We start from the raw sequence: 142,655 nt of genomic DNA, 5'->3' as shown, positions 1-142,655 counted from the left end.
TTTTGAAGTTTAAGAATTATTATTGAACTAAGATTTATGAGACTTTTATGATGAGGCCTGCGTGCCGAGACTATTTCTATTGTTAAACTAAATCCGCTGCGAAGTTTTTAAATATTATGTTGATGAATTTTTGAAGGATAAATCATTATCTATTTTGTTAAGATTTTATGAATAAAGAGATGTAGCATTCCGTTTATGTGAATTACTCTGATAATTTATTATGAAATTTTTATGTTGGGAAAACGGGGTGTTACAATTAATAGAATCCCTTCGTCAGTTATATCAGGTTTGTCTCCTTTTGAAAAATTGTATGCCTCTGTACCTGATTATTCCTCTCTGAAAGTCTTTGGTTCAACTTGTTTTGTTCTTCGTTTGCAAGTTGAACATAGTAAATTGTCTTCTCGCTCTGCTATGTGTGTTTTTTTGGGTTATGGAGATGGTCAAAAGGGTTATCATTGTTATGAACCTCATACAAGAAAACTCAATGTTTCTCGTCATGTTATTTTTCTTGAGCACATCCCATGTTACTCATTTTCCTCTCACTCCCAGTCTACTAATAGTTCACCACTAATTCATATTGATCCGTTTGGTTCTAATGATAATGTTTCAAGTGATAGTAATGTTGAGAGTTGCAGGATAAACTCTATTCCCCAAGATGATGATGTCCCTCCGGCTGTCCAATCACCTCATATGACTGTTGATCCTCCTTCTCCATCTCCTCGTTATCCAACTCGTCAACGTACGTCCACTCAGTTACCTGAATTTATTTATTCTATGTACTCTGCTTCATTTGCTTCTTTCTTAACTACTATTCACAGTTTGTCTGAGCCCTCTTCCTACAAAGAGGCTATTCTCGATCCTCTCTGGCAACATGCCATGACTGAAGAGCTTTCTGCATTGCACAAAACAAATACTTGGGAATTAGTACCACTTCCTCTTGGAAAACGTGCTATTGGGTCCCGTTGGGTATACAAGATCAAAACTAAGTCTGATGGGTCAGTTGAACGCTACAAAGCTCGTCTTGTCGCTAAGGGATTCTCTCAACAGTATGGTATGGATTATGAAGAAACATTTGCTCCCGTTGCAAAAATGACCACTATCCGTACTCTTATTGTTGTTGCATCTATACGTCAGTGGCATATTTCACAAATGGATGTCAAAAATGCTTTTCTGAACGGTGAGCTTCATGAAGAAGTTTATATGATTCCTTCTCCAGGTGTTTCTCATAATCAAGGGGAAGTGTGTAAGTTGAAAAAGGCTCTATATGGTCTTAAACAGGCTCCTCGAGCTTGGTTTGAGAAATTCTCCACCGTAATCATATCTCTTGGTTTTAAATCTAGTGAACATGATTCTGCCTTGTTTATCAGGTCCACTAATCATGGTCGCATTATACTTTCCTTGTATGTTGATGACATGATTATTATAGGTGACGATGTTAGTGGAATTGATGAGTTAAAATTACAGTTAGCTAAGCAGTTTGAGATGAAAGACTTGGGAACTCTTCGCTATTTCTTGGGGATTGAAGTTGCCTACTCTCCTAGAGGCTACCTTCTCTCTCAATCCAAGTACATTGCCAACATTCTTGAACAAGCTCACCTTTCTGATTCTAGATCAGCGGATACTCCTCTTGAGTTAAATGTAAAATATGCTCCCGGTGATGGTGTTCCTCTACCAGATCCCACTTTGTACCGCACTTTGGTTGGTAGTCTAGTGTATCTTACGATTACTAGGCCTGATATTGCTTATGTTGTTCATGTTATGAGTCAATTTGTTGTCTGTACCACTACAGTTCATTGGGCAGCTGTTCTTCGTATTCTTCGTTATTTTCGGGGATCTCAATTTCAAAGTCTGCTCTTTCCCTCATCGTCTTCATTGGAGTTGCGTGCCTATTCAGATGCAGATTGGGCTGGTGATCCGACAGATCGTAAGTCCACTACAGGGTTTTGTATATTTCTTGGAGACTCTCTTATTTCTTGGAAGAGTAAGAAACAAAACATTGTCTCTCGCTCCTCCACAGAAGCTGAGTATCGTGCTATGGCATCCACTACTACTGAAATTATTTGGTTACGTTGGCTCTTGTTAGATATGGGCATCTCTCTTTCGAAACCAACTCCGATGCATTGTGATAACAAGAGTGCTATTCAAATTGCTCATAATTCAGTATTCCATGAACGTACCAAGCACATTGAGATTGATTGTCATCTTACTCGTCATCACCTTCAGCATGGAACTGTCACTCTACCGTTTATCTCTCCTCTCTACAGATTGCTGATCTGTTCACAAAGATGCACTCTATTAAACGTTTTCGTTTTTTAGTTGACAAACTCTTGATGCTCCTTGTTGACGCGTCGTGAGTTTGAAGGGAGATGTTAGATATTATTGTTATTATTAGTTAGTAGTAAGGGTACTTTAGACAATTCCCATTCTATAGTATATATATGTTGTATAACTATGTACAGAGGTGTAGTTCACAATTGGTAATGAAACCCTAACCTTCTTACGGGTTCTTCTTCTCTGTCAGTGGTCTTTCTCTTCTTCCTCCTAATGTTATGCTACTAGATTGTCTATGTTAACATTCTTTTCATTAGTCATGTATCGATTCAAAAGATCTTGCACCAAATCAATATCATCTCCTTCTGAAAATTTTTATCCAACAAGAATAGTAGAAGAATGTTCAGATAACCCGAGCCGCTGCAGTAACGCAGCTTTGCAAACAGCTTTTCCATTCATATTTTCAGCATTAAAATTTTCTGGAAGAAAATAGTCTGTTGAAGGATCCCATGTTGATTTCTCAAATCCATATGGAGCAACAGATAACATGTCCATCTCAATATTAGCAGACTTGTTGACATATCCAGCTGCCACAACATCAGCATCAATTAGCTCCATCTTCACCCCTTTAAGTGCCTCTAATGTTGGTTCAATATCAAGAATATGCAATATTACATGTTGATTTGTGCCCAGCATCATCCCTCTTGCAATCCTTGGAGCAAGTGCATCACCAATTTGTCCTTTGGTAGTAAATGAGAAAGGCAGATTGAGTGACAATGTGTGGACGACATCAGGTGATTAGATGAGAATGGTTTAAAATTTACCTCACTTAAGCATTGCAGATTGGAGGGAACCTCATAGCATACAAGCTTCAGCAGAACAACGGAATTCGAATCAGCGTCCACAGCAAAATTGAAATTGACTCCCGAATTTGTGGCAACGAATTCGTTTAGTTCATGACCGCAGTAAGTTATTTTCCCAAAAGCCCTTAAATCACGATCAAGTTTTCCTGCAAGTGCTAGAAGCAATGTTTTTTTTCCAGAACCCGGAGGACACAGAAGGAGTGTCATCCTTGATGGTTTAACAATTCCACTGACATGTTTGAGAATCTGAATCTCTCTCTTCTTGGATGGTGCAAGCCAAAACAATCCAAGAACATGTCAATCTGGTGGTTTCTTTGGCATCGGCAGTGGTGACCAAAGACCCGGTTGTTTTAGTGACAGAGATGGTATCGACGGAAAATATAGATTGACGATGACTGTTGTTTAACGGTATTCTCTATATCCTGACGTAGTCGGAAACGGAGGTTGGCGAGGCTAATATCTGAACAAGAAACATCATTCACCAACGTATATACTTCGTCAGAATTCGTCAAAAGCACATGTATGATATTCACCACACGCAACACTTTTTACACGAATATCACTAAGAGAATCAACTATTTTGGGGGTGCTAATGTCCATATCAATTCTTTGACCTAACCTAACCTTCCACGCTTCCCTTGACCCCAACAATAAACTTCCCCTTGTTTCGTAACTATTGCAGCATGGTTTCCTCTAAAGCTACATTTTGTACATCTAACATAGTGGTGGATTGGAGTAACTTTGGAACTAAAGAATAAATTGTTGGTGATTTCCAAAATAATGGAATCACTTTAGAACCAAAAGTTGTAACTCTTCATGGGAACCATTCATATACATTGAAACATTATTATTTATTATAGATAATGAACCATGACATTGATTCAAGTGTATATGGTTATAACCTTTGGCAAAAGGGTGCTTAATGAACCATAACATTGATTCAAGTGTATATGATCATAATCTTTGGCAAAGGGGTGCTTAATGAACAATAGCATTGATTCAAGTCAAAGGGATGTTCTCTCTCATGTGAAGAGTCATATAATGCACTATAAATGTTTGACATTTAGGCATTAGTTGGACACAATGTAGCACACAATTTTGGACAGAATTTTGTTACATTAACAACATAATTCTTCATCATTCTCTTACTCTAAATCATCCATCAATTCTCTAATGCATGAGTGAATTGCTATAAATCTGTAAAATACTGTTAGGAGATACGCTTGGTGTGGTTGTGCAATACACGTCAAGGAACTCATAGTATCCTGAAGGGGATTCGCTGGTCATTCCTTATTGCATCCAATATACAGTTATTGGTGGGGGCGAATCGAACCTAAAGGTTAGTATGGCAACCTCATACGCTTTGAGTTTACATGCATAACTATTAGACTTTTCAGGTTTCAAGTGCAGCAGCCTCTTCTCAACAATCAAGATATACAACAATCTTTGGAATTTATGTGCACACTTCATCGTATTCATCTTCATCATCTTCTTGGTCAAGTTATTGCAGCAGACCCCCAACACAAGTTCCAACAATCTTTAGGTTCGATTTATGATTTACTTGTGATTAAAGGCTGCAATTTTTGGGAGAGATGAAAGCTTACATTTTCATCCATGACTACGGTGAACGGTAAACAAATTCCATTTACGAATATATGTCGTGGAAATTTATGGATAAATATTTCATATGTGATGTGTTTATGTTAAATTTACATGTGGTTGTAGATAATATATGCATGATAAATTTTGATATGTATGAAATTTATCGTTTGAAATCGGTTTGATGTGAATTTGAACATGAGATAATGTGTATATAAGTGATTATCTATTATGAAATATTTAGTGTTCTAAATGCATGTGTATAGTATCTAAGTAAATATGAATATGTTAGATTTAACATGTGGTGACATATATATATACATGATTTAGAAATTGTTCAAGTATATGAATTTTGATGAGTATAGTAATATGTTAAGAATGTTTAAACACTATTTTATTTATGAAAGTAGTGTAGATAAATTGTCAAAATATCAAGTGGTTGCTTTAATGATATTATTTACTTTGTGTAAGAAATTATTATCATTAATATTGTGTTGATATTATATGTACATGATAATATGAAAAGTAATGGTTAATTTCTTGTTTATCATGATATTAAAATAATTTGGGTATGTTTTGAATTATCGTAAGTTGATATATGTTCATGGAAGAAAGTCATAGAAAATATTAATGATTTTGGTTCATTGTTTATTCTTCTATGTCATTATTTATTGAAATTTAGTATTGGACATATTTAAACATAAACTTGAATTTAACACAATGAATTTATGATATATGTATTAGTTATATGATAACTAAACTCAAAATGTTTGTGCTATATTTAATTTTATGTGGAGTATATAACTTGCATGTTTAATCCCATTTTATGAAGTTTGGTTATGACATTCTTTTATGATCAAGTTTTATTTTGCTATGTATGTTTAATGCATTCAATGTATGATATATCTTGGCTAGATATAAAAGAAAAGTTGAAGTTGGAATTGAAATGCATGTTAAATATTTTTATAGCAAAGGTGTAATGACATAAAAGTTTGTGTATTATTACAATATACTCAATTGACAAAAGTGTCATGGTTTGATGATAGTTGGTGAATACTATCAAGAGTATATAAGTTGATCCGTAGACATAGCTATGAGAATACAAAATCTATGTGAAGAATTGAATATTCAAAGTTTATAAAAGTTAAAAGAAAATCTTGCAATTATTTGACGAAATGATTGACAAGGAGTGATGTCTTTGGAAATGATGTTGAATACATTGAAGACATTATTAGGGAAGTGGTACAAACCCAAATCTAATTGATCACCAATGGTGGAAACTCAACCCACACTTGAGTAGCATCAAGTCTTGGGTTCAATGGTGAAAGTACACTATTAGAGTGATTGAAGTACTTGACAATAGATAACATCCCAAGGGGTAAAAGTACTTGGACCATAAGAAGAAAAAGGGTAGGATGAGGTTTTCCTCTTAATGGACATATAGCATATATTTGCTGGAATGCATACTTATGGGGCATTTCCGATATAGTCTACCTATGTGAGAATGAAGTTTGGCCGCTTCACGGAGTTCAAGGGTTTGACTCTTAAATTCTCATGAAAAGGGATATATGACACAATGCCTTCTTAATGTGTCATCTTACAAGTCTCTTTATCAATGGTACCGAGATTCTATGTGTAAGTTATGCACACTTGTTCTAATGAATAGTTGGTTCAAAGCTTGCCTACCATACTATTTGGGAATGAGCGAAAACTTAACTTACTAAGAAATGGTTCAAATCGCGAGATACCATTATCTGAAGGCATGGAATTTTTGGATTTATGTGATTTAGTATTTTGAAAATGGTGGGGGATTGTTGGTGATTTCCAAAATAATGGAATCACTTTAGAACCAAAAGTTGTAACTCTTCATAGGAACCATTCATATACATTGAAACATTATTATTTATTATAGATAATGAACCATGACATTGATTCAAGTTTATATGGTTATAACCTTTGGCAAAAGGGTGCTTAATAAACCATAACATTGATTCAAGTGTATATGATCATAATCTTTGGCAAAGGGGTGTTTAATGAACAATAGCATTGATTCAAGTCAAAGGGATGTTCTCTCTCATGTGAAGAGTCATATAATGCACTATAAATGTTTGACATTTAGGCATTAGTTGGACACACTATAGCACACAATTTTGGACAGAATTTTGTTACATTAACAACATAATTCTTCATCATTCTCTTACTCTAAATCATCCATCAATTCTCTAATGCATGAGTGAATTGCTGGAACCATAAATCTGTAAAATACTGTTAGGAGATACGCTTGGTGTGGTTGTGCAATACACGTCAAGGAACTCATAGTATCCTGAAGGGGATTCGCTGGTCATTCCTTATTGCATCCAATATACAGTTATTGGTGGGGGTGAATCGAACCTAAAGGTTAGTATGGCAACCCCATACGCTTTGAGTTTACATGCATAACTATTAGACTTTTCAGGTTTCAAGTGCAGCAGCCTCTTCTCAACAATCAAGATATACAACAATCTTTGGAATTTATGTTTACACTTCATCGTATTCATCTTCATCATCTTCTTGGTCAAGTTATTGCAGCAGACCCCCAACACAAGTTCCAACATAAATAATATTTTGGATAAACCTTTCATTCATAATCCCTACAAGGCAACCAATTCCCCCATCCGATATCATTACATCCTTCAATACGTTGTTATTTCCTACATGTGAGGAGGTGGATGACATGATAGATCTATTTGATGACAATTCCTTCTTGTACTCTTTTTTGACTGAATTGTCTGTTAGGCCATAAGTGCTAGAGAGGGATGATGCCAATGAATAAAAGTCAGATTTATATGACAAGCCATCAGAATAACACTGTTCAGAAAGTGACAAAGCAGGACTTGCACAGACGCTGTGTACCTGAGTAAATTGAGAGGTATCATATGAGTTTCTATTATCCTCGTTGCTTTTACCTACATCAACAATTTCTTCCATCTTTGAAAAACTCGAATCCTTAATAATTCCATTGTTTTCAGCATGAACGTTCGTAGCTGAAGGGAATGAAATATTGTGTCCATGTAAGAACTGTAAAAATTGTAGTTGGGGTAATCGAGAGGATGTGTTTGAGCATTTGTTTTGTGACGGATTTGATGCAAGTTATAAGAAATGGATTTTTCATGGAGAGGGACTATCTTCAAGAAAACCTTATGACAAAAACCATGAAAAATATAACTTGCACGATGATTTGGATGGGCTCTTAGAGGATACTTTTATTGCAACGCAATTTAGTAACGGCGAGTTTGATGATATCTATGATGACGATAGTGAAGATCTTGATGAGGATGCAACTAGGTTTTACAAATTAGTACATGATGCGCAACAAGAAGTATATGCTGGTTGTAAAAATTTAAAATTTCACTAAGTTATCGATCATTGTTCGTTTGTTGCATATTAAGAATCTTTATGGTTGGAGCAACGTGTCATTTAATATGTTGCTACAACTATTAATTGAATTGCTTCCTCAAAACTCTTGTTTACCATCAACTTTCCAAGATTGCAAGTATATCATTAAGGACTTAGGTTTTAGTTATGAGAAAATTCATGCTTTGTCCTAATGATTGTATCCTATATCGGAAGGAGTATGAGAATGAAGATATATACATGTCCTAAGTGTGGTCTTTCTAGATACAAAAAATGTGAGGTTCCAAAATCTAACAGAAAAGTACCATGCAAGGCAACTTCACCTCCCATTCCAGCCAAAGTTTTGAGATATTTTCCTTTAAAACCAAGGATAAAGAAGTTGTTTATGTCTTCAAAAACTGCTAATTTAATGAAATGGCATCATGAAGGCCGGACTAAAGATGGAAAACTAAGGCATCCAGCATATTCTCTTGCCTGGAAAACATTTGACTCTCTACATACAAATTTTGCATCTGATCCTCGAAATGTATGGCTTGGGTTAGCGAGTGATGGATTTAATCCTTACAAAACTATGGGCAGCAAATATAATATTTGGCCGGTAGTTTTAATGAATTATAACTTAGCTCCATGGGAGTGTATGAAGCAACCTTACTTGATGCTATCTTTACTTATTCCTGGTCGTTCTTCCCCGAAGAGAAATATTGATGTCTATTTGGAACCTCTAATTGATGAGTTAAAAGAGTTATGGGAGAGAGGGTTTCAAGTTTATGATGCTTCTAGCAAACAATTATTTGAAGTACACGCTGTATTACTTTAGACTATAAGTGACTTGCCTGCGTATACTATGTTGTCAGGTTGGCGTGCAAGTGGAAAGTTGGCATGCCCTGTATGTAGTTATGACACATGCTCAATGTACTTAAAACATAGTAGAAAGACATGTTATATGGGTCATCGGAGATTTTTAGACCCCAAACATAGGTGGAGAAAAGATAAAAAAAGGTTTTGATGGTAAAAAAGAAATGGGCAAATTGCACTGACCTCCCTTAAGTTTTGCCAAAATGTCACTAACACCCCCTTTATTTTGCAACATGACAGTAACCTCCCTTATTTCCTTTTACATCCATTCAAGGTTAACACCGTTAGCCCCATGTGATAAAAACAAAACAAAGAACTGTGAGTCTGCTCTGCCAATTTCATTCGGCAACTAGTATCTTGGCTTTTGCTGGGTTACTCTCCGATCACTTCAGGTTTTACTAAAAGCCATAAATCATAAATGTCTAAAACAGATTTATCCTAATTATTATTTAGGGCATTGAAGAAAGTTGATTCAAATTCCAGATACATGTTTAACCTAAAAAAATATTATATATGCGTGTAGTTGATTGAATATCTTCTATTGATTTAAAAATGATTGGTATGTTATCTTCTAAGAAAAATAAAATCAACCAAATTGAATTGATTTATCTAATTGAGCGGATAAATCGAAAGAAGCGCCTATATTAATGGCACATTATAGCAATTAGCAAGCATGTGTTTTGTTTGGTTGTTCTTCCAAGAATAATTGCAGGCTACTCCTATAACTATGTGATCGTGAGATCTCACATGCTCACCACTATTGGAGTTATTTCATCAGAAACCTTGGAGCACCACAGCTGCAAAGGCAGGAGAAGAGTAGCGGCTGAGTAAAATTAGGATAAGACATGAGTCTCACTATTACGATATTTTTGTTGTTGTTTTCACAGAGATTTAACACCGTTAAACTCCAAGGGATGTGTAGCTTTCAAAACAAAATAAGGGAGGTTTGTGTCACTTTACAAAATAGAGGGGGTGTGAGTGACATTTAGGCAAAACTCGGGGGAGGTCAATGCAATTTGCCCAAAAGAAATTAGAGTTGCACCATTTCCATTAGCAGGGTCTGCCATATTGCAAAAATTAGGTAATAGGCAAAATTTATTTGGGAAGATTCGAAAGAGGAAGAGAAAAGATGAGGATCCATGGACAAAAAAGAGTATATTCTTTCAGTTGCCATATCGGAAGACTAATGTGCAGCGTCACAATCTTGATGTGATGCATATAGAAAAGAATATATGTGAAATTGTAGTTGGAACGCTATTGAATGTAGAGGGAAAATCAAAGGACTGTCTCAATGCTCATCTTGATTTGGTGAAGGTTGGAATAAGGAAAGAAATTCATCCTATTAACATAGGGCCAAACAAGATATTACTGCTACCTTCAAAATTTACAATTTCATCAAAAGAAAAGGATATATTTTGTGGTATTTTGAAAGAAGTGAAGGTTCCAGAAAATTATGGTTCCAATATTTCCAGATGTGTTCAACTTGAACATCATAAAATTCATGGTCTTAAGAGTCATATACTGATGCAAGATTTGCTCAAAGTAGCAGTACGAAGTGCTTTGCCAAAAGAAGTCACAAGAGTTCTCATCAAGTTAAGCTCATTCTTCAATGTTTTTAGTTTGGCGTTATTTATTATTAAGTAACAAATTTATATTTCAGGGATAAGTTTGGCGAAAATTTTAAAGAAGTAGATCAAAATTCTGATGTTAATAAAATGGCTGTTAAAGCATGGAACTCCATGAGTAATGAAGTAAGTCCTCTAGTATATAACAACACATGCAATTCAAAACATGAGAAACTTAAGAAAAAAGGTACTACGTTTATCCCAAAGTTAATTGATTTTGTGTTATTGAACTCAATTTCTAATAATATTCTTATTGTATGAATTATCTTTGTTTATATTCTTTTGGTGTGTTTGATTGAATAGGCTGACCCCGGGATTGGCGGAATGCTTCACATTATAAGATCTGATTTCTGAACATTGTTTGATGAATTCTTGCGATTCCTCCTTTTGCTTGAGTTTCAGAGTCATTCAAATTTTGTTTTTGCCGTGTTCTGCCTCTGTTTGTGTGTTACTTAGATATTTTAATTGAGCTATCTGAAATGCATTCATTTGACTGTGCTCTGGTTTTCTTGAGGCTTCTTTTGATTTGGAAATTCACAATCATATAGATATTACTGGTTGTATTGGAGTTCCTTGCTATTGACTTGTTTCGGCAATGGTTAGTTTGCCACGAATAACAATGAGAGTATCTCTATGATTGGTGGCTTATTGATATGTTTGAAGCTTATGGTCACAATTTTCCTAGTTGATGGTTGATGCTTACAGATCCTGATTCCACAGATATGGAAATATGCATTTTTGGTTATTAAAGTTTCTTGTTTACTGCATAGCTATGAAAAATTGGACCTTCATCCTTGTTTTGTTGGATTGCTTTATATTGTTTAAGAACTGATATGTTTAAGAACTTTTGATATCAGCTAGCATGCATTATATTGTTTATTTTGGCAGGACAAAAAGTTGAATACTGTAAAAGGATGCGAGAAGATTTGAAGAAGAAAGACAAGGAAAATAAATTTGTAGAGTGTCAACAACTTGGAACAAAAAGAATCAAGCACAAAACAAAATGGAAGGTTGATAATATGGTTGGATAAATAAGAACAATGCAGTGGGATATTTTAGAGTAGATGTTACATTGGATGAAAACCTGTAATCGTTTTAATATGTCATTCAAATTGTGTTGCATAGTTCTAATTGTGTTGCATAATTCATTTTCATTATGCAAGAATAAGAACAGTGAAGGGGGACAATTTTAGAGTATGTAATTCAAACTTGTTATTAAAACTTGTATCTAATATTGGTTAATTCAAATATGAATGGAAGTTTAAGCAAAGACAAATTTGGTAGATTCAAAAAATTTTAGTCTGGACAATTTTGCGACACTTTTACAATTTCTCAAAAATTATAAATATAACACTTTTTTATTGTTACTAGTGATACAAAAAGTGTTACGATAATGAAACATTTGCGACACTTTTTAATTGTTACAGATAATACTATAAAATGTAACTAAAACTCTTTAGTAACACGGGCTTTACCTAACAGTTGTTAGAGAGATACTAAATTTAATTAGTAACATTTTTCTTGATTTAGTTACAATTTTCAAGTGTTACTAAATGTCATTATTGTAGTAGTGAACCCTAATTGGTTCACATCTCCGTTCTGATTGTTTCTGTTGTTGTAGTTGCGGTTGTTGATGTTTTCAATTTTAGCTGTCAACGCCACCATCTGATCTGTCAAAGCTTTGGCGTCCGTAGTTATACCGTTGAGGGTCGCGGTTATGCCCGTAAGCTCTGCCCTCGTCATCAGTTAATCTCCCATGGCTGATCCTTTAGGAAAAGAACATGAGTAACCTGCTCTGATACAAACTGACGCAGTACATAAGCGTAGGCTAGCAAGCGTTAAACCTACATAGAAAAGAACAAGTTCGCAAGTGACAAACTTGTGAAAATAGGGTTCCGGAATCCAGAAAATTTCGAATAATTTTATTAAATAATAAAAGTTGCCTCTTAGGCTGCATAATGTTCTGTTTAAATAGCAAAAAATATAACAAACTCGTGGGCCAAAATAAAACAAGATAAAATAATAATAGAAAGTTCTAGAGAATTACTAAGATTTGGCTAAAATAAAATACTATAAAATTACTAATAAAACCCTCCTACATCACCACGAAGCATGAACATACACCCACATTTTCTTCAGCTCGTTGCCTCGTGCTTCAATCTTTTTTCGGCACTTTGTGATCGCCACTCCTTTCACACAGCAATTGCAACATTGGATTGATCAAATTAGATCTATGTGTAACAATTGTAAATCCCGCCCTATTTGCTTGACGACTAACCACAATTGTAAATCATACCGTATTTCCATTTAACTTCTTCAGAAGAAAAAAAATTGAGTCGTGTCAACTTCGTTGGCATCAAGTGGGACAACACCGGAGTCAACATATAATGAAGCTTCAACATGGACGGAAGCTCCATCAATATTTGGTTTGGCTTCAACCTTAGGTTGTGTGACTTCTCCGGTATTATCGACAAAAATAGGTTTTGTCTCAACCGGATCATCATTCGCGTTTTCAACCAAAAATATAAATAAACAACTAACTAATGCAATAACATAAATTGCATAATGAATTGAAACAACAACAAAAAAAACAAAAAATTAGACAGTGGCTGCTCCTTTTGAACTATCGCATCGGTAGTTAACTACCGAAATCTCATCGGCAGTTAACAGTCTATGCTCCCATACTTCGGTATCTAACTGTTGATACATGCATGTTAGTGTTTTTGTGAAAACTGATAGCAAAATCAGTGCGTTGAAACCTTCTATGATTGCTGCTTCAAAGAGTTTGGACAAAGATTATGGAATTTTTTACTTTTTTATTTTATTTGGGGGTTTACATTGAAGAGGGGAAATAGGTTATGATGAAATAGTGAGTAGGAGTAGGTTGCTCTAATCAACAATATCAGTGCGCGTATCGCCAGTCAACTGTAGAGGAATATGAAACCGACGGTAGTTAACTATCTTGGGGCAATTAGGTCATTTCGTGGTACGCTTTAGCTCTTCTTCAAGTGTATTAGAGCAAGAAGAATAACAAAGCAAAGCTATTACTTAAGATACAAGTTATCTAGTTTAATCATGTAATTAGCTTATAATTAGAGAGTAACTACTTTAGTTAGTTCAGCTCATCTCTATAAATACCTATTGTACTCTCATTTACAATGTTGTTGAATGAAGCTATTTTCACTTTTTCGTTTCCATAATATGGTATCTAGAGCTTTTCTTTCAATTTCCAAGGCGGAAAGTTGTTAGAAAGTTAGTTACAGCTTCACCTTCATCTTTTTTTTTCTGAATCTTCACTTCAGTTTGACGATCCTTTGTGATTTTTGTTCCTTTCTTCACCATTCTTCTTCGTTTTCCTATAAATCAGTGAATTTCTTCGTTATTCGTTATGGTTCTTCAAAATCAACCGGACACTGAATCCGTCTTCTACGTTCATCCAAGTGAAGGACTGAACTCTGTTCTTGTTTCACCTCCATTGGATGGATCAAACTACCTCGCCTAGAGTCATTCCATGATTCGTGCATTTGGCGCGAAAAACAAATTGAAATTCATTGACGAATCCATGGAGATTCCTGATGAAGATGATTTGAATCGAAACGTGTGGGAACGATGCAATCATCTTGTTCAATCTTGGATTATTAACTCTGTTTTGCCTCAAATTGCTCAAACTCCTGTTTTCCATGAAAACGCCATCGATGCTTGGTCAGATCTTAAGGAACGCTTCTCCAGCCGATAGAATTCGCATAGCTTCTCTTCGCTCTAAAATCAACAACATGAAGCAAGGTTCTAAATCAGTGTTGGAATACTTCACTGAAATGAAAACTCTGTGGGAAGAGTTGAATTCTCATAGGCCTATGCCTCGTTGTACATGTCCTCATCCATGTCGTTGCGCTGCTATGAGAGAAGCTCGTTGTTACAGGCTTGAAGATCAAGTTATCCAGTTCTTGACTGGTTTGAATGACCAATTCAACGTTGTTAAGACACAGGTGCTCATGCCTAATCCACTTCCTTTTATTAACAAAGTGTATTCATTGGTTGTTCAGGAAGAAAGAAATAAGCTCTCATTGGCTTCTTCCATTAATGAACCTTTCTCTGTTGTTAATGCTGCTGATTCACGTAAGCCTCAAGGAAGAGGTAGAGGATATACTAATGGTTTTAAACCACCTAGACATTGCACATTTTGTGGAAAAAGCAATCATACTGTGGAATATGGTTATCAGAAGCATGGACACCCTAATTTTCCTAAACAAAATTCCTCTGTGAATGCCTCAAGTAGTAATGATGAAGTTGAGGTTCAACCAGGAAGTTGCAATGCTTATTCTTCTTCCAGTTCCACTATTTCTCAAGAGAAGTATGATCAACTTCTTAGCTTGTTACAACAAGTGAATTTGCTTCCTGCAGCTTCCACACCTCCTTCATCTGCTAGTGCCAATCATATTCACATTTCATCTGCTTCAGACTCCACATTGTCTATGCAGTCAGGTATATCTTCCATTTACTCTTGTTCTATTAGTTCTAAATCTGATGTTTGGTTTTTAGACTCTGGTGATAATGAGCATATTGTTAATAATACTCATTGGTTCACTTCTTTTCATAAAATCAATCCTAGACCTATCAATTTTCCTAATGGTTCATCTGTTTTAGTTGAGTATGCTGGCACCATCCATTTCACACCTCATTTTTATTTTGAAGATGTTTTGTATTCCCCATCATTTACTCTTAACCTCATTTCTATTTTCAAAGTGTGTTCCTCTTTGAATTGTTATGCAACCTTTCATAACAAACAATGTTTATTACAGGACCTTCACTCCCAGAAGGTGATTGGTTTGGGTGAACAATTTGAAGGTCTCTATAGATTAGTTGTATATTTTTCTCAATTTCCTTCACACAATAAAATCTCTGTCAATCATGTTGACACTGATAATTTTACTATTCCTGCGTCTGCCTTATGGCATTTTAGACTTGTTTATGTTTCCCCTAAAAGACTCAATCATATGTCTCAATTGTATCCCACTTTAACTGTTGATGCTCATGCCACTTGTGACAATTGTCAATTTGCAAAACAAAAAAAAGTAACCATTTTCTTCTAGTATTTCTGTTGCTTCTAGCAAGTTTGAGTTTTTACACTTTGATATTTGGGGTCCTTTATCCATCACCTCTATTCATAATCATAGATATTTTCTTACTATTCTTGATGACTATAGAAGATTTGTTTGGATAGTTTTATTGAAGTCTAAGTCTGAAGTTTCTCAACATGTCAAAAATTTCATCAATCTCATTCAAACTCAATACAATATTACACCAAAAACTATCAGATCTGATAATGGGCCTGAGTTTTTACTCAATTCTTTTTATGCTTCTAAGGGAATTGTGCATCATAAATCTTGTGTTGAAACTCCCCAACAAAATGGGAGAGTTGAAAGAAAGCATCAACACATTTTGAATGTAGGAAGGGCTCTTCTTTACCAATCCAAATTACCTGCTTCCTATTGGTCTTATGCCCTCCTACATGCCGCTTTTATCATCAATAGTGTTACTTCACCCACACTCCACAATAAATCTCCCTATCAAATTCTTCATGACAATATACCTGATGAGCACTCTTTCAAAGTGTTTAGTTCTCTTTGTTACTCAACCACCCTTCAATCTCAAAGAACTGAATTGTCTGCTAGAGCCAGAAAATCTATTCTTTTAGGCTATGCTATTGGTTACAAAGGGTATGTTCTTTTAGATATACATACAAGAGAAATTCACATCTCTAGACATGTTCAATTTCATGAACATATTCTACCTTATCCTTCTAATCCATCCACTATAACCACTGCTTGGGAATATTTCTCTTCTGATGCTTGCTCCCCAAGTAATCCCATTTCTGCTACTTCTATCCCTGTACCTTCACCTTCTCCACCTTTTATAGATGCTGACACCCCACCACCTGACACCACAAAAAAACGCGTTTTTTCCGGTGGTTTTGTTCCGGCGGTCATTGTTGACCGCCACTATATCCAGTGCATTGCGGCAGTTTTTATAGCCGCCGCTTTTTACGGTACATTGCGTCGGTTTCGACCGCCGGTATTAACAAGATTTAATTGAATAATATTCCTTGTATGTTATGGCATTTTTGACTGCCGGTATAACCTCTTTAATTTTTCCAGCCACGCGCACTAACTTCCCGCTATTGTTTTCCAATTATTTAGAAAATCCCTCCATCTTTTTTGTTCTCAACACATAATATTTTATTTTATAACAAAAACCTAAACTTTCATCTTTTTCTCTCAACACATAACTTTTTTTTTCTCAATCCAGAAAGAACATGATGAAAACACAGTAGGACCCTCAATTGCAAACCCTCAAACACCATCAATTCATCCAAAACCCATCGATTCAAACACCGAAACCCTCAATTCCAAAACTTCAAACACCCAAATCGAAATACCCAAAGCTTCAATCACCATCGATCGATTAATCCAATACCCATCTTCAATTGAAATTCCAAAACCCTAACTTCCAAAACCCTCAAACCTTCAGCTTTGAATCCAGTGAAATATTTTTTTGGATCTCACATTCTCTTCCCTCTCTACCTTCACAAATTTCGCTGATTCTCGGTATTGCGATAATGCTTCTTTTTTCTTTTTTCTCTTTTTTATTTTAATTTTTGTTTAATTTCACGAAGCTTGTATCTGAAGTGTTATTAGATTCTTTGATTTTTTTTTATAGTAATACTGTTATTATTTACTGATTTTTTTTCTCTTCATGATTTTAAAATGCTATTTATGAATTTATTAATTTTGGATTAGTTTGTGTTTTTTTCTTAGTCATGTATAACGTTTGTCTTTTATATTGATGAATGAGTCAGTGAAAATGGAGTAAAGAGATAAATTTAAGATAATATATGTATGCTTAATCTTTGGTTTGCTTAGGTTAATCTTTGCTTAATCTGGAACCTGAAACTGAGTATGAAGTTTGCTTTTTCTTTGCTCAATCTTTGGTTTGTATTATTCTTTATTTTAGTTTGTGCTTTAATTCATGCAGTTGAAAATTACCCCTGTCTCCTGTTGTTGAAGAGAACAAAGGTAAAATAGAAAGAACCCTTCATCCAGGTTCTTGAACAAATATTGTGTATGTTACCACTTCTGATATGAACTTTTGATTCGGTGTATTTTTGGATTTGTTACTTTATGTTTAGTGCAATTTCAATTTAATATTTTTAGTTTGGAAGCTATTTGAAGTTGTATCATATGGTCGTTTGAACTCATTTGATCTTGTCAGCTGATTTGTGATTCAAATTTTAGTATATTAATTAGGTTGGATTAATAGTTTAATGATAAACAAACAAAGAGAAAGAAAGTTGCGGTGTACTGTAATAGTGTATTGTTGTAAACAATGATGTTTGAATATTAGTCAGTTAAGTAATCTTTAGGTTGTTTTCTCATGTTAAGCATCAATACATTTTTGAACTTGTATTGATGAATACTAAACACTATCATATTTTTTGTGAAATTGATATGTACTACATATCAGTTTAACTCTTATATTAGTTATGTTATTTCTTATTTTCAAAGCTTGTACTTAATTGACTAATTTCTTTTACCTTAATTCCATAGTTTAATTAACATTCTCATAATTCCTATGCAATACTATTTGAAAGTTGTTTTTGGTTTTAACAAAAATCAGTTCTCAGAACTTCTGATGATGGTCGAAATTGGTTCAATCTTTTCTGAGAATTTCTTCCTTTGATCCTTCCATACTAATGATTGTAATGATTATAGTTAAAGAAAGCTAGCTAGTTTGTTATGTGATTCTTCTTTATAAGGATAAGTGTGTATAACAGAATTTTCTCATAATAAATCTAGGTTGAATTGAATGTACCTTTCTTTCCATAGTCATGTTGGTCTCTTTTTCTTTGCTCTATATCAGTCTTTTCATTTCTATAACTTTTGAGTTTTCTTTGCTTTATATTTTGACCAAAATTATTCTGTCAACGACTGATTTGTGTGACTTAGGGCCTTATTAGCTTACTTTGATTTGGTTTTATGCATCCATGTATTTGATTTGATGATTGAGCCTAACTATAATGTAACATTTTGCCTTATGGTAACAGATTTTACCTTATGGAATTGAAACTTGGATTAGAGATGGATGTGGTTGGTAGGGAATTGAAACTTGGATTAGAGAGCTTGAGATGATTCACTTCACATTTGTCATTAAATGATTAGTTTGAATGATTAGTTTGAATTGGTAGGGAAGGGAATTGAAACTTGGATTAAATGATTAGTTTGAATTGGTAGGGAATTGAAACTTGGATTAGAGAGTTTGGTGTTTTCCTGTTCTTCATATAGTTTTGTTTTTCGGTTAAGTGCAATGTATTACAATCCTGTTCTATAATCTATGTAGTTTTGTTTCAGTACTTTGGGAGAGTTACTGATAGAAAAGACAAGTGATAATCCATATGCAGGAATCTTACAAATTGACAGCAATTAGAAATGTAATATTTTTGGAACTTTTAATAAAGTATTGATGAGGCGTGATGGTGGTTTTGCTGCTGTATTTGTTACGGCTGGCTGGGAGTTTCCGCTAAGGGCCTGCTTGTTTTTTGGTGCCTACATGTATCTTGGTGCCTGTGTGTTTGTTTTCTAGCCTTTTTCCTGTTTGCTGGACTGATATTTCCCTCCTGGTGTGCGGTTTCCTGCCATCAGATAGAAATTGCACTTCAAATGATGAGTTAGTTTGTATTGAGGATCTTGTTGAGCTGCGAGAAATAGGTAATAATCATTATCATTGTTTTATCATATTTGTTTGCAAATGCATTAAGATTTGTTGCAGAGATGTTGCGTAAATTGACCCGGTATATATACATTTTATTTTTCTGGAACAATTGGATTAGATTTGATCATTGAGATGTATACTACATTCTTCTCTATACGTGTGCACATAGTTATTGATAAGAATTTTTTTTGATTGATTAGTCATAGTTTAGTACAATCTGTAGTTGTCCCTTTACATGATCAGGATTTCATTTAATTCCATATCTCTTTGTCTTACACTTATAGAAGCACCATGACTCTCAAATATTTCAATCCTAATTATTATTATGCTTATAGTTTTCTGATTGACTCTTTAACTAGCAGTGGGACTGCTCCTTTATGAGGAATAAAACTTTTTGCAAGAGGGAGGAGCAAGCATGGAGAGGGAAGTTCAACTATACTACATGTATACAATGTAAATTCAGTTTCATATTGTCATAAACCTAGCAACTAGTTCATTGTTGAGTAATAGAATGGCTAGATTATCTCATTGTTGAGAATTTCTCATCATTTTTATATGTTATCAACATTTGTATATATGTTTCTTATCAATTTTTATCAATGTATTATATTATTTTTGGGCCATAAAAATTCCTACTATCTATCTAATAATCATTATTTATATTAATTATTATTTTTTTGTAAAAAAAGTGGTAATTGTGGCGGTTAAAACTGCCATAATTACCAGTTCTTTTTTAATCCAAATGCAAGAATTCTGGGGATTTAAACCGCCACTAATAACAAAAATATAGCCGCCAGTTTAAACATTGTGCATTGCGGCGGTTGTACGGGCGGTCAACTGCAAACTGCCAGTTTACACCTACTGGCAGCAAAAATAACGGCAGTTTTGAAACTGCCAGTGAAGTTTATAGTGGCGGCTAAAACCGCCGCAATAAGCAAAAATTATCCGCCGGAAATTACGCGTTTTTTTGTAGTGTGACCATGCCAATCTTATTTCACATATACCATCCCAATCCCCACCTATTATCAGAAAATCTACTAGAAATACTCATCCACCTACTCATTTGCAAGACTATGTATGCAATGCTTCCACTGCTTCTGTTTTGCCTGATACTTCATTTGTCTATCATCCCTTCTCTCATTACTATTCATATAATAACTTGTCTTCTTCTCATTGTGCTTTTGCTCTGTCTCTTGATTCTCACACTGAACCAACCACCTATGCTGAGGCAAGCAAATGTGATTGTTGGAAGCAAGCTATGAAAGTTGAACTGCCTGCTCTTGAAAATACTGGAACATGGAAACTGGTTGATCTGCCACCTAATGTCAAACCTATAGGTTGCAGATGGATATATAAGATCAAATATCATGCAGATGGCTCCATTGAAAGATACAAAGCACGCCTTGTTGCTAAAGGGTACAATCAGATTGAGGGTTTAGACTACTTTGACACTTATTCACCAATTGCAAAATTAACAACTGTGAGAACTGTTATTGCTTTAGCTTCTATGAATCAATGGCACATTCATCAACTTGATGTCAATAATGCATTTTTACATGGTGATCTACAAGAAGATGTATATATGCTTGTTCCCCAAGGCATCACTCCCAACAAACCTAATCAAGTTTGTAAACTCATTAAATCTCTCTATGGGCTCAAGCAAGCAAGTAGAAAGTGGTATGAGAAGCTCACCTCTCTCTTAGTTCACCATCATTATGTTCAATCTGCTTCTGATCATTCTCTATTCATAAAGAAGAGTGATACTTCATTCACAGTTTTACTTGTGTATGTTGATGATGTGATCATTGCTGGCAATTCCCTCTCTGAATTCCAAGCCATCAAAGCCATTCTGCATTCTTCATTTAAGATCAAGGATCTTGGCCAGTTGAAATATTTCATTGGTTTGGAGGTTGCTCACTCTTCACAAGGCATCTCTCTTTGTCAAAGGAAATATTGTCTTGATCTTCTAACTGATACAAGCTTTTTAGCTTCAAAACCTATTTCTACACCATCAGATCCATCATGCAAACTGCATACTGATTCCAGCTCTCCTTATTCTGATGTTCCCTCCTATAGAAATCTCATAGGAAGATTGATTTACCTCACAAACACCAGACCAGATATCACTTATGTTACACAACAACTTAGTCAATTCTTGAATTCTCCTACTGAAAAGCACTACACAGCTGCTACAAGAATTCTAAAATACTTGAAGCAATCTCCTGGTCAAGGCTTGTTCTTTCCTAGAGATTCTTCTTTATTTCTCACTGATAGATGTTTGACAAGTGCACCAAATACTATCGAAGTAGTAAAAATATCGATCCCACGAGGACTGTTTTTAATCTCAATAATTCAACTACGTTGTACTTTAGGATGTATAAAGGTTATTTTGATTTGCCACTAGGCAGTATATTGGTTTGATTGCATAAAAGTAATTGCTGAAAATAAAATTGGTTTTTAAGAATAAGAGAGAGATGAGTTTAGGTCTTTCGAATCATCGATGTTCCCCTAATTGTTATGTTGCACCTATTCGTATGAATGATCTTCTAATCCCGCGATAGTTAACAAAATAGTCCTAATAAATCCCTTGAGTTAGGACCCTCTTCTTAAACTACAGCCCCTAATCCCTTAGGTGGTCTAATAATCTTTGAAGGTTTAAAGCACGTTAACCTAATATCACTAATAAACGATTATCCATTCCTAGACTAACCATGTTTATTAGAACAATTCAATAGGTCTAAGTAGAAAGTTATGGTCAGTAGTCATTCATTCTCACTAAATCATATTTATATTTGATCAGGATATAAAAAGCATTAAGAACAATTGAATTGAATAAAGACTAGAATATCATTCACAATAAACAGAGTTTCACAACATAATATCTCAATTAGGGTAACAACGAATCATTTAAGACCTAACCTCTAATGGATTTAGCTACTCATAATAGTGTTTACAAATAACATAATCATTAGAGGTAATAAAACATACACAAAGTGGTTGGAAGATGAAGAAATCGTCCTCCTGGTCTTCCTTGCAGTTGCAAAATCGCACTTGGCTCTCTAGAATTCGTAACCCTTGTTTTAGGAATAGACTTCAGCATAAATAGGCACAAAATATCGCCCAAATCGTGTCACGTTTTAAGTAAATCGTGACACGTTTTCACCTTGTAGAGCAAGAAAACAATTAGGGTTTCTCCAAATCGTGGCACGTTTTACCAATCGTGCCACGTTTTCAAATGTCGAACCAAACCTTTCTGAAGCTTCTCAAATCGTGTCATGTTTCATCCAAATCGTGACACGTTTTCATTCTTTGCTTTTTTCTTCAGTTTTTCTGCTCTTTTGCTGCATAAGTCTCCTTGTGAACTCCATTTTTGTGCTAAAATACATCTAAAATTACGTAATGACAAGATGTCATCACTCACAGGCTATTCAGATGTTGATTGGGCGGGTTGTTTAGTCTCTAGAAGGTCCATCTCTGGTCAATGCTTCTTCCTTGGTAAATCCCTCATCTCTTGGAGGACCAAAAAGCAACTGTCTGTTTCTAGATCTTCCTCAGAAGCTGAATATAGAGCTTTGGGTGCAGCTACCTGTGAACTGCAGTGGCTTCTTTATCTTCTTCAGGACCTTCATGTCACCACAGTTAAACTCCAGTGCTTTATTGTGACAACCAAAGTGCATTGCATATAGCAGCAAATCCTGTGTTTCATGAGAGAACAAAACATCTTGAAATTAACTGCCACTTGGTTAGAGAAAAGCTGCAAGCTAGAATCATGAAGCTTCTACCTGTATCTTCCAATGATCAATTAGCAGACTTCTTTACAAAGCCATTTTTTCCACAACCTTTTCATAATCTTCTATTCAAGCTAGGAATGCTGAATATCTACCATTCTCCAGCTTGTGGGGGGATATTAGGGCAAGAAGAACGACAAAGCAAAGCTATTACTTAAGATACAAGTTATCTAGTTTAATCATGTAATTAGCTTATAATTAGAGAGTAACTACTTTAGTTAGTTCAGCTGATCTCTATAATACCTATTGTACTCTCATTTACAATGTTGTTGAATGAAGCTATTTTCACTTTTTCATTTCCATAATAAAGTGTAAACTGCAATTTTGAAACTTTGAAACAACACTCTCTTTGGCCTTAAAATATAATTTTGAAAAGAATATATGACTTGGATAAAAGTTGATGGACACCAAAATCCATAAAAAAAAAATACAAATATTGGGTTAGAGACCCATTTTTTTTAGGAAGGGACAATATTAACGGATTATATTTATAATCATGACTTACCTTATCCACTTCACTGATTCTTTTGTGGTTTCCATTCATATGTGTGTGATCATTTGAAGCCATTGGAGGAGAACACAAAAATTAGCTTGAATGTATTGTTCTTAACAAGCTTGAAAGTTTTGTTTAATATTTTACAAAATGACACGATTGCAATGCACAATACTTTACGAGAACCTTGTGAAATGTGTTCTAAAATGGTATACCTGCACCTGAAATGTTAACCGGTGCCTCAAGGGCACTGGTTAAGGAATCAAATGTAGAAACTATTACATTGGAGTTTGTGTTGTCAACTCCTCAAAAGTATAAAAAGTGTTACTTTTATTTTAAAATTTCCATTTTTAGTTCCCTTAACCAGTGCCCCGGGTGCACTGGTTAACATGACCCTTTCTTTTAATATATTTGTGTCACTACACTCTTATTTTAGGCAAAGAAAGAGGGTGTAGAGACATCACTAGTCCTAGTCAACTTAATTTAGAAAGAAAAAAAGGAAAATACTCTCACAAGCAATTATTTATTGGATTATTCTTGTATGTTCATTGCTCACAAGATTATATATATAAATCTCTGTCCAAAAAAAATTATATGTAAATCTCTTCGGTATAATCACATAATATTAATTTCATTTTTTTTAAATTATTTCAAAAATAATCAAACACTTTATTAGTTGAGTTGAATATAGGTAGTCAACTTTTTGTTTGTTCTTGTCAAAAAAAAAACTTTTTGTTTGTAAGATTTACAAAAAAAAAAAAAAACTTTTTGTAGGATTTACAATCTAATAATTGCCGATATAATCGTTTAAAAAAAATTAAAGATATCGTTTTTTTATCCAATCCTTATTTATTAATTTTGTTAGGTCTGCAACAATTTAACCTGATATTTTCCCGCTCATTTGCTATATTAGGTTAGTAGTAATTTAACCTAACAAATTTCATCTAAGAAGGGGGTGTGGTTATGGTGCATAAGGAGATCCTTATGCACCGTGCATAATTGCTTTCTACACCCCAAGTGAAAGTATTTTTTTTATTTTTTAATTTTTTTAAAATTTTTTTATTTTAATTTTTTTAAAAAAAAAAAAATTTCCAAGTGAAACCATAAAACATGAAGAACATTAATAATTCATTATAATTAAAAAAAAACATTTTTCATTGATTTAGTTGCTGATGATGTAAAACAAAATAACTTCAAAACCAAAATAATTGTCTAATGGTTTTGCTATGGGTATGGTTTCTGTGAGTTGTACTTCAAAACCATTTTGCTGTGGAAATGGTTTCTGTGAGTTGTACTCCAAAACCATTTTGCTGTGGGAATGGTTTCCGTGAGTTGGACTCCAAAACCATTTTGCTGTCAAAATGGTTTCTGAGTTGTACTCCAAAACCATTAGATGTACTTAATGGTTTTGAATTTTCTTTTTCAACAATTCGCAGCAAGAAACCTTCGTCGGAGAAGACAGAGGAGACAAACCCATCGCAAACACAAAGTCCATTTTCGAAAATCAATATCTCCATTGTTCATTATCAAAACCTCTGGTGCACGATGAATAATTTCTAAGGACATGTTGAATTTTGCAATTTTTTACCATAAAGGATTTTCTGTTGTGCGATAAGAACCATTGTTCTGTAGGATTCATCAATTAATTCGAATCTGTATCAATATCTATCTATTTCGTCGATCCTTTTTTTTCGATTCTGATTCCTTGTTTAAGAACAAATTAATTCAAAATTTAACGAGGGTTTCTCTTAACTGATCGATTCCGTCGATTCCGAACCAAACCTGTATCAAATCGAAATCTGAATCCTGATTTTCGATTTCGGGATTGTTTATGTCTCGCGATCAAAACGCCTTTGGAACCATCAAATTCTGCTGCGCAAATCATCATATTGAACCAGGTCACACCATGGGTCAATCTCGACCCGTTGACGCAATCGGGCGAAGAAGAAACAGTTTAAGAAAAAAAAATTGTTTATGGTTGTGAAGCACAAGATTATAACATGTGTCCCTGATCTGATGGTTGTGATTAACTTATGCATGGTGCATAAGTTATGGATTATGCACCATAACTTTTGCCCTAAGAAGGATTGCATCAAAGCTGTCAACGAAATAAACTAAGAAGTGTTTTATTTGTTTTAAGTGTATGCTTAATGAAAATTTATAGCATGATGTCACTTAATTGTAATTAAGATTGTTGTCTCCCACACTTAATTTATTAGACTATATATTTATCATTGCCTTTTTTGTCAGATTACTCATTGATCAGTAGTAGCTGAAACATGTGAAAATGCATACCTGCTGCATCTGATATTAAGGCTAGAATAGGGGTTTCCCGTTCATATTGATCACCATTTATACCAGACCTCTTTTACTCTCTTTCTTCAATCAGTTTTTTGTGAATTGTTCCTGAGCTTATCAATTTCAATTTTGAGCCGTCTTTTTAAAATTGTCTTCCATCTATTCTTTGCACAAATACTTGCAGTATATGCATAAAGTATTTTAGAATTGCTCTATAAATAAAGACAGTTCTGCTACTTAGCTATTAATCCAATATCTTCTCCCTTACTAAGCATTACAAACTACAATTTTGATAGTATGATATAGTATTTACTAGGTTACTACTTTAGGAATCAGGAAAAAAAAATTGGAAAGAAGTTACTATGTTATTTTAGTTTGAAACATTGAAGTGTATATTAGCATTATATATGACACATTATTCTATTATTCTGCACCGTAGTTATAATTTGTGTGAACAGAAAAGTTTTGTTTGTGTATTGATGTTATTTTTTAGAAAAAAATTTCAACTTCTTTTGATTTCTGTTTGGTGGATTATGGCTTTGATGTTGAAACTCTGACATTTAATTTCTCTTTTAGAAAGTAAAGTATATTTTAGAAAGTAAAGTATATTTTGGCATTCCTTTACTAATGTCTAATGCTGCATGATTGTGACTCGAATGAGATTTTTATGGAAAGTCTCCAGGTTTCATATGATGAAGAGATGAGATTCCACGATACATTTACATGAGATTTTTCTGCTGGTTATTATAATACAGCGGCCTCAAAGGAAGTTATATGTTCTTCTAGGGAATTATAATGCTCCTGTTATGGATTTGAATTTCAGCAGGATGTTATCCAGAAGTTATGTTGTTAAATGCTCAAACCAAGTGCGACACAGTGCTCATTTACTCCCGTTAAAGGCATCTTATGTCTTGATTGAATTTGTGTTATACCATGATATTCATGTATTATATACTCTGTGGTTCACATTTCGTTTTCCTTTTTGTATAGGTATAATATTAGTGGATAAATTTTGAGGAGGGCTCTTATCAACAACCCATTGGAGATGTATATTTTTATTTCGGAAACTCATTGGAGATGATGATGAAGAAAAATAGGACATTATTTTAGTCGTTTAATGCTTATTTTGACAAGGGAATGAGTAATGTTTGTGATATTTTTTTTTTTTATCAAATGAATGATATGGAACTGCCAATTGTAGAAACCATGAAGAGTTAGTTTTATAAACCATTTGTAATTGTGTTTAATGCAATCTTTGGAACTGATTAGAAGAGCTCTTTAGAAATATTAGATAGCACTCCAGACATTTGGTAATGGAGGAATGCTAGCAACACTCACTTTTTAACACTCTCTCTAGCACTCACTCATTTATTGGATGAAATTAATGTATGTACCACCATTTTATGGGGGTTCAATTTTCAAAGTGTAGATCCACAATGATTTAAACCAATAAGAGAGTGAGTATTAGAGAGAGTGTTCAAAAGAGAGTGTTGCTAGCATTACTCTTTGGTAATGTTTACTGAGATGATGAGTGATAAACTTGAAAAAAAATCTTGGCCACTCATCCAAATTCTATAATTATCAATTTGAATTTTTTTTTATTACGTGATTATTACTCTTCTCCACTGTTTTTGCCATTATGTTTTGCCACACAAGTTTTTGTTGAATTAATTTCGCTTTTAAAATATATATTCACGACACTAATCTTTAATTAATTACACCTTATTAGCAAACCTCTAAAACCCCCTCCACTTTTTATCCCAACTTTTCCACTTTCCATAAACTTTAATTTCCCTTACACTTATCATTTTTGGTTCTTAAATATTGGGTTAAACAATTATTTCTATGAGTTGAAATTACATAATTAAATAGTTATTCCAACTCATAAGACCCGTGACAATATAAATACGTAATGCTCCCTAAAAAAAGGAACGTAATGCTTAACCCAATGTATGCACCCTTTTTTTATGGAATGTATGAACCTAGAAATGTTTTACGACTTTTTTTTTAGAGAAAATGTTTTACGACTATCTTCAAATAAATTAACATGAAAAATATGATTTCGTCAACATTAATTATATCTCTTTTTTTTCACTGTATTATCTATATCTCTTTTCTTATTATTCTAATAGTATTAACCACGTTTTTTTTTAAAGAAATAGTATTAACCATGTTAAATACACGCTCACTCAATATGCAATACATAATCTGAACTCAGAACCCTGAGTCAGACTCTTATCAGTAAAACACTTAGAAAAAGTTTAAAAAAGTCAATACAATTTAAACTTCCCTTCTCTTCGGTTTTGTGTTTTTTTTACCTTCACATACAAATTGTTCCGCCCACATATATTAGGAACTCAAAATTGTCTACTATTGATGAGGAGATCATTGTCCGTACTAAAACATGCAAATAGTTACTATGGTTGAATAAGTTCTCAAATAATCTCAATTTCATTGAAGAAAAATATTTGTTGCTTGTTTATATTCTAATTGTTATTCATGGTAAAAATCCAACTTTTCATAAGTGTGTCTTACTTATACAAATGTAGAGGAGTCGTTTTTAGGTTATGAGAAGAGAGTATTTTGAATAGAAGAACAACTGTCAAAAAGAGAAGAGAAATATGAAAATAATTCTTGGATTTCTCAAACTTGTCACATAACAATGTGACTATAGATTTGTTCATCATTCGATCGAGCTCAAATTTCGACAAAAGATTCAAAATATGTGGGTTTTCATTTTTTAAAGTTGGACTGGCAAAATGAGGCTTGCAGCGAGAACTATCAACTCACATCATAGCAGCAAAACTAGGTAATTTTATCCTATTATTTTCATTTGTAGGCATTTTTCTCTGTCTTTTGGTAGACTGTTGGTTCGGTTTGTGGACCATGTTGAGACTCTTTTATACCATTATTAGACTATAGTAGATATTTATTTTGCTTGAAAGTCATGTGGATTTTTCTCTTACTTTGAATATTTTCACATTAAAATTCATACTTCCCTTTGTGTGTATGTGTGTGTGTGTGTGTGTATATATATATATATATATATATATATATATATATATATCATAACAAACTTTTATTAGTTGAGAAATTTTATTTATACTGACATTGATTTATTGTTGTGCTAATGTGTTAGTTCTCATGACTAATTAACTACATTTTTTTTGAAAGTACTAATCAACTACATATTTTTGCAAGCAACCAAAAAAAAACTTTTCACAACCCTTACGCTCTCTGACCTAGTCTTTGAATCGCCGCCGCCCAACCCTTTTAACCAAACTGAAGCTTCAAAGATGTAGAATGGGTAGTTTGGTGGTGCGATGATGGCCCAGCCATCCGCATCATATGTAACACCCTGTTTTCCCAACGTAAAATTTCAAAAATAAATCAGAGTTTCTCAACGTAAAAGGAATGTTACATTTCTTTTCTTAAAATCGTAAACAGAATAAATAAATATTTATCCTTCAAAATCCAACAATGTAATATCTAAAACTTCGCAGCGGAAATTATTTCAACATCTTAAATAATCTTTGGCACAAGGACCTCAATATAAAATCTCATAAAACTTAGTTCAACATCAATTCTTGAAAGATTCATAAAGTAATACGTAAGGAACAGAAAGTAAAGACATAATCCCATCCTGTTACGTATCACACTTGTGAAGAGTCCACTCACGACCGCAACTAATCTTGGTTACCTTAGAATTATCGATGCAGCCTCTTCTCTCCTCTTCTCTCTTCTCTTTGTCTTCTCTTCTCTTCTCTTCTCTTCTCTTCTCTTCTCTTCTCTCTAAACCTTGTTTTCTCCAAAAACTGATCGTACGTTATATGTCTTTCTAAACCTAACTTCTCTTATTTATAACCCATCATCTAATTTCTCTTACACCTCAAAATTACTCTTTTCCTCGTAATCTTATTTATTTCTAAATTAAATATATATCTCTCCCACTTAATAATATTAATACACCAAATAACACATAATAGCATATTTCATCAAAATATATATGTATATAATATTTTAACACCAAATAACAAATATACCTCTTTACTGAATAACAAATATATTTCTACACCAGATAACATATATATTTCCACACAAAATAACAAATATATTTCTACACTAAATAACATATATATTTCTACACAAAATAACAAATATATTTCTACACCAAATAACATATATATTTCTACACAAAATAACAAATATATCTCTACATCAAATAACAAATATATTTCTACACAAAATAACCCCACAACTTAATATTTATTTTAGGCTTAATTACATATTTGGTCCTTTAAATAATTATGAAATTTCACTTTGGTCCCTTAAATAATAAAAGTCTCAAAATGGTCCTCTAAATCAGCTCCCTCCGCCAATTAAATCCACTCCGTCAGTTTTTAATTGAAAAACGTTAACATTCATCCCCTTCATCATCAAACCCAGAAAAATCCATCTTCTTCATCACTAAACCCAGAAAAATTCATCTTCATCATAAAAATCCAGAAAAATAAAAAATTGAAAAAACTCAAAAAAATTAAACATTTCCTTTCATCACTTCATAAAAATCAATAAAAACTAAATCACTTCATAAAATTCAATAAAAACGAAACATTGGATCCAATCAAATCTAACCAAAGCCTCTTCATTTTCTTTCCCCCTATACCTTATCTTTTCCAGAAACAACACAAACACAACACAACAACAAACACAACACATCAACAACACACAACACAGATCTTCATCTTCCATATCTAAACTCCCACCCTTTCACTCTTGCTTTGTTTCCTTCAACTCCGCATCAATCACCTTCGTCTCCTCTCCAATTCAACAGCACCGCAGCCACCACAACTGCCGCCGTCGTCTCCTCTTCCTTCAACACCACACCACCGCATCAGTCACCGTCGTTTTTATCGTCGTTTCCGCCGTCGTTCCCTCTTCTGTCTCTCTCTCTCAGATTGCTTTCAACCCAAATTGCATCTCTCAGATTTCTTCACACACCACATTGGGTTCAATTTCACTCTTTATTTTCTCTCTGTTTCAACCCAAATCAACAAGGACAAACAACAGTGTTTGATTTGAAATTGATTTACTCAGATTTGGAATTGATTTTCACAAACAGGTTCAGTGCAATCATGTTTCTCCTTAACCCAACTGAGTCTCACGAATTTGAGTGGAAACATAAACCCAGATGGGTTTGTGTGTTGTGGATTATGATGTTGAATAAGAAAGGGATAAGAGATGAATGGGGAAAGTGCGAGAGATAGAGAGAAGAAGAAGGGGAGAGAGAGCGAGAGATAGAGAGAAGCGGAAGAAGGGGACAATGTGGTGGTTTCTGGAAAGAAGGGAAGAGTGAGCGACACGTAGGAAGAAGAGGAAGAAGGGATTAAGATATTGGCTTAATTGAATAATGTAATTTTTTGAGTTTTTTTATTTTTATTTTTATTTTTTCTGGATTTGTATGAGGAGGGTGATGAATTTTTCTGGGTTTAATGATGAAGAAGATGAATTTTTCTGAGTTTGATGATGAAGGGGATGGATGTTAACGTTTTTCAATTAAAAACTGACGGAGTGGATTTAATTGGCAGACGGAGCTGATTTAGAGGACCATTTTGAGACTTTTATTATTTAAGGGACCAAAGTGAAATTTCATAATTATTTAAAGGACCAAATATGTAATTAAGCCTTTATTTTATTTTCGAATCTTATTTTATTAAACAATAAAATAAGTCACAACGTCTCATAAATTTCTCTAAAATCATATAATTCACATAAATCTTATAAATCACACTAATCATATAAATATATTCTAAAACTCATTAAAATAATTAAATAATCGAAACGGGCGTTACACATCACCTCCTGCCCTGGTTCTCACGGCGGCGGTTTCCTACGTCCAGTGGTTGATGCTCGATTCTGATGGCCACTACAGCTCCGGCGGCATGGTGTATTGGTTCTAAACGCGACTGTTATGTGTAGTTCTATCCTCTTGGTGGTTCTCTGTTCGTGTTTGCGGTGTTCAGTCCGGATCAGTTTTGGTTTTGTTCCAATCTGTTCCAGAGGAGGTGGTGGTGGTGTGAAGAGGTGACGGTGGTGATGTAGGCCACATTTTTTGTGGTGTGAGGATGTGACAGTGGTGTTGTAGGCCACGGTGTTGGTGGTGTGTGGAGTTGACAGTGATGTTGGTTGTAATGATGGTCTCGGTGGTGATGGTGGTGGTCACGGAGTTGGAGGGGAGAAGATGTGATGGTGGTGCTTTGCAGCAATCTGAACCAAGGTCTTGGTACTGCTAGTACCTATGCCATAAAGTTATCTTTGTTAGATAGCAGGTTCGCTAGTTCCTTGTTTCTTGAGTTTGGTTTGATATTCATATTCATGGTGATTGAAGCTTGTGAGTTGGTTTTGTTTTTGGGAATTTTTTTTCCGTTTGTGGGGCTTTATGGTGTTCTTCATGGTGGTGTTGATATTGGGTCTTTTGTGGTGGTGCTCGTGGTGGTTATCCTTGTGGTGGCTGGTGTTGGTTTTCGTGGTGAAGCTCGTGGTAGCTGGTGCTGATTTTTGGTGTGGATTAGTGGTGGTTAATGGTAGTTTTGTGTGGTGGTGGTTGTATTGTTTTTGTGGTGGTGCTTGTGGTGGTTAGTGGTGGTTTTTGGTGGTGATTATGTTTTTTGTGGGTTTTCTTCTATGAGTTTGTTGTTAATGGGGTTTTCAAATACATAGGTGGTGATTTTACCTGTGCTTAACTGCGCTCAACTGCAGAAGAGAAGCAAATGCGGTTACACGGGTTTTTGGTAGGTTTGATGGTTATCTTGGATGGGTTTTGCAACGGTTTGTGACAAGACTCGTTTCTGCTATTGCTCAGGCGTTTAGACTTTGGTTTTTGGAGATGACTTTTTGGTTCTGGTGTTTAGTTTTAATTGATTTCAGGGGCCCTCAATGGAGGGCGTTTTTTGTTTGTTTGTAGAAGTTTGTGTTTGCTGCATGTATGTGTGTTTGGGTGTTCCACATATATACGGCACACTTTTCCTTTGTATGTTCCTTGTCTCCTTGCCAAGCATTCTTTATGCTTGCTTGGATTTTGTGCATTTTGAATAAACTTCATTTTAGCTTCTTCAAAAAAAAAACTACATATATGTCTAATATAATGCATAAAATAAGAAATAGTTATGGAAACACAATTTTAAGACAAAATTTTTAACAACACATTTACCGTTGAATGTATTTATACGGTGAACAATACTTTTTTTTACCAATTTATTTTAACAATGTAAATAAAAAATATAGAGAAGTATTTTTGGAACATAAACATAAATTGTGTCATCATTCCTTTATTAAAAACTACATATATGTCTAATATAATGCATAAAATAAGAAATAGTTATGGAAACACAATTTTAAGACAAAATTTTTAACAACACATTTACCGTTGAATGTATTTATACGGTGAACAATACTTTTTTTTACCAATTTATTTTAACAATGTAAATAAAAAATATAGAGAAGTATTTTTGGAACATAAACATAAATTGTGTCATCATTCCTTTATTAAAAACTACATATATGTCTAATATAATGCATAAAATAAGAAATAGTTATGGAAACACAATTTTAAGACAAAATTTTTAACAACACATTTACCGTTGAATGTATTTATACGGTGAACAATACTTTTTTTTACCAATTTATTTTAACAATGTAAATAAAAAATATAGAGAAGTATTTTTGGAACATAAACATAAATTGTGTCATCATTCCTTTATTTTATACATGCAAGTAGGCATGGCAACAAAACCCATACCTGTGGTTACCCGCTCGAACCAAACCCAATTTAACGGGTTTTTCCCGTTTTGACTAGGTTTGGGTGTGAGTTTGGGTTTTCCCCAATTTCAAAACACGGGTATGGACGGGTAACGGGTATATAGGTACCCACCCGAACCCAAACCCAAACCCGTCCCGAATACAGAAAATTACTTTATGTTGATATGCCATGTTATTTTGTTTGATAATTCTCGTGTTATAAAAACTACTATTGATATTTAAATGAGCAACTAAATAAATCGGTCTAACAAATGTTAAAGTGAACATATTGCTGGATAATGCATTACAACATTTCTCTAGGGGTTGCAAAAAAAACTTCTATTTCTTATTAAAAACAATTATCAATGCGGGGACGGGGATGGGGCGGGGATATCCGAACCCGTCGGGGACGGGGATGAGGTTCAATTTCTCATCCCTGTTGGGTATGGGTAGGGTAACGGGTAAGTATATGAGAATCGGGTATAGGGATGGGGTATGTAAAACCCGTCCCCACCCCGCCCTATTGCCATGCCTACATGCAAGTAAATAATTCAATCAAAAAATGATGTCTCCAATATCAAATGAATATCTTGTTTTAGATTGATCTCTTTGTTTTTTCAACCCTTTTATTTAGAGATGTATCATGTTTTTATTTATTAGGTTTTGTTAGTTTAATTGGTTTGTGGCATTTATCCCCTCAAATTTTTTATGCTTTTTTTAATACATTTCTGACTTTTATAATAAAAATAAAAATAAAAAATAAAACAAAATAAAAACATATGTCCCATTAGTTACTTTGAGTATGTCATCAACCACTAAAATGAGAGTCATTAACTAATTATTTTAAATAATTACAAAACAATAGAATTACATGAATTTATGAAATGTAATAGTTTTGTTAAAAGACCTTGACACTTTTACAATATTAACCTTGTTTACTATGGATATTTTTCTTATAATATGATCCATAATGATTTATTTAAATAAATAAATATTGGTTTTATTTATTAACATTTTTTATGTTTTATTTATTAACGTAAATAGTTTTAATCGTGTAAATTAATCTTGATAGCTTCTAAGAGCGAACGAATGTAGTAACGCTTTCATAATACAATAATATGATTTCTAGTCAATCAAATAAATTCGAAGGTCTGACGAACGATTATTGAAGTGTGAAAGATATCATAAAAGTACCTACAATATAATTTGAAATACAATCGTCAATCAAATAAATTTGAAGGTCTGATGAACAGATATTGAAGTGTGAAATATATTAGAAAAGTACCGACAATATAATTTTAAATACAATTATTTGCCTTTAGAAGTACCATACAAGTAGTTTTGAAGTTAATTGCTACTTTTTTGCTTTTGAACAGCAAAGACGAAAAGAGACCGGTAATTCAGAAACACAAACTAAAGGCGCCTTATATAGGCTAAACACCCGAAAATAAACACCATAAAAGACACCCCTGCACACAACGCCTAGTCAAACCCTACCTTCAACACCCAAGAGGACAATACCCAGCAAAATGAACATCACCACCTAAAACAGACTCCTTCATAAAACGACCACTAAAAAACGATATCCATAACCACCCATCGCTGCTACTTATCCGGAAATAAACATCGACAAGACAACATTACGCACCTTTTAATTTTAGGAGGCTCACAATAATAAGTACGACAATCTTTAACGGTATCACAAAAAAGCGCTATGAAGACAAATAATAAAGAATTATTGTTAGTAATATGCAATGAAACATTGAGTATAAGATTAAGAATAAAAGTTTGATTTACTTATTTTTTGCAAAAATAAACTTACAGTACGCCGCGTCGGTCACTATGGTGAACATGAAAAGATAAATAACCATAGCAAAAAGAAACTTGATAATTTCACCCATACTGTTTGCTTGCTTGTATGTAGAAATATAAATATGCAAGATCACTTTATAGTGTAAAAAGCCTCATTCTTTAAAATTATACAGCTCATATAATTAATAGTAATAATTGACATTTGGTGTATATCTTGATAATTTCATCTTTTATCTTATATGGCTAGACAAGATATGTTTTCGGTGTTGGCTATTCCAAGTGCTCCACAGTTACTTTCACAATATACAGCTATCAAATGACATTTGTCTAGCCACCATTGTGAAAGTTGCTTTCCATTGTTACGATTGTCTTGTTGTGAATTAATTTGTGTTGCACTGATTATTTTACTCTGTGCAGTGTTATTTTCACAAATCGGTGCCACCGTACAACCTCATGCAAAATCATACAAATTTTTGGATGATGAAGTGCTTTTTTGTAGCAAACTTTTTTCAATGAATAATAGTTATAATATACTGCTAAAAACGTCCCTTCATTACTAAGATGATAAACTTCATATTCCTAATATGAGAATGAGAATTAACACTAAGATGAAATCAGGCAAATAATTCCCAAGTAACACTCACAGCCAAATTATTTTGTTACTCGTTCACCACCACATAACACTAACCTCCATTTATCATTTGTCTCAGCAACGTCCCTTCATTTAACTGGTGTCAGGTCACACAATTTTGCAAATTTTCTTCAACTTGTTTATATATTTTTGGGTACATTAGTTGGTAGAACTATAGAAGCAAATTTTCTTCATTCGTAACACCGGTGATAGAGTACCACCAGTTGATGATACAGTTCCACCGACTGGTGGTAGATTTCATTTTACTGCATCTACAGTCTACAGAGAGGATGTGTGTTGCTATTCGTGGTCCACATATGTTTGTGATCATAGCCATGGTCGAGGAAATCAAATGGATGTAAAGGTTCCTCAACATGTTACAAATGATGTAGTGTAGAGCATGAGTATGCAGAAATGGAGGAGGTGAAGGATAGGACCATGACATATGCAGCATGTCACGTAGGAGTAGCATGCTGGGTTCCTTAAACCATACAACGCATTGGTGTTAATCCAATATGAACACCATGTGACTTTGAGATTATGGCGATCAAAGATATTTTTTATGTTAGTTATGTTTTCTAACTAATTGTCAATAAATAATGAGTATACTTCAACAAAATTATTGTTACATGCACGATCCTTCTCCCTTAAAGGTGATCACACACATGACTCAAAATTTAAGTTCGCACTGTGAACATACCAGCACACGTGATGTGATGGTTTGAAGATTCAAGATTGAAACCCTTGAACTAGGTCTATTTGATGATGATCGACAACAGTCTCATATCTGCCTTTGGGGAGATGACCATCGCATTAGGTCTATTTGACAATTGTCAACATCAGTTTCAGATATGCCTTTTGCATCTTCCTTCAACCAACAAATTCTTTTCTGCGGAAGATATGAGCCCTTGCAGCACAAGTGTTACTAGGGGATGAAGCTACTTTTAAGAGTAAGTAAACCATGAGTCCTCATTTCAATTAATTTATCATGGCTATGTGAATTGTACAAGAGGGTTGTTGCAGAGGGCCAGTATGAGTTTGTTGCGAGGACGTACCTTCTTCATCTGGTTGGGTGCACCATTCTTGCTGACAAACCCCACACATGCATGATTAATGCACAGTATCTTCGTTTGTTTTATGATTTGGAGCGTTGCGGCGACTGGACATGGAGTTCGACCATATTATATCATACCTTGGAGATGATTGTGCTCATGATACAAGGCAGGTGGGAGGGTATATCTGCCCAATTTAGTTTCTATTAGGCTTTATTTGATCCGTTTTAGGTTTAATTAGATTTGTATTTTGATTCGGTTCGATGTGATATGTTCTTGACTTTTACAATTTTGTCATGTGTCCAGTCAAATTAAATTTGATATGCATGATTTGATTTAGTTCAAATTAGTACAGTTTGGTTAAGTTGCCAATATGAAATGTTGCAATGCCCTTATGAGTTAAATTTAATTGAGACTTAAATTAGATGAAAAAATGTTTGGGCACACTTTCTTTACAACAGTTCTTTATAATTATAATCAAGTTCTCATTTGCTCAACAAGTCTCTAGCTCATGATTTGAATTCTGAAAAACACATGAATGTACTATCATAAATGGCAGATGTAGAATCCAGCTTGATCCCTCGAGAAGATAGTTATACATATGCGTGACTAAAGTTGACTCTACTGGCAGACACCCATACGATTTGCATTCTTGATTATCCAAGGATGCTCCATTATCTTCTGGAGTGAGAGTCGTCTTGAGGAATCTTTTACCAGGAGCTGTATGAAGTTACAGATAGCAGTAAGAACAACATCCTAATCATGTCTATGAAAATATAGGTAGATATAACAATTGTGTAAAATATTTAATTCCACCTGTGGGGGAGATGTTTAAAATATTTTAGACATCCGCGCAAAAAGTCATTCAAAAATTGTTGGCAGAAAATATGGTAAGTACCAAGAGTCTAAGAAAAAGTTTAAATGACTAAAAACGAAATTTTTTATGTACTAGAAACATTTAACTCTAATAATATAATCATACCCGACTAATCAGATTTTTGGCATCCGAAGAAACAAGAGGACTAGGAGGGAAGCTTAAATCAACCTTTTTGATCCTGCACAAATTTAAATACATTATTACATGTCTATATATCGAAAGTGATTTAGTTTACTATATATATGCAAGTTACATGCCCTTAGATACCTTTCGAATGTATCGGCTTGACTCTCGGCCTCAAATGGAGGAACACCATAAAGGAACTCATAGCAAAGGATACCAAGAGTCCAGTTATCAACAGCATAATCATGAGTTTTGTTTTCTACCATTTCAGGAGCTAAATAATCCAATGTACCACACATGGTTTTTCTTTTGTCTTTAGATTGTACAGACCAACCAAAATCTGCAATCTTTAGACGACCCTGCAACCAAGACATTATCAATCAAACTAGTTGCTACAACAAGTTCCCTCAAAACTTAAATTTACAAATATAATAATCAACTGACTAAAACTATATCAACAATCGAGATTATCAAAAAGAATTGAAATGAACTGCAAATGTTTTACGCTTAATATTATGAAGGTAACTGAATTCTTCAGATTCTGCTAACATAATAATTGACACATAGTAAAGAAAAATATTGAGTTCACATTGGAGAAAGTGCAATAAAAACAGGTAAAAGAATAGAAAGATACCTCATGATCAAGCAACAAATTTTCAGGCTTGATATCTCTGTGAATAACATGGTTCTCGTGACAATATGTCAATGCTTCCGTGAGGCTTAAAATGTACTAAAATTTTCAAAGTTGAAATAAACAAAGTAAGATTCAATATAATACAAAGAATTGCTACAAAAGGAAGGAGTAAAATTATAAGCATAGAATGGTAGAATATAACATAATCCCTACTTAAACATTCTTTGTAAAAAACTTGGTAGTTTCAAATCCAATTTTCACTAACTTTCTCTGTACATATCATAGTTCCTAAGAAATCCGGATAGATATTATGATACAGATACTTTACGACACGGATATGGTAATACGAGAAACTTACAAAAATCAATATAAGGGACAAGGCAAGATATGTTGATCACTATCTGTGATGTTTATATATCTGTGATGTTTATAAAGAGACATTTGATTATAGAGACATTTACTTCATGTTCTCATGTCATGACTCTAGTTAAAACCAAGTTAAAAAAGCAGCCTCATTATGGTAATTCTTCAAAATAGCCACATAAACTCATGAAACTAATAAAGGATTACCGTTGCAGCTTGCTTCTCTGAGAAATGACCTCTTTTGTTAAGTTCCTTGTATAGCTCACCATTATGAGCATATTCAAGAATCAAGAAAACGCGCTCGGAATCATGGAACCAACCATAGAGACGCAAGACGTTTGGATGTTTAAGACTTATCTGTATCTCCATTTCCCTCCTCAGTTGATGGTGAAATTTGTACTTTTCAAGTTGTTCCTTAGGCTCTGTTTGGATTGACGGAGCAGAACGGAGCGGAGCGGAATGGAACAGAACGGAATGGAGTGGAATGGAGCGGAACGGAACAGATATTCCATTCCACCGTTTGGAAATTCTATGATGTAACGGAACAATGTTTCTATTCCATTGTTTGGAAAGTGGACGGAATAAAACAAATTATAGTTTTTATTCCATTTTTACCCCTATTTAAAACCACTATTATTATGTAATATATCATTACTAAAAAATTTATCTACTTTGTAACCAAAAAAAATTATCTTCTTTAATAATTCAACCACCCAAACAAAAGCTCCTAGAACATCCCAAAGAGGAACTCGTAGGAATTGCAGTCACCAAAAATTAATTGCACTCACCTCACCTCCATGAGAATAACAATGGAATAAGAAAGCAAGACAAAGGTCCACTACATATACAAACAATGCACGAAAATAAGAACTCAAACTCGTTGTGTATAGAAAGCAAGAAAAATAACTCAAACTCGCTGGGTATACAAAGCAAAGAATAAGAAAAAAAGGTCCACTACATATACAGAGAAATGCACGAACATAAAAGCAAAGAAGAAAAAAAAGTAAGCACGCAAATATGTACAAGAAGAAAGACACACACTGATTGAAAAAATGAAGTATTTGAGAGGAAGAGGAAACAATAATGATAAAATAAAATAAGGGTAAAAGGGTAATATTTAAATTATGGTGCTCCATTCCATTGCATACACCCCAAATTGGGGGGAATGGAAAATTGAAGGATTGGATGGTATGGGATGGAATGGGTTCCATTGTATTCCATTCCACTCTATTCACTTTTTGCTAATCCAAACAATGGAACATAATTAGTTACCACTCCATTCCATTCCATTCCATCACATACCATCAATCCAAACATAGCCTTAAAGATAACCTTCAATGCAACCACAAATTTACTCTGGAAAAAAAAAAGTTCAAAATTAGTGAAAAATCTATTGGATCCCACTGAAGTCTGAACAATTGAATTTTTCCTTTACTTGAAAATCCACTTATAAATTTGAAAATAAAAATGATATAAGGGGCATTCCCAAGATCTTATTTTGATTTATTTCATAACGTAAACACCTATATAAGTCATTTAAAAAAGTTTTAAAATATAGTGCTTATGAGTTATGATTACTTGTTTAGATAGGCAAGTGTTGGTAATCAGTTGTTATATTAGTATTTACTCTTTCGTCTACGCCTCAAACTCCTTCTACCCTTACCTCAAACCAGTTGAACTACTCAAAACCCCCAAAAAATATAGCTTATATATGAAATCAACTTATTCACAACATACACTTATATATGATAAGCTCTTGTACGCATGGCTAGCTTAATTAAGCTATTTACCAAACACTCCCTAAAGATTACAAATCCCAATCCAAAAATTGCAATTAGCCCTAATCACGTTTGTAGCTATCTATACACCGAATCATACACATTAGTTGAAATAGTGAGATGAATTCAAGATGTCTTCTCTTCATGGCCAATTTGTAGTTATCCAACACCGACACTTCAGATTGAAGATGTGTTTGGTCTCTGACACTTAATACAACACATACACATTTGTTTACATTCATACACTCCATTTTTTAATTATTACCGGTGTTCACGTGTCAAATAACACAAACAGAAAAAAGTAAATAGTGAAATGGGGGGAAATTGGGTACCTTAACTTCTCTGGCGACGTAGACTCTGCCGAATTTTCCTTTCCCGAGTGGTTTTCCGATCTCAAAGTCGTTGATGGACCATTCCCGATCCATTTTTCGGCACAAAGGTTTGAAATATTTTGACAATAATTTGAAGATGAAATATTATTTATTTGATGATTTGAAGTTGTTAGAAGCAATGGCGAAACAGAGAAACTGAACGGCGGACGTTAAAGTTTTCTGACATTTGAATTTGAATACTATGTTTTTGGGGGAAAACACGTGCTGTAAAAAGTGAAGATTCTCTCTTAGAATCAATTTAGTCCTCCATAAAATAAAAACTCACTCATATTAGTCCGTGATGTTTTTTATACGAAGAAGTTTATAATTGGTCCGAAAGAATATTGTGAAGGATTAACAATTTGTAAATTTGTATTCTCTCAAAAAAAAAAAAACAATTTGTAAATTTGTATAGAATACATTACTAAATAACCATCACTAAATAAAAAATAAATGAATATTCCTTTCCAAAAAAAAATGAATATTCATTTCAATCCTTAAGAAAATTCGCAAGATCCAGTTAAGTCCTGGAGAAAATAAAAGCATATTCTAACCTATGGGAAAACAAAATCCAAACAAATTAAATCATTAGTTTTTCTACACTTTATATAGTCACTAAAGAAAAGATAGAGTAAAGAAAAAGAAAGTGAAAACAAAAGAAAAAAAATGTGATAATTATTTTATAGTTTGTCAATAAAGGCATGATCTTTGTGTTCAGTGGTGGATCTCCCGTTGTTTTGCTGGGGTGCCAAATAGTTTTCGAATAAATATTTAACAGTTTCAAAGAAATATCAATATAATGAATTCCCTTAAAAAAATCAATATAATGAATTGGTGTGGTGATGTGTTTGCTTGTTTTAGTGTGGGGAATGGCAGTTCAACCCTCGTCATTAACATTTTTTTTGTTTCTTGTTTTAGTGTGGGGGATGGCAGTTCAACCCTCGTCATGAACATTTTTTTTGAACAAATATATTAAAAATACAATGGAAATATAAAAAAAAAAATGAGCAAATGACCTCCAGCAGATTGGAAGAGCTTCAAACCACTGCAACAGCCATGATTTAATTGATATATGATATTATGATGCATAATATGAAATTTATAGATATATTGGGGATGCAGTGGCTCCCATGGGTCTCCAAAGAGATCTGCCACTGCTCACTAGCCAAGACTCTTATGGTGTGGAAGCTACCTAAGACTTAATATGGCATAAACAGGTTCCCTTGAAGGTTTCTATTTTGGCATGAAGACTTATTTGTAACAGGTTACCGACTAAGGATAATTTGGTGACACGCGACATCATTTCTAATGACTCTCAATTATGTGTGACTGGTTGCGGAGGATTAGAGACGGCTTATCATATGTTCCTTTCTTGTCCGGTTTTTGCCCCTCTGTGGTGCATGGTTAGCTCTTGGATTCACATATCATCAGTTTGTTCTTTTCTTGATCTGGATTCCTTACATGATCATTGTGTTCAGTTTGTTTCAGGTGGATTGCGAACTCGTCGTTATTTCATGCAGATTATTTGGTTATGTTGTGTTTGGGTTTTGTGGAATGAACGGAACAATAGAGTTTTCAAGACTAAGGAAAATACAATTCACCAATTGTTAGATAAAGTCAAGTAACATTTTTTTGTGGATGAAAGCATATAATGTCAATCGTGGTTTAAACTCTCGTATGGGTGGTCGAGCCCTTTTGTTTGTATGGGCATCAGCTAATTTATTGATGTTCCCTTTGGTTTCGATTTGTTTTGGCTGTAAACTTTTGAGGTCCTTTTTGGCACACCTTGTGTTGATAAGGACTCTCAGTTAATGTTAATATAATCTATTTTTTGCTTGTTAAAAAAAATTCATGATAGAAAAATCTATATTTTCTTACAAAAATTTGATATAATAAAATTAAATCAAAATAAACATTTTATTAAAATCAACGAACATTATAAAATATAAAAATAAAAATAAAGAAAAAAATTATGAAATATATTATGTAAAAAAATACAATTCTATAACTTACAAATATTTGTATGCATATTGTTAGTACTAAATTGTAAAAAATGATATTAATAGACTTTTTTGACAATAACAAAACAATAGTCTTGGTTAAATGTTCATGCATTCATGGTATTGTAATCTTGATGATGAGAATCGCGATGTTGAGGGAATAATCCGGTAACATAACTCCGAATTATCCAAATAATCTTGATGATGAGGGGTCATTCGGTGTCGGTACATAACTCCGATATCCAAAAAGGGTACCACATGCATATAAAGTCGTTCTAGGGCATTGCATGCATAAACTTTATGTGAAGGTTGTGTACTTGATTATGTGAATCCATGTGAAAGGTGTATATGTAAATATATCTATGTGCATCTATGTGGAATTATGTGATTGTGACGATGGTGATGAAGTGTGAATGTTATATATATTCGACTTGGTGATAAAGTGACGATGTAAATGCTTTTCATGTCTTGTGATGATGATTTGAGAGTTGTATTTATTTAATTGATTAAATAAGATTACATGTGATTATAGTATTATTAGGAAATGAATATGCGTATTTGTGAATCCTAAATACTATACATGAGTTCGCATCTTCTTTATGTTGAACGTATATCTTACCCGGTTGCCTACATTCTCGTGGTGTAGACATGCAAGTTAAGGACGATTGAGTCAGTGTGAGTACTCGAGGACGACTTGGTGCCTTCTCATTTTTATGTTTTGATTTCAGAGTCGTGTCTAGTGGACTTTGATTAGGATGTTGGAGATTTCATTTATGTTTTGGATTTTATGTTTGTGGAACCTTTGAGTTCACATTGATGATGTATATGAGATTTTGAGATCATGACTTTAAGTTCTTTTGAGATGTTATTTCTACTACTACTGTTTATGTATATGATGATCTATGTATGTTTTTTTTATTAATGATGAAGTAGCACCTTGAAGTTTATTTGATTAAAGTCGTATTTATAATTAAATATTGTATTTGGGGTTCAAGGGTGTTACACTACCTATACAAGTGTAAATAGAGCAAGCTATTCACCTACAAACCTAACTAACTAACTAACTGTCAAGTGGTTAATTAGTTACACAAAAGCACAATAACTTGTAATACAAGTAACTTTCTAAAACTCACTTATTTGTACAATTAACAATTGTGTCACACATTTCAGCTAAATGCATGGTTCTTACAACAACAATGAACTTATTAATACAAAACAATTTATACGTAATCATTGATCAATACTTCGACACACTTCAAATGACAGGCCTGATTCACCTAACATCTCTTCTGTGATTCTCGATATTTTTTCTACCGTTGAAGCGGAAATGTAATTTTTCCAATCTCCTATTTCAGCCTTTCGAAAGAGGTGTTTTTTCTCATATGTCGATGACAAAACTCCAGATTTCTTTACTTGATCCTTCATATTTTCAAAGCAACATAAATTAATTATATTTTCAATCACTCTATTACTTTCCTCTTCTTGAGTGAAAGGACAGCCCAAGAATTCCGCAATTCTTTTCACTTGATAATTGTCATCTTGTTTAAGTTCTTCATAGTTCAAGAATAAGACCTTGTCTGGTCTAGCTATATGCTCTCCTTGTAGTAACCCAACATGTGGTTCCAAAAAGGACCAGATAGATTTCTCCCCTTACAATACATTTCAAATGCTTCCTCTAAGTTCAACATATGTAAAGATTCATTTGAACTAATTTTATTGATAAAAAAAACCAAGTGGAAATAAAAGTGTCAAGTGGATTCCTGCATAAATAAATGATTTTACAATTGGATTCCTTAATTGACTTTGCTAAGGAATTGAATGGAATATGAGTTCCAAAAAGTCTTGGTTCAGTCATATTTGATAGGTCAATTAGAGGAGTTTGATCTTTGTTATCACCATAATGTTAAATTCAAGGTAAGGCACCAATTCATGGGAATTTGATTTAAGTAATGGATGGTCATGCATCTCTAGTGAGTGGCGATTAACAATTGCATATGTTAAAGCTTTTAGCCAAGTGGTGCCTGCTTTTGGCATGGATGCAACAATATCATCACTGTCTTTGGTTTGAAAATTATTTTGAAAAGAGTTTAGAGGTTGGATTAGCATTGGTGGACACCAAAAACTTTGGAAAAAATATAAATCTTGGATTGACAATCCTGTCTCTCTGAGCAGTGAGAGAATTTGTTGCATACAATAATCATAACTAACCTTGTGATCTTCTTCACTTGCTTCTTCCCTTGAAGCCATTTGGATTTGGGAGGAGGGATATCGAATATGAAAGGTAGTGTTCGTTAGCATGAAAATTATGTTACTCTTGGAGCATTGATTAAAGTTCTAAAAGAAATAACTTTGAAGTAAAAATGATGTAATTATTTCGAAGATAAAAGTAACAATTTGTATTTCCAAGACAAAGTTTCTCTGAATAAGTTCTTTAATTAATGTCTTTAAGACACTCGTTAACAAAATTCATTTTTATTTTATTTTGATAAAGTCAGACAAAAATATATATATTTTTAAATAATACTTCATGAGGAACTTTTTTTCATTGACTCGTTAGTGATTGATGGACGGAAATGACTAAATTGGTATCAGTTAAACAAATTAAAGGATCTATCTGCACATTTTTTTTAATAAGGGACCAATATAAACCCCGTGATAAAGATAAAAGACTAAAAAGTGTTTTAGCATAAAAAATATTGAGTTAAATAAGTTTTTTGTCCCTATAAATATAACAAATTTTGATTTTAGTCTTTATAAAATAAAACGAGGTGTTTTCATCCTCACATATTTTTTTTGTTTTGTTTTTGGTCCCTAACGAAATTTTTTTGACGTGTCCTTGACATTTTTTGAACATAATATGAACATACAAAAATTGAATATAATAAAAAGACATAACATGAACACATTTTGAGCATAAAAGACTCATAATTTTGACATTCATATTAACATAAATTGGCCATTAGGAACAAAAAACAAAATAAAAAATTTTGTGAGGACAAAAACATTCCGTTTAATTTTTTAGGGACTAATTGGCCATTAGGAACAAAAAATAAAATAAAAAATTTTGTGAGGACAAAAACATTCCGTTTAATTTTTTAGGGACTAAAATCAAAATTCGCTATATTTTTAGGGATGAAAAAACTTATTTAACCTAAAAATATTTAGTAGAAACACTACATTAATGTTGATATTTTGAAGATAGTCACGAGTGTGATGCAAATATTTAACAGTGTTTTGCAAATAAAAAAATATTTAATATCTGCTCAAGAAAAAAAAAATTAATAGAAACACTATATTAATTTGATATTTATAAAATAGTCATTAGTTATCAAAACTTTATCATATCGACTTTCTCATATCAGTGCATAAAAATTTGTTTCCGCTTATATAAACAAATAAAACATGCAACAAATACGATGAAAATATTTCACGAAGTTTTGCATATAATTTTTTTTATTAATAAAAACATCATTTTAATGTTGATAATTTTCATTTAATATATCTAAACCTTTTATAATATTACTAATGCAAATGTTTTTTTTATATATTTAACGTAATATTACGTGATCCGTATGAATGCATGAATATTTTACTATCTTGTTAATATAGGTGAAAAAAGTCGAAGTGCTTATAGAAAATGAAAAAAGTCGAAGTGCTTATAGAAAATGAGAAAGTATTTTGATTTCCATCTTTATCATCTCTCACAAGTTGCCACTTAACTCCCAAATTACAACGGCAGTGTCGCTTTACACAGGTGATTAAAATTAGATTATTCTTTTGTCAAAAATAAAATTAGATTAGTCTATTTTTGTGATTAAAATTAGATTATTCTTTTGTCAAAAATAAAATTAGATTAGTCTATTTTTCTTTTTTTTTTTTTGACAAAAATTAGATTAGTCTTTGTTAATTTAATAAGTATTAAAATATAACACAATAATATAAGGATTTACAAGTGACACTAAAATATCACTTTAAAGTTTTCGTGAGCTTAACTCAGTTGCTATGGATAATACATAAAATATGTAAAGTCTGGAGTTTGAACTCTATCCACAAAAAAAAAATCTCTTTAAATACAGTGACACTATAATATCATTTGATTAGTTCCATTGGTAAAAAAATGCCACCACAAAAAAAAATATCCCTTTAAATACAGCGACACTATAATATCATTTGATTAGTTCCATGGGTAAAAAGTTTTACATCCTCAATATATAAAAATTAATCTTATACTAATATCATGAGTTTAATTAATATACTTAATCAATATTTAAAAAAAATCTATTAATTTATAATTAATTTTTTTTATTGTTTTTGGATTAAGTAGTCTGATGACTAGAAATGAAGTGTACGATGTTCGAACCTCAACACCTACACATAATATGTAATATCTCTACTAACGGAGCGAAATTCACACAGATAACATTAACTTATTGTTAAATACATGGCTAAAATTTATACTAATTAAATTTATATTTGTTTAATAAAATCGTAACATATAATATGAAAAAAAAATAAAAAAGAAGCTTGGATTGGATCCAAAAAATTGGTGCAGATTTGATTTCAGCATTGCTTTCATTTCACACTCACAAAGTCTTCACAGCTCAACTCAACTCAACTGAAAGAAAAAAAAAAGGTTCAATTTTTGCTTCGAATTCGTATACCCTTTTCTCTCTTTCTTCCATTCTCTGCATTTTCAAGATCCATTTACCTAAAAATATCTTTTTTCTTTCTGTTAGAAACAAAAGGTAGCTACTTCAAAATCAAAAAATTGGATTTTTAGCATTTTTTCACCACCCCAATTAAAAATTAAACTTGTGTTCTTGTTTTTTTGATCGAATTTTTGTTTTTTACTTCATTTTTGATCAAATGCTTGAATTTTCTGAACTGGGGTCTTTTTTTTGATAAATTTTTTATGAAATGCTTGCATTTTCTGAATTGGGTTCTTGTTTTTATTGATATAATTTTGGTCGTTCATTTGATTTTTGATGAAAAGCTTGAATTTTCTGAAATTGGTTTTTTTCTTGTTGATAAATTTTTGGGTTTTCACTTTATTTTTTATGAAGTGCTTGCATTTCTGATCTGAACTGATTTTGTTTTTCTTATGCTACTAGGAATGCATGTTCATAATATATTTTCATTTTCAGAGTTTTGATTGTTTAATGTATGAAATTCATGATGTTGCAGAATTAGCCTAGTTGCTGAAGTTGGTTGTAATTCTGTAATCTTGAAGCTTTACTTTACTAACCATGGAAGAGTAAGTATCTCTTTGTTCCTTCAGTAGTTGTTAGGTTAATAATACCAAAATTTCGACGAGTGATGTTATCATGTAATGTAACATTTTGATGAATTTCAGAGAGAATGCTATAGATCTTCTTCAAAGATACAGAAGGGATAGGCGAGTACTTCTCGATTTTATACTTTCGGGGAGTTTAATCAAGAAAGTTGTAATGCCACCTGGCGCAGTTACGCTAGATGATGTGGATCTAGATCAAGTCAGTGTTGATTATGTTCTTAATTGTGCTAAAAAGAGTGAGTTTAATTTGTTTCTGTGTTGTTTTTCATCCTTTTTCTTTTGCTTTCCTTGTTTTAATTATGTATTATTCTATAATACAGGTGAAATGCTTGAGCTTTCAGAAGCTATTAGAGATTATCATGATCATACTGGGTTACCCCAAATGGTATGTTTGTTATTGTTGATCTTTAAATAAGTAGAATATTCTGAATATAGGAATAGTATATTCCATTGTAATTAATGTTGCTGATTGTATAATGATTAATTTCAGAGCCTATATAATAGAGTTTCATGGTTTAGTTGAAACACATGGTTTTACCTTGCACCTTTTTATCTTTAAAAATATATTATTTCAGAGCCTATTTAGAGCCTATATTTTTTATAAACGATGTGACGATATGGCTTGTGCACTTTCTGATGACAATTGTTTTCAAACATAATTGTTAGTTTTTACAATGTTTAGAAGCAATTGCTGCATTGTCTTTTCTAAACATGTAACAATTGGTCTTTCATTATAATACATGCTAATAAATATGAAGCATCTTAATCTATGAACTACTGGCACATACACAGATGATGGACATGTCACTGACACATAGACACCGGTTATAGTTTGAGAAAATTAAATATTTAAATGTAATCACATGTGTTGTTGTTGTGTCGGCCTCGGACACTGACCACTCCTTCAATCTGAAGTGCCAGTGCTGCATACTCCCTCCGGTCTCAAATATAAGAAAAGATTCTCTTTTTAGGTTCATTAAATAATTAACGTATCTGTTTTACAATGTAGACCAGATACATTAACTATTCAATGAACTTAAAAAAAGAATCTTTTCTTATATTTGAGACCGGAGGAAGTAGGTGCTAATTATAAGTCCTCTTTCCATTTTCATACTTTTTGTTCAATTATTTGTGAGAATTGTGTTTGAATGTTAAATGCTTCTGGCTTTAACAGAGTGACGCAGGTTCAGTTGGTGAATTTTATTTGGTCACTGATCCGGAGTCTTCAGGTTCACCTCCCAAAAGGGCACCCCCGCCTGTTCCTATTTCTGCAGTGCCTCCTATTGCTGTTTCCACTCCACCTCCTGCTTATCCTACGTCTCCGGTTGCTTCTAATATATCAAGATCAGAGTCTTTAGACTCGGCACAAGAAAGAGAGCTAACTGTGGATGACATTGAAGACTTTGAAGATGACGACGATACTTCCATGGTTGAAGGTCTCAGGGCTAAAAGGACATTAAATGATGCTTCCGATCTTGCTGTAAAGTTGCCTCCATTTTCCACAGGTGATTGTTCTAGAAAACTTATTGTTAGATATATTCTTTACATTCCCACTCATAGGAATCTATAACCACACTGAAAAACTGAGAAATGAAGAGAGTGAAAGAAAAGCTTAGATAGAAGCATGATGAAATTTTCTATTCTATTATGATAATTAAATGATCTTGCAGCAGGTTTTGTTGCATTTATAGTTAGGATTCTCACTTAGATTCTCAACTGAAATCCCAATGATTATAAATATAACTTTATGCCACATGCAGTTAGACTTACATCATAACCGTTTTCAATCATAACCTTCATTTATCATATAGAGTTCAGTTCATGATAGAACATAATAAGTTGTTTTATCCATTTAGCTGACTTCACAAAAATGGAAAAATTTTAAGTTTTAATTGTTGTCATAGATCTAATAGGGTTTCTTATCCTCATTCTTTGTGTATTTTCACAGTTTATTTTAATGTTGATTTTTTCTTTCATTGAAATGCTAAATATATAAGTTTTGGATGATTTTTGCATTAAAATTTTGTTGAAAGGTTGAAACTTAAGCCGTCATGAACTTTCCTAATACGCCGTGTTACTGCTTCTAGGTATCACAGATGATGATCTCCGTGAAACTGCATATGAGATCCTCTTGGCTTGTGCTGGAGCCACAGGGTATGCTGTTGTGAGGGAATCTCTATTTTTTATTGTGAATGGTTTGATAGTAAATTCTCTGTTCTATAGTAAATTCTCTCTTTTTTAACAGGGGTTTGATTGTCCCATCAAAAGAAAAAAAGAAAGATAAAAAATCCAGCAGCTTGATTAGGAAGCTTGGGCGTAGCAAAACTGGAAGTATTGTATCACAGTCTCAAAATGCTCCCGGATTAGTTGGCTTGTTGGAAAGCATGCGTGTTCAGTTGGAGGTATACTTTGATAGTTTAGCCGATTTTCCCTCCATTTATATTTTAATTTTGCAAAGTAGCTTGGTGTGCTCTTCTAATAAGCAAAGACCCTTTTTTCTATGATGACTACGATGTCTATCACTGTTGTAGAACATTAGGTATATACTTAGTGTTATAGTGTATAGGCACGTTGTTTAAGCTAATACGTGCCACTTGCTTCTAAAAACTTAGTACAGTTGAGTTCAATTATAGTTTATTTCTGTGAAGCACCCTTCATCAAAAGTGCTTTTTTCCTCTCGAGGTAGGCTGGGGTCTAAGACTCAGTATGCTGAAGTGGAGATTAAGTGAACTCTCCAGGATTTGGTCCCAGAGGGATTTAGGTACTGCTTGAGCTAATCGTGGTTCAAAATTTATAGGTTTCAAAATTGTTGAGTTCCACATTGGATGAGGTATGAACTGAAAATGTGTTTGTAATTGGAAGGTATCCCCCACTTTACAATCGGGATCTGTAGGTTTAAGTTAGGTCAAACCCAAATTTTAAGATGGCATCATAGCCTATCCTAGATCAGCTGGGCCACCCACGCTCGGGTCATGCTCTTGATGCCTAGTCCCGGGCATGGGTGTGGGTGTAAGAGTCTTTCAAATTTGTTAATAAGTGGGATGCATCCCTCACATACAAGTTGGTTTTGTTGTGTTGAGTTAGGTCCAACTCAAATTTTAAGAGAATCTATGATCAGTTGAATACATTTTGATTCCATTTAATTTCCTTATTCTAGATTCTTAAATATGACCTTATTTGGTGTACTGATTTGTCATTAAAAACTATGGTCAAAATTGTAGCCCTACTGATGAAATATTTTGGCTATCTTACTATAGTTTATCTGGAATGAGACATCAAACATTTGTAAACTGTGATGACCAATATAATCTCTAATTTGTGTTTGCTTATGTTTTCTGTATTCATATGTATGGATGCAGATATCTGAGGCAATGGACATTAGAACAAAACAAGGGTTGCTAAATGCTCTTGTGGGAAAGGCAGGGAAAAGGATGGATACTCTTTTGGTTCCTTTGGAGTTGCTTTGCTGCGTTGCACGCACAGAATTTTCTGATAAGAAGGCTTTTATACGATGGCAAAAGAGGCAGGTAGTAAAATCTGTTCTAGACTTTCTTTTGTCTCCATATACTCTATTAGCATGCAATTCTGTTGATGGCAAGATGAGGATGCTGCTATCTTATATTTTCGTTCTCTTCGTTGACATTTGGGTATATTTGTCAATGCAGCTAAAAGTTTTGGAGGAGGGCCTGGTTAATCACCCTGTGGTTGGATTTGGGGAATCAGGACGCAAGACAAACGAGTTGAGGATTCTTTTGGCAAAGATTGAGGAATCTGAGGTGTGATATTCTCATTTTGGATGTCTGATATATGTTTTTAATCTCTATAGCGAACATGTTTTTAATCCCTATAATTGTCTCGAGTTTTGTTTTTTGTCCCTATATCTAACACTTTTCAGTCCCTACAAATCACAAAACTGCATGCTTTTAATCCGTCTTTAGGGACTAAAATCACATGGTTTTGAAATTTGTAGGGATTAAAAAATGGGTGCAAGGACTAGAAATATATTTAACCCTATATTATACTACTATTCATTCTGTTAGCATTAGGTCATAAGAGTTGGCTTACTGTTCTATTATGTCTGGTTGGCTGGCTCACATGATTATATTTAACCCTGTATTATATTGTTATTATTCTTTCTGTTCGTCTCATTCTACTCTGTTTATTTGTTTATTCAGTTTCTCCCATCTTCATCCGGTGAACTTCAAAGGACAGAATGCTTGAGGTCTCTAAGGGAGATTGCCATTCCACTCGCGGAGAGACCAGCTCGGGGTGACTTAACTGGTGAAATATGCCATTGGGCAGATGGTTACCAATTTAATGTCAGACTTTATGAAAAATTACTATTGAGTGTATTTGACATGCTAGACGAGGGAAAGCTGACAGAGGTTGGTGTCTTTATCTTCCCAAAACCATTATTATATTATGACTGTTTGAGCCATTAAATCCGTGAATTGCTACTGTAAAGCTATATTTTAGTATAAATTGAAACGAAACAGAGACTATTGTAGATGATGATTTAGTTACAATGTGCAGCTAGAAAACAATTGTAATGAACCTCTGATTTGACAAACTAGTAATAAATAGAAATGAATGTGCGTTTGATACACATTGAGGTACAGGACAAGAACAACACAAGACAAATGCTTGAGTCACAACACAACTCTTTGTCCTGTACATTGTTTGGTTCACAATAGACAACAAAAAAGAAATTATATGAAATTTACCTGAATATCTTTTGAAATATGAACTATTATATAACACACACACACACACACATATATTTATGTGTGTGTCTGTGTGTGTCTATAATATGTTATAATAAGCGAATAATGGTTTCATTGCATAGAGTACTTATTGTGTAGAAAATAAAAATAGGTAATATTTGTCTTTTGAATTGTTTTCTGTTGAGGGGTAAAATTGAGTCTTTGTTCTGTCTTCTTTCCCTTGTTTTGTCCAGTACTATGACGAGTTTTATTATCAAACATGGAACATCTGGTTTTGTACTGTCCAGTCTCTTCCTTTTGTGCAAATCAAACACGCCCGAGTATTTTATCTCTGAACTGTGTCTTCTGTGGCTCGCCTTATTTTCAGGAAGTAGAAGAAATTCTTGAACTTTTGAAGTCTACTTGGCGAGTTTTAGGAATCACAGAGACAATCCATCACACCTGCTATGCATGGGTTTTATTTCGTCAGGTATATTCATCACATTCTCTAATTTTATCTTTAAGAACCATTTTCAATTTTTAGTTTGACTGTTATACTATATTTTTGTCGATTTCCTCAACTTATTTTTAATTAAAATTCAACTGAAAGATGCTATTATAGTTGTCTCATCTAGGACTGGCTGTCTATTACCACTGTGAGGCCATGTTTTTTAGTGTGTTTCTCTCACATGCTTCATTCACTATAGGTCAAGCAATTTAAGTCCTGATGTTTTGCTTCACCTAAATTTTCATTTTTTTTTCTTTCCATTTTCCTATTCAAACCTAATCTGTTGAACCTGTATTGCTTTAGACCCTAATCTAACCTTATAGATTATCACTTTTTTGGGACATTGAATATAAGTTCTTGTTCTCAAAGATGGTAATTGCCCTATGGATGGTGCAATGCAGATTTGAAAAATATAGATGAAAAAAATTTGAACTCCAGAATGTGTTAAGAAGAACAAGCATTTTGGACTTTCAGTAAATTCTTAAATTTAGCATAACCTAATTTCCTTGAATGTTTGCTTCTTAAAGGACATGATTTATTCAAGAAGAAAAGATCTTCATTTTTCTGATTATAAGATTAATTAGCAAACATTCCTCCAATGTAAGCAGTTCACTTTGGATGGTAAAGTAAGACATTTCAACCACTGTTGAAAATAAAACTAATCATGAATGTCTTAAAATAGCAATGATTTATTTTCTCATCAATGGGTTGGATGTCTTACTTTGCGCTCCAAAATGAAATTCCACATTAGAGGGAACCAAATCCTGTATTTGATTAGATAATATTTATTGAATAAGGTGACTCAACTTTCTTTTTGTAATAATTATTTTTTAATTATTTGATTTTCGGGTTTACAGTATGTTATCACTAGGGAGCATAGGATTTTGCTGCATGCATTAGAGCAATTAAATAAAATACCATTGATGGAACAACGAGGCCAGCAGGAGAGGTTGCACTTAAAAAGCTTGCGTTCCAAGGTTGAAGGTGAACGAGATATGTCTTTCTTACAGGCTTTCTTAACACCAATTCAGAGATGGGCTGACAAGCAGCTTGGAGATTACCATCTGCATTTTAGTGAGGTATGTCATTTTTCTGATTGTTGTAGAGATTGTGTAGTACGTCCTTTGTTCCATTTTAATTGTCATTTTTATAGAAAATCTGGTTCCTATTAATGTCATTTACAAAGTTCAATGCACATTAACTATTATTTTATCAATAATACCCTTATTATTTATTGCAGATAGAGAAATAGGTGGAATATGATAATAAATAGCTAAGGGTATTATAGGGAAAAGATAAATAATTCCATCAAAAGTAAAAAAAAAGGTTATTGGTTTTCTTGGTATGTGTAAATAACCTTAAGACAATAACTAAAAATGAACGGAGGGAGGAATATTTTGTATTATTCGTCTTTATAAGCAGTGGCTATTATAGGAGGACTCCTCATCCAGTCATCGTCCTTAATTTTTGGAACATGTTTTCGTAATTTGAATTTTATTGGAACTTGAGAAGCTCACAAATCACAACTAGTAATATATCAGTGAAGTTGAAATTTATGCTTGCATTTGTAAAAGTGCCAACTTAACATATTCTGTAGGATGGTTCTGTTCTTGTCTGCAGAGGATTCTCCTCTGTTTGAGTGCCTATGATCCTTGAGATAAACAAAATGAACTTCAGTTCCACTTAATTTTGTTTTGTGTATCTTAACAAATACTGTTGGAATCATTTTCCCTCTTCTTTTCTCTTCAAAACTGTGTTGATTTTATACAAATTAATTCTAATATGTTGAGTAATGAGTTGCACCTTTAATTTTGTTTTGAAAACCTCCTCTTATACCTTATAGGGTTCAGCAATTATGGAAAAGATTGTAGCAGTTGCGATGATTACCAGGAGGCTTCTACTGGAAGAACCGGACACTGTGTGTACTTCTGTTTGCTGGCATCTTTTGCATTTGGCTAGATTTGTTAAAAATATTACAGCATGGAGTCATATTTTTTATTTATTGAAAGATCCTTTTACCGTTTTTACTGCAGTCCACGCAGTCCTTACCAATTAGCGATCGTGATCAGATAGAGATGTATATAACATCGTCAATTAAGCATGCTTTTACAAGGGTGAGTATTCTGGGCATTGCTGTTTATTTCTGATAATGTAGTTTTTGTAATGAAGATGTATGAATATTCTCTGCATTGAAATCCTTACTCATTATTCAGGTATTATCTTCCACTTGACTGATAAATGACAGACAACTAACATAATTTCCATTCGTTGATATTGATTCTACGTGTTTGAATTTTTGGTGAATTTTTTGAAACATTATAAACTCTATTCACACTTTGATGGAATTTGACTTTAGCTGTAAGTGTGTATGTATCAGAGAACCATTGATAATTTGGAAGCAAAAAAAAGGCTTAAAATTGTTTTATAAATCTCTGTCCTGCTGTGTAATTCTTATGTGTATGAGAACATTTACTATTTTTTTCTTAGATTTCACTTTTACCTTCGTTTTCAAAAAAGTTAAACTATGGTATAGAGAGGAAGATCTTGTTTTTGTTCCATTTCTATGCCCATATCTAATGATTCTCATTACTTTCTGCAGACAAATCAAGTTGTTGAAAGATTAGATATGTCACATGAGCATCCCTTGGCATTGCTTGCAGAAGAACTCAAGAAGCTCCTAAAAAAAGATTCAGCAACTTTCATGCCTGTTTTACAACAGAGACATCCTCAAGCAACTGTGGTATCTGCATCATTAGTTCACAAACTTTATGGTGTCAAACTGGTGAGTGTACATGTGATTTGATTATATTTTTCTGATCACAGAAGTTTTCTTTAGAATGACAGAAAAATCTTTTGGTTGTATTTTCAGAGACCGTTTCTGGATAGTGCTGAACATTTAAGTGAGGATGTGATATCAGTATTCCCAGCAGCTGAGAGTCTAGAGCAGTTTATAATGGCACTTATTACATCTGTATGCCATGAAGAAAATGCCGAGATCTTGTTGAGAAAATTGAATCTTTACCAGGTAGGAGGTTTTATTACTTTTAGAGGACACACAATTGTCTTCATTGGTGCTGAGAGGGAGAACTTAGCTCTCACTCAAAAAATTGAATCTTCTGTGTTTTATATTTATCTACGCATAACAACAATTGTTTTGTATCAACATGAGTGAAGTTATGGAAGATATATAAAGTGATTTCCTACTTTTATATTTGATACAAAATATCTTGCTATCAATTGTACAAAGGAACCTTGTTCAATGTTCGCACGTGCCGTATACTTGATCCTTATACTCGTAAATCGTTAGAAAAAAATTTCATCAGAAATTATAGGCTTTCTTAGGTTCATGATTCATTGATGAAACTCTATCTTCTGGATGAGAATTGGTGGGCATAATGTAGATCATCTAGTGATTAGTTGTCTTTCTATTGTCATGTAGGTTGATTACACATATGTTTCAAAAGGATATACATTCATCTACTCTTAGGTTTATTAGTATAGTATTTATTTTTTTCATTTATGCTCCTATCATTATTCATTCTAAGCTTTTGGTCTTGTCCTGCATTTTTTATTGCTATAGATTGAGACAAAATCTGGAACCTTGGTGTTACGCTGGGTCAATTCACAGCTTGGAAGAATTTTAGGTTGGGTGGAGCGAGTTACTCAACAGGAGGTAAACCTTATATCAACAGTGCTTTACTGTCAAATGTCAGGCATTTTGAATTGTTTCTCGACTATAATATACATGGAGTTAAAAATAATTATAGTAGAGGCTAATGTTATGGTGGGAAAAGGAAATACAAATGAAATACAAGGACATAATTAAACCGTTACATTTTTAGATTTAAATTAAATTACCTTTATCTACAGAATAAATAGGTGTAAGATTTGATACACACATTCTAATAGTTTTAACAAGACAGTGATAGGAACCCGAATTAAGAGAGAAGAGAAATTAGTATTACTATTACAAAAGATGTACACGTGTAATCCTCAGAGCTAAGCTCCTCTGCCTAACCAACCAAATAGCAACTAATTTCCTACTCCACTCTTCCTTCCTACTGTTTATGCTGCCTAGCCTACTCAGCAAGTGTAACCAATTCCCTCTCTCAAGTCTTGGGTTTCCCATGAGGCCATGCCTATATTTCTACCAGAGAGAAATATCAATCTATTTGACTGTTAATTTGCAAGCTACATTGCGTAGATAACAGGATAGGATAAGATACCAATGTGGATACAAAATTCAAGTTCTCTAAGTGGGGAACTCACATTCGTGGAAAAGTGAGGAGTTATAGCCATTGATTGAAAAATCAACAATTGAGATTTACAACTTCTTAGTTTGTTATACATGTGCATACATGGTCACAATCTCAACCGCTGGCACTAATTTTTCAATCAATGGTATAATTCTTCACCTTTTCCTCTAAAGGAATGGGAAATGAAACGAGAAACAAAAGAATGGGTTAAAACTCTTAACATTTTCCCAAAACGACACATTTTCTTCTTGGTAAAATGGCCTATCTATCCCAATCAATACCTGGCCTAGCAGAGGTGTATGCCATTTTTAAGCTTTTGTTTATGTTTGTTATTTTTTCAAGATAGATATATTCGTCTTCTGTCCTGCTTCTATTAAAGCTTCTTTACTGCACATATATAATTTAATAATTAATTGATATACTTTCACAGCATTGGGACCCAATATCTCTTCAACAGCGGCATGCGGGTTCTATTGTAGAAGTTTACAGAATTGTAGAGGAGGTAAGAATGTGATAGTATTTCTGTGATTTATCACAAGGTTGTATAACAATAGTTTTTCATGATCTATTAACTCAAACTCCTTTGCAACATAAGTTTTGTTTGGAAAGAATGATGACAAACCAGCATTCCCAGTTCCCTGTACTGGGTCATTTATTCGGCATTTCTGCATAATTTATTCTTTTGGCATCCTGCATAATAAGAAAAAACTATGATCCTCTAGATCTCAACACAAAAAAAAAAAAAAAAAAAATTTCCTCTTATAACATGAGTATTTAGGCGGTAATACTGAATTTACTATTTTTCATCATTGTTTCTTTATGTTCAACTAAATGTGAGCATTTCCTCTTATAACATTAACAACTCAGGTAGATGAGAAGTTTGGCTCAACCTCTCCTAATTAACTTAACACCTTTTTTTTAAGTGTTTTTGCATTCTGTCAATAAATGTTTAATTTCTATTTATTTCATTCTATTTTTTCCTGCTGTATAATTGACATTCAATTCATTTTGCTATTTTTATCATGTGCAGACGGTTGATCAGTTTTTCGGTCTTAAAGTTCCAATGAGGTTTACAGAATTGAATAGCATGTTCCGTGGCATTGACAATGCTCTTCAAGTGTACGGAAATCTTGTTGTTAATGACTTAGGTGAGTAGATACTACACATTTTGGTTTGCAAACATATCTAATTTTACTCTAAATAGCTTCTAGTCTAGTTATTAATGCTGTTGTTTTAAGATTTCAAACACTTTCTAAATATAAGAACAGTTACTGGATGATTAAGTATTTTAAGATTTCAAATACCCTCTAACTATATCAATTTGTCATCCTCTGGAAAGAGTTATGCATATTATTCAGATCCTACATTCATATGAATACTAAGTTTCCCTTTTGATTACACAGCAAGCAAGGAGGATTTAATTCCACCTGTGCCTGTTCTCACGCGGTACAGTAAGGAAGCTGGACTAATAAAATCTTTTGTAAAGAAGGAACTATTTGACACTCGTGTGCTTGAGCGTGAGGAGACAAGGCCCCGTGAAATTAGCGTCCTAACAACTCCAACACTTTGCGTCCAGTTAAATACTTTATATGTGAGTTCAGGCTGACTTGAATTGCACCTGGATTATTTTCACTTTTATTTGTGTTGTTATGATGATGTCTCTCATTTAAATCTTCCTTTTTAACGAGCCTCTGTTTCCTATCATTTTTATATTTTGATTGGAATCCCAGTTAAATGCTGTTATTTTTTATTCTTTTTACTTGCCGTTATCCTTCATCAATATTTTATTAAAATATTTGACATTTTTCAATAGAAAAATCTGCAGTTACATTGAATTCTCCTAGCCTTTTTCTGAATAATATTCTATTTCAATACACAACATGCTAAATATTCTTTCATTATGCTGTATCATTAAATTAATGATTTTTTTTGCCATCTGCAGTATGCGATCAGTCATTTGAATAAATTGGAAGATAGCATTTGGGAGCGATGGACACATAAAAGGTCGCAGGAAAAACTCATAAGTAAGTGGTGAATTGTTATATCCTTTTTTTTTTTTTTTTGTGTGGTTATATATGTTTTAAGCAATTGCACAAACATTTAACAATGAATGGTTGCATAATTTTATTTATTTATGTGAGGTTGTCTCTATGGAGTTACATTATTATGGTATAGGATCATGTTCATGCGTTCTCTACGATTATTTTTTCTTAATTGATTGTTGGGAACTTACATTACTGTTAATGTGACAGCTTTGTTAGACTTCTAAGCCTCGTTGGATAACTGAATTATTTTGTTTTTCGTCTGTTTCTTTTGTTTAAGAGGATTTTTTATCCGTCCCTCACACAAACTTTTTTCTCTTTTCTCCTGACATTTATATTTTTATTATAAGAGAGAATGTGAAAATGTTATTATCATCCGAGTAAGAGTGGAGAAGTGTCTTGTAGATTGAGTAGAATTAAATAACCATGTCACTCTGTATGAACAATGAGGGGCATTCATCGTTAGGTTCTATACACGCTTCTAATGTCTGTAATATCTGTACTTTTGTTCTGTTTATCAATGTAACATTGAATATCCTAATCTTCTACTCATCATGATTATGCATAACATGTTTATTACTACTACTGATTTTGATATCTACTATTGTTACTATCGTTATCATGTGCATGTGAACAGTTCTATTATATTGTGCTTTCTCAAAACAAAAACAAAAAGTTTATCAGAATACTAAAAACTGTTTAATTTTTTACACATTTTGTCTGTAGGAAAATCGATAGATGATAAGTCCAAAAAGGATACCTTTGATGGAAGTAGAAAAGTTATAAATGCTGCTATGGAGCGCATTTGTGAATACACTGGTGAGAATTTGCAACCCCATCTGCTTTGTTGCAAATCAAACTTGTCTAATTACTGTGTTGGGTTTATTTTCAATTTGCAGGAACTAAAATCATATTCTGCGATCTTAGAGTGCCTTTTATCGACAACTTATATAAACCCAGTGTTTCAGGCTCTAGGGTGGATGTACTTATAGAACCACTTGATATGGTAATTTTTTTCTCATTAGAAAGATATCATTATGTTTTTAATGTACTTGTTAGACTGCTCTTAAATTGCAGTATATTGTGAAAAAAGTTACATATCACTAAAAGTGAAATTACATATTTCATCAAACAACAAATTTCAGAATTATTGTTGACTACTGTGAAGACAGAAGAAATTATTTCTTAGATATATTTTATCTGTTAATTGGTATACTGCCTGACATAACTCCCTAAAACTAATGCCAAAGATGGAAAATAATACAATAATGAAATAACAAGGATAAAATTGAAGGTTAAAAGGGAAACAAAATTCCTAAATTAATTCTTATTATTCCTTCAATTCCTTGAATGTAATTAAGAACATTTGATTTCCACTGTGTTGTTATAATAGGGTATTAATGCTTATTGGTATTTGCATTAAAAAGGAACACATGTCATGAAAAAATTAAAAGAATAGATGAAGGTATTTTAGTTTAAATTTACAACAATTAAATGATGCAAATAAGTGTGACTCATTGTTCAATTGTTTTTCCTACCACTATAAAGTTTAAGCCAAATAAGAATGTCATGGAGTTTATTCATTATATTTTTTTTTCACTAAACTCTTGACACTCGATATAACTGATCATGTGCTTTCCACTTTTGATTCACTGTAGGAACTTAGCCAACTTTGCGATATTGTTGTGGAGCCTCTCAGGGATCGGATAGTGACCAGTCTTCTTCAAGCCTCATTGGTTATTACTTTAATCTAGCTTTCGATAAGTTCATTACCTGTACTGTGATTTTAACATTTTCTCACTTGCAGGATGGCTTGCTCCGTGTTATTTTAGATGGTGGTCCTTCAAGAGTTTTCTTTCCCGGTGATGCAAAATTGTTAGAAGAAGATCTGGAAGTCCTAAAGGTATCATACTCCAATCATTTGAATATTAAAAGGAAACCATGTCTACAATTTGCTACAAGCTAACAAGACCTTTGGATTTTATTGCTTCTTTTTTAATAATAGTGAGTCTGAGTATTAAGGTTAATGGTTCAAAGTCAGTGAATGGTTAAACTTGACATACCAATGAAGAAGGGATTTCTTTTGCAAAATACTAAGCAAATAAAAAATTGAAAGCTTTATTAAGACTGAAGTACACAACCATCATTACTTTTTACATGATTTCCATTCAAAATTTTGCTTTTACTGGCGACAGAAAGAATGCTTAATAATAGCCCTTTACAAAGAGCTGCCTGGACCAATACTACAATGAATTTAGAAAAACACAGTGAGAACAAATGTTTTAACCCATAAAACAATATTTATTTACATCTGAACCATGGTGCCTCTACAAAGGGTAAGGTGGAAATTCCCTTTGGGTATTTGCGTTTCTTTTGTATGTCATCTGCAGCACCCTTGTTCTTAAAATTAAGAAAATAAATAAATAAATAAAGGATCAAAGTGACTTCCTGACTTTAGACTCCGTACATATCGCACAAATCTACGTCCTTGTTAAATCTCACAATGAAAAAAAATATCCCTGTTTTGAAGATTTCTGTGGTCTGGTAGAGGTTTTGGTGTGATTTTAGTACTTATTAGTTGAAGTAGCCCCATGTTTATTTATACTTAACTGTGTTGATGCATCCTGTAGGAATTCTTTATATCTGGAGGTGATGGGCTTCCTCGGGGAGTTGTTGAAAATCAGGTTGCACGTGTTCGGGTTGTGATCAAGTTGCATGGCTATGAGGTTAGTTTATCGATTATAGATGAGTTACTGAAGGATATTACTATTCCTAATCGAGGAATTTACTTTAGAGGGAAAATGGAAGAGTTATAGCCTGAGTTGAAAATGAATGGTTGATATTGTGATTCCATGTATTTTAACAAACTATGAAATTGTTAAAATCTCAAATGTTATTTTTTCCAGTCAATCTATATTTTCTTGTAACAATCATTCCTTAGAAAATATATACTTATACAGTAATCTGTATTATTTTGCAGACTAGAGAGTTGATTGAAGACTTGAAATCTGCAAGTGGCCTAGAAATGCAAGGTGGAAAAGGCAAACTAGGAGCTGATTCTAAAACTCTATTAAGAATATTATGCCATAGAAGTGACTCAGAAGCCTCTCAATTTCTGAAGAAACAATTCAAGATACCAAAGTCTTCTGCATAAGGAAATGTTTACATCCAAAGGAAAGCACCAAAATTTTCACTGTGACTAGTTTTCTGTGAATATTCATTGCTGTATTTTTTTTCTTTTTCTTTTTGTATTTGAAAATAGGTCATTTGGTGTATAATTAGGTGCTAGAACTGATTTTTTGTCTAACTACATTGTCGTTGATCTTCATTTGTAAAATCTATTACTCCATGTGAATACTGTAAGAATTCAATTAATGAAGCTCCAATTCTTTTCTGCATGGATCAGTTATTTCTAATAACGCTATTTACTGTGAACTTTATGGATACTGATTCACTGCGGTCGACATTTCAGGCAGTCACTGTTGTCAGAGAAATCGGCACCATTGGATTTATCAAATGCTCTATATTTTGCCACATGTCCTCTAATTAGAAGCAATCTTTTTCTTCCTCTTGAAATTAGTGTAGCACAAGAGGGTGAACCCATAAACTATCCACAAAAATAAAATTAGATACTAAATCTGTTTCCACTCAACCCCTTAACATGAGCATAACCAAAAATGAAATACTGTGCAGCTGAAATGAATTCAGTCTAGTGATCACAAACTTGCAAGAGTAATGCTGGAAATGGGATGTGGGGTTGATAAACCTATGGTCACGGTTGGCGACACTGTTTGAGGGTGCCGCCATGGTTGTCGGTTGCGAAGAGGATAGATTCATAAAATATCTCCACAAATATCTACGTGACATGAATTGATGAATGCATGTATAAAAAATTCTTACATTGTCAAGTATATATAAATTAAATCATTTTTTTAATCTCATTCAAAGTAATTAATTTTTTTTTTTCAATGTATCCAAAGCGTAGGTCACCCTTAACTAAATTGTTTAATCTATAATATTCCTTTATTTCTTTTCTTTCACAAATTCATTTTAAAGTATTTCAAAAGTCATCATGGGTGCGTTCGATTTCCTAAAAATGAAGGACGTGACATGATAACTCTAGTTGTATAGTGTTTGATTTGTAAAATTGTTTTAGGGACAAGACAAACCAGAGGCAAGAGACTAGAAACTAAACCACAATACAACTTTTTGTTCAATGTACAAGTGTCTAAAATATCAAAATAGCTTTTGCCCACAAAAAATCGTAAAAGACAAAAAATGATTTAATATCATAAAAGTTTGTATTGTATTGTTCTCTTTTGTGACGTGACTTATTGTTTAGCAGATCAAACACACAATAAACAAGTGGGGAATACTTGTAAAAAAAAAAACAAGTGGGGAATATTTGAAACCCAACTTCTGTATATATTAATCATCTACATAGTGTGATTTGATTGGATGCACGTGAATAAAAAGTTTTACATTGTCTACTGTGGATATGTATAAATTAAATCATGTTTTTTAATCTCATTTAAAATAATTAATTAATTTTTGTTTACAATAGTGAGAAGAATTTGAGTTATTTTGGGTTTATTTACAATATGATTTTATTTTTTTAATTGTAATAATTGCTTAATCTAGAATATTCCCATTTTTTTTATTTTCCTTGGCCAAATAAATCATTTCAAAAGTTCAAACTCGTTCTAGTGAACTCAGAAGCATTATTACAACACTCTGCTGTGTTTTGCGTTGCGTTGCGGGTGAAGTGAGAACTGGTGAGGTGAGTTGGCAATGGCAGGTTCAGGCAATGGAGGAGGTGTGGAGTGGCACGTGCGTCCACCAAACCCTAAAAACCCAATCGTCTTCTTCGATGTCACCATCGGTAACATACCCGCTGGTAGAATCAAAATGGAACTCTTCGCTGATATCGCTCCCAAAACCGCTGAAAATTTCAGGTACTCTTTCTTCATTTTCTGCAATTCTTTATAAAACTTTCAATTTAAATTATTATTTTATTCTTTTATTTGCTTTGGTTGCATGTGTAACTATATGTTATGTTATGTCATTTTATGCTGTTCATTCATTTTTACCTTCGTGTATCAAAACCTAATAATGAAATAGGCTTTTTCAGGTGAAGTTATTAGTTATACGAAAGGGAGAAAAATTATATTAGCTAAATGTTATTTGATATAATATAACTTTAGTTGGATTTTAGAACCGAAATTTTTCAGTTGGTGTGGAAAAGTTGATTGAAATTGGTAAATTTAATATTAGTATAGAGGTTACATTGGTTATGATTATGATTAGGTATTGTGATGTTTTCTATTTTACTTTAAGAGATTATGAATTTTAGCTTGTCTTTCATTCAGCTACATGTCTATGACCATCGAAAACGTGTTTTAAATGCACTCCATGATTTGTAGATTGTGTGCTTGTTGAATGGTATAGATGATTTGGTAACTTCTACTAGGCAATTTCTTTTTACACCTCCTTAAACTACAGTTGGACGCTGATGTTCCTTGTTGAGTGTTTGTTATTATACTTTGCGATTCTCTTTATTTGGGAAATGATTGCCCTTCTTATTAACGAGCTCGCTTATGTTATTTTGCAGGCAGTTCTGCACGGGGGAGTACAGGTAGTGTAACAATCCATTGTAGTTTTTCTTCTTTTTTTGTTTTCCTTTTCATTTGGATTTATGATAGGTTTGGATCTATTACTGTGCTTTTAATTTTGATGCCCACAAGAGTGATAAGGTTGGTCGTTTGGGGAGTAAGGCATAGGGGTTGGAGTGATAAGGAGGTCATGAGTTCAGTTCAGCCCCACATATTAACAAAATAACAATTAACATTTGTCATTAAAAAAATGTTTCTTTTGATACCCACCAGTACCATACCATTATGATATCTTTATTGTAATAATCTATAATGCTGATTTGGCACGTAATTTTAATATTTTCTTGCACCATATTTTCTTGCACCATATTCCTTCCAACGTAATTTTGGTCATGCTTTCTGTGTTATCAGCATTTGTTTTTCATGACTGTCATGACAACAAACTGATGTTGATGATGATGATAAGACTAAATTAACGTTGGCTTCATGATAAAGGGTTGAGTTGAGCTGATCCTATCAATCATGAAAATTATTCTCACTTTTCTTTTCTGTATGGGGGCGATGGTTGTAAAACTTGTGATCCTTCTCATAGAAATACAGTTGTTAGACATGAGAGAAAAATATAATTGTTATAAGTGTTACTACTCGAGGTCCTGTACTTCTAATATTTATTTAATTTTTACATTTTACATTTCTTCCCCATTTGATTTGATCCTAGATAGGGTCTTCAACTTTGACAGCAACTTTTGGGGGATTGTTTTGAGTTAAAAATGTTTTTGGTCCCTAAAAATATTGTTTATTGGAGAGATCCCTTATGATATTTTGTCGTTTTCATCCCTAACAAATACGCAAAATCATGTGCTGTTTTAGTTCCTAAAACTAAAGGTACTCTCGTGAGAGCCAGAAAATACATTATTCTGTTAAACGTAAGAACTAAAAAATGAAAATAAAGTGGGACTAATTGAAAAAGTCTTAATTTTTATGTACCAAAAAGTTATTTAACTTTTTTTTTCCTCATAAATGAATGGGGGGCTGTTATTTGTTTACCTATTTAATGCTAATTTGCAAAATGTCTGTCAGAATATTTGACTCTATGGAATATTGGGTTTTATGATATGATTTTATTGGCAGGAAAGCAGGTCTTCCTATTGGTTACAAGGGTTGTCAATTTCATAGAGTGATTAAGGATTTTATGATTCAGGCTGGTGATTATGTGAAGGTACTTTTCTGGTCAATGTTATCTCTAACTCGTCTGTTTTTACATATCAGTACAGGGTTGTCTTGTGTTTACCATTTATATTCACTATTTATAAAATAAGCTTATTGCTCATATGGCCTATATATATGGCTTATATATCTTAGTTATGAAGTCAATGCTTCTTTTCTTGCCTAATATTTTTGGGAAACCTTATTTGATCTCTCTTATATGTCCAAGCATATTATTTCTTTTGTTCTAATATTTTATTTATGTTTGTTCTAATGGTAAGGTAGATTAATCAATTAGAAGGCATGCTAGTAGTGGTGGTAGACCCAATGCTTTGTTTACGTGTACATATTTTATTTAGGGAAATACTAACGAGTGCCATAAGGTAACTCTTTAACAACCTTAAATAGTAAGTTTTTATAGAAATTGATGAATTCAATGCATTGAAAATTGAACTATTTGACTTTTTCAATAAACATTTTCTTAATTAGGAATGCTTAAAGAGTGCCCTTAGGGCACTCGTTAGCAAGACCCTAAGAATTATATCTAGTAGCAGCTTCATATAAAAATTTAAACGGCAGAGTATCAATCATAGTAATGGCAAAGTATCAATATTAGAGGAGAGTCAATTTTCATTAGAAATATATACTCTAATAATTTTTCCAACTGAAAAGTCTTCAGAAAAAGATACTAATTGATCGCGATATAGTGATTGTATGAAACATGGGTAAGGCAAGTTTGTTGTTCTATCTCACGTTTAGGAGTTTAGTCTAAAACGTTGTTTCTTCAAAGGCTAATTGACAAATATTAGATTTGCAAGATCCTTATGTTATCTGGTCAATCAGATTGGTAGAAATGGTATAATTTAATTAAAATAGCTGAGAAATTTAAGCAACACAAGAGAAGTTCAATATTGGAAGTACCTTTGGCTGAGGTTTCGCTTGCACCAAACTATTTGATTCCGTAATTCTCTATAATTTAATGGGTTAATAGCTTCATAAGCCAATTGTCTTTACTAAGGGCCTGTTTAGATAAACAACTTAGTTGCAGCTTATAGCACAAGCGCTTATGTATAAGCTTGCATAAGCTATTTTTTCTGTATAACATTCAATTGTTTTTGTATAACCTTCGTGAATTTTGAGACCGACAAGTTTTTTGATTTGATTAGAATCTCTAAATATTAGTATAAAACTCCAATAAGAAACGAGCTATCAAATTAAATGCAGTTATACTTTTCACCTAACCTAAAATATCTAACTTGCTTTTTATACTTCTTTTACACTTAACCTTTTCCTTGTTAACGCTGGCCTTTATTTGCCAACTCAATTTTAATTCTTTTTTAACACGATTGGCTAGCCCCATTTTTCATCATCTGATACCTTCTCAATGTTGCTGCATGTTGATTTTCTATTGCCATAATTTTTTTAAATGTTGGTTATATCTTCAATTCCTTCATTTTATCTCCTGGAGCTGACTTAATTGCAAGTTCCGTAGTTTGGGTTTAGACACAGTAGTTCAGTTGTAACTTTTAAAGTAATGGCTATTCCTTCGTAACAGTTTGGGTTTTATAAGTGGGCTCTTGCCTCCTCTATATTAAGTGTTAACACGGTTCAGTTTATCTAATTCTTATGTGGATGGACATACTTTGACTGCTTTGGGACACAACTCCCATTGAAACTAGATGCTCTTCCCTCTAACAGCATAGCTTTTAAATGTGGTTTCTCCTACATCACATATGTTTCCCAATCATTTTTGTTGCTTGGTTTGTTTGATATTTTTCTCTTTTGTGCTCTGTGGTCATGTATCTAAGTTTTCTCTCATCAGATCATTGTAATCAATTCTTTAAATGAACCACTCTCTATTTGGATTATTATGCTGGCAGTGGGCATTAGCGCTCAATTTTGTCATAATATGTTTTATGTTGTATGAGCCTGTTAATTTCACTCTAAATTATTATATTTACGCATACTTTGCTGCTATCATAGTGGAAATAATATCACAAGAAGTTAATGTTTAGTTTGGGGCAGGACTTGATGCTAAAGTATTAAATTCAATTGTTTATGTATCGTAAACTGCAATATTTATAACTGTTCATGTGGATGTATTGAATCTACACTGCTTTCATAAAGTTGTCAGTGATAACAATATGGGAAATGCTAACAAGTGCCCTTAGGGAAGTTTTATCTTGGAAATGATGCATTCAACACATTGAAAGTTTAAAAAGTAACTTTTTATTTATACTAAATCTTATAAGTTATTTCTATTTTTGAATCCTTAACAAGTGTCCTTGTTAGCAAAACCCTAACAATGTAATTAAATCCTGGTTTTATATGAAACTTACAAATTTATTCTTCCTTGGCAGGGTGATGGTAGTGGATGTGCTTCCATCTATGGACTTAAGTTTGATGATGAAAATTTTACTGCCAAACACACTGGACCTGGTCTTCTATCAATGGTATGAATTTCCTGTTTTAATATAATGCCATTTTAGGTTATACGAAAATATTGAGACTTTTGATGTATTGTAATAGTATTTCGATTCTAGGTCACATAAGGATACAATTAATAATTGCTGTTAAAATTGCACAATGGCTATGAATTTCTGAATTTCCTCCTTAGTTTAAGGACTAATTGACCGTATATATATGCAAATCGACAAGTTATTTACTAACATGTTAACATACAACAGTCTTACTTCCTGAGCACTTTGAAATCGTATTATCTATATCTTGCTAAAAACCAATTCTGCCATCAATTAATTCAACTCGTATGGCTAAAATATGCTTTTTCTTAATCCAATATAAAGAAACCTGAAGTTCATATTGTCTAATTTGCAGGCAAATAGCGGACCAAATACCAATGGTTGTCAGGTAACTTTTAAATGGTCATCCCTTTCTTGTTATGTTTTCTGGTAAAGCTCCATTTCTACTGAAAATCTTCTTTCTTTGCTTGCAGTTCTTTATAACTTGTGCAAAATGCGACTGGCTTGACAACAAGCATGTTGTTTTCGGGGTATGCTTCAATATCTTAAATTGCATGTTTTTTTAATGATAATATTTGGGCAATTAGCGTCTAAGACGCACCCGACCTATACACTTAGACTGGTACCTTAAACTCGAGAATTGAACAAACCAAAGCCACTATCAAATTTAAGCCAGGCACATAAAAAATGTTACTCATGTCACGCATAGTGACACATTTGCAAAAAAGAATTCTCCCAAATTGAGCATCACTTTCAATTTTCAATATAATATTGATTACTTTTTTTTCAACTGTATCATTTAATTAATACTGGGCTGAATTGCAGTTTTGGTCCTTCTACTTTCACCATTTTGCGGAATTGGTCCTCCCCTATTTTAAAATTTGACAGTTTTGGTCCCTCCATCAAATACTTGGTTTAATATGGTGATATGCCATGTTTTAAATGAAGTTATTAAGCAAATTTTCTTACAATTTCATCGATGTTGGTCTTTTCATGTCATCAGATCATTTAAAACATATCACATCTCCAATTTTTTAGTTCAAAAATATGGAGGGAGGAAAACTGTCGGATTTAAAATAGGGGGGGCCAAATCCGAAAATGGTAAAAATAGGGGATCAAAATTGCAATTAAGCCTTAATACTATGTGCATCATTTTCGAGTCAATATATTCTACTTTGCATGTATGATAATGATCACTACATACACTAATACTCAATAAGGTTAATTTGGTAAAACTTTACTTTTTTTAGTCTTTCCCTAGTCTGTGCGAAATAAGCACATTGTGAAATAGAGAGAGTAACTTCCTTCTAGAGCGGAGGACTAGCTTGAGCTGTGCTCGTTTTTAACAATTCCTGCTCTATCTCACAATGTATTTAACAATTCCCACTCTAGCTTGAGAGAGTAACTTTCTTCTGTGCCAAATAAGGCCACATATTTAAGGATGTATTGCTGATTAATTGTTAAAAAGGAATTTCGCGTGCCTTTCAAAATACATCCTTAAATATGTGGCCTTATTTGGAATGTTAATAGCATCTTTCTTCCCCTAAACTGTTGATGTGTTGTGTATTTACATGACTTTCCGTTATGCAGAGAGTGCTTGGAGATGGTCTTTTGGTAGTAAGGAAGATTGAGAATGTTGCAACTGGACCCAATAACCGGCCAAAATTAGCTTGTGTCATTGCTGAATGTGGTGAAATGTAAATTTCAGAGTGACTTCACTAACAAACTATAGTTCTCTAAATTGATTGAATCCCATATATATGGGCTTTCTATACAAGGATATTTCTTTCTGGTTAGTGAAGCTATGTCTTGTAATACTGATAATTTTGTCACGGATTAGTTGAATAGCACTGCTAATTGAATAATCGTGTTTGGGAATTGTAGAATGCATCTTTTTTTGTCCAAAATCATCCATTTGTGATGATAAAATTTATATTTCGGCGGCATATGTAGAATAGGTGGAGCTGCTTCAATTCAGTGTGATTCTGGAGAAGTATGAAGTTACAAGGCTAGACATATTTAATTGGTGGCAATGTTTGATGTTTTTTCTCATGCTGTCTGAATTCTAAGTATGCTAAAATTAGAAGTTTTGGAGGTAAAACTAGGGTATAGAGGAATTCGTGATTTTTTTTTTAACCAAGCTTCATGATTTTTTTAATACCCCATGTGTAAAAAATTATGGAAATGCTTGTTTCTGAAACCAAAGGGGATGTTTGCCAAAGCAAACGGTGAACATCATGGCCGTAAATTAATTTTTTTTTCCCCGTTTTCTAAATTTATTTTTTGGATTAAACATTAAAGAAAAAATAAAATAAAAGATATATTATTTACACTGTTACAAACAAATGTCTCATCGTTTCATCACAAACAACAATCTTTTATACTCTCACCATAACATTTTTCTCATATCACTTTCTCTCATTTTCTCTCGTATTTGCTTGCATCATGTCTCCTTGTGGGCAAGGATCCTTTCGAGTGAGTAAAAACTAAATTGAGAAAATCAATGGTTGTTTTGATGTACCTATAATATCTTTCTTTAATTTGCTAACTAATGATTGATATTGTTTACTTTACACTTTAAAGTGACTTGTTCACTTTAGAGGAGCCGAATTTGTCTCCTCCACTATGCACCATAGTTTAAATTGATCATAAGAAATCCACAGGGGTGTTCGGTTGGTAAAAATAATAGTCTTAAATTAAATGACAAATTTTTGTAAATTGTTAAGCGGTAGGTCATAGGTGTGCCACTGCAGGGTGCAGCTGGTTGATTTTTTTTTGTCAGCTTTGAAGAAATGGCAAAGAAACGGATCCAAATTGGCGGCTATAGCAAAAGCACACAGTTATGCACTGTTTTAATTTGCAGGCATTGATTCTAAATTGGATGGTCCATATCAGACACTACTAAAATCATTTATATCTAAAACACATGCATTAATTTGCAGGCTTAGAAGATATCTGATTCTCCACAAAATTAATAGGATATAAACTTCTTTAATGATATGAAGTTTGATTAGTCAATACTTTTTTTTTGTCAGGTAGCTTAATGGCTAGATTTACACATGTAATATGTGGAGAAGTGGGGATTTCAGGTTTGAATCCCGGCCCCTACACATACATAATGTCCCTGTTTGCTACCAACTGAACTACACTTACACGACAATCAAGATATTATATTTTAAGTGGACCAAAAATGAAAAAGTAAAAAATCAGTCCAACTGCTCCCAATAAACTTTAGATCCTTCTATGTTCAGAAGTTGTCAACATAGAAGTTACCTATTCACAACTGATCTTGTTAATAATACTCACTGCTCAGAGTATACTCTGCTGAGGTGAGAAGCACAGACCATACAAATTCAAGCTCCAAAAATGACTTTCTTTAAGAACACAATAGGTAACTTTGATTATTTTTCCTTCTTTAGTCCAAGCTATATAATATGTATGTACTCATTTGATTTATGCATGTCACAATCACAACTATTAAGAGTTCTAAGTTATTTCATATATCTTCTTCCAAGCAAACAGTAATAAAGATTTCTTGTTCATGTCTTCATCTTGTTTCTTTCGGTTAATTGCCTTGGTTTATTTGTTAAGTATGGCTAATATTCGCTGATAAGTGGCTAGACGCTAGAGCACAGCGGAGTAATAGAAAAACTAAGTATTGTACAATTTGTATTTTGTAATTTGGACCGTAGTGTTAAAATATATTTGTACTTTGTAATATGGAAAATATTACCTTCGTCCTTAAATATAAGACCACAATGAGTAAATCACAAGAATTAAAAAGTTGATCGTGATATTAAATTTGTAAACAATTGATATTGCTTTACAAGTTTATCCTTCATGACATAGAATTAGTTAATGTTTTTATGAAACATTTGAAAATTTAAAAGTGGCCTTGCAATAAGGGACAAGTAAACAACTTCTTAGGGTCTTGTATTTAGGGACGAATGTAGTAGTGTTTAAAGACAGTTTGTTATGTGTATCCCTAAGTATTGCATATTAGAAAAACTACATCCAATCTAAGATGTAGGCAAAATTGACTGAATCTGTGATCAATTGTGGTTTTCTTGTGCGCATTTACTAATTTGATTAATTTTTTCTTAAGCCAAAATATGGAACATTGATGAATTGTTTCTCTTCAATGGATTATATATATGCAGGTGAAAATTCTGAGCCACTGCTAGCTCAGAAAGTTGAAACAAAACAAACAGAACTAAGTCATGCTACTTTTCTCAGCAAGTTGATTTTCTCTTGGGTTAACTCTTTACTCAGTTTAGGTTACTCAAAGCCACTAGCTCTTGAAGACATTCCTTCTCTTGTTTCTGAAGATGAAGCAGACACGGCCTATCAAAAATTTGCGCAAGCATGGGAATCCCTTGTAAGAGAAAGGACTAAGAACAATACAAAAAGCTTGGTTCTTTGGTCTATAGTTAGATCATACCTAAAAGAAAACATATTAATAGCATTTTATGCATTAATCAGAACTATAGCTGTTGCAGTTTCACCTCTAATACTCTATGCTTTTGTTAACTACTCGAATAGAACTGAGGAAGATCTCAAACAAGGTCTTTCCATAGTTGGTTTTTTGATTGTCACTAAAGTCTTTGAGTCTTTTTCTCAACGACATTGGTTTTTTAACGCAAGGAGGTCAGGAATGAGAATGAGATCAGCTCTAATGGTAGCAGTTTATCAAAAGCAGCTAAAGCTTTCAAGCTCGGCAAGGATGAGACACTCGGCCGGAGAAATTGTGAATTACATTGCAGTTGATGCTTATAGAATGGGAGAATTTCCATGGTGGTTTCATATAGGATGGACTTCTGTATTGCAACTTGTTCTTTCCATGGCTGTCCTTTTTGTTGTTGTTGGTATTGGTGCTCTTCCTGGTTTAGTCCCTCTTCTTATATGTGGATTTCTCAATGTACCATTAGGAAGGATCCTACAAAATTGTCGGTCACAGTTTATGATTGCACAGGATGAACGTCTTCGATCAACTTCGGAGATTCTAAATAGTATGAAGATCATCAAGTTACAATCATGGGAAGAAAAATTCAAGAACTTAGTGGAGTCACTACGCGATAAAGAGTTCATATGGTTGTCTAAGACACAAATCATGAAATCTTATAGTTCATTTCTTTTTTGGATGTCTCCTACAGTTATATCTGCTGTTGTTTTCCTTGGATGTGCTGTTACCAAGAGTGCACCATTGAATGCTGAAACCATTTTCACAGTTCTTGCAACATTGGGGAACATGGGAGAGCCTATTATAATGTTCCCTGAGGCTCTATCCACTATGATTCAAGTTAAGGTATCGTTTGATCGTCTTAATAGCTTTTTGCTTGCTGAAGAACTAAACAATGATGATAGTAAGAGAAACTTAACGCAATGTTTGGTTAATGCCGTGGAGATTCAAGATGGTAACTTCATTTGGGATCATGAATCTGTATCTCCAACTTTAACAAATGTGAATTTAGATATCAAATGGAGACAAAAAATTGCAGTTTGCGGAGCAGTGGGATTCGGAAAATCATCTCTTTTGTATGCAATACTCGGAGAGATTCCCAATATTCAAGGAACTGTAAGTTACTAATAGTACAAATTTAGATCTTTATCATGCAAAGTTCATATGAGTAGACATGGTATTAAAGTATGTTTCAATTGACTAATTTGTGCTTATTTGATAGCATAACTGCATAAACATTTGTGAGACTGTTTAGGAGAGCTTATGAAAATAACTTATAACATGTCCATAAGCTGTTTTCAGTTTATTTCTATAATCTCTTGAGGATAGCTTATGAAAACAGTTTATACATAAGCACTTGTATGATAAATGTTGATGCTATCAATAATCGCTTAATGTAAATGTTTATCCAAACATGGCTTTAGTATATGAAACTTTTTTATCCCATAATATTTTGCTATAATGGAAAACAGGTTAATGTAGGTGGCACACTAGCCTATGTCTCTCAAACTTCTTGGATACAAAGTGGAACAGTTCAAGATAATATACTTTTTGGAAAACCAATGGACAAAACAAGATATGAGAAAGCAATTAAAGCTTGTGCTTTAGACAAGGATATCAATGATTTTAGCCATGGTGATCTTACAGAAATAGGTCAGAGAGGGATTAACATGAGTGGAGGACAAAAGCAAAGGATTCAGCTTGCTAGAGCAGTCTACAATGACGCTGATATCTATCTCCTTGACGATCCTTTCAGTGCAGTTGATGCTCATACAGCTGCAATACTATTCAATGTCAGTAAATATTACTTTTATCTTGTAAATATTACTAATATTGACCTCATTTTGGTCTATCAAACTAACTGCATCTACAACATTACAGGACTGTGTCATGACTGCTTTAAGAGACAAAACAGTCATTTTAGTTACTCATCAAGTGGAGTTTCTCTCAGAAGTCGATACTATCTTGGTAAAGTATTTCATTCGGATGTCCATTATATTCCATCTGAACATAACTAATATGATGAACTCAAATTCTAGGTAATGGAAGATGGAAAAGTTATTCAATCAGGTAGTTATGAGAATCTCCTAAAAGCTGGAACAGCCTTTGAACTACTTGTGAGTGCTCATAAAGACACAATTAACGAGTTGAATCAAGATAGTGAAAATAATGTAGGTTCTGAAATTGAGATTTTGTCTAATCCTCAAGACTTGCATGGTTTGTATCTCACTAAAAATCAAAGTGAAGGAGAGATTTCTAGCATCAAGGGTTCAATTGGTGCACAGCTTACACAAGAGGAAGAAAAAGTGATTGGTAATGTTGGATGGAAGCCATTCTGTGATTATGTTAACTATTCCAAAGGGACATCCATGATGTGTTTCATCATGTTAGCACAATCTGCTTTTTATACTTTTCAATTTGCATCAACCTTTTGGCTTGCTATAGCCATTGAGATTCCAAAAGTAACTAATGCCAACTTGATTGGAGTTTACTCATTAATTTCTTTTGTTAGCGTCGTGTTTGTACATATAAGGACTTATTGTACTGCACTTCTTGGATTAAAAGCTTCCGCTGCTTTCTTCTCAAGCTTCACTACATCTATCTTCAATGCTCCAATGCTTTTCTTTGATTCAACTCCTGTGGGAAGAATTTTAACCAGAGTAGGATTATGTTTCATTCCCAATATTTTCGTTAATCTATGTATTTTCCTTTTGGCCAATATTTTCTTCTCTCTTGTGCAGGCGTCATCAGATTTGAGTATTTTGGACTTTGATATACCTTTTTCCATCACCTTTGTAGCATCTGTAGTAATTGAAATTTTGGTGATAATTTGTATAATGGTTTCCGTCACATGGCAAGTTCTTATTGTTGCTGTTCCTGTAATGGTTGCATCAATATATATTCAGGTTCGTTATCCACTTTACATTTTTTTTTTTTTGATTTCATAATCTCATTTTCTTTCCATCGTTGAATCATTGAGCTTTAAGTTCTTATATCTTTATTTTTTTCTTCCTGAAAGCAATATTATCAAGCTTCCTCAAGGGAACTAATACGGATCAACGGAACCACCAAAGCTCCTGTCATGAATTTTGCAGCCGAGACATCGCTTGGAGTAGTTACTATAAGAGCATTCTGCATGGTAGACAGATTTTTCGAAAACTACTTAAAACTTGTGGACACAGATGCTTCACTGTTCTTTCATTCTAATGTGGCAATGGAATGGGTAGTTATAAGGGTTGAAGCACTTCAAAATTTGACTGTCATCACCGCAGCTTTGCTGATTATTCTACTTCCTCGAGGATATGTATCCCCAGGTAATCTAATATAGGTTTAAATATATTTCTGGTCCATGCAAATGTACAATTATTTTGCTTTTAATCGCTGTAATTCCTATGTTTGTTTTTAGTCCTTATACCACTTTTTTTTTTTGGTGCTTGTTATTTTGTTTTAGTACCTACAAAATTTGTTCATCAAATTAGAGTTAGTCCGTCTAATAAGTGTGTAAAATTCATTTTAATCCTTATGTAGTTCATATTGGAGGGACTAAAATCAAATGATCTGCATATTAACGAGACCAATTCCAGCATAAACAAATATTTCAGGGGATAAAGTAAAACAACAAGGACCGAAAGTAAAAAAACATGATAAAATTGCAAGGACTAAAAGCAAAACAAAAAATTACAGGGACTAAAAGTTAAAAATGGTTGATTTGCATGGATATAAACATATCTAAACCTACGATATAATACGTCAATTACCATGATACGATTATGTTCAAACTAATAACACTTGGCAACTCTCCTGTTCTGTGTTGCAGGCCTTGTTGGATTGTCTCTTTCTTATGCATTTACCTTGACAGGAGCCCAAATATTTTGGACTAGATGGTTTTCCAACTTATCAAACCATATCATCTCTGTTGAAAGAATCAAGCAATTCATTAACATACCAGCCGAGCCTCCTGCCGTTGTGGATCATAACCGACCTCCATCTTCATGGCCTTCCAAGGGCAAGATTGATCTTCAAGGCTTAGAGGTAATGTTCCATCCATGTCTTCTTTTCCATATCTATTTTTCAATGTTGTCGCCTATGTTATTCGTGAGAACTGGACATAAATTTTCCATATAATTGCTGTTTTTTGTTCATTGATTTCAGATTAGATATCGTCCTAATTCTCCATTAGTCCTTAAGGGAATCACTTGTACATTTAAAGGAGGAAGTAGGGTCGGAGTTGTTGGAAGGACTGGAAGTGGTAAAAGTACACTGATTAGCGCTTTGTTTCGCTTAGTTGAGCCTTCAAGAGGTGATATTCTTATTGATGAGATAAACATCTGCTCAATGGGATTAAAGGATTTGAGAATGAAGCTAAGCATAATCCCTCAAGAACCAACTCTTTTCAAGGGCAGCATTAGAACAAACCTGGACCCACTAGGACTGTACTCAGATGATGAAATATGGAAGGTGAATGAGCTAACTTTACAAATGGTAGAAAAATATATATGCATTCAATAAGAACCAGTTTGATTATATTTGATTTGTATGTTTAGGCTGTCGAGAAATGTCAGCTTAAGGAAACAATCAGCAAGCTACCAAGTCTCTTGGACTCTTCTGGTCAGTCTTTGTCAACAATCTAGCTTACTCTTTCAACATTAAAGTCTAATTCTGATAAGTTTTGCAGTGAGCGATGAAGGTGGAAATTGGAGCTTGGGACAACGCCAATTGTTTTGCCTCGGAAGAGTTCTACTTAAGAGGAACAGAATTCTTGTTTTGGATGAAGCTACTGCATCCATTGATTCAGCCACAGATGCCATTCTACAAAGAATAATTAGACAAGAATTTGAAGAATGCACAGTAATAACTGTGGCTCACAGAGTTCCAACTGTAATAGACAGTGACATGGTCATGGTCCTATCTTATGGTATGTTAATTCCTTATTCGTCTCCGCGCTTTTATTTCCTAGTACTATCCATTCCCTCCTAATCTTTGGCTGATTATTAAAGGGAAACTGGTGGAATATGATGAACCTTCAAAGCTGATGGACGCAGACTCTTCATTCTCTAAGCTTGTAGCTGAATATTGGTCCAGCTGCAGGAAGAGTTCCTTCCCAAACATTAGCAATGGTTGACATGACAGTAGTTTATGAGCCTAGAATAATAAAGGGAAATATACGATTCCTTGAATTTTATTTTATTTTTGGTCTATAGACGAAGTGGCAAAGATCACACAATTCCTCGGTTTGAACCCGGTGAAGACATTCAACTCAACAACCTCAGCATTGTGAGTTGAGTTGGGTCTTACAGAACTTTTATATATGTACATATTTCAATTTATTGCTCTCTCTAATTTGTATGCAATAAATCTATTAAACCTGCAAATTAAATCAGTAGTAATTTCCTGCATAAGATAATTGTCCACAACCTCATCTTTTGTTAATAGACTTTTCAGTTTTTAGGTTATAACAATAGTCAAATTGTCATGAACAATATTATTGTTGACTATGCCTCATATATAGTTACTCATAAGTGGACAAGTCAATCGAGGGAAGCGAGAGTAATGACTTTAATGACGGTGATGTTGTAATGTTGTAATCTAGACGTAGTATTTGAATACAAATTGTACACCATAAACCCTAAGCTTGATTTTTCTACACAGTACTTAGCTGTTAAAATAAATAATCTACAAGATGTAGGGCAAATTGATATCTCTGTATTAGATAGACGTTACATTTTTCCATCATGGACAAGAAAGAAAATCACCTAGATAGTAACCTAAAGAATTTATGGTCTAACTGAGAGCTTTAGGAGCACAGGTATAGATAGAGTTTGAAACATGCAATCAGATGAAATATATTGAACATGTTCCTCCAACATAATTTTGTTAATCAATTTCATGTTCAAGCTCTTCTCCATCACGCCAGCCATTAATTTCAGCCTTATAAGTAAAAAGGGTCTTTGTATATCAAGTCCCATACTGGAAAGCTCTTCCTTGGCATAACAAAGTCTCTTTCTCTAAGTCTCAAGCTAGGATAATAGTCTCCAATACTATCACCAAGGTAGATAAATCTCGTTATCCACCTCAGATATTGAATTTTGATTTCTATCTAATGATTAAACCCTAAAATAATGATTAAAAGAAGTTAAGTATATTTTTATCATGAATTTAAAAATAAAGACAAATAAAGATTTACTTCTTTTATGGTTCAAAAGAATCTAGCTATAAAACTCACACACTAAATGTTGAGAAGTGGGAAATTGCAAGTTCAAACTTGCGCTCTAACATATCAAATGTCTCTGCAATTATCATATGAGTTGTATTTACGGAACAAAGCGAGCGAAGATTTCTATTTTATTGATTTAAATTTAATTTAAACTAGTGGTGGTCCCACATAAACATTCTTATTTATTTTATATTTGCAAAATATCTAGTGGCCTGAAATAAAAGACCAAAAAACATAAGAAATATATATATACCTTGCACATGTTTGGAGGGCAAAGAGTGCAACTATGTGAAGCCTTGTTGAAGTCATGGTAAGGTGAAATTCATAGTCTACCTTCTTCATTAACATTAACCAGGATTAGTGTTATTCTCATAGAAGCATTTACTTATTCCCAAATGCTTCAAAATAGTTTCAATGTCAAACACATTGGCGTCCCTCACAATCCTCACATCACACCCTAAAGCATATGCTGATTTAATTGCAGGTACCATTATGTGAATTTATAGGAATCTTGTGAAGCTCCATCGTCGTCATCTTGTCCTATAATTCCAAAACCAAAACACAAAATACTCACTTTAATTAATTATTTATTTATATATAGAGCATGAAAGATTGTATAAAGCAGAAAGATTGACACAGACATCTGACATGATATGAACACATTGACCTTACTAATTCAAAAAATATAGGAGATCAATACATATTTATCTATTTTATTATTATAATAAGATGGCTATAACATGAGTCGTGATTAATATGTTCAACCACGATGAAAACCATGTGATCAATTAGGAAAAAGGCAAAAAAAAAAAAAGGTTTAAACCAATTATTCTTCAAATAAGTTGCAGTGCAATTGAGATCAAACAAATCAATAAGCTCTTTGGTTTTGAGTTTAAGTAGTTGGTTCAATTTTCGAAACATTGATATATTTTTCACAAATATCATGTCTATGTGCATTTTTTTATCTAGCGGTACGTTTGTTTCTAGTTATTTTTGTAGATTCCTGGGAATAAAAAGATAGAAATATATATGTCTATGTTTGTTATAAGTTTACTAAATTTTATTCCTTGATATAAAACGCTCCTGGGAATAGAAAAATTTTCCCAAAGAAAAGGATAGGAATAAAGTTCCCGTGAAGATGGGAATGAATTCATATATAATTACCTATTATAATCCTTATTTTTATAGTTCCGGAGAATATTATAACTGTATTTTCAGATTTCAGATTTAGGAATTAAGGCAATCAATGAAATCTAGTGTGATTAAAATTATGTTAAAAAAAAAAAAGTGTGATTAAAATTGCATTTAAGTTGAAGTAAAATTAACAATAAACATTATTACAGCAAGAGAAATCCACGTAGCAACAAGGTAAAACGCACATTCAATACGGCATCGTATGTCCCGTGTCCTCCACAATGACACTTTCTTTCTAGTTCTCTCTTTCTCACACCTCCAACAACAGAATCATCATATCATTTCAAAGCTCGTTGAATCGGAAATGGCGCAAGCGATTCGAAACGCGAAAGTACCACCAAACTCAGTGAATCTCTCTGAAGCGCGTCAACGAGTTTTCGAATTCTTCAGAAGCGCTTGTAGATCTTTACCTACCGTCATGGAAGTTTACAATCTTTACGATGTCGCTACCGTTTCTCAGCTTCGTTCTACAATCGCCGCTGAGATCCGCAAAAATGACCATATCACCAATCCCAAGGTACCTTCCTTCTTCTTCATTCATACTGTAATAATATTCCAATTTCCATTTTCTATTTTTTTTTTGTGAGAATTTATATTTAATTTTATGAAGGTAGTGTTTCAAGCTGGAATTGTTAGATTGATTCAAAAAATGAATGGATATAGGAATGTACATGTTTTGATTTCAATTGGAATTGGAATTGATTGAAACCCTAGGGAATATGACTTGTTCACTCTATGAATTGATTTAGAACATAGTGCTTAATTGTGAATTGTTGAAATTAAATGGGTAATTTTTTTGTAGTAAAAGACAAATTTGTAATAGAATATGCTACATCCAATTTCTCGCATTCCTACGTATAGATAAAGATTGATATTCTCTTAAACCATGCGAAAAACATGTTTCTTTATATGAAGCATAGATGCCATACACAACACGGACATACATACACATGAATTGACATGTTGACATTGATAAAATTTTGAGAAATTGAAATAATTCAACGTAATCACATGTGTTAGTGTCATCGTTGGTCACACCTTTGATCAGGAGTGTCACTGCTACAGATTTTCACCAAAGTTATGTTTATTTAGATTCAAATTTTAAGTTGAATGAGTTGTGTAGATTATTGGGAATTAGACTTGAGATTCAACGTGATGATTGTGGTGCTGATTGAATTGGATATGAAAGTTGGAAACCAATTTGCTTGGTTAAAATCAAGAGGGGTTTAAAAGCTTTTTTTTACAATGGATTTTAAAAGATGTTAGGTTGTAGTTGCTTATTGTCAAATGGAGTACCTTGAATCTATGTCTCTGCTTCTGGTGTGTAAAACCTACTGAGCTGATTGAGAATTCTTCTGTAGGTTATTTAGTGTATCTTTGGATGAGTGTTTGCCAAACATCATTTCAAATATACTTGATTTGGTTGAATTTGACTGCAGTCGCTTATGTATGGATTTTTTTTTCCTAAAACCAAATTTGCTGTAAATTTTTCAACGTAATGCGAAATCTACTTTTTTTTTTATCTCTTCTAGGCAAATAGGAGGCAAGGTGTTAGAGTTATTAGAGTCTTTCTCTTGGACTAATGATAGTTATCCTAGTCTCTCTTGTGCTATATTTTTTTCCCTGTACCTGTCTTTCTAAGTACCTTAGATGGTGACAACTGTAACCATAATTGTTGTCAGCGGGATACTATCCCATAGCTTTATATATATGTTCATAGAGCCCTTGTAACAACAACAATCCATTTTTCAGAATATCAATAATATGAGAACAATTTTCTCTCAATTTGATCTGATTCTACTATCATATGAGAATTAACGTTACGATGCCTAGAATATGATCTTTCTTCCTCCCTCCTCCACCGCTTCACGGCCTTACTTATCCAACTCATGGATCCTCAACTGAAGAATGTTGTTCCTCCACCACAGTAGAACGTTCTGCCACCACAAGCTCCTTCTTCTCCGAGCATAATAGTCTCACAGAAGATCCCTGAAAAGTTGGATGCTCAAAACTATCTTCTGTGGCACCAACAAGTTGAACCTGTTATTTGCAGTCTTTGTCGCCATCACTTCCTTCAGAATCCACAGATCCCTATGAAATTTTCCATTGTCGAAGGAATTTGCAGTGGTGGAACTTCAATGTAAGGAAGATGAACAAAGTTCTCCAGTCGAGGATCAATGAATTGCAGAAGTAAGGTGGTGAATCGGTAGAGGAGGGGAGGGAAGGAGAACAAGAATAGTACCCTAGAAATCTTAACCATGGTTCTTTGATACCATAATAGGATCATAGCAAATTGAGAGAAGACTCTTTCTCATATTATTGATAATCTGAAAAATGGAATTGTTGTTCCAAGAGCTCCATTAACCTTTATATAGAGCTATGGGGACAGCCTAGATATATCAATAATTCTAACTACAGCTGTCACTATCTAAGGTAGTTACACTTGCAAAGACAGTTGCATGAAAAATATCTGATACAAGAGAAGCTAGGATAATGTCCAGTAGTACAAGAGGAAGATTCTAATATTCACTCATTGAATTTGCTTCTTGACTGTTGTACTAGTATACTTCTTTCAGACCCAGTGTTAGCTAGTATTTACAAAGCTCTAAGTTTTTGTTTACTGGCAATGATGATTCTCAATAGGCATAGTGATGTATTAAACACTGGGAAATGCAGACAGTTATCTAATGGATATTTAGGGTTATATTTAATTTGAGTAAAAGTTGTTTTTTCACTAATAGTTGTCAAAATATCCCATTATTTTTACTTCATTCACTGTTCTCAAATATTTATACCAAAAATGGTGAAAATATTATGAACTTATCTTCACTAGTTCTTGTAAAAATCTTCAAAGGCAGGACGTAAAATGAAACTAACATGACACATTTATAATTATTGTTGGAAAAAAAAGATTTTTTCAAATTAAATAGGCCCTAAGCTTATCGAAATTCACAATTTGGTATGTTGGGTTTCTCGGTCTTTGGGGAATTCAGTGGCATAATTTTCAAGGGATAGAAGTTATATCTCGTATGGTATGATAGGATGCAACATTTCAATGTGATGTCTTATTGTCAAACTGTCGAGATTATGGTTTTAAAATTTGGCCATTTGATGATGAGAAGATAGGGAAGATAACTTTTGTTTGCTAATCTTTAATTTGAAAACGGGTCTAAGTTTTGTGCATTGCCTGGGCCAAACATTGGGTGTTCGTGATTGACATTTGGAAACTTGTGGATAAGTTGTTTCAACCATGTTAGGTGTGTGCAAAACCCTTGTCATTGTGTATCGCAATGCTTTCGAGTGTTGGAAAATGATCATTTAACTTTGTTTTCTTTCATGCTATGTTTGCTTTGTACCATTTGAAGTTATTGTATTTTTGTAATGAACCCTGTTTTTTTGTAAGTTAATGTCTGGTGTTGTTTCCCACGGGCTTGTTTGAATAATTGTCTGATTACTCCTTTATTCATTTCAGACCTGATGGTATTTCCTTGAGAAAGAACATGTAGTATTTATTCAAATATAGATAAGTGTAATCAATTTGATGCATCGAGGCTAGTAATTAATTTAAATTTTTTGAAACTGATGTATTACTTTGATTTTCTTCTGTAAAGGAAGAAATTTTTGGCCACGAAAGGTTTTATCGCTGTCACTAATATTTGTGGACGTTCAGGTCATTGATATGCTGCTTTTCAAGGGGTTAGAAGAGCTGAAGAATGTTGTGAACCATTCAAAGCAGAGGCACCATATCGTCGGTCAGTACGTAGTCGGCCGTCGTGGACTAGAGCAGCAAGAGTTGGCCGCGAAAGAGCAGGGCATCTCTAATTTTCTGAAGAATTTCTACGACACCAATTACTCTTGAAGTTTGACCATGATCTGTGTTCTCTGTTTCCTCAAATAAATAACTATCCTAATTGTTATGTATGTCAATACAGGATGAAGTTAATATTGTTGGTTTCAGATCAAACTGTTACTTTTATTATTCCTGGCTTAATTTGAGAAAGTGATGTTTTGCTTATTCTTGTGGTCATTTGCATACTGTAGAAAAAGAATTTCGCATTTTGAATGAAGGTATAAAGTCTTTTCAGTATGCAGGTACTATTTTGTTTTAGATCTTTCATTTGCATTTCCATGTAAAGTTTTGTCTTAGTTCAGTTAGATGACCGATGTGACCTTCGATTTTAGCAAAGTAGGATTCTCTTTGTATTACAAACAACTTTCATTTCCTCAACCGCCCGCCACCCACAACGGCAAAGCCCCTTAAAGTGTCTCATCGTTATGTTTCCACTTGTCTCGACCCTGCTGAAATTTTGAGAGCTCTTCCAGACTGTCTCTCGTGCAACAATCTTGCATCTTGTCAAAAACAACCTTGTAGCCAACTCTCACGGCTACAGAATATGCCATGTTAAGCCCCTCACCACGAAGTATGGCAGCACCCATCCTCCTTCCAAAGAAAAGTAGTGTCTTCTACTCTTGAAGGACATTGAATGACTAAAAGATAATGTACTCCTATATAAAATGCAAAAGTAGACTTTCTCATGTAATTTAATTTTATGCAGATTTTAATTTTTTTAAGTAATTAATTTTTTTTTTAATTTCAAAAATATATTACTTGATTTTTAAAAATGATTTTTAAATAAGTTAAATGACATAATTGCCACCTAGATGACACGTGGGCAACTTTGCACAGTCAGCATATGCCATGTAGGCAAAAATGAGACAAATCAGCAAGAAAGTGGGCCCAAGGACTATTTTAAAAAACAAAAAATTTTGCAGGGACTGATTTCAAAAAAAAAATTTACCAGGGACCAAAACCCAAATTGGCTATATTTGCAAGGACCAAAAACATATTTTAGCCAATATCAAAATATATATTAAAATTTAGACTTATCCCTTCAAAGTGAATTTTTAGAGATTCTTATAGTTGAAGTGTAGACACAAAATATATAAAAGTGAATCATGTTCTGTGAGCCTTAGTTCTATGAATTCTGCATATATATTCTTTTGCTTATGAAACATTTCTGCGAATCGAGTTTCCTGGAAAAGCTTTTAGCAGCTCACCTCCAAAAGACACCTTACAAGGTCACAAAAAGCACAAAATTGGTGTTTCTTTCGAATGTGGAAGTTTCAACTTATATTGAGAGGCGGGAAAGTTTTTCCGCTAAATATAACCCAAACTACCTTTGTTCGAAAAATCAAAGCCATTCCATGACAATTACAATGGACAATATTATTAGTAACAAAGATAACATAAATGCTTGTTTCCAATTCCATTCCTAGACTATGTGAACTCTAGGAAACACTAGTATCAGCCTTACAAAGACTACAAGTACAACACCAAGAACACTTGTTAAGAGCAAAACTTATCATGACCAAAGTATTGATGGTGATTGATATGTGATAATTAATTAATTTGACAGACTATTCACTACAATCATTAATCCCTTGGACGAGCCAACCAGAGAGAGCTGAGAGCGCGCAGCCGCGAAAAGTAATCATGGATGGCAAGGAGTGCACGAGCCGATTGTCGTGTTGTCAATATTCGGTGCATTTGTTGTAGTGTCTGCTGGCGCAGATTGTCAGCCTTGTAACAAAAACACAAAAATTGAGTCCATAGTAAGATATTTTATAATAGGGTAAATAATATGACATGAAATAGTGAAAACACAAGTTATTCTAACAGTGTCGTACACTCAGACATAAGTTCATAACCTAAAGTGTCGGTGCTACATAGATCAAGAGTAAATAAACGTGTTCACCAAAAACCATGCAAATGTACCAAATTAATTGAACACAAGTTTGAGAAAGAAAAATTTACCTGTCGAATGAAGCCCTCGAGTGTTCCAAGTTTACCCATGGCCATAGCCATTTGACCCATGTAATTTGCCACATTCCCCGAGGAACCAGATGAGGAAGGTGCACCAGTGGACAGCGTCTCTGCAAGGGACTGTTGTAATGCTTCCATACCCTGAGACAATGCATCTTCTGCTTGTTGGGAGGATTGTTGCAAGTTGGTAATACCCATCAACTGCTGCTCAGTGAGAGGTTCCAATTGATTTGCCAGAAGCTGTAACCACATTTGTCACACTAAGTCAAGAAGTAGAGAAAAGAAACTCTAAAAATGACTAGCCTTCAAAATATTAAAACTCGGTTGTCATAATTATGAGATATGTATTTAACAGCAGGCTTAGGGCTTTTAAAAAAAAAAAATAACCTTTACTATTCCTTTTTTAATACTAAACTCCCACCATGCCACGCCAAAGAAAGTTCTTGTTCTTAAAGTAATGTATTGATATATATTCAAAATAAGTCAAAGATTCGGGGTTCAATTGATTTCAAGGAACAGGAAAATTAGCCGAGTATCAGCATAAAAAGGAATGTGATCCATATTGAAAAGGGTCAGCATAACCTCACCTTGAGAAGTTCAGATGACCGAAAACCACCAAGCCATAAGAAACACCTTTCAGCAGGTGTTTTCCACATGCCAGACAACAAATGGAAAACATCAGCCTTAGCTGCAACACCTTTCAGCCTAAAAATCTCATCATAATGTGCCACTACACCATCAACAATCATGCGAAGTTCGGTATCACTTGCATGAGAATTTACAGCTGCTCTCAGCTCATTAATTTGTCGATTCTGCTCTTCCAGCCACCTTGCATATTCTGCATCGAATTGCATTGCTCCTGAAACACAATTAAATGATTGTTATGGATAACTCATAACTGATATAATGATATAACTTGTTACAACAACATAACAAAAACAAATTATGGTGTTTTACGCTGATGGTGGGCGCATAACTTTTTCCTTTCTTCTCTCAGCTGCGAAGAAAGTGCAGAGAAATGCACCACATTTTAATCATTTTCCTGTTGTACCCTTTCATAAATGGTGGTTCGTTTGCATTGTAGAGAATTTAATTTCTTTACGAAGCATTGAAGACATTTTAATCAAGTTTGACAGTTTTTTAACATTTCTTAACTAAACTACAATTTTATTTTTGACGAAAACCATTTAAAGTTTTCTTTTGTCACTATTTCTTCTCTCTTACTCCTATACCAAACAATACCTCAAATCTACTACACTGCTCATCTTTTTCTCTCTTCTTATACTCTCTCACACCTACTTCTCTCTTCTTACTTTCTCTCTACAACCAGACAGACCATTAGACATATTTCTAGTTCAAACCAAGGAACAAGTAACATAGTTCAGAAACAACATACCATTTCCACTCAGTGAATGTGTTTGTTCACCCGAGCTTGATATGAAGACTCCCTACAAGAAGAAACAAGAAATTCAGGTTTAAAATAGAGTACGACTGCTAAGGAAACGTGTCGTACAAAAATCAAAAGGAAAGAGAGAAAGAGAGAGCAGACAACTGGTGCAATCTAATTGCAAGGATTAACTGAATCTAACCTGTTGCCTGGCTCGCTGAAGCTCTTGCTCTAGTTGGGTCAGCTTCAAACGACTACTTTCCAATTGTTGGACATAGGCCTATGAAAATGAATATACTTTGTCAGGTCTTGCAATTCAATGGTCAATTGAGGAATGAAAAAACAATAATTTTTTACAACTATCATAGGAGCCAAAGAAGTATACACGTGTGTTTGATTCAATGATGGCGAAAATTGATTTAAATAAATTGATTTTGGTTAGAAGTAAGTTGAATGTGAAGTGATCTATGATTGGATATATTCAAATAATAGTAAGTTGAATCATAAATTTAAAGATAATAAATATGGTTGGAGGAAAAAGCTACAAATCTCAGCTTCAAGTCAAAACTCATTCTGGAGGCAAAAGCAATTATACTTTAGATTTTAGAACATTCAAACATGTCAAATTAATTTTACGTATAAAGAATCACATTTGTCCCTCGAAAATAATTCAAACATGCATTAAACATTACAGGTCATATGATTCTTCAACGGACAAACACGATAAAAGAAAGTAATTAATCAATTTTCAACTCTTTTGCAATGAGACACTTAGTGACAACCTAAGCACCCCCCCTCATGTTAAAATTATTGACTTGCCAATTTAACTGAAGGAAGACCAAAAAGTGTAACTTCCTATTGGACAATGTCGGTTACAAAGTTATAAGGAAGAAAACCCGAATAGTTTTTTGTACAAACTTTTTTCTAATCAAATTCTGTCTTTAAATTATTAGACATGATAACAACATTTATATGGGGAAAAAAGAAAATATACAAGCATACAAGAATAAATAATAAAAGAAAAAATTCAAGTAAAGATAATCCTTACTTTCTTTCTCAACCGGCTTTTTCTTGCCGCCTCACGATTCTGAGCGAGCCTGCGGAGAGTCTACAATAATATTGAAGAAAAAAAATGTGTCATTATACGATAGATACTAATTGGAATTTTAGATATTATCCATGCAATAATTCTGTTAATATTACTAACCTTCTGATCTGATTTATCCTTTGATCTGTCACTGGAGTCAGAATTCGCAACAGCAAGTGATTGATTTCTATCAAACTGCAAATGTAGCATGCATAAAATGTTATTCAACTATATCTGCAAGCAATGCGCTACTCATCTTATTAAGGCTTTATTTGGATAAACAGTTCAATTAAGTGCTTGAATCATAAGCGCTTATCATATAAGTGCTTATGCATAAGCTACGGCCCTGTTTGGATAAACAACTTATGTAACAGCTTATAGCATAAGCGCTTATCATATAAGTGCTTATGTATAAGTTATTTCTATAATAAAAGACAAAATAGAGTCAAACTGTTTTCGTAACTATGTTGCATAGCTTTTGGAAATAAGCTGAAAACAGTTTTAGACATGTATAAGTTGTTGTCATAAGCTGAAAATGAATCCTTATTTGACAAGTTCAACTTGAACTGGTTTCCAGATGTGCAAATGCAGGACAGGGATTAGAGATGTTATCATTTAAACAAGGGAGAAAAAGCATAAAGGTTGAAGAAACTTCACCCGCTGATTCTTGTCATCGGTGTCTCCATCTGTCGAAATATCAGTCCTAGGACTGGCATCGGCCATGGCAAATTCTTCCTGGTTTTCTGTATGAACACTTAATATGGTACCGCTACCTGGATTTGATGATTGAAGCTTAGTTAATTGCAACCTATGTGGCTCTGTTTGGTTCGTCAATGGGCTTTTATCGCGTGATGTTGGCAACTAAAGAGAAAGGAAAGAAATTTTCGCAATTAGACATTCCGTAATGCTAAAACTTCAACATTTATACCGAAGCAGGAAATTCATTGGAACAGAAGAACAAGAAAAACTCACCTTATCAAGAGAACTGGTATGAACAGGGCCAGGAGAAATTGTTTGGCCACTTACTTTAAGTGAGTTAAAAACCGAGTTTGAATCTATAATCAGAAAAATTCATTAGCAAAGGAAAGGATGGAAAAAAGTACATGTCTGTCAACAAGAATTGATAAAAAGATAGACAATGATATCTAGGTGCAAGTGTACATTCTAGTGTTGTTGAATAGCGGCATCAGCGCTATAGTGCTTTAGCGTAGTGAAATTTGAACAAATCTTTATTGTTCCACGATATGCTATTAAGTACAAAGTGTTGTCAAATGGAAACTATAGTGGCGCTATAGCACTGTTGCATAGCAAAATTTGAACAACCCACTATTTTCTGCGATCTGCAATTGACAACACTTGTACATTTGTGAATGTGTGTTTGTAGTTGGATTTTCTGTTTTCTTAACATTATTTTTGCCAAGTAATCAACAAGTAGTTGTGCACTAACAAATTGCAAACAAAAACCAATGTATAGTTCCAGTTTATTTAAAAAATGATAACAAAACATCGTTTAGACAAGTAAAAAAAGGAAAAAAGTTTTATGAGACTCTTGGTGAACCAAGACACGAGATAATACAACATACTGACTGTATTTGCTTTGTTACATGTAAACTTTGCCAAGTCGGATTACAAGAAGACTTACTTCCACTCAGAGCAACAGCATCCTCTAAGCGATATGGTTGACTAAATGCTCCAAAGTCAGAAACATGAAAATTATCAATTGTGTTCCCATCTGTATAGCTGAAATCCATATTTTGTCAGAATTAGGATAACAAACCATACATTTCATTTTAGAGAAAAATTGCATAAAAACAGCAGTACTATACACTTTGTAATCATATCAAATCTTAGCAATCCCCAAAGAAAACACGTCTAAGTACCCAGTGAACACGATACACCATGAACCATGCCAAATTTCGATCAACAAATCTAATTCCTAGTAGTAACAAAACTTTTTCCTGTCATACAACTAGCTGCATAAGCATTACACATTTCCGATGCTCTCCAAGACTAGAGCCAAACTATAACATATATTTTGATCCATTATACTCCTCAAAATAAAACAATTTCCTTGTATGTTAAATAGCTTTTCTAAAGGCATTTATTTCGACTATTTTAACCCCACGTTACATACAATACAATGACAAACTTTCTCAAAGCTACATATACAATCTCCACATGATAAGGTTTAACCTAACCACCCAAGGAAGATATTCACAGTGACTCATAACATAGTAAACAGTACTTTAGTCTATCAAGATGTAAAGCACTTAAAATAAAATTGTAAATGAAAAAATAATTGTCATAGTCCAGTTGGTCCATATAAGGCAGAGCGGTTTTGCATAGAGGGCTTAATGAAGCTCTTTTAGCATAAATGCTTATCATGTAAGTGCTTATGTATAAGTTATTTAACCAAAAGATATAAGAAAGTTAAATTGTTTTCATATAAGATGTAAGTCGGTTCCATAAGCTATCCTAGAGATTTATGCAAAATAAGCTGAAAACAGCTTACAAACAGTCTCACAAGTGCTTATGCCAGTAAATAAGTCAATCCAAACAAGCCCAAAATCTAAATTTAAGGCAACTGTGCTAAAGATGTAAGTGCCCTAAATCTATATTTCACCTTGCAATCTAAAAATTGAAATTCTAAACTAAGAAATATACCATGCATCGGAAGTGAAGCTCGGCATCCCTCTTTCTGCTCCCTTCTCATCTTCAACACCAACTCTGATTCTACTTCCCATGCAACACTCCCACCATCACATCATCATATTCCACTGCTTCTCAACAAAATGTAAAACTCTAAATTCCCTAACACAAAACAAACAACAAATTCATAATCAAAATTTCAGCTTCAGTTCAACTAGAACAACCAAACCAACAACCTCATAAATCTCAACAAATCAAAACATAGTACAAAACAAATCATAACAAAAACATAAATTTCAATCAACCTTAAAAACCATGAAGTGAATTCCAATTACAATAAACACAACAGAAAAACAAATAACCAAAACATAGTACAAAACAAATCATAACCAAAACATAAATTTCAACCTGGTAAAACATAAACTGAATTCCAATCACAAGAACACAAAGACATAAAAACAAATCACAACCCTTTAGTTGTAAGACAAATATCTATCATAAAGGCACAAACTTTGGCAAAACCATGTGTACCCACAAACCAAACACACGCAAAACAAGAACACACTCTACCAAATAAGTGCTCAAAAGTCAAAGCAACACACTTTGACATGAAAAAGACCAATTTGACACCAACTCAGTTAGACCCAGATGTAAAAATAAATAAAAAATTCAAAAGACAACAAAAAAAACACACCAAATCCAACATCATCAACAAGATCAAAAATTCAAAAATCACCTGTTATACTAAGTTGAACTAAAATTCACCATGAACATGATGGTTTTTATTTACTCATCATGCACCATAAAATAAAATAATAAATTATTATTGTAGTAAATTATTGTAGATAAAAAATGAACCAAACCCACCTTGAAATTTTTTTGATGACGATGAGTGATGATGTTAATGTATTAATGAATTTATGAATTAAGTAAAGGAATGAGGAAAAAGATAGACAGAGGAGAGAGAAAGAGAGAAAGTAGAAAGACTTGTATGGATGGATGATTCCAATCTCTAGATGTCTTCTTGTGTTGAAATCTTCCACTTTCCAATGGACTTGTGATTCTTTTATTACTTTTATTTTCTATTTCTCCTCCATTTTTTCATTAAAAAATAATTTTTACTTCGTTATCATCTCTTCTATTCACTAAGTATATGTTGTTGAAGCTCTTGGATTTCGGTTAGCAAATCAGAAAATATTTGATTTGGCGTTGTATTTAGTGGAATTGCGGCGAAAACCTGCGTCAACGACAACTTTACTTTTCAGCTTTTCTTTTATCACGGTCATTATTCATTGAGATGTGCAAGGGTGACACAGCCATTATTCATTGAGATGTGCAAGGGTGATTTTCTTAACGTGGTAATGTTTTAAAGTCGTTTATTGATGATAATTCTTACTTTGATTTGTTGTTATTTTCGTCGTTTTTAGTTTCTCGTGGAAGAACTAGTATCGTTGTTGCTCGTTTTCTAGCTAAGTAAGTTTGTTTAAGTTTAAGTTGATTTTGTTTGCATCGTGGAAATTCATGTGACAAAATTTTGCGCCTCTATAATTATTTTGTCTCCTTGATCATCTCAAATTGACGAGTAAGGTATTGTCGAAGGTCTTAGATTTCGGCTGGAAAACGAGCAACAACGATGTTAATGGTTTAAGTTGATTTTGTTTGCATCGTGGAAATTCATGTGACAAAATTTTGCGCCTCTATAATTATTTTGTCTCCTTGATCATCTCAAATTGACGAGTAAGGTATTGTCGAAGGTCTTAGATTTCGGCTGGAAAACGAGCAACAACGATGTTAATGTTTTGATGTTGTCTATTTAACGGTGTTGCTCATTCTCTAGCTAAGTTTGCTTTAGCTTAAATTGATTTTGTTAATCGAGGATATTGCTCCTTGTATTGCTTCTGTTATCGCAACCGATTTGGTTTTCGTATGAATGAAATTGCAGCCGTCAAAGATTAAGTTAAGATGTTAGATTTCAGTTAGCAATTCAATTTGTTCGTGATATTGATTTTTCCGATATTGTGGTGGATGATGATTCTCTTAATATGGCAATGCTTTGAAGTTGTTTATTGACGATGATTCTTACTTTAATTAGTTGTTAATTTTTTTCGTTTTTAATTTCTCGTGTTAAAAAGGGCAGTAATGTATGAAGTTTTTCGTCATCCCTAATCTTACGTTGATTAGTTGGTTGTTTTCAGATTGTTCATACATATTAAAAAATTGTTATTTTTGGTCAAACTTATTACATATTTTTACAATATATTTATTTATTTATGATTTTGTTTTATATATGTTTTCTACAATAAATAGTCGAGAGTATTTTTTATTTATGAAAAAAATTCTAAGAGTATTTTTTTTACAAAATACTAGTAGTTAATAAATGACAAAAAAAATCCTAAAAAAAATTACAAATCAAAATAACCAAAACTTTTAATAACCGACACCTTATCTCTTTCAGAAAAAAAAAAATAACCGACACCTTATCAACTGAGTAAACTATATTACACTTATCTTGTAAAAATGATTATTTATATTAACTTTTAATCATGTTCTGAGCCGTAAGTAATTGTTTCACCTCAAAATCAAACTCAGATTCTTTTGAACCAACTTTTAATCATTTTCTCAACCATAAAATCGTTGTTTTTTCTAGAAATTGAATTCAAGTTCTCTCAAGTCGTTTGTCAGTTGGTGGAGTTCATTAATCATTTACGTTAAAACATGTAATTACTTTTAATCATATTTTACTAATGATATTATGCGGATTTTTTACAACAGTTTTAATAAATAAGAGTAATACTAGAAAAGTAGTAAAAAAAAGTATTGGATATTTTTTTGACAAGAAAATAATGTAAAATCAAGAAATATCACAAAATTGACATGTAATATAAAATAGAAAAGTATTATTTACATTTTTTATTTATAGTAATGTTTTTAGTGCTTTGACATGTACCGCATGTGGATTTATTTAATTACAACTTTTATAGTAAAGTTTTAGTGCTTTAACAAACTCCATATTAGTATTTTTATATTAATGATTTCACTGTCACACTTTGTAAAATTGTGAAAAAGGAAAAATGAATAGAATAGTATTTAGAAAACTATTTAGAAGAAAATTAAAATAAATAAATAACAATAAAAGGAAATAGTTGAGAAAAGTGCAAGAATATACTTAATACTTTGTGTTTCTGGTTTTTTATTTATTTTGAAAAAGATTGTTTGCAGCTGTAATGTGTCAGAGAATCAGTGATGAGAAGATACACTGACGACACAGTAACAACAACACACGATATCTATCAATTTCTTTTCAGGCTAGCTAGCTAGCTTATTTTCAGTGCACCAGAGATGATAATCCTCTAGGATAAGTTACAGATGTTATTGTGCACTTGTATATGAACGGTTGATATTTATTTAGGTTGAGCCTTAAAAAAATTGGTCAAGGTAAATTCTTTAAAAAAATTATAATGGGTAAAGTCTTAAATATTCATACTGTAAAGAATTGATTTATATTTGCACCGTAACTCTAATATTTTTATGCATAATCATTTTTTCAAGAATTGTTATTATATAATATAATAATTGTTTTTTCAAGAAAAAGTATTAAGTTATTATACTCCCTTTCGGTCTTTATTATAGGAAGAAAAACAAAAAAAAAACATCAAAATCAATACACTTATTAATTAGTGTAACTTTTTAAATATTTTTACAAATATACCCTCATAAAAAATTGTGAAGTATTAAGTACACTCACTAATATTAAAAAGACGAACATAAATAGGGGGTAGAAAAATCTTTTAAGCAATGACTACACCTTAAAAGTTGTGATATTCTTTTATAAATACGACCAAAATTCTTTTGAACTTTTTTTTATATATAGAACCGGAGGGTATTTCATATACAGTTCTTATGTCCAGAAAATATTAATGATAGTGCATTAGTGGATGTGGGAAGAAGGGAAAGTGCGGACTATCTTTTTGTGGGTTGTGGAGTCTTTGGTTGCATTTGGTATCTTCTTCGTCAATGGATGGCCATTTGGTGAGCAGACAAGACGCTTTGAGTTAACCATTTGAATCAATTTGAAAGTTTAGGAGGTGATTCTAGGAAGAGTCCTTATTCGTTTTGTTTGATTTGGTTTGCTTGTGTCTAGGTTTTATGTAAGCATAAGAGTTGTCGTCTTTTTCAGAAAAAAGGAAATGTCTTTTTTTAAAGGTAAATATATATTTTATAAATAAAAAGGAGAAATATTATGCAAGAGTACAGCCAGATATATAAATTAGTGTACAAAATCCATCCCAAAAAAAAAAAAATAAACAAGAGCAAAAGTTAAAACACTAATAAAAAACTAGCAAAACTCCAATCAGGAACACTCAACCACAACCGAAGATGAGCAAAACTAGTAATAGAACCCCTCAATCAACCAACCTCATGACAAATCCACCACAAATCACTAATGGTGCCTACACAAATGGGTTCATGATCCCACTGATAGAAAGAACAAGTTTGACTAGAATGTAGAAAAAAGGGAATATATATTCATCAACTTTTTGACAAATAAAATTTTTATCTTATCGGTGGTTAAAATCAAAAAACAAATACTCGTCATTTGATTTTCATCAGTAGTGGATAAATTTGCTACTTTGTTTTATTCATGTAATATAGTTAGTGGTCCATTATTAGCTATTGGTTTTCTTTTTATTTTCTTGCTTGTAATATACTCAGAGGCCTAGCCTAGCAATTCTTGTACGGATGTGGTGCGTGCTTTTTTCAGTTTAATTCGTTTTAATTTGGCTTCTTAAAAAAAATTAACATGGTGTACAGTTGCAATTGTCAATTATTTTTGTGGAAATGATTGTCAATTTTTAGTTGTTCAAATAATATCATTTTATCAGTATAAAAGTTCTTATGTCTAGAAATTCGACCAATAAACTTGATGGTTCACATTGCGAAATATGGTGGTCTAAAATCCCACTTGGATGAACAAGAAGTTCGCCAACAAAAAATGTGGCTCACCTGGCGAACAATGACGATCTGAATCCCCATTCCGCTGACATGACAAAACCCCATTGAAGCATAAATGGTTATTCATTCAAAGAAGGACCAAGTCTTTGACCTATAAATAGGAGAGAGAGAGAGAGAGAGAGAGAGAGAGAGAGAGGAGGGGGGGAATACGAGGTGGGAACGTCGAAGGTTTACAAACTGATTGATGTATCATCTCAACATTCTACGATATATGTTACAAGTTATACATTATGTGTAGTTAATTTCTCAAAGTGTTGGGATTAAGTGTAATTGGTTATAAAACTAAGTAAATATTTGGTCTGGCTGACTATAAATAATCTTGTTTCGCTATATTGGTGTAAATCAGAGATTGATCTTTTGACTTGGGAGTGTTAAACATAGACTTCCCTTACAAGAGACATGTGTAAAGGCATCTATGGATGCTAGTGTAAGACACCAAGTTAGGTTTACAATCACATACAATATTGAAACGTAATGCCTCTCTTTTATCTAATTGAAAGAGACATCAAAGGTTAGAGACTAGAGTTGATATGTCATTATCTTTAAGACATCAAGATCTACAAAGGGCGATATGTGAAGGTATAATTGAAATACCAGGAGTTTATAGTTGATCAAGGAAATACATTAGAGACTTAATCATTGAAATCGAATCACATTATAACTTATCTATTGTTTTACCCCTCACTCATAATTTTTCTAACTACCAACCGTCTATTTACTATCAAATCTTTTAACAACTATAGCAACTGAGCGATTCATTAACCTAACCAAATCCATATGGATACTATACAAGAAAAACTTTGATACTTCTTATGAAAGAAACTCATCACATATATCATGATATTCAATGTTAAAATTCTCCTTTAATTAATGAGATTTTTTCCTTCCTTTTGAAGCTCAACAAATTCATCAGTTGCCACTTTCTTTCTATTAGCTGCAAGATAAGTTTGCAGGAGTGCTTAATGATCTGCTGTTTTTATTTTATTTTTTGGTGAAGAATTTGTATGATTTCTTATAGACAACGTGTGAAGTAGCTACCTCTCATAATTCAGTGCAAAATATTGATCATCAAGTGTGAAAAATAAAAATCATTCCAAAACACGTCCATTTTACTTATAGGATTCCACTTGAAAAAATGACCTTTTAAAAAAATTAATAAGATGTAACACACTGCATGTTTTTGTGGGCAACATAGAGAGACAATTTCACATCTTTTTATTGAGTGTCATTTTTGGAGCATATCTGGTTTTCTTCCCATTTAAGCATAATCCAATTGAAATATTATTATTTTTGACAAAATCCAGTAGAGATATTTAAATTGCTAATAATATATTTTAAATTTTAAATAATCTTTACTCTTGTAACATAAAAAAAAAATCTGTTAAAAATGTAGACATGTTGTCAACATTTTCTTGTATTAATTTTTAAAGTCATGCAGACAAAATGACTTTAGGACATGTATATTAAAAACATTAAAAAAGAATTTTTGTGTCGAAAAGAACGTTTTCAAATTGATTACAATTTTTTAAGACATTATTTCTACATGAGCACTTGTCATTTCCTCCTTAGATGAAAACATGCGAAGCAAAAGTACTGTGTTTCGTCACTCTTAATTAACACATCGTAGTTATCCATTTGGTCACATTCATTTATTATTCGTCATTTCATCCTTTATTTTACAGCAACCATTTCATCATTCATTACTCACCACAATCCAGATATCTACATATTGGATTCTTTTCCATTAAATAGACAATATCATTTTGAGACAAATTAATCTATAAAATATTCAACAAATATATCTATAATATATATACTCCAAATGATCTTGATCACAATGATTTCAAATAACTCAAATTTAAGGCTCAATAAGTAAATTTTAAATAAATTTAAAAAACAAATTTAAGATGGTGAATTAGGTCAGAACTACTAACAAGCAAATATATATCATTTCACAATAATAATAATAACAACAATAATAATAATAATCCCCTCAAAAAAACAATAATAATAATAATAAAACCCTAGGACATATCAAAGCTCAACAAATCGTATTGAACGTGTTCACTTAACGGCTCCACAAAGGATTGTCTTGAAAGAAACTCACTATAATCAGGCTTGAAAAGGGTATTTTGATGAGGCACATGATTAACCCTCCATTGTTGATGAGTTGAATAAGCACCCTTATTCACTCTTTCATCATCGCAATATTTTTCTTCCAAGGGCATAGTAGTAGTTTCAGCAACATTGGAGTCTTGGCCAGTTAGTTCTTGCACAAGGGCTCTGAAATTTGAAGCATTTGTCTTCACCTTCACAGGACTTGAAATATATGTAACTTTGATATCCTTTTTGTCCTTTTTGCTCATCCTTTTGTTCTTCATGATCATGACCCTAAGGGTATATATTTATGTGTGTATTTTTTGGGTGTAAGTAGAATGCAATAGTGGATAAGATTATTAAGATATAAATGATCAAGTTGCAAGCCTTTATATATAACTTAAGGGTGAATAGGTGGTCTTGGTCAAATGTGTGTGCTTGTTTGAAAGTGACAATGGTTTGAAAAAAAAGGGAAGGTTAAAAAAGGAGGTAATTGACTAAGGAAAAATATGGAAGATACTAGGAGAAATTAATTAAACTATACTAGAAGATGATAAATTGAGTATGTGACCCGTAACCATAAGTAAGTACTATGCATAAGCATAATAATTTGTGACACCGCTTATAATAATGATTCGATGAAGAAATTGTGGCACGTGCGCAGCCTTGTATGACTGAAAGAAAATCCTTCCATGATTCATGAACTTCGGCGCTCACAAGAACCTATGTTATATTCTTTTCTTTTGTTGGTGATGATGCAAGCAATGTAGATATTACTCCTTCGTCTTGTGTCATCTAAATTTTAGACGGTTATTAAAATAATAATTACGTAATAATATTGATTTTAATGGTAGAATATATACTCTCCATCTCTCCATCAAGCCGATCCTGGTTTTCTTTCTCTAAGTTTTCTCTTTCAGTTTTTTCACATAAGGTTTAGGTTTTTTTTCTTCGTGATTTCGTCACCTAAGTGTGGTGATGTGTTGTTCGCCGTTTTGTGCGGCGTTATTTGATTTTCCGTCTTGTTGCAGTGTTCATTTGATTTTTATTGAAAGATCGATTATTCAATCACAGATTTGGACGTCAAAGTTTCAGATCCAGAGACATGGGTATTCCGGTCACTTTAATTTTATCATATATATTTGTAGGCATTATGTTGTTATATGTTATTAACTTGAATGTTGTGAGTTTGTTCGCAGATTCATCTTTTACGTTTTTAGCGGTGTGAATGATGTACTCTATCAATTTGAATGAATGAATATCATTTTGTTTTTGTAAAAAAAATGGTAAAATATATACTCTATCCGTCTTAAATTATATGATGTGTTGAACATTTTACACGTATTAACAAATGTATTAATTTTGGTATGTGAAGTGATATTGTGAGATGTTTTACAAAATTGTCCTTGATAAATGTTATGGAAAAGATAAATTAAAAAAATGAAAGAAGATAGACTAATTATAAATAGTTATATGTAAAATAAGAAAAGAAACATTAATGTTTCATTGCTATGGCAAAGCGACTTATAATTTATGACAATTTTTTTCAAAGCGGCTTATAATTTGGGACAAAGAGAGTATCATTTACTAAAAAATAACCTTATTAATTATAGTTAGTGGAATAATTCTATATGATTGAAATACAATAGATAATGTATGTTAGTGAGAAAGAATAATAAATGGTGTATTGATATTATATTAGAGACAAATAATTTGAGACATAATAAAATTAGAAAATAGGACATATAATTTAAGACAAAATAATAGTTAATCAGATCTTAAGATTTATTGAATAATTGATATATCCAATTAAATATACAAGTTATTCAATAATAAAACTGAAAATATTCTTCAGGAGAGAGGACGAAGTCCTTACTGTAAAATTACAAGTTCAAATGTCCTTGTGAGCTTAACTTAGTTGATAGAAACAATGAATAATATATATAAGGTCCGGGGTTCAAACCCCGATAAAAAAAATCACGGGTTCAAATCTAAACAAATATGTCCAACATAACAATTTGGACATTGTTTCTGAATTAGGTATTGCAAACAATAGTCTATTTTATGTTGATGCTATAAGATTGATTATGTAAAATAATATGGCTTTATTTCTAATTTAATTAACCTAGCGAGAACATGTCAATTTTGTAATAAGGCACACGGCTTGTTTGATTGTTTCCAACTAAATATTCATTCAATTGAAACAATTGAATATTAATTTTGGCTAACGGATTTTTTTTTACAGTTTCTTAATTATTACATTATTTTTATTTTTTATCAAATAAATTATTGGTTAGAAATTTACCATTAAAATAAATAAGTGGAGTGTGTATAGTTCAAATTTCAACTCCTACATAATACAAGGGCACCTTAATTATTACATTACTTTCATGGGTTGGTGTTTCGAATTAGATTTGTTCTTTCAACAGTTCTTTTCAGAGATCGCTAGAGTTGCTTGTTAGGTGTTGATTATGTGTGTTGACAGTTCCTTACAAAGGAGGGTTCAAATTGATTAGCTAGAAATGGGTGTGTTAACTTTTTATTATGTGTCACAGTGAGTCATTGGCTCGTGGATCCGTTGTCGTGTTGGCGGTCGAATTCACACCCATTCTTGAAAGGTTTGAGTTCGTATGGACTTGTCTCAGGTTGTTATTGCTCGTGTTCATTCCTGCACCATTCTTTTTTTTTCAATTTGATTTTGGGCTCATACGGGAGTTTATTGAATTGTGGTGGTTGTGCGTCTATGTTCGCTTGTTGTGTTTTTTGTACCTTTTTGAGCTAATGTAATGAGATTTAGGTCGATTTTCTGTTTTTTTTTCTTCACTTGTTTAGGTTTATGTCCCTCAAATTTTTTTAACATTTTTATTTTAATCTATCTAGGGTATGCAAAATGATGATCCATTTTGTTTCCCAATAGCTTTAACAAAAAAGTAAATGTGTTGCATATTGTGGAACATGATTATAAAATATTAGTGGAAAGACGATGTGTTCGCCTTGTTTTTTTGTTGATAAAAATAAAACGGTATTTAATATGCAACAAAAACGTAGAGGATGAATCTGCGAACAAACTCACATCATCCGAGTTAATTAAAGCATACAACGGTAAAATGACTATAAATAATATGATAACATTAAGGTGATCGGAATACACATGCCTCTGAATCTGCAAAGTTGACGCCCAAATCGTTGATTGATTAATTGATCCTTCAATCAAAATCAAATGAACACCGCAACAAGACGAAAAATCAAACGGCAAACAACAAAACGATGCACTCAGAAGACAAAATCACGAAGAAGAAAAAACCTAAATCTATTTGAAAACCACTTATTTAGATTGAAATAGAGATAAATAGATAAAGATGATTGGTTTTGGATAAAAAATTGACCAAAAATCGTCCTCTTAATAAAGAAAATGTAAGAGAGAACTTAAAGAGAAAACTTTAAGGATGGGTTGTTGATTGTTCACTTTTCTATTGGGCATACTTTCATGTCTATTTTATTTGCATATAGTTATAAAATTTTTTTGTCATATATCACAAGTAAATAATTGTCAAATAAATTGAAAATAAACCCCTTTTATATTATCTGATCTGATGTTATTTCTATTGCAGTCAAATTGTTCTCGTGAGTTTAACTCAGTTGGTAGGGACAATGCATAATATATGCAAGGTCCGGGGTTCAAACCCCGACCACCACAAAAAAAAAAAAGAGAAATTATATTCTAACAACCATTTTGTGACAACCTATGTGACAACTTTATCTCTCATACTCACATTATCTTTTTACTTTCTCTCTCTATTGCTTTGGTTTCCGTGTCACTAATCTACTTTTCCTTTGAAAATTGGTGGTTGTCACAAAAGTTGTTGATTTTTGGTTGTTAGAATATCATTGCTCAAAAAAAAATTGTTCTTATTACAACAAGGTTTAACTGATTTTTTTAATTAAAAATTTAGATTATATTATAAAATTACAAATACATACAATAGTACATGAAGAATATATTTAAAAGAAAGTGTTAAACAAAACTAAATATTCAATTTATATATAAGTACACAACCAACAAAACTAATCAAAGTTTCTAGAGCTCTAATCAGAGCTTTTTATTCGTTCAATTCAACCAAAAAAATAGAGTGTTAGTCAAAGGAATGACTTAGAATGTCATCTGATTTAAAAGAGAAAAGATCGAAAATAATGACAGGTTGTTTGACAAGGGATGGGGATAGTGATCGTTAAAATAAAATAAAAAATTAAAATTAGGTGAAGACTCACGTTAAAATGTTGAATGACATATACATCTTGTGACCCACATATATTTTTGGATGAATGATATTTTGACAACTAATTTTCAACAACTTTTGTGACAACTATTTTTCATACTCTCATTATACATTTATTCTCTCTCTTCCTTTTTCTCTCTCTATTGTTATTGTCCAATAAGAATGGAGGAAAAAAGTTGTCCTTAAAAAGTTGTTGAAAATTAGATGTCAAAATATCATTCCTCGTATTTTTTAGGAACTTATTCTTAATTTGGTCTTGGTTTCTGGTTTTGGTGTCCATTCAATGTAACAATCGTCTTGATTTGGGTACAAGAAATAGTAAAAAGAACTTTTCATCAAGAAAAAGAACTGCTAGTCCCTCTGTGTTTTTTTTTTTTTTTTATATCATTGGCTTGATTGATCCAACTGTCTATTGACTTGATTGTTTGTTTAAAAGTAGTTTTTTAACTAAAAAATGTTTTAAAGCAGGCTCTTAAGTTTCTTACGTTATATCTTTTGGTCCTCTTCGTTATCATATTAACCTTAAATATATGAGGTGAACCAACATTAAAAATGGTCCGTCATAGACTGTTATGATTCAAATAACACATGAGAAAATACACTTGGCAAAATATAATTGATTGAGGTAAATGGACATGTGGCTAGTGATTATGCATAAATAGGGAAATGATGATCACTAAAGGTTATGAAGAAAAATGATGAAAGTCTCTCCTCTCTCCCTTTGGTACTCTCTTTGAGAGCAATTGCTTAAGTCTTTGGACCAAGTCTTCTTCTATCTTTTCTTTAAGGTTTCTATGTACCAAGAACATCAATTTTACTTGAGTTCTAATCTATCAATTTTACCTTTCATTTCACAATCAATTCACAATTATCATTTTGTTCCATTATCAATTTTAGGAACCATTACATAGACCTTATTGAACTTTTTAATTGTAACCCTTTGATCTCTTTTCTAAAAAAAGGGACATTTGGATCATGCGAGTTTATTATATCTTATAGTGAAACATAAATATCTAATTTCCCCTCCTCCCACCCTTTCTCCATCTTCTTCCCTCAACTTCTTCCTCACCTTTATCATCAAATTCACAAGTTTTTAAATTAAGGGACTACTTTGAAACAATCAACTAAGTTAAGAAACCGGTGGATCAATTAAGCCTTTAGCATAAGTGCGCTTAACTCTTTTACATATAAAAATAATAGTTAGTGAAGTTTTTTTTTTTGAGGGAAGTTAATGAAGTTAATGTGTTCACTTTGTATATTGATCAAAAAAATTACTTTTAATATATGTGTGATTTTAATTTTTCATGTTTCAATACACATAAATTAAGAGACCGGTGGATCAATTAAGCCTTTAGCATAAGTGCGCTTAACTCTTTTACATATAAAAATGATAGTTAGTGAAGTTAATGTGTTCACTTTGTATATTGATCAAAAAAATTACTTTTAATATATGTGTGATTTTAATTTTTCATGTTTCAATACACATAAATTAGTAGTATTAATAAGGAGTGTGTATTGAAAAAAAAAAATTAACGCACTAGTAATTTACATAATGATTTATGTTTAGGGATAAAAAAATTCTTCACATGGAGCACATAATCAGAGATGAAAAAGGCATGAATCCAGAGAAAAAACTACGAAATTAAAAGAACATTTTTAGCATGCAAGCCTTAGAAATATCATAAAAGAGCAGTCTACGAAGTTTTCTAGAAGGCGTATCTTCATTTGTACAAGTTAAAAAGTCTAGAGAGGTGTTAAAATTAACTCACCAATGAGCATATCAGTTTCTTCTCTTAAAGTATGACGAAAATGGACATATCAATCCAAAGCCAAAATGTCTCAAATCCATATGCATCAAACTAAAGTGGGAACCACCCCACTAAACTTGCAGTTACTTGTAACCAAATCTAACAGAGAGTCATTTTCTACAATGAGATGAGAAATGCGTTCTTTTCAAATCAGATCCAATCCAAGGTACATGCTCAACATTTATGTGACATCTCCATCATTGTTAAGCTTTTTCCACCCATCATGGGGCTTCTTCCAACCAATGTAGATCATATCCTTCTGTTAGAATTTAAAATGGAGCAATTGAATAGATCAACTATTAATTCCTCTTGTGAAACTTTGTATTGTCAAAACATGTTTTTTTGTTTTGTTTTTTGGACATTGTCTAAACTGGGTTGCTTGACTTTTTAAAAATATCTTCAAATATAACTTTATTCCGCTACATTCATAAAAACTAATAAGTGATCATGAAAGTAGTCGGTGAATTACATCAATACCTCCAATCCCCAACTTGTTTAGGGTCAATTAAAATTCAGTGTTAAAATTTACAAGGATTAGGGAACTAAAAAATTGTATTGGAGGGAAGTTTCGAAATATTTTAAGGGGATGATAAATTTTTCAAATCCAATATATGTTTTTATAATATTCTCAAGATTAGAAATATATTAATCACAAATACTCATTCATCATTATCTAAAAAAAAAACTCTTCAAAATATTTTAAAAATTTTCTCATTTTTTTATTTATAAATACTCTCATTCCCCCAAGCCTAAAATAACATCACCTCCCCTTCAACTTACAAACAAAGCCTAAAATAACACCACTTCTAACATTTAAAGAACCCTCGTAATATATACAAGACAACTTCAGAACTCAAATGGAGAGAGTGATACTCAAATCGGGCAATATGGTAATCTGATAAGGAAATTTTTTGAAGATTTTTCTCTATACTATGTTGATTGCTCAACCTCTAAAATAAGTTGATCAGAAGTTACGCTCTAATGCAAAATATGCCGATCAAGTCGTACCCCTTGTTAGATTTTGTATAAAGAGTTATATTCCAATAAATCTTAGGGGCTTTTGAGCAACTGAGGGGCATTTAGAACAATGACAATGCATTTTTAATTCTAACATGATTTTGCAAAAATAATTGATGTCAATTGTTTTCTTATATGCCAGCCGGCCTAATTATTTACCCAAAAAACATGTGAGATAAGTATATTTTTTTTTACTTAATTGCAATTTTGTTTCACTAATTTATTGTTCTAGTTCAGACTCAAGTACGTCACACGACGTTCTTAGATATTGTCCAATTTAAGTTTAAACCCTTCACAATTTTGTCTTTTATAAAATATGTCTCGCAGGGTTGAAGAATATGGATGTTGTATATAAATTACCATTGCTCTCGATTTCCGAACATTGTGAGGTTTTTAAGGTATACCAGAATAACACCAATCTCCTTTAGGTTAAATTATACACTTTCATTCTCTCTCATAACAAAATTTTTATTCTTATCTTATCGTGTACATGTTAAGAATAATAAAAACTCAATTTATTTAATCCACACAATTTTCTTACAATCAAACAAAAAACAATATCAAAATTAATCCCATCAGATTTTCACAGGAGAACTAATTAGTATTCATAAGAAAAACAATAAACATTCGATTTAGTCTCTAAACTATCACCTTCTAACCAATTTGATCCATAAACTGTTAAAATTAAAGAAAATATCCCTAAACTATACTTCCATTCATCAATTTAGTCTCTCAATATGAACCAAATTGACCAATAATAATATAGTTTAGAGACTTTTTTAGTTGATTTTAATAATTTATGGATCAAATTAACAAAAAACGATGATTTACCAATTAAAATGACGGTTTATTCTAACATACACCCTTCGGTCACAAATATAAACAAAAATTCATATTTTAGATTCATTCAATAAATGATATATGTGGTCTTTATTGTAGACAACATGCATCATTTATTGAATGAATCTAAAATATAAATTTTTGCTTATATTTATGACCGGAGGGTGTAAACATTAATTTGTCCGTCATTAATTTGTCGTCATAGATTAAGATGGAATTCTAAATTCTAAATTCTAATCACAATCCCAAGTTTCGAACAGGCCCATCATTCATTACCATTTTGCCCTTGTATCACAAACAACAAGTTCGAATCACAGCACTTGAAACTCAACTCGCCGTGAAAACCAAAACCTCGCCGGAAAACGTTGCCGGAGTTTCTCCTCAGCCGCCACAACCAGTAAGCAACTCCAAATTCTCCTTCTTCTATTTCAATTTTAGAATTTTCCTTCCATTGCGCGTTAAAGCGACGCGATTTACAATACATAGATTTTTTTTTCCACAATACTTGTTTATTATTAAATTTTTTGTTGTTATTGATTAACAGAGCAAGATTAGAATCGAATAAGTATATGATGGCTGGTTACATTATTCGACGAGCATTTGGAAGCCGGAATTTGTTTCGCCTCCCAACTTGTGCTCTACATGTTTGTGAAAATTCCCCTGTTAAATTTTATATAACTGATGATACCACTAGAGCTGTCATTTCTCCGATGGTGCCTAATTTTATCGTTGAAAGTCGTAGAGCCTTTGCCAAAGGCCGAAAGTCGAGTAAGTTAATCTCTGATTCCCTGCATATAGACACACACATAGCTACATGCATTATGAGTCTGTTTGGATCAGTTTATTTAAGCTTATCTACGAATCGTAAGATGGCTGATGAAAAGATTTCATTGCTTATTAAGGAAAAAAATGAACTTTATTTTATATTTTGCTATAGAAATAGGTTATACATTAGCGATGTTTGTAATGATAAGTGCTTGTGCTATACATAAGCCTTCAAATAAGTTGTTTATCCAAACAGGGCCTAATTGATATCAGTAATCGATTAAAATTGTTTGATTCTGTGAAGTATGTAAACTTTGTGTAAACTCTGTCTATAATGAAATCACACACCTTGTATTTATAATGGTTTTACGACTAATGCATCAAATGCTTAATGAGTAAGCACTAGCCTAGGAGGTTGTATACTCTAGGAGTAATAACAATCAATCAATTTAGGAAGTTGTACAATTAGGCTTTGTTTGCAAGTTTGGAGGGGAAGGGAAGGAATGACTTTGGGGGGTGAGAAATATAGGGGGAAATTGAGAAATCTTTCACATTTTTTGAAAGAGTATTTTTTTAGAGAGTGATAAACCAATGCTTATGATTAATATATTTTTAATTTTAAGAATATTATAACAACATATATTATATTTGAAAAATTCATATAAACCCTCCCAAACCCCCCAAAACCCTCCTCCAATACAATTTTTTAGTTCCCCCAAATGGGGAGGGCTTTATATTTTGAAGAAAAATAAACCCCCCAAAGCCCTTTCCTCCCAATGTCCTCTATTTCTTCCACTTACTCCTTTATTTTTTTCCAAACCCTCCCTTCCCTACCCCTCCAAACTCGCAAACAAAGCCTTAGGAAACTCTAAAGATTCTTCATATTAACAGATTCCAAATCATCTTTCAATAATCTTCATCATTCAATTGAGATTGTACGACCAAGATCAATAATTGTGTCACACGGTTTTAAATCCAAATTCAATGTAGGGCCTCTTTGGAATGACTTATTTGAGTTTATCTACTGCCATGAACACTTGTGACACTGTTTGCAGGGACGGATGCACGTTGGCACTTGTGCTGGCTTGTGCCCCCACTTTGTTTTTGATTTTCTTGGTACCCTTGCTATTCATGGTTCTCCACCAACATCCAACAGTTATATAGGTGTAGTATTAATTATCAATATTCAATAGTGTATAGTATCTCACTAAAACTAACATCTTGTACTAAAAAAATTATTAATTATCAACATCCAACAGTTATATAGTTGTAGTATTAATTATCAATATTCAATAGTGTATAGTATCTCACTAAAACTAACATCTTGTACTAAAAAAATTACTAATAATATATGCACGTCATATTAAAGGCATTTTCTTCCTAAGTGATTTCCTTTATCAAAGGCAAAAGAAGAGATTTCATCAATAACCGTCAAAAGTAGAGAGTGTATATCTTATTTAAAAATAAGAGAACACGCAAAAAATTGTAAATATGTATTGTTTGAAATTTATATGTATATATTGCCGCCACTACCCAAAATTCTTGGATCCGTCACTGACTGTTTGGGAGAACTTATGAAAATAACTTATGACATGTTCATCAATTGTTTTCAGCTTATTTTCATAAGATATCTAGGATAGCTTGTGAAAATAGCTTAAAGATTAGACAAAACTATTTGACTTTATTTTATCTTGTGTTATAGAAATAGCTTATTCATGAGCGTTAATGTTATAAGCTGCAAAATACGCTGCTTATCCAAACAGGGCCATAGTATGCCTAACATAATTTAATAGACTCATTTTGTAATGTTGGTTTTGTAATGCTCACTGGTTTATACAATTTTAGAGGATGAAGGTGGTGTTAGTACAATTGAAGTTCCACCAAACGCTGGCCCTAATATTAAGGCAAGTGCTGCCTCACAGATGGAGGCTGCGATGACTGCATTATCAGTTGAACTAAGCAAACTACGAACAGGAAGAGCATCTGCAGGTATATTGACGTGTATTTTAAATTATGTGTCTGTGAATGCTTAATAAAAAAAAAGGGCAACCCGGTGCACTAAAGCTCCCGCTTACGCAGGGTCCGGGAAGGGGTCTGTGAATGCTTAATACTCAACACATTAATGATGAGCTTGTCTCTACAGGAATGCTTGATCACATTATTGTAGAAACTGGTGGTGTCAAGATGCCTTTGAGTCGGATTGCTCTTGTTTCAGTCCTCGATCCAAAAACATTATCTGTTAATCCTTATGATCCAGAGGTACTTTATCTTACAAGTTTGAGTATCCTTGCTATTTGTAAAGTGCTAAGTAAACAAGCATTACTTTTGAATATTACATGACTAATTTTTGCATACGGTGTGACAAACTCTTGCAGACACTTAAACAATTAGAGAACGCCATTGTTTCATCTCCGTTGGGATTAAATCCTAGAACAGATGGTGAAAGATTGATTGCTGTCATTCCACCGTAAGCTTTTATTCTATTTATTATGTTCAGTTACTCATACCTGTTGGAGTGAATTGACTAATTTACTTCTCCAACCTTAAATGACCAGATTGACCAAAGAGCATATGCAGGTATGTTAATCACACTTCATTTATATTTTTTATATGATTTATACGTAACACCTTTCTTTGATAACATGCCTTTATATCCTTTCTTTTTACATTTATTTCAGGCTATGAATAAGTTGGTGACTAAATCTTGTGAGGATACTCGGCAAAGCATTAGAAGAGCTCGACAAAAGGTGTGGTGTGCCTTTTCTATTTCTTGACTTTTTTTGTTTCTGGTGGATTTGGATTTTAGTAGTATAATTAAGGGATTAAGGAAAGGGTAGTTGCTGAAAGTTTTGAGATTTCTCCCTTTCCCTGAATCTCTTCAGCCATTTTAAGTGATTTTCTTTCTTCATCAGTCGTCGTTTTTTTTGTTAGCCATTGACTTAAAATGTTTTAAATGCTTAAAATTTTCAGCATTTTAATGAGTTTTTAAATATGCTTTAGGCGCTTAATTTTCAGTCTGTTCATTCATCCCTTAACCCCAACCTGTTTATCCTGAAGTATGTACATTGATTTTTTTTATTAGAGCAGATAATACATTTTAAAACAACAACATCCAAGCTTTTTCCCACTAAGTGGGGTAAGCTACATGGATCAAATTACGTCATAATGTTCTATCATAAACCTTATTTCGGTCCAACTCATTACTTTGTAAATCTTTCCTAATAGTTTCTCTTAGTTTTTCTAGGTCTTCAAAATATTTCAAAAATATTTCTATGCCATAATGATCTACTATCCTTATTAGAGCAGATAAAATATTTAAAAAAAAAAAATGCAATAACAAGATAGTCCTCTTTACAGTATTTTTTTCTTCTTCATGGTTTAGCTTAATTTTCTGCATGTAGTGATTAAAGATGTTGGTTTTACAGGCAATGGATGCCATTAAGAAATTGAACTCCATTCTTCCCAAGGATGACTTAAAAAGATTGGAGAAAGAAGTAAGTTATATATGCTTAATGCAGCAAATATGGCGTCGAGATTCCATAGCTCCACAAATTTGATTTCTGATTTTTTTTTTCTGCGTTTAGGTTGATGATTTGACAAAGAAATTTATTAAGACTGCGGAAGATGTATGCAAGGCAAAGGAGAAGGAAATTAGTCAAGGTTGAGATGTAGTGTGTTATTCTAGATTTTGCTGAGGCTTCACTGCTTGTTCTCAATTAATCTGCTGGGGCCTGAGATTTTATCTGGTCTAAGCTAGACTGAGTAGAGTATCATTTAACTAGTCATTATATTTATAGACTATTTTGGTATTATAACAATTATTTGAAGATAAAAAAGATAAATCTCATGCTCAGCCTGTGGGTTTGGAGTTGTGGCATTAGTGCAATGCTGGTATGTGGTAATATCTGATCAAACATCTTTTGTTTATGCTATTCCCCTTGTTGGTCCAAATTTGTGAATTTCAGTTCTGTTCTTATAATGGTGTGTAGAGATTTTAGCAGGGATGTAGATATAAATATGGAACACTACAACCAAAGCTGACAATGAATAGTTTTCGGTAGGATTTTGTTACTTCGCATCAATCAAGCTTGCGGTCCAATTTTAATGTGCACAAGTCACTTAGGTGGTGCATTATGCAAGACCATTTTTTACCATTCGATCATAAATTTCTGTCAAACTAGAACGCCGACCCGTGCGCCGCACGGGTCTTATAAGCTAAAAATTATAATATATAATTTCAATAATAACATTAAAACGGTACACCAAAAGAGTCGAATGTATGGATAATATTGTGTAACTAATACGAAAGTTTTGAGATAGTGAAAACAACATTGATTACAACGGAATCATACCCTTACATTTCGAAAAACTTCTTCATAGATAACATTAGACGTCTCATCCGTAAATTCACCTTCATCAAATCCCCCAAGGAAAAACGAACAGAAACGTAAACAGAAGAAGGAAAAAGAATTGAATCTAATGAAAGGTAACTTATCCATACCAGTCAAGCAGTGGAAAGCCATTAAGAGTTCAACGGTGTGTCCAGCCATTGGAAAATCGAAATGGAAAAGGAAAGAGGAGTTTTGGATGAGGATATGCATGTTCTGTACTCAAGTGTATATATAGCTCATAACTGAATGTATAAGGGATGTGTTGGAAACAGAAACAACATGGAGAAGTGGGTAGCTGATTTATTTTGCATGGGATATGGGAAAGGTCCTATTTAATAGCACACAAATGACCAGATAAAGCTCACGTTTTCTATTTTCAAGCAAGAAAATCAGGGAACACAACAATACACATTTGAATTTCAAATAAGGCATAATAGTGGAGGGAAAAATTGGAGGGCTAAATGACTAAAAACAATTAATGCAGGATTATGAGAGGGAAAAATTAGGTTTAGTTGTAGCATCACCTAATAAGCATTTAGAGTAAGGGATGTAATAGTATACCCTCTACAACAAATTAACCCCCCTCTTCTTCCCTTTTCCCCATTCACTACCCTTCACCATTAATAAGTTATATAAGTGGAAAAAGAAATGAGTGTAATTTGTAAGATGCAGAGCCACTCATCAGAAACCAAATCTGAAAACAAGTGATATCTATTGTGCCTGTTTCTTCTTGTGCTAAAAAAAAAAAAAAAAGATATTGTTTAAAGGGAGTACAGTGATTCATAAAGTGACCGTATAAACTAGTCTTTGAAAGGGAAACAACTACATTACAACTATCCACCTTTTGTTGATAGGTAAATAAGAATTTGCCTTTTAAAACAAATTTTGTATAAATACTTCCTCCGGTCCTATTTATAAAAAACATTTGACTTTTTTGATTCATTGTATAAATGGTGTATTTGGTCTATATTCTAGACACGATACATCAATTAAAGTCAAATTTTTCTTATAAATAGTACCGGAGTGAGTAGAGATATTGGTGAAACCAATGTAGTAATTCTTTTGTGGTGTTAGGTTAGAGAAATCGAATGCTTGGTATTGACATTAAACAATTAAAAAAAAAAATGTGTACATTTTAGACTCGCTTAAGAACCCAAATGAGTAGGAATGTAACATGTCAGTTTGGTTAGTTTTTAGACTACAATGATGAATTTGAACCAATAAAAAGTAATTTGTTTCGTTTAGTTCAGGTTTTGCCTCACGAAATCCGAACCAAACCGACACAGAACGAATGGTTTGGTTTGGTTCAATCATGTTGATATTTTATTTTCTTTTAACTAAAACAAAGGTGATGCTAATTTAGTAACACCCAGTACACGAGACAGTCAAGGATAGGCAATTATTTGCAGGCAGAAGTTCTATGCAACTCACTAAAATGTTTGAATTAATATTTCAAATTATGAAGTGGCAAACACAACTATTTTTTCCATATTTTCTTGTCATTAGCATTAGGGACAGAAGCAGCGACGGATCCAGAAACTTTGAGTAGTGTATGCAGCATATAAAACATACACGCATATACACATGTACGCACGCGTGCTCGCACGTACGCATATATATATATATATATATATATATATATATATATATATATATATATATATATATGTATGTATGTATGTATGTATATGTATGTGTGTATGTATGTATAATATTTTTGTTTTTAAAGCATAAATATATATTGTAATTGTTTTAACAAAAATATTACTTTCAATATAAATAATCAAACAATCATTTAATCATTCATTTTTCGTATGATTTTACGTTTGATTTCTAATAATCTATAATAATATATAAATGGAAAACATGATTTTTTTGGGATAAATTTTAACATTAATTATTTTAATTATACTCTTAAATAGATTATTTTTTAATAATGTTATATTGTTGGTGTTATTGAAAAAATATGAAGCTTTTTGAAAACGGAAGGAAGGTAGGTGGATCCTAGAATGTCGGCAACACATGTGTTCTCTGCTTTTGCATGAACAAAGAGTGCACCAACATTGTTGCATGCAAGGGAACACGAGATAGTGTTATCTTCGTGTTCAGTTATTTCGAGACAACCAAGAAAGGGTGGAAAGAATGCAAGGGCATGGGAAAGAGACCGTTTAAAGTGTTGGATTTTGTTGGACGTGTTTACTACGTGGGATGGTGATAAAGAAACCCCTTTTGGTTGGATCCAAATGGGAGAAACTGGAGATCCCATGGGATCAAATCAATTTTACGATCAGTTGAGTCACCTACATTTGGTGCCTTGATAGCACTGGTAGAGAGGACTCGGCAAGCACTCATATTTGAACTAATGTAATGTTCTGCTAAGCCTTGCACAAGATCCTTATTGTTGTGATGAGAATGTGCACGAGTTATTACAATTTATATAGAGATTTTCTCTCAAATTAAAACAAAAATGCGCTTTCATTGATAAAGTAAAAGTGAGTTTTGTTAAAAATAAAAAATATACGTACTTGTGCTAAATTGCATAATTTTTCAATAAAAAATATACGTACTTATGCTAAATTGTATAATTTTTCACGAGTCAACAATATGGACTTGATAATTTGGATTTATTTATAGAAAATTAAATAGCCACGCGTTTGACATGTTTAGGTAAAAAGCTACTATCGAAATTATTTTATTGTTTTTATCGAATAATTTATTTTTCTGAAAAGGCAAAATTTATTAAAAAATAATGTACATTGAGTATAACGTGTTTATCAAAAAATAATATACGTTGAGTCTTTAGGCAAAGGCATTGGTCACCGGTTCGATTTCGGTCGGCATGGCAACAAAATCCATACCCGCGGTTACCCACCCGAACCAAACCCAATTTGACGGGTTTCCCCCGTTTTGACTGGGTTTGGGTATGGGTATGAGTTTTCCCCGATTTCAAAACACGGGTATGGGACGGGTAACGGGTATACAGGTACCCACCCCGAACCCATAACCAAACCCGTCCCAAATGTAAAAAATTACTTTATGTTGATATGTCATGTTATTTTGTTTGATAATTGTCATGTTAATAAAAAGGCTTAATTACCTTTTTAGTCCTCTAACTATTTAATTGGTACCGGATTGGTCCTCTAACTAAAAATTGATTTATTTCGGTCCTCTAAGTTTCTCACCGTTACTACATTAGTCCTTTCTGTTAGTTTTATTCAAATAAACATTAGGGTTTGTGTTATGTGGGTACCAGACCTCCTGTTTCACACATACATATGAACCATAACAGTTACTAATAATATCAGTTACTATTTAATCATAATAATTAATAAGGTATAGGACCAAAATGATATTAATAAATAAAGTTAGAGGACCAACAATATAGTAACAGAAAAGTTAAGGGACCAAAAACTATCAGAAAGGACCAAATGTAGTAACGGCGAGAAAGTTAAGGGACCAAAATAATTCAAAAGAGAAAGTTAAGGGACCAAAATAAATCAATTTTTAGTTAGAGGACCAAACCGATACCAATTAAATAGTTAGAGGACAAAAAAGGTAATTAAGCCTAATAAAAACTACCATTGATATTTAAAGATCAACTAACTCTTTCCGTCAAACAAATGTTAAAGTGAGACCATTGTTAGATAATGTATTACAACATTGCTCTTGGGGACGCCAAAAAACTTCTATTTTTTAATTAAAAAAATTATTCAATGCGGGGATGGGGATGGGGTGGGGGATACCCGAACCCGTCGGGGACGGGGATGGAATTCAATTTCTCATCCCCGTTGGGTATGGGTAGGGTAACGGGTAAGTATATGAGAATCGGGTATGGGGACGGAGAAGGTAAAACCCGTCCCCACCCCGCCCCATTGCCATGCCTAGATTTCGGGTACTAGTTTTTAATATTTCAAAAAAAATTGTGTAAAGAATAAATCAAAAAGAATACAACCACAATATCAAACTCATTTCTTTGCCTACACGCCCATAATTAATATATAAAAATGGCCCCAGCACTCCAAGCAACAATCCTTCTGAAGAAAAAACCAACAGCAAGATCAGCTCCATTTTTTTGTAAAAAATCAACACCTTATTTACAATCTAAATTTTAAACAAATCAATCAATGGGATCAGCGACAGATCCAAAAACTTTGAGTAGTGTAGACAACATATAGAACACACACGCAAGCAAGTACGCTCGTGCGCGCGCGCGCGCGCACACACACACACACACATATATATATAAAATATTTTTCCTTTTAAAGTCTAAATATATATTGTAATTGTTTTAATAAAAATATTACTTTCAATATAAGTAATCAAACAATCATTTAATCATTCATTTGTCGTATTATTTTACGTTTGATTTCTAATAATCTATAACAATATATAAATGGAAAACATGATTTTTTTTGGGATGAATTTCACATTATTTCAATTATACTTTTAAACATTTTTCTTTAATAATGTTATATTGTCGGTGTTAATGAAAAAATATGAATTTTTTATTAGATTTGTTAAATTATTGGTAAAAGATACATATAGTTTGTTGCTATTTAAAAGTCACAAACTTCTATATATATATATATATATATATATATATATATATATATATATATATAACTTTAATAAAAAATTCATAAAAAAAAAAATACAGACGAATACGAAGTGACTAATATTCATAAAACATAAATACATAAGGAGAGAGATAAACGGCTAGTGTATTTTTTTTGAAATAATAAATTTTTACTGTATTAAATACTAATATATTTGTTCCTTAAAAAATAATACTAATATTGTTTTTATAGTGTGTGACATTGCAAGATATTGTCAAAATTTATTCTTATAATTTATTCTTATTTGCAAAAAATGTTTCTAAATTGGGTTGGAATCCCTCCTATTTATTGAAGATGCATGCAATAGACCGAATGGAGTTTCTTCGTCAAAAAGTGACATTCATGGATTCATGCAGGAAGAATTGTGAAATTGTTCACCGAAAGGTCTAACTCTTTCATGTTGGTAAACCAAATGAGAGCCATTTCAATGAATTCAATGTTTCACGTATGAGCATGACAAAACCTTTGTGCTAGCAGTTCCCACATTTTTATCTTCTTTACATGACTGCGACCCTTTATATTGTGAAATTCTTAAGTCCTTAAGTCCTGGAAAAACAACAATGATACTTGGCAACGCTGAGATGTATTTCATGTTTAAAGTGTGATTACTTGCTTAACAAGCTAACTATTTTTGTTAATTCGTTTTGTGACTTGATAAGCAAGTAAGTGAAGTTAGCTTAGTTTTATTATGGTAGTTGAGCTTATTGCTTTACTTGTTGAACAAGGTAGTAGTTAGTTAGTTAGATTACTTGGTATATTATAGTAACCCTTTTATGAATTTTTTATTTATTCTTTTGTTAAGAATTTTGATCCTCATACAAGTTTAAGTGAAACTACTATGTTCCTCTCAATCTTTACACTCTCTTTTGATCCCTTTCTTTCCTAACTGGAACCCTAATTGTTCCAAAAGGTAACTGAAGCATTTCACACTATATACATCGGATATGAACTTTATTACGACAAAGAATAGGTAAATTTTGATTGGAATGTGTGTGTCCGATTTAGTGCAGGGGGATGGCATGCATATAGAATTTAAAAGTTTCTAACAAAATATGTGAGAATAATTTTAATCTTGTTACATTTACCATCATTTCAATATCCTGATAAAATCTAAAAATTCAATAATATGCTTTTATTTTAATTATTGATCATTAATCACACACAAAAAAAAATCAACAAAATTAGAAACAAAAGAAATAAAAATTAGCAAGGTTGTTTTCTATTTCACTACCATTGTTGTAAGACATTTTTCACCAAGGAAAAAATTAAAAAATATTAGCAAAAACAATGTCCCAGCAGCATCTACCCAACTAATTCTGATTTTTTGAGCAACATTCCAAATTCTCTTTACCATTTGCTTTTTCAATTTCACCATTTTGAGCTCACACCACACGTCATTTTCTGCAACCACCAACTTCAATTCTGTCACAAGCAAATTGGCACAAGCAACAGTAGAGAAAATACGATTCTTTTTATTGCTCCTCACTATACATTTTGGCAACTTAACCTAATTTTGAGTATAAATATGATCAACAAGTAGAGCAAAAGGAGGAACAAAATAACATAGAAATACAGAACCGAAAATTCAAGAGAAATTCATTCTATTTCTTGTGAGAGGAGAAGGGTGTCGCTTTGAAGGAGAATGCATTGCTACACAACCACAAAGATCCCAATGCTTGTATTTATCATCATCATGGTAAGAGTGTTCTCATTCTCAATATTCATGTCGATGTCGATTTAAATATTGTGTAACAGAACCGAAAATTCAAGAGAAATTCATTCTATCAATGATTGTTGCAAAATATTGACATAAAATTATCTAGATGATAACAAACATATAAATATACAAGACTACTATATAGAGCGAATTTTTCATGGTGGAAAACATGGAATAATGGTGTTAAATAGCCAATTACAAAATGCAACCTAGGTGGTGAATGTGTCGTGAAAGGCAATCTCGCTAAATCTAGTAATTCCCATAAATATAAGCATCAATTGAATGTTAATGAGAATAAACAGTGACCAAATGACCCAGTTCTATCAACATCCTTCACCAACAACTCACACAAAACATAATAAATAATAAACCGATATATAACTTGAAGTGTCGGTGTCTTTAAAGATTTATCCGACTCATAAGCACAAATCTCCAAGCATTCAACAATTTCTTCTCTAGTATGAATCATACAAAGGTGACAAAACATCTGAAATGAAAAAATGGAACAAACCTAGAAATTCAATATTTGGGAGGAGAGAAAACAATATTTGGTAGTGTTTCTATTAAAGTTTGTGTCAAAATAATTTTCTATATTAAATAAGAGTGCTTCTGAACGCATTTATTTATATATACACTTAATGAAGGGATAAATATTGAGCAAGTAAGACATGTGAATAATTATTCTTTCCGTCATAAAATAATTCTAGTCGTTTAAAGTTTGTGTACAATTTTTAAGAAAATGAGTAATTGTGCTGATTTCAATGATAAAATTAATATGATTTACTAAAATACTCTTATTAACTGTAGTTAGTAGGGTAGTTAAGTTGGATGAAATTCAATAAATAAGTATATAATAGTGGAAAAAAATAATAAATGTTGCATTGATATTTTAAAGTGACAATTATGTTGAGACAAAGAAAAAATACTAAACATAAAATTATTTTGAGACGGAGAAATGAATAAACGTGATGTAAAAACACATTTTTTTTAATTCCTAAAAAAATAAGTTTGAATTTCATGTGATCAAACAAACATTAAGGTTGTTACAAAAAAAAAAAACATTAGTATAAATAAATGGTGAACATAATGGTATATATCTATGTCTTTTGGTTGATTATGTACCCTCATCCAATCAATCAATTTATTTCCTCCTACATGGTGATGAGCAATGTAAATTAACTTTTTTCTGAGAACATTCCTCCAAAGCATCGAAGTTTACTTACAATATTTCTCTAAAAAAAAAAGTTTACTTACAATATATTTTTTTACTAGTGGTATTTCTTTGTTCTCTTCATCTTGAATCTTTTTACTAGTGGTATTACTTACGATCTTTTTCTCCGCTTCCATCCAAGTTTGAATCTATTGTATCTAAAATGAATGGAAATTTTGATCATAAGTTGCTTTTCATTTTATGATTCTTACATAACTAATGTTGATAAGTTTAAATTTAAGAAATTATAACATATTAATTTATAGGCCTCAAGATTATTGATTATATCTACCTTGTATATTCCTTTAATATTATACCTTTCAAAAGACAATGATAATTATTAGTTGTAACAAATGATTTGCTCCCTTGAACAAATGAATTAGATAGTTCAATAACGGATTTCAAAGGTTCAGGATCATCAACATCTTTGAACGTAAAAAAATAACTTGTTTTGATCGATCACTCATTTAACATTTATAAGCTTAGAATTAAAATGGTCGTCTAAAACTGTTATGGACCGAAACAAGTTCTTATAAATGTTCGTCTAAAACTATTAGGAAGTCTTGGTTCTAATATAGTTGGTGATGACAATTTTGGTTCTGAGCTTATAAATGTCAAACAAGTCCTTAAACCAAACAAGTTAGTTTTTACATCAGAAGACGTTAATAATTCAGAATCGTTGAAAGTTGTTAACGAACCAACTAAGTAGTTAGATTATGGTATTTAAGTCATCGTTACAACTAAGGATTCAAATTTGATTGAGAAACATGATATTGAAATCAAAAGAATATACAAGGAAGATAGAGTAAATAATCTTGAGGTATGTGAATCACCGTGTCTGAAATTCTTAAATCTAAAATTGTAAATGTTATTTATGTGAGCATCATAAAGTGAAGAACAACATGAGATCTAACCTTTCGTTAATTTTGGAGATTAGATTCAAACTTGGTGGAAAAGACAAAATTGTGAACTTCCATGAGCCGAGAATGAAAAGATTCAAGATGAAGAGACCAAATAGATATTGCTGATAAAAAAGATATCTCTCGCAAGCTAGAAAAAATTAATTGATAAGTGCTAAATTTACCTGCTTTGTAATACATTTTTATAAGAACTTATTGCGTTAACTTCGTAGAAAACATATGCCTTTCCCCCAATTTTTGTATATATATTTGGTTATCATGGAATCTATCATGAGAAGAGTGATTTGTACATATTTCATTGCTTTCATATGTTAATGAAGAAAAAAAAATCAAGAGGAAAGCAATCAAGATCAGTTGAAAGCAGAAATGAAGGTTTGCTAACTTAGTAAATCTGGAAAAGGTGGAGAAAGAAGGTTGAGAAACTTGAGGGATCATCTTCAACATCCAATGTCTTTTCTTTTATTCATGTATTATGAGGCTAACATGAGTATCCGACTCTATTTGTAAGGATTATGTGTAATCTTTCGTAAACTCATGTTCTCCTAATGATTATACACGCGCGTGCATGCACACATACACATATGGGTCGATAACTTACTTTGATCTAAAAACATGAAGAAGTTAGCAAACCCACTCCTGCTTATTTTTTTTTGCTAAAAACCTAAATCTTTCTTTTTAACAACTTCTAAAACACACGGGTATTAATGTAATTTACATCTCTCAACATTTAATGTTTTCTTCCCTGCGTAAGTAATTTTTTTAATAAAAACAAACTACGTATTTTCAAACCTTGTTTTATTTGCTACACTAATTCCATGCATACTATTCACCTAGTGCGGTATGCTGATGTTTACACTCACCATTATGGAAATGAGATAGCTATTATTAGAAAGTACATGACTAAAGATTGAACTTTTCAATTATGTCACACTCTCAGAGAAGGTAATATGTGTGCTAACTTCTTAGCCAAACTTGGAACAAGGTCTACGAGTGATCTATTGATCGTGCTTAATCCTCCAGCTGAGCTTCGTTTATTGCTTACGGCAGATAGTATGGGTGTTGCTTATCCTCGTGGCCATTAGTCTCTTTTATTTTATTTTTTTTGCTTTGGTTTGACTTTTTCTTTTGTAACAAAAAAAAACCTTGTTTTCTTTCTTTCTTTCTTTCTTTCTGAATGTGTATTTTCAAACCTTTGTTATAATGTGATTAAAAAGTAACTTTATTATTATACATTAAAGCTGAATATTCAAAGGTAACGAGTAACACAAGTTCTTCCATAAAAAAAATAGTAACAAATTATACTTTCGTAAATTTCTCTTCTGCATCCATGCTTTGTGGTACATTCTGCATCCATGCTTTGATAAAACTGGAGTGACATACGATTATCCTTTAGATTAATTTCATTCTTCCTTGGAATGTTTTCAAGGTCCTCTGCTTGCCAGCAAGTGAAATTATAAAAATTAGTTTTGTTTTATTTTTAAAAAGAAGGGTAATAGGTTAGCTATCTTACTCCTTCATGTTCTAATTAGGTGAGAATAATGGACACTGATTATAAATTCACACATCACAAGAATTATGCCCACAAATAATTTCTTGAACAATAATCATAATTACAAGTATTTTGGGTGTCTTTCAACATAATTATGCCCAATTACTTGATATGGAATGCCTCAGAAATCATTCATTCTTCAAAACCATGTTAGACTCGCAAGAAACGCCTCAGAAAAAGGTAACACAAGAAGAGATACAAATGTGTTCAGAAGACACAATGAAAACTCACAACATGAGCAGAAGATATGAAATTACAAAGAAAAATGTTTCTCTTGATATGCTAAGTTACTAAGTGAGGAAATATAAATTTAAGCTCCAACATACTCAGGGTCTTGCTACACCAACATAGTGAAGTTCATGGAATGGGATGATCCACATAGCGAGATTCGAAGGTTATTTTGCTGATAACACTTAATTTTTGAATTTTTTTTCCACTCTAGTTCATAATATTATTCATTTTCTAGCAACAATAATGCTTATAATAACTTCAACGTTCCTTTTTCAGCAGACGTAATTCCTCTATTGAGCCAATATGACAACGGTCGTGTATTAGGGTTGTCTTAGAAATAGCATCAACTATTCTAGAAAACTCTATCATTGTATAGAAACATGCTCTCTAGTTTTTCACCATGCTAGCAAGCTGTGTAGAGTTTGCATTTTTAAAAGCAAGCAAAGAATTACCATGCAAGAAAAATTAAAGGTGAAAGTGTTCAACCATCAAGCAATCGTTGCATATCTCAGTATGCTTAGTCCAAAACCATTCTCTAAAAGAGCTGCGTAAATATATGCAGGATCAGCCAACCATAGACATATGTGTAAACTCAAACAACAGAAAGTGCTGCGTGAGTGTTGAATTTTATAATAGATTGAGTTATTGGTATGGAGGTACTTTGAAAATTTCACGGTCGGGCCACTAAAGCCCCAATAAAGAGAGGCCTGAAAATCTTGCAAAAATTGATTGGGATAGAAAAATTGCACTTTCACTCGAGGTTTAAACCCAAATCACGAGTTTTTATCAAAAAGCAATCTTACCGGTTACAACTAAATCAAAGTCTACATAGATATTTGTCTAACAATTAATATCTTTATCTTTAACATGATAGACCTCACAATCACATCATAGTTTTCCTTAGGGATCATCCAATTCCACTATCATGTCTACTGTTCAATTTTTTAGAGCAACAAATGAATACTGAAATAGTAAAACGTAAACTGACAGAATATAAGGCGATAAAAATGCTTAGTTTTAGCGGGCGAGCTCCAAATCGCAAAGAAAATGGTCGAACTAGCTCAACAAATAGTTATGTTGCTCAAGAATGTAATTTGTAACTTACATGATCGAAAGCTTCAAATCATTTACTCTGGAATGATCCAAAATCTTTAAATGGAGATACCTTCAGATAAAACATCAAAAGATTAGGGTCAACTGACAGAAGAAAAAAAGTGGAATATACGAGTGGATTCAGTGCATACACAAACTTACCTTCCAGAATATCCTACCCTCGATAAGGCCATAAGGAACTGGACCGAAATTTCTAGAATCGTTGCTATTATATTTGTTATCGCCCTCTACCCAAACATGACCCTTTGGAACCTACAGAAAAAGGATGGTCCTTAGAAAATAAAATCTCTATAATCCATTCAGTAAATAAAAAGACAATTAAATGTTAAACTTTAAAAACAAGAAGAATGAAAATTTTTTATTAAGAAATTGACCATTACCACAACTGTCTCATGCTTATCACCGTTTTCGGAACCAGAAACATATGTAATGGTATCGCCCTCTAATCCAACCAAGCGCTTTCCAATTTCCTTTTTAGGGTTTTGAGGAGAGCGTAAATGTAAAATATCTCCGCGAGCAACTTTGCCAAATCGAGGTGAGATCCTTTCAGCAAGAAAGATGCTTGGTGTCGAATCGATTGTAGGAAGCATGCTAGGACCAAAAGTCTGCAGAATTTGAACTGATTAGTAAATAATCATGAAAAAAAATTGTGATAATTAAGTTGAAGGCGGATTCATGCTTACCATAACATTGGTGATCAGATAGTTCCTGGTAACATGTACAACGCAGAAGACCTTTACAGCAAAGAATGCATTCTTCCATACTTGTTTAATAATAGACCTAAATGGCACCATGTTTCTCAATACTCCTCGCTCCAGGTAAGAATCATCGATGTTGTTATCCGTATCGAAAGATTAGTGTTTCGTTCACCAATAGTAACTAGAAAGCCACGATTAGTGTTATGCGAAAGCATGCATGAGTTGAAAGAATTCAGCAGTAATATTTATAATAATACATACATATTACATACCAGTGTTTCTAAGGGATATCGAAGGTGGATGGCAGCTGCTGACGGCGGTTGTATTTTGCTTATATGAGAGAGCAATGTGCGAATTAATAGTTTTTTTTTTTTTGTTTTCTGTTTTCTGCTTTTTTAGGTAAATTCTACGGTGCGGCACCCGATTTCAAATGTATCGATGCGGCTCAAATTTTTTTAACGTTAAACGTTAGCAATCATTTGTTCGATTAAATTAGTTGAGCTATATATCCAACCTTTCTCCCAATTGAAATTCGAGACTTGTGGTTTGTGACTTCATATGTATCAATGCGGCTCAATTTTTGTTAATAGTAGACGTTAGCAATCATTTGTTCGATTAAATTAGTTGAGCTATCCAATCCTCCTCCCAATTGAAATTCGAGGCTTGTGGTTTGTGACTTTTAGACTATGTTAGGTAAAAAATAGTGGACAACTTATAGGCTAGTTTACGTGGATGAACTTATAAGCTTATAGCCTATACCTATAAACTACTCCCTCTGTCCCTTTTTATAAGACTAATTTACAAGAAAATTTTGTCTCTAAATACAAGACTATGTACAAATTTCTAGATGCATTTATTACTCTTTTTCCAAATACACCCTTCATTAATATTATCAATGTAACATACATACGTGACAAATTTATTAGCCCAACAACTTTTCTTAATACTTGTGATTTTTGTAAAATAGTCTTATAAAAAGAGACGGAGGGAATATCGTATAAGCTAACTAGTTGAATTGGTAGTGTTTCGTAAAATTAGCCGTTGAACTAACTTATAAATATGAAATCACACAAAAAAAATGATTGATTAATATTTAATTTTTTCAAGTAAGATGACATGGGTAAAATTGAGAGAAAAATGATAAGTTGAAAGCTAATTGAATAAGCTCGTGAGAAAAAAAAATGTTACAAAACGAGTAATTTTTTTTGACATATGAACTTATAAATTCTAAGCCATAAACCATAAGCTCAAAATCTAACATCGTCGAACATAGCCTATGTGTCTTTTTACAAAATCACTCATTTTGAATCGATTTTAAAACTTTTATTATGATTAACTCAACTCAACAATTACCTTACACTTATTAACCTAACTAAAATCCAAATAGATGTTAATTCATAAACCCTCATTTCGAAAGTTTCTTTTATATACGACCTTCGATCGGCCACCAATTTTTCAACATCTTTAACCTTCAATCAAACCCTAACCGCTATGATCATAATTGAATCACTAATGTTCTCCTGCATTATTTTCTTCTACCTCTTCATACATGTTTCATTCTCCTTCAAAGAGCTATCAATCTTCGATCTTTATAAATAGATTTTTTATCTTATTACGTCCCAGTTCCAATCTTAAAGCTTCATCATCGTTCATCAAGATATGTTGTTAGAAGTTTGTGTTTTATGCGGTCGCTTTATGTAATATTTCCTTATTCTTTATCTATTATGACCCGAATTTGGTCTTTCAGAGAGATTTGTGCTTAGATCTCCGTTGGCTAAAGAAACAGACCTACCCGATATCCCCCAAACTAGTACCACTTTAAATATTTTGCTGAAATACTTGAAAGAAATTAATGTCCTGAGCAATAGGTAGCTAACTCTTACATTCTTAGAGGATCATCTACGAGTTTTATCACAAAGCAATCTTACAGGTTGCCACTAAATCAAAAGTCTACTGTAACAATTAATATCTTTATCTTTAACATGATGAACCTCACATCATAGTTTTCCTTAAGCATGAAAATATCATGCTTAAGGAAAACAAACAATACTATCATGTCTACTATTCAAATTTTAGGGCAACAAATGAATACTGAATTAGTAAAAGGTAAACTGTGTATACAAGTAACAGAAAAATGTAACGATTTGAATATAAGACGATTAAAATGCTTAGGTTTAGTAGGCGAGCTCCAAATCACAAAGAAAATGGTCGAACAAGGTCCACAGAGGCATTGTTTTCCCTTTAAAATGTAATTTGTAACACGATCGAAAGTTTCAAATCATTTATTCCAGAACGATCCAAAATCTTTAAGTGGAGATACCTTCAGATAAGACATAAAAAGATTAGGGAGAAGAACAGAAGAAAACAAAGGGAAAAAAGAAGAAGAGGCTTGTATATATGTGTGGCTTCAGTGCATACACAAACTTACCCTCCAGGATATCTTACTCTCAATAAGGCCATAAGGAACTGGACCGAAACTTCTAGAGTCGTAGCTGCTAAGTTTGTTATCACCCTCTACCCAAACGTGACCCTTTGGAACCTATGGAAAGAAGGAAGGCACATAAAAAACAAATCACTATACTTCATTTAGTAAATAAAAAGACAAAATGTTAAACTTTATTAACAAAAAATACTAAACTCATTCTTAAAATGGTGAAGCCAAAACAGAAGAAGAAGTCACTTCTGTTAGTTTTGTTTAGGGTTAGTTACTTGTTTATTAAGTAACTAACTGTTTTCCTAGATTTTAGCTGGTTTGTTACACCTATTGAAAGATACTTGGTGTGCAAGCATTAGAGGAACATCTTGTGTGTATATATTGATTCCTCAATGAATAATAGAAAATGCAATTTCACATTCACTTTCTCTTAATCCCTCACTACTCTCTTTCTCATCCTATAACTGTTTCTTCCTTCTCAAGTCATACACATTCACAAACCCTAATAAATTAGTTTTCCCCTAACAACTTCAAACTAGTAGCAAAGCAAAACCCATAATTAAAATCATAAAAAACCACTAAAAAGGGGATTTTTTTTAACAAGAAATTGACCATACCACAACTGTTTCACGCTTATAACCGTTTCCACAATCAACAACATATGTAATGCTATCACCCTCTAATCCAATCAAGCGCTTTACGTAGCTCTCTCTAGGGTTTGTAGGAGAGGTTAAACATACAATATCTCCGTGAGCAACTTTACCAAATCGAGGTGAGATTTTTTCAACAAGAAAGAAGCTTGGTGTCGAATCCATTGTAGGTAGCATGCTAGCACCCACAGTCTGCAGAATTGGAACTGACTAGTCATTAATCATGAAAAAAGAATTCGCAATAAGTTGAAGGTGGAATCAAGCTTACCTCAACAGGAGTGATCACATATTTCTTGGTAACACGTACAACGCAGAAAACCTTTACAACAATGACTGCATGATTCCATACTTCTTTAACAATAGACCTAAATTGTACCATGTTTCTCAATACCGTTATTGCCTTTTTCCTCTCTATAAAAGACTACAGGCAAGCAAAGCATAAGAAACTATTATTAATAACAGTAACACAAAACAAAATATTATTAATACCCACCATTGATGGTCAAAAGGGTGTGCAGTAAGAGAAACAGCATAGTATTTGATTAACAATTTTCTTGCGGTCCAATATGTGAAAAAAAGTTCTCAAACTTGTCTTTATTGTAAGTAACCAAGCTAAATACAGTAATACATACATACATACCAGTGTTTCTAAGGGAAACCGAAGGTGGATGGCAGTTTTTGACGGCGGTTGTCTTTTGCTTATATGAGAGACCACTGTGCGATTATCTATCCTCTAAATTAATGACTATTATCTATTCTCTAATAACATATTTAGAGGAGAGAGAAAATATATGTCAAAAGATTGAGATGATTTTGTAACAACAAATTTCTTTTATATACTTGTATCAAACAAACTAAATTATTTTTTAAAATTATGTTATCACGATAAACAAACGCAAAATATATTTTGAATTTTTATAAATCTATAAACAAAATTTCTAAATTATTGAATGTCAAAGTCATTTTTATTCTAATTCATAAAAAAATCGGCCCTATGAAACCGTTTGTTATAACTTTAAAAAAATCACTCTAAAGAGCATTATATTTGTTTGTCATAGTTTTTTTTTAAAAAAAACTATGATCTACAAAAAAATATAAAAAACAGTTTCAGATAAAAAGATATTAAGAGTAGCTTTTCAAAAAAATACTTCATTCATTATTTTTTAAGTGTCGTTTGACTGCAGATTTAACATTCATATTTAACTGTTGTTTATGTATTTTAAGGGTACGATTTGTCAATTATACCGTTTGTCAATTACACTTATCTTTTTCAATAAAACTAATTGATGATATATATGTGTAAAACTAAAGTTTGTTTTTCCAAACAAAGTTGGTTCTTGTTATCTTCAAATTTAAACAAAATTTTGTTACCTATATCAGTGGTTTCATGAAGAGTTAAAATTCTATAAATAAGTTAAGTAGTAATTGTTAAAAATTTCAAATTCAAAGTAAAAGAACAGATTTGGGAGAAAAAAAAAAGACTCCATGAGAGAAAGAAAAAAATAACATATTAAATTTATTGGAAAGAGAAAGGGTATAATAGTAAGAAAAGGAATAAAAATACACTTCGCTAATTTGGTGTTAATATTCTAAAATGAGTTAAAATTCTATAAATAAGTTAAGTAGTAATTGTTAAAAATTTCAAATTCAAAGTAAAAGAACAGATTTGGGAGAAAAAAAAAAGACTCCATGAGAGAAAGAAAAAAATAACATATTAAATTTATTGGAAAGAGAAAGGGTATAATAGTAAGAAAAGGAATAAAAATACACTTCGCTAATTTGGTGTTAATATTCTAAAATGACACTTAAAAAGGAACGGAATGAGTTTTGTAGAAGGGGAAGAAAATAAATGTCAAAAGATGAACGTAGTTTTATAATAAAAAAAATCTTTTTATATAATTGTATCTACAGAAACTAAATTGTTTTTTTTTTTAAATAAGTGATTGTTATTATGATAAACAACCACAAAGTTGATTATACTTTTTCTTAGAATCTTTAAAAAACAATCTCTGAATTATTGAATGTCAAAATATTTTTTTTAATCTATAAAATATGAGTCATATATTTAATTTACATTTTGTAAAAATAAGATTTAGGATGTTCATGTGCTTTTATCTCACATGGAGTTTTTAGCCAATAAAACTACCTTCATATGAGTTTTTCTTATTTTAGTTAATCCAATGAAAAATGATGATTGTTTCAATATTTAGTATAAAAAATTAATAATAAAAACAAATATTTAGTATAAAAAATTAATGATGATTAGTTTTTTTGAAAGATATAAGCTTATAAGCTATAGGGAAATGTTAGTGCCCTTAGGGCATTGTTTACTAACTTTAAATAGTAAGTTTTTGCCAAAGTTTATGAAATCAATGCATTGGAAATTGGAATTTTTGACTTTTTTAAAGAATAATTTCTTTATTAGGAATCCTTAGAGAGTGCCCTTAGGGCACTCGTTAACAAGACCCTAAGTTATAAGCTATAAACCATAAGCTCAGAAAGCGGCAGTAATGCCAAACAAATCAGTGTGTCTTTTTTTTTTTTTACAAAAACGCTCATTTTGAGTCAATTTTAAAACTTTTATCATGATTCAACTCAACAATTACCTTACACTTATTAACCTAACTCAAATCCAAATATATGCTAATTCATAATTCGATTGACCACCAACTTTTCAACATCTTCAACCTTCTATCAAACCCTAACCACTATGATCATTTTATACAATTGAGTCACTAATGTTCTGCGTTTTTTCTTCTACCTCCTCACACGTGTTTCATGCTCCTTCAGAGATTTTTCAATCTTCGTTCTTTATTTTGTCCCAGTTCAAATCTTTTCGTCCCAAGATATTCGTTAGAAGTTTATTTATGTTTTTATTTTTATACAGCTGTGTGAAGTACTATTTGCTTATTATTTCTCCTTTATCACCCGAATATGGTATTTTAGAGAGATTTGTGCTTGGATCTCCTTTGGCTAAAGAATATCCCCCAAACTAGTACCACTTTAAATATTTTGCTGAAATATTTACTTTTCTACTATGCAATGTTCCTACGTTTGTGTATTAACTGATTTTGACTATAAAAATTAAATATGTGTGTGCGTGTTCCTTTGAAGTTGAGAATCTTTGGGTTAACTAAAAGTCTGTGAAGGTAATAATTTAAAGGGAAAAAAAATCGATAATTGGAATGTTACTGCGTGTGCCAATATCGTGTTGGTGTATGGCACCGACACTAACACATACACCAACACCGTTAAACACCGAACACAACTTCAATGGGTTAGCTATATAAGCTACGAAGGTAATAATTCGAATGCTATCACGTGTGCCGGCGTCACATAGGTGTTACTAAGATTTCAATGTGGTACCACATGGCTTACTAAATCGCTATGTCAAGTAGGAAAATGGGAAGAAAAAAAAAATCCTTTACATTGCGACGGTAAAATAGTCAATAAGGGCATGTGGTCCAATGTTGAACCGTTATTTACACCTCACACCACCATTGCATGTCTCTATCCTCAATTTTCGTTATTCAGGCATTGTGTCACAATATGCAGCTGAAACTTACTTTGTTCATAATACATGACAAACAGACCCTTAATCTACCAAAATAATGCATAACAAGAAATCAAAAAGCCTGTCCTACACCACGATAAAGGAAAACCAATGCATTGCAAATGATATCTGCTTTAGTGTCAAGTTTGTGGTAGGTCTTTCTGCAGAAAAAGATTGAAAGAGGCGTCGGATTTTCAGCTAAAGACACTTTTTTTCCATTCTCATAACTTAGTGAATTAAAATCAAATTTCAGTTTTCTTCTCAGGAACATTCTCATAAGAGACTACTGAAACTATTATTGATAATGGTAAAACTAATAACCATTTTACAAATGTTGTCCCGAGTGGAATTTGAACTTCTATCGTTACGAAGTCAAACTTTTACCACCAACTTGACATCCACCCATAAACAGTTATGTTGCTTGCCATACAATAAGATAAGAATGTTCTAAATCCTAAGATTATTTCAATCTAGATACAAAAATTGAACATAATCTTCTCCCTTTTCTGTCATTAACAAAAAGATATCGTAAAGTACAAAACTACTTGGAATAGGAGGAATCATCTTACGAATTATAAGTTCACACATCACAAGAATTACGCCCATAAATAATTTCTTTAACAATAATCACAATTACAAGTACAGTAAACATCATTAATTTATTCACATATTCATTCTTCAAAATTAACCATGTTAGACTCACAAGAAATGCCTAAACAAAAGTAACACAAAAGATACAATTGAAATGTGTTCACATACACAATGAAAACTCACAACACGAGCAGAAGATATGAAATTACAAAGAAAAATGTTTCTCTTGGCATGCTAACTTACTAAATGAGGATATAAAAGTTTAAGCTCCAACTTACTCAAGTCTTGCTACACCAACTGACCAACATAGTGAAGTTCCTGAAATGGATGATCCACATAGCGAGATTCGAAGGTTATTTTGTTGATAACGCCTGATTTTTTTTTATTTTTTTCACTCTAGTTCATAAATATTATTCATTTTCTAGCAAAAATAATGCTTATAATAACTTAAAAGTTCCTTTTTCAGCAGAATTAGCCATTCTGATAGCAGACGTAATTCCTCTATTGAGCCAAATTGTTAGCAGTCGCGTATTAGGGTTGTCTTAGAAATGACACCAACTATTCTAGAAAACTCTATCATTGTATTGAGACGTGCTTTCTAGTTTTTCACTATGCTAGCAAGCTGTGTAGATTTTGCATTTTTAAAACCAATCAAAGAATTACCATGTAAGAAAAATTAACGAGCGAAAGTGTTCAACCATCAAGCGACCAATGCATATATCAGTATGCTTAGTCCAAGACCATTCTCTAAAAGGGCAGAAGTTGTTCTTCCAGCAAAACCAACTGACCAACTGTACATATATGCAGGATCAGCCAACCATAGACAAATGCCTGGTGAACTCAAACAACAGAAAGTGCGACGTGATCGTTGAATTCTATAATAGATTGAGTTGTTGGTATGAAAGTTTTTAGAAAAGAGGCCTGAAAATCTTGCGAAAATCGAATTTTTTCACGGTTAGGCCACTAAAGCCCTGGTAAAGAGAGGCCTGAAAATCTTGCAAAAATCGTATGGAATGGAAAAATTTCACTGTCACTCCGAAGCTTAAACCCAAGTCACAAGTTTTGTCAAATAGCAATCTAACCTGTTACCCCTAAATCAAAAGTCTACATAAATATTTGTGTTAGAATCGAAGTCTACATAATGGAAATGACATCATATTTTTCCTTAAGCATGAAAATATGTTTTGTCTGCCTGTTTCAAAACAAACAATAAATACTAGGGATCATCCACTATCATGTCTACTGTTCAATTTTTTAGAGCAACAGATGAATACTGAATTAGTAAAAGGTAAACTGTTTAATTATACAACAGAAAAATGTAACGGTTTGAATATAAGGCGATTAAAATGCCTAGTTTCAGTGGGCGAGCTCCAAATCACAAAGAAAATGGTCGAACAGGGTCCACAAAGGCACTGTTTTCCCTTTAAAATGTAATTTTGTAACTTACATGATTGAAAGCTTCAAATCATTTATTCCAGAACGATCCAAAATCTTTACGCGGCCATACCTTCAGATAAAACATCAAAAGATTAGGGGGAAGAAACAGAAGAAAACAAAGGGAAAAAAAGAAGTGGAGGCTTGTATATATGTGTGGCTTCAGTGCATACGCAAACTTACCCTCCAGAATATCTTACTCTCAATAAGGCCATAGGGAACTGGACCGAACCTTCTAGAGTCATAGCTACTAAATTTGTTATCACCCTCTACCCAAATGTGACCCTTTGGAACCTATAGAAAGAAGGAAGGCACTTAGAAAACAAAATCTCAATACTTCATTCAGTAAATAAAAAGACAATTAAATGTTAAACTTTATTAACAAAAATGGTGAAGCCAAAACAGAAGAAGTCACTTCAAACTAGTAGCAAAGCAAAACCCATAATCAAAATCATAAAAATCCACTAAAAATGGGATTTTATTTAACAAGAAATTGACCATACCACAACTGTTTCATGCTTATAGCCATTTCCACGATCAGAAACATATGTAATGCTATCACCCTCTAATCCAATCACGCGCTTTCCGTAGCTCTCTCTAGGGTTTGTAGGAGAGGTTAAACATACAATATCTCCGTGAGCAACTTTACCAAATCGAGGTGAGATTCTTTCAGCAAGAAAGAAGCTTGGTGTCGTATCGATTGTAGGTAGCATGCTATCACCCACAGTCTGCAGAATTGGAACTGACTAGTCATTAATCATGAAAAAAGAATTCGCAATAAGTTGAAGGTGGAATCAAGCTTACCTTAACAGGAGTGATCACGTAGTTCTCGGTAACACGTACAACGCAGGAAACCTTTACAACAAAGAATGCATGATTCCATACTTCTTTAACAATAGACCTAAATTGTACCATGTTTCTCAATACCGTTATTGCCTTTTTCCTCTCTCCAGGTAAGAATCTTGAATATTGTTATCCGTATCGAAAGATAAGTGTTTTGATCACCAATAGCAACTAAAAAGCCAAGAACATGTCATATCTGAATGTTATGAAAAAGCATACATGAGTTGAAAGACAACATTTTATACAAGAACATGTTAATCACAGTAGATGATAGGCTGCAAGAGGGTGAAATCCTCAAGCACCATTATGATTGAAAGAGGCGTCGAATTTTCAGCAAAAAGACACTTCTTGCCAATCTCATAACATAGCGAACTTTGATTTTATGTTTTCCTCCATAAACGTTTCTATAAAAGACTACTGGCATGCAAAGGATAAAAAACTATGGTCAAATACCATTTTTGGTCCTTTTAGTTTGACAGAATTCCCAAGTTAGTCCTTCAAGTTTCGAAAGTTTCAATTAGGTCCTTTTAGTTTGACATAATTCCCAAGTTAGTCCTTTAAGTTTCAAATAGGTCTTTTAAGTTGATAAACTATTTCACTGTTACCCCTGCTGTCAGTCTTCGTTTAATTGATGCTGATGTAGCCGTTAAGTGGTTGACTTGGATCAAAACGCTGTCTTTTAAAAGCTTCAGGGTGTCAAAACGTTATGTTTAATGGTCATTTATAATGCTAGAATGATCATTTGTGGCCATTAAACGTAGCGTTTTGACTCCCTAGAGCTTTTAAAATGCAGCGTTTAGATCCAAGTCAACAACTTAACAGCTACATCAGCATCAGTTTGAAACTTTTAAAATTAAACGACCAACTTGAGAATTCTGTCAAACTAAAAGATCTACTTGAAACTTTTGAAACTTAAAAACTAACTTGGGAATTCGGTCAAACTAAAAGGACCAAAACATAGTATTTGGCCAAAAACTATTATTAATATCGGTAACACTAAAGACAGAATATAAATACCCGCCATTGATGGTCCAAAGGGTGTGAAAGAAAGTTCTCAAACTTGTCTTTATTGTAAGTTCCCAATTTGAAAATGTTGGGACTAATATGGTATTACATTTTCTGAGAATGAAATTGGGTAAACACATTTAGAATCAGAATTCACTTGTTATATTGTAACCAATTAAAGTAATATTTAAATCCCTATTACATTTATAATACATACATACATACATACATACATACATACATACATACCAGTGTTTCGAAGGGATGGGGAAGGTGGATGGCAGTTCCTGACGCCGGGCGGTTGTCTTTTGCTTATATGAGAGACCACTGTGCGAATAATTATCTTTTTGCTTTCTATTTTCTGCTTTTTGAGGCAAATTCTATTTCAAATGCACCATGTGACTCAATTTTATTTTAACTTTTTAATCGTAAATGTTGGCAAACAGTTATTATATTAATTCTTTTATCTTTGTCAGAATTTCAACTCGGATTTTATAACTCCTTACATCTTAACTCAAATCAGTTGAGCTATCTAACCTTCCAAAATGAGGTTCAATTGAAATCAAGACTTGTGGTTTTTGGCTTTTAGGCTATGTTTGGTAAAAAAATAATGGATAGCTTATAGTATAGTTTATGCGAATGAGCTTATAACAACTTATTAGTTCAAAATGTGGCACTCTCAAACGGAGTATATGTGTCTTTTTAAGAAAACATTCATTTTGAGTCAATTTTAAAACTTTTGTTATGATTAATTCAACTCAACAATTACCTTACACTTAATTAATTCAACTCAAATCCAAACCAAATAGAATGACCGTCAATTTTTCAACATCTTCAACCTTTAATCAAACCGAGTCCACTTTTGCTCCATTTAGATTTTGCCGCAATTTACCTCATTTCAAGTCATAGATGAGTGACATGTGAAAAAAATAAAACTAATGGCTGAGATTAAAAGGTTTGAAAAAAGCAATTGTTTAATGAAATAAGAAGCTTAAGCGCGTTCATTCTTCTATTTCGTTTCAACTTCAACCGCGGCCCTTCTTCTTCCTCTCACCCTCATCACTGTTTCTCCCTAAATTGAGGAAACCTAAATGGAGCAAAGATGAACTCCTATCAAACCCTAACCACTATGATCATTTCCTACAAATGAATCACTAATGTTCTGCGTTCTTTTCTTCTACCTCTTCACACATGTTACATTCTCCTTCAGAGAGTTTTCAATCTTCGTTCTTTATAAATATATATTTTTGTCTTATTTCGTCCCAGTTCAAATTTTTAAAGATATGTCATTAGAAGTTTATGTTTTTATGCGGCTGCGTTAAGTACTATTTGCTGATTCTTTCATCTTTATCACTCAAATATCCTTTGGCTAAAGAAACAGACCTACCCGATATCCCCAAAACTAGTACCACTTTAAATATTTCGCTGAAATTTTTACTTTTTTATTTTTCTACTATGCAATGTTCCTCCATTTGTGTTTTTAACTGATTTTGACTATAAACATTAAATATGTGTGTAATCTTTGGGTTACCTAAAAGTCTGTGAAGGTAATAATTTGAAGAAGAAGAAAAAAAAATCGATGATTGAATATTATTACGTGTGCCAATATCGTGTTGGCAGTTGGTGTATGACGCCGACACTAACACACACCAACGCCGTTAGACACCGGACAAAACTTCAATGGGTCAACTATAAGATATGAAGGGAATAATTCGAATGTTATCATGTGTGCCGGTGTCGCGTAGGTGTTGCTAAGACTTCAATGTAGGAAAATGGGAAGGAAAAAAAATCATTTACATTGTTACAGTAAGATAGTCAATAAGGGCATGTGGTCCACTGTTGACCCGTTATTTACAGCTCACACCACCATTGCATGTCTCTATCCTCAATTTTCGTTATTCAGGCATTGTGAATTGGAGGTCACAATGCAGCTGACAGTTTTTGCATTAGATATTGAATACCAAAATTACTTTGTTCATAATACATGACAAACAGACCCTTAATCCACCAAAATAATGCATTACAAGAAATCAAAATGCCCGTCCTACACCACGATAAAGGAAAACCAATGCATTGCAAATAATCTCTGCTTCAGTGTCAAGTTCGTGGTAGGTCTTTCTGCAGAAAAAGATTAAAACAAAAACTCTTATAATCAGTTATAAAACATAATCTCTTTTCTATTTTTAGACCCCCAAAATTTTGCCAAAATAGAATGGAATACTTGCACTCTCGCTCAGAGGCTAAAACCCAAGTCAGAAGTTGTTTTTATCAGAAGCGGTCTTACCACTAAATCAAAAGTCGACATGTTTGTATAACAAATAAAGGCATTGTTTTTCTCTTTCAAAATGAAACAAATAGTTATGTAACTTATGTTGCTCAAGATTGTAATTTGTAACTTACATGATTGAAAGCTTCAAATCATTTATTCCGTAACGATCCAAAATCTTTAAATGGAGATACCTTCATATAAAACATCAAAAGATTAGGGAGAGCTGACAGAAGAAAAAGAAGTGGGGGCTTATAGATAAGTGTGGCTTAAGTGTATACACAATCTTACCTTCCAAAATAACCTACTCTCGATAAGGCCATAAGGAACTGGACCAAAATTTCTAGAATCGTTGCTTTTATATTTGTTATCACCCTCTATCCAAACGTGACCCTTGGGAACCTATAGAAAGAAGGAGGGCACTCACTTAGAAAATAAAATCTCTATAATCCATTCAGCAAATAAAAAGACAATTAAATGTTAAATTCTATAAACAGGAAAATATTAAGCCTATTCTTTGAATATTGAAGCCAAAAGTGTCAGTTCTGAAACCAGTTATTTAAACAAGAAGTAACTTTAAACTACAAGCAAAACAAATCAACCATACCACAACTGTCTCCTGCTTATCATCGTTATTAGGATCAGTAACATATGTGATGGTATCACCCTCTAATCCAACCAAGCGCTTTGTGATGCACAGTCTAGGGTTACGAGGTGAGCGGAGGATTACAATATCTCCCTGAGCAGCTTTACCAAATCGAGGTGAGATCCTTTCAGCAAGATAGAGGCTTGGTGTCACATCGATTGTAGGAAGCATGCTAGGACCAATAGTCTGCAGAATTATAACTGATTAGTAATTTTAATCATGAAAAAATAATTTGCGATAAGTTGAAGGCGGAATCATGCTTGCCTGAACAGGATCGATCAGATATTTGTTGGTAATGTGTAAAACGCAAAAGAACTTTGTAACAATTAATGCTTTCTCGCATGCTTCTTGAATAATAGACCTAAATGGCACCATGTTTCTCAATACCACTATTTCCTTTTGCCTCTCTCCAGGTAAGAATCTTGAATGTTGTTATCCGTATCGAAAGTTACGTGTTTCTTCACCAGTAGCAACTAGCAAGCCAAGAACATGTCATATCTGAATGTTATGAGAAAGCATACATGAGTTGAAAGACAACAACAGTAATTAGGAGGTTCATATACAGTTATTGTCTCCCCTGCAGCATTTTCTTCTAAACAGCAATTGGATTCTATTCTATACAACTTCTACATGAATTGTAGAAAGAAGTTAAACATTACGAAACGTAACCAAGTTGTGAACTAGACCAAGGTTTTAAAACACGGTCCGTTACCGAGAAAAAGGCCGCGACAAAAAGATATAGGTAGCTGTGGTTACCGTTTTCCCCTGTTTTTAAAGTGAAAAAAATCACAACGAGACGCCATTACATCCGCAACGAAACACCGTTACGACCGCAACCAAACGGAGTCATGACAATAGACAGATGATTATTATTTTTTCTTCAATTGAGATGGATGAAAATCACATTTTTAGTACATATTTGAACATAAATTACATTCTTTAGGCTCTTTCTCTAGTTTAGAACTTCAAACCTATCTCTAATTTAAGTTATATAAGTTATTATACATTATTTAAGAGAAGTGCAATGTCGTGACTAATTCACACCGCGATGACCGCAATTTGTAATGCAGTATACATAACAGCCAAACTCACGAAATTCTATACGCGACCGCGGCCGTTATACCTTGAACTAGATAGAAACCGGTAAACTTAATACCCTAAATTAACTAAAAGTAATATGAGAAAATTTTACTAGGTGACAGAGAGAAAGATAGACCAATCTTCGTAGTAAATGAAAATAAATAATAAAATAGCATGCCACAATCACAAACACATGTTGTTAACCCATTACAAAATTAAAGAATGACCCAATTGCAAATCAGACCATAAGTCTACAAGAGGGTGGGTTCCTCGAACACCATTAGGACTGAAAGAGACGTCGGATTTTCAGCTAAAAGACACTTCTTTCCATTCTCATAACTTAGTGAACTAAAATTCGAATTTCAGTTTTCGTCTCAGAAACATTCTTATAAGAGACTACTGAAACTACTATTGATAACGGTAACACTAATCACCATTTTACAATGTTGTTTTTGGTGGAATTAGGTTACAAAGTCAAACTCTTAACACTGACATGACACCAACCCAGAAACATGTTTCATTCAATAATGGGTTTTGGTCTCTAAATAGCATGATCAACCATCATAAGCAATTTTCTACACGTTAAGCAATTATGAATAATAATAATAATAATAATAAGCAATTTTCATAAATAACCATCAACAATTCATGATTCTGAACGATAATAAGAAATTTTCATAAGATTGCTGCTAACACATTAACAATTCCAAATTGTGAAACTCTAAAACAAACAATTGGAGAAGGAAGGAGAAATTGGAGAATCGATTGGATTACCTTATCTGACTAGAGACGAGAGGTGATTGTGAAAAAGAGAGAAACCAGCGGGAAGCGGCGACGAGATGCGAGAGAGACAAGTGAGGAGGACAATGAGAACTGAGTGACGCGAGTGAGAAGAGAAGAATAGAGGATACTTTTTCTTTTAGGGAAATGCTGAGGCACAAGTTAAGATTAAGCAAACAAAGGATAACAAAATGTATTGTTTTTTAATTATGTTTAGGATACTAAGTGACACTTTTTCAGATGGTTTTTAAGTATACCAATGAAGAGTAATTGGACTTCTAAGAGTGATCAAACATAGGTTTATATTAAGATTGAAATTGATTTTGAAACAAGTCAAAAATGAGACGAACTTTGAGTTTTGAGAAAATAAACGAACCTTGTCAAACCAAAATGTTATGATTGATTACCCTAGATGTTAGATGATATGTAGAGATGTTTTTAATGATATGTAAACACTTGGGACCCTAATTGTGTTGATGAAATTGAAAATGAACGATTTTTGGGATATTAAACGAACTTTGTCAAAATTGGGTTTTATGCTTCCATAACTTATAAATAGATTGTATTCATGATAATATGATGAAATGAGGGTGAATGAATGTTGAATTGGTGCTTAATATATGTGGGTGAATATGATTGGTGAATTGTTATCTATTGATGAATGGTGTGAAACGATCTTTATTTCTTTGTGATGAAGAATCTTGTTAATAAACTTGGTGATGACTCTTGTTGAATTATGACTTGTTGAATTGTGTGTATGTAAATACTTGATAATGCAAATTGTGGTGAATTTATGAAGAATGTGATTGGAGGTGTACTTTTACATTGTTTTGGTGAATATATAGTTGGTGTTAGATGCATTGTCGAGTCTTTACTTGAAGTCCATGCATTTCATAGTCATGTTGAGTCTTATGACGAATGTAAATGGAGGTGTACTTTTACATTGCGTTGGTGAAATACGTAAGTGGAGGTGTACTCTTACGTAGGTGTGGATTCATTACGGTAAAATTATCTCCGGGATCCAATTGGTACCACATGCGTCTAGAAGAGTCTAGAACCTTGCATACATTTGATAATTGGTGAAACATGTTATATTTGACTAAGTGAATTGATGATTATGTGCATTGGTGAAATTTGATAAATGTGCGTGAATATGTGAAAAGGTGAATTACATGTTGTTTTATCATGCTTGTGTGCTTGATGATTAATGTTGATGTTAAATTCATTGTCGAGTGATTAATTAAATGTCTATGAACATGTTACTTACTTTCAATTGATTACATATTATTCGTGGAATATAATCTAACCCCCAGTGGTTGTTCGGTTGACCACCGCGTCATTTCTTTGAATGTCGTAGGTAATTTGCAGGATTGAGGTGATTGCTTTTCTTTGATGCTTGAGGGCTAACTTGGATGCTTCCTCGTTTTTTTTTTGTTTTCTCTTAAAGTCTAGGTCGGCTCTGATTAGGAGTGTCGATCTTATGACCTTGTCTTTTGATACCTTTGATGACTTATGTTATTTATATGATGAGGATGACTGTATTATGGTGATGTATTTATGTGGAGTGATACATGACATGTTGTGATTTATTACTCTTGATTTCGAGGATTATTACTTGGTGATGAGATTTTATATATGTTAATTGTCTTCCGTTGCAAATTTTTATGGAAAATCAAGTTATGTATGTTTTGGGAAAACATAAAAGTAGCATCTAAATCTCTTGCATTATTGAATTTATTGCATGATTATTGCTTTCGAGGTTTAGAGTGTTACATTATGGCTACCCGATTTCAAGAGAGCTTGAAGATTGAACCTAGTGTGATTGCTTAGCATACAAGATTAGGAATCGATAGAACCTTTGTAATCATATTGTTGTAAACATTTTCATCATAGTGGAAGCCTATAGAAGAGATGTTTTCTTCTACGAAGAGATGATGTACCCCTAGCGAGAACGAAAAGAGGGAACCTCTATAATTCTCTGTGTTCTTCTCTCCTTTACTCTTTCAATTTCAACAAATCAATTTTTGATATATGTTCATGATGAATTTGGTTAATTGCTATTTGTATTGTGATTGGGTAGATTCTAAAACCAAATTTCAAAAGCTAATTGATTCAATCACCTTCATAGTAGATATTAAATAATTGCTTAATTCATCACATATATCAAAGTGTGTAATTACTTGTATTAGTGATTTATTGTTTAAGAGTAGGTTCGATTTGATATAGTGATAGGTTTTGTGAATTGTTGTGTGTACTGATTAATTGCTTGTTAAGAAATAATTCAAAGTTGTACATCTTGTTCTTAATTGATTTGTCTTTATTCATTGTTTGTTCTATTATCATTTAATCTCTTGCAAAATCCAATATATTCATAAGATTTCAAACAAGTTTTTTAAACCACGCTTTCGCAAATATTTTTAATCCAAAAAGCTATTCACCTTCCCCCCAAGTTTCCTCTTGTTACCTTCATACCGACCAACAAAAATTAGGGATTTACACAATATATTCCATGATGACGATTCTATTGAATTCAGATAAATTGTAGAAATGTAAGAAATTTCTGAAAGAAGTGGCTAACTTGTTGGTTTGTCATTTTAAACATGGGTGGGTATTATCATTTTCTCTCTATTTTGTTTATTTTGTTGAGTTTGATATGAGGTAAGACTAGACAGTTGATCATAAATGAGAGAGTAGGGATAGCACCAATCATAATTCGACTTAGGTGGTTTAGACGTGTGGAGAGAAGATATGTAGATTATCTAGTAAGGTGATAGAGAATAATCAAACCGCTAGAGGCATATATGATGT

General features: G+C 32.8%; 12 protein-coding genes, 2 long non-coding RNA genes and 3 pseudogenes across 30 annotated transcripts; 7 read left to right on the top strand and 10 right to left on the bottom strand.

Annotated features, from left to right (window-relative positions):
- Window positions 1-14,117: 14,117 nt before the first annotated feature.
- Window positions 14,118-16,699, top strand: LOC146898387 (uncharacterized; annotated as a pseudogene).
- A 2,463-nt stretch (window positions 16,700-19,162) lies between these two features.
- On the top strand, window positions 19,163-19,984 carry LOC146898386 (uncharacterized). The gene is made up of 2 exons (XR_015022099.1): window positions 19,163-19,368; window positions 19,732-19,984. It is a non-coding gene; the product is annotated as an uncharacterized LOC146898386 (long non-coding RNA).
- A 15,018-nt stretch (window positions 19,985-35,002) lies between these two features.
- Window positions 35,003-35,711, bottom strand: LOC146898385 (uncharacterized). The gene is made up of 2 exons (XR_015023343.1): window positions 35,571-35,711; window positions 35,003-35,460 (listed from the first exon to the last, which is right to left on the bottom strand). It is a non-coding gene; the product is annotated as an uncharacterized LOC146898385 (long non-coding RNA).
- A 1,924-nt stretch (window positions 35,712-37,635) lies between these two features.
- On the bottom strand, window positions 37,636-42,272 carry LOC146898384 (serine/threonine-protein kinase Aurora-3-like). 2 transcript variants are annotated; one of them, XM_085737427.1, is made up of 7 exons: window positions 41,351-42,272; window positions 40,561-40,596; window positions 39,448-39,654; window positions 38,878-38,973; window positions 38,388-38,602; window positions 38,226-38,298; window positions 37,636-37,963 (listed from the first exon to the last, which is right to left on the bottom strand). In XM_085737427.1, the coding sequence occupies exons 1-7, from the start codon at window positions 41,441-41,443 to the stop codon at window positions 37,865-37,867; spliced, it is 819 nt and encodes a 272-aa protein (XP_085593553.1). In that variant the 5' UTR covers window positions 41,444-42,272; the 3' UTR covers window positions 37,636-37,864. The 2 variants fall into 2 exon arrangements, with proteins under 2 accessions (XP_085593553.1, XP_085593554.1); XM_085737428.1 differs by lacking the exons at window positions 39,448-39,654; window positions 40,561-40,596 and having other exon boundaries at window positions 41,351-41,565.
- A 2,347-nt stretch (window positions 42,273-44,619) lies between these two features.
- Window positions 44,620-45,636, bottom strand: LOC146898383 (cytosolic sulfotransferase 15 pseudogene; annotated as a pseudogene).
- A 2,318-nt stretch (window positions 45,637-47,954) lies between these two features.
- On the top strand, window positions 47,955-63,589 carry LOC146898382 (plant/protein (DUF810)). 5 transcript variants are annotated; one of them, XM_085737425.1, is made up of 27 exons: window positions 47,955-48,013; window positions 48,576-48,643; window positions 48,743-48,918; window positions 49,003-49,067; window positions 49,857-50,187; window positions 50,770-50,836; window positions 50,928-51,084; window positions 52,042-52,209; window positions 52,348-52,458; window positions 52,858-53,067; window positions 53,774-53,875; window positions 54,751-54,972; window positions 55,737-55,811; window positions 55,927-56,007; window positions 56,493-56,675; window positions 56,763-56,918; window positions 57,474-57,566; window positions 58,580-58,651; window positions 59,180-59,297; window positions 59,553-59,740; window positions 60,092-60,173; window positions 60,918-61,010; window positions 61,091-61,197; window positions 61,850-61,927; window positions 61,999-62,094; window positions 62,822-62,917; window positions 63,172-63,589. In XM_085737425.1, exons 2-27 carry the CDS (start codon window positions 48,636-48,638, stop codon window positions 63,343-63,345), a joined length of 3,309 nt encoding a protein of 1,102 aa, XP_085593551.1. In that variant the 5' UTR covers window positions 47,955-48,013; window positions 48,576-48,635; the 3' UTR covers window positions 63,346-63,589. The 5 variants fall into 5 exon arrangements, with proteins under 5 accessions (XP_085593551.1, XP_085593552.1, XP_085593548.1 ...); XM_085737426.1 differs by having other exon boundaries at window positions 47,955-48,018; window positions 48,573-48,643; XM_085737422.1 differs by having other exon boundaries at window positions 47,955-48,022; window positions 48,574-48,643.
- Window positions 63,590-64,777: 1,188 nt separating this feature from the next.
- LOC146898381 (Cyclophilin-like peptidyl-prolyl cis-trans isomerase family protein) lies at window positions 64,778-71,367 on the top strand. Its single transcript, XM_085739485.1, has 7 exons — window positions 64,778-65,146; window positions 65,803-65,826; window positions 66,935-67,022; window positions 69,370-69,462; window positions 69,845-69,877; window positions 69,963-70,019; window positions 71,080-71,367. Exons 1-7 carry the CDS (start codon window positions 64,983-64,985, stop codon window positions 71,188-71,190), a joined length of 570 nt encoding a protein of 189 aa, XP_085595611.1. The 5' UTR covers window positions 64,778-64,982; the 3' UTR covers window positions 71,191-71,367.
- A 1,378-nt stretch (window positions 71,368-72,745) lies between these two features.
- Window positions 72,746-79,352, top strand: LOC146898380 (ABC transporter C family member 8-like). Its single transcript, XM_085739484.1, has 12 exons — window positions 72,746-72,880; window positions 73,650-75,064; window positions 75,421-75,741; window positions 75,830-75,916; window positions 75,988-76,608; window positions 76,690-76,854; window positions 76,968-77,262; window positions 77,766-77,980; window positions 78,101-78,406; window positions 78,493-78,556; window positions 78,624-78,863; window positions 78,946-79,352. Exons 1-12 carry the CDS (start codon window positions 72,856-72,858, stop codon window positions 79,068-79,070), a joined length of 3,879 nt encoding a protein of 1,292 aa, XP_085595610.1. The 5' UTR covers window positions 72,746-72,855; the 3' UTR covers window positions 79,071-79,352.
- Window positions 79,353-79,631: 279 nt separating this feature from the next.
- LOC146898379 (inorganic pyrophosphatase 2-like) lies at window positions 79,632-80,653 on the bottom strand (annotated as a pseudogene).
- Window positions 80,654-81,500: 847 nt separating this feature from the next.
- Window positions 81,501-85,371, top strand: LOC146898378 (LYR family of Fe/S cluster biogenesis protein). Its single transcript, XM_085732975.1, has 2 exons — window positions 81,501-81,873; window positions 85,027-85,371. Exons 1-2 carry the CDS (start codon window positions 81,559-81,561, stop codon window positions 85,213-85,215), a joined length of 504 nt encoding a protein of 167 aa, XP_085589101.1. The 5' UTR covers window positions 81,501-81,558; the 3' UTR covers window positions 85,216-85,371.
- A 1,088-nt stretch (window positions 85,372-86,459) lies between these two features.
- LOC146898377 (transcription factor TGA2.2-like) lies at window positions 86,460-93,300 on the bottom strand. Of its 6 annotated transcripts, none has more exons than XM_085735499.1 (12): window positions 93,040-93,300; window positions 92,319-92,465; window positions 91,297-91,394; window positions 90,627-90,709; window positions 90,312-90,515; window positions 89,775-89,849; window positions 89,616-89,675; window positions 88,770-88,847; window positions 88,577-88,628; window positions 87,768-88,039; window positions 87,172-87,420; window positions 86,460-86,937 (listed from the first exon to the last, which is right to left on the bottom strand). In XM_085735499.1, exons 2-12 carry the CDS (start codon window positions 92,396-92,398, stop codon window positions 86,791-86,793), a joined length of 1,398 nt encoding a protein of 465 aa, XP_085591625.1. In that variant the 5' UTR covers window positions 92,399-92,465; window positions 93,040-93,300; the 3' UTR covers window positions 86,460-86,790. The 6 variants fall into 6 exon arrangements, with proteins under 6 accessions (XP_085591625.1, XP_085591622.1, XP_085591626.1 ...); XM_085735496.1 differs by having other exon boundaries at window positions 93,171-93,300; XM_085735500.1 differs by having other exon boundaries at window positions 92,319-92,456; window positions 93,171-93,300.
- A 5,931-nt stretch (window positions 93,301-99,231) lies between these two features.
- LOC146898376 (uncharacterized) lies at window positions 99,232-99,786 on the bottom strand. Its single transcript, XM_085735746.1, has one exon. The coding sequence runs from the start codon at window positions 99,701-99,703 to the stop codon at window positions 99,341-99,343; it is 363 nt and encodes a 120-aa protein (XP_085591872.1). The 5' UTR covers window positions 99,704-99,786; the 3' UTR covers window positions 99,232-99,340.
- Window positions 99,787-107,590: 7,804 nt separating this feature from the next.
- LOC146898375 (Ribosome recycling factor) lies at window positions 107,591-112,071 on the top strand. The gene is made up of 9 exons (XM_085737948.1): window positions 107,591-107,752; window positions 107,900-108,123; window positions 109,966-110,109; window positions 110,264-110,379; window positions 110,496-110,587; window positions 110,676-110,697; window positions 110,799-110,867; window positions 111,546-111,614; window positions 111,705-112,071. Exons 2-9 carry the CDS (start codon window positions 107,925-107,927, stop codon window positions 111,783-111,785), a joined length of 792 nt encoding a protein of 263 aa, XP_085594074.1. The 5' UTR covers window positions 107,591-107,752; window positions 107,900-107,924; the 3' UTR covers window positions 111,786-112,071.
- Window positions 112,072-123,648: 11,577 nt separating this feature from the next.
- On the bottom strand, window positions 123,649-124,700 carry LOC146898374 (mitochondrial ATP-independent inner membrane protease subunit 1b-like). Its single transcript, XM_085737348.1, has 4 exons — window positions 124,551-124,700; window positions 124,248-124,472; window positions 124,009-124,119; window positions 123,649-123,919 (listed from the first exon to the last, which is right to left on the bottom strand). Exons 1-4 carry the CDS (start codon window positions 124,659-124,661, stop codon window positions 123,878-123,880), a joined length of 489 nt encoding a protein of 162 aa, XP_085593474.1. The 5' UTR covers window positions 124,662-124,700; the 3' UTR covers window positions 123,649-123,877.
- Window positions 124,701-126,843: 2,143 nt separating this feature from the next.
- Window positions 126,844-128,056, bottom strand: LOC146898373 (mitochondrial ATP-independent inner membrane protease subunit 1a-like). Its single transcript, XM_085736548.1, has 4 exons — window positions 127,918-128,056; window positions 127,617-127,841; window positions 126,994-127,104; window positions 126,844-126,885 (listed from the first exon to the last, which is right to left on the bottom strand). Exons 1-4 carry the CDS (start codon window positions 128,026-128,028, stop codon window positions 126,844-126,846), a joined length of 489 nt encoding a protein of 162 aa, XP_085592674.1. The 5' UTR covers window positions 128,029-128,056.
- A 3,104-nt stretch (window positions 128,057-131,160) lies between these two features.
- On the bottom strand, window positions 131,161-135,490 carry LOC146898372 (mitochondrial ATP-independent inner membrane protease subunit 1a-like). 7 transcript variants are annotated; one of them, XR_015023653.1, is made up of 8 exons: window positions 135,325-135,489; window positions 135,088-135,189; window positions 134,032-134,266; window positions 133,731-133,955; window positions 133,411-133,521; window positions 133,241-133,300; window positions 132,072-132,111; window positions 131,161-131,363 (listed from the first exon to the last, which is right to left on the bottom strand). XR_015023653.1 is itself a non-coding variant. In XM_085737945.1 (7 exons), the coding sequence occupies exons 3-6, from the start codon at window positions 134,140-134,142 to the stop codon at window positions 133,259-133,261; spliced, it is 489 nt and encodes a 162-aa protein (XP_085594071.1). In that variant the 5' UTR covers window positions 134,143-134,266; window positions 135,088-135,189; window positions 135,325-135,489; the 3' UTR covers window positions 131,161-131,363; window positions 133,241-133,258. The 7 variants fall into 7 exon arrangements, 6 of the variants coding, with proteins under 6 accessions (XP_085594071.1, XP_085594070.1, XP_085594073.1 ...); XM_085737945.1 differs by lacking the exon at window positions 132,072-132,111; XM_085737944.1 differs by lacking the exon at window positions 131,161-131,363 and having other exon boundaries at window positions 131,799-132,111; window positions 135,325-135,488.
- A 1,474-nt stretch (window positions 135,491-136,964) lies between these two features.
- On the bottom strand, window positions 136,965-140,070 carry LOC146898371 (mitochondrial ATP-independent inner membrane protease subunit 1a-like). The gene is made up of 6 exons (XM_085737940.1): window positions 139,842-140,070; window positions 138,252-138,485; window positions 137,949-138,173; window positions 137,633-137,743; window positions 137,476-137,535; window positions 136,965-137,193 (listed from the first exon to the last, which is right to left on the bottom strand). Exons 2-5 carry the CDS (start codon window positions 138,360-138,362, stop codon window positions 137,494-137,496), a joined length of 489 nt encoding a protein of 162 aa, XP_085594066.1. The 5' UTR covers window positions 138,363-138,485; window positions 139,842-140,070; the 3' UTR covers window positions 136,965-137,193; window positions 137,476-137,493.
- Window positions 140,071-142,655: the final 2,585 nt, after the last annotated feature.

This window comes from Medicago sativa, chromosome 8 (assembly GCF_051527215.1).
Source record: "Medicago sativa cultivar Bolivia chromosome 8, Bolivia_mono, whole genome shotgun sequence".
Taxonomy (NCBI): domain Eukaryota; kingdom Viridiplantae; phylum Streptophyta; class Magnoliopsida; order Fabales; family Fabaceae; genus Medicago; species Medicago sativa.
Note: the sequence above shows the minus strand (reverse complement) of the source record. Positions and strands in the feature narration are given on the sequence as shown.

What these genes read in the sequence shown, in the direction of transcription:
- LOC146898384 (XM_085737427.1), bottom strand. Translation starts at nt 41,443, where the DNA reads ATGGATCGGGAATGGTCCATCAACGACTTTGAGATCGGAAAACCACTC. An exon ending in ATTTGTTGCTTGATCATGAG is followed by an intron (nt 38,603 to 38,877) that starts GTATCTTTCTAT and finishes TCTTGGTTGCAG; the next exon opens with GGTCGTCTAAAGATTGCAGA. An exon ending in CCAAAAATCTGATTAGTCGG is followed by an intron (nt 37,964 to 38,225) that starts GTATGATTATAT and finishes AACTTCATACAG; the next exon opens with CTCCTGGTAAAAGATTCCTC.
- LOC146898382 (XM_085737421.1), top strand. Translation starts at nt 48,732, where the DNA reads ATGAATTTCAGAGAGAATGCTATAGATCTTCTTCAAAGATACAGAAGG. An exon ending in GAAAATTGAATCTTTACCAG is followed by an intron (nt 56,919 to 57,473) that starts GTAGGAGGTTTT and finishes TTATTGCTATAG; the next exon opens with ATTGAGACAAAATCTGGAAC. An exon ending in AGCGAGTTACTCAACAGGAG is followed by an intron (nt 57,567 to 58,579) that starts GTAAACCTTATA and finishes ATACTTTCACAG; the next exon opens with CATTGGGACCCAATATCTCT.
- LOC146898381 (XM_085739485.1), top strand. Translation starts at nt 64,983, where the DNA reads ATGGCAGGTTCAGGCAATGGAGGAGGTGTGGAGTGGCACGTGCGTCCA. An exon ending in GACCTGGTCTTCTATCAATG is followed by an intron (nt 69,463 to 69,844) that starts GTATGAATTTCC and finishes TCTAATTTGCAG; the next exon opens with GCAAATAGCGGACCAAATAC. An exon ending in ACAAGCATGTTGTTTTCGGG is followed by an intron (nt 70,020 to 71,079) that starts GTATGCTTCAAT and finishes TCCGTTATGCAG; the next exon opens with AGAGTGCTTGGAGATGGTCT.
- LOC146898380 (XM_085739484.1), top strand. Translation starts at nt 72,856, where the DNA reads ATGACTTTCTTTAAGAACACAATAG. An exon ending in CAGCTGCAATACTATTCAAT is followed by an intron (nt 75,742 to 75,829) that starts GTCAGTAAATAT and finishes ACAACATTACAG; the next exon opens with GACTGTGTCATGACTGCTTT. An exon ending in TTGCATCAATATATATTCAG is followed by an intron (nt 76,855 to 76,967) that starts GTTCGTTATCCA and finishes TCTTCCTGAAAG; the next exon opens with CAATATTATCAAGCTTCCTC.
- LOC146898378 (XM_085732975.1), top strand. Translation starts at nt 81,559, where the DNA reads ATGTCCCGTGTCCTCCACAATGACACTTTCTTTCTAGTTCTCTCTTTC. An exon ending in ACCATATCACCAATCCCAAG is followed by an intron (nt 81,874 to 85,026) that starts GTACCTTCCTTC and finishes GTGGACGTTCAG; the next exon opens with GTCATTGATATGCTGCTTTT.
- LOC146898377 (XM_085735499.1), bottom strand. Translation starts at nt 92,398, where the DNA reads ATGGGAAGTAGAATCAGAGTTGGTGTTGAAGATGAGAAGGGAGCAGAA. An exon ending in ACATTCACTGAGTGGAAATG is followed by an intron (nt 88,040 to 88,576) that starts GTATGTTGTTTC and finishes ATTGTGTTTCAG; the next exon opens with GAGCAATGCAATTCGATGCA. An exon ending in TCGAGGGCTTCATTCGACAG is followed by an intron (nt 86,938 to 87,171) that starts GTAAATTTTTCT and finishes TTTTGTTACAAG; the next exon opens with GCTGACAATCTGCGCCAGCA.
- LOC146898376 (XM_085735746.1), bottom strand. Translation starts at nt 99,703, where the DNA reads ATGATCATGAAGAACAAAAGGATGAGCAAAAAGGACAAAAAGGATATC.
- LOC146898375 (XM_085737948.1), top strand. Translation starts at nt 107,925, where the DNA reads ATGATGGCTGGTTACATTATTCGACGAGCATTTGGAAGCCGGAATTTG. An exon ending in TTGATTGCTGTCATTCCACC is followed by an intron (nt 110,588 to 110,675) that starts GTAAGCTTTTAT and finishes TTAAATGACCAG; the next exon opens with ATTGACCAAAGAGCATATGC. An exon ending in TTAGAAGAGCTCGACAAAAG is followed by an intron (nt 110,868 to 111,545) that starts GTGTGGTGTGCC and finishes TTGGTTTTACAG; the next exon opens with GCAATGGATGCCATTAAGAA.
- LOC146898374 (XM_085737348.1), bottom strand. Translation starts at nt 124,661, where the DNA reads ATGGTGCCATTTAGGTCTATTATTAAACAAGTATGGAAGAATGCATTC. An exon ending in ATCTGATCACCAATGTTATG is followed by an intron (nt 124,473 to 124,550) that starts GTAAGCATGAAT and finishes CAAATTCTGCAG; the next exon opens with ACTTTTGGTCCTAGCATGCT. An exon ending in AGGGTAGGATATTCTGGAAG is followed by an intron (nt 123,920 to 124,008) that starts GTAAGTTTGTGT and finishes TTTTATCTGAAG; the next exon opens with GTATCTCCATTTAAAGATTT.
- LOC146898373 (XM_085736548.1), bottom strand. Translation starts at nt 128,028, where the DNA reads ATGGTACAATTTAGGTCTATTGTTAAAGAAGTATGGAATCATGCAGTC. An exon ending in ATGTGATCACTCCTGTTGAG is followed by an intron (nt 127,842 to 127,917) that starts GTAAGCTTGATT and finishes CCAATTCTGCAG; the next exon opens with ACTGTGGGTGCTAGCATGCT. An exon ending in AGAGTAAGATATCCTGGAGG is followed by an intron (nt 126,886 to 126,993) that starts GTAAGTTTGTGT and finishes TCTTATCTGAAG; the next exon opens with GTATCTCCACTTAAAGATTT.
- LOC146898372 (XM_085737947.1), bottom strand. Translation starts at nt 134,142, where the DNA reads ATGGTACAATTTAGGTCTATTGTTAAAGAAGTATGGAATCATGCATTC. An exon ending in ACGTGATCACTCCTGTTAAG is followed by an intron (nt 133,956 to 134,031) that starts GTAAGCTTGATT and finishes CCAATTCTGCAG; the next exon opens with ACTGTGGGTGATAGCATGCT. An exon ending in AGAGTAAGATATTCTGGAGG is followed by an intron (nt 133,301 to 133,410) that starts GTAAGTTTGCGT and finishes TTTTATCTGAAG; the next exon opens with GTATGGCCGCGTAAAGATTT.
- LOC146898371 (XM_085737940.1), bottom strand. Translation starts at nt 138,362, where the DNA reads ATGGTGCCATTTAGGTCTATTATTCAAGAAGCATGCGAGAAAGCATTA. An exon ending in ATAAGCAGGAGACAGTTGTG is followed by an intron (nt 137,744 to 137,948) that starts GTATGGTTGATT and finishes TTCTTTCTATAG; the next exon opens with GTTCCCAAGGGTCACGTTTG. An exon ending in AGAGTAGGTTATTTTGGAAG is followed by an intron (nt 137,536 to 137,632) that starts GTAAGATTGTGT and finishes TTTTATATGAAG; the next exon opens with GTATCTCCATTTAAAGATTT.